At 38.1% G+C, this 144,179-nt stretch overlaps 1 non-coding gene across 1 annotated transcript; it reads right to left on the reverse strand.

Moving 5' to 3' along the window:
- Positions 1-108,259: 108,259 nt before the first annotated feature.
- LOC113891961 lies at positions 108,260-108,366 on the reverse strand. The gene has a single exon (XR_003510935.1). It is a non-coding gene; the product is annotated as a U6 spliceosomal RNA (small nuclear RNA).
- Positions 108,367-144,179: the final 35,813 nt, after the last annotated feature.

The raw sequence follows: 144,179 nt of genomic DNA on the forward strand, positions 1-144,179 counted from the left end.
AGAAAATCTAACTTTATCAAATAACCTGTGTCAAAACTCATAATCTATTTTCTATGATGGTGTTTAAAATGAATCTGTAAATTAGGCTTATGGAGTCTATCAATTTGTGTAAGATAAGGAAAACATAATTTAATCCAGGTATCCCAGTAGAGGAAATTTAGTACAGGTAACAACGTACAGAGATGTTGGAAGAGATGAAAACAAGGAAAGTTGAGGCGACCAGAAAATAACAACAGCAGGAAATTGCTACTATTTAAAGGCAAATAAGCAAACAGATTAGATGGTATTATCAGAAGCAAATTGAAAAGGCGTGAATATGTGAGCTGGAACTAGACAGAAGCGACTAGGAGGGAGTGCCTTTCTTTTCTTTTTTTTTAGCAATATCATTGGTGGCCTCCTTAGGATGTGAATGTCCATAGACATTAACACCATTTTTCTGAATTCTTATTGAAATATAGTTGATTTTCAATGTTGTGTTAGTTTCAAGTATACAGCAAAGTGATTCAGTTATACACCTATTCTTTTATGACACAGTCTTCCATTGTAGGTAATTTTAAGAGATTGAGTAGTGTTCCCTATGCTATACAGTAGGTCTTGTTAGTTATTTATTTTATATATAGTAGTGTGTATAACTGGATCTACAACCACAGAGATGTAGCTACTCTCTTGAATATCACTAGAAGCACCATTAGCTGCTTCTTAATGCCTCCAGGCCAATGTCCTGGCACCTCTCCCGCTCCAGCCAAGCCCAATCAGAAGCCAGTGGGAAAGGAAGCCTGGGTAGTGCAGGTGACAGTGATCAGGCTCCCTGAAACCAAGCAGTGTCGTGGAAGAAAAGGGGACTCTATTTGTGAGTGAACCACCCACCAGATGTTTACACAGTTTATCTTGTCTGCTCCTCAGCATCTGTCTTCACCCTCTATGCCTATTATAGCTTCATACAACAGGAACTACTTGCTTTTGCCTATATCTTTCATGCTACAAACTAATATACACTCACCTTCTCCTTCAAAAAGGGAGAGAATGTCCCATCAGTGCGAGTTTCTCATCTAACCCAGTGAAAATTCTACCAAGGTATTCTCTAACCTAAAAACTACTTGTTAATTAAGGAGTATGCTTCTTTTATGAAATGGTAGGACAAGGAAAAGGCAGAAAAAAGAAATGAGTGGTTAATACTGTCAATGTCTTTTAGTCAAAGACCATCCATTGAACAAGTTAGGTTTTATTACCTGATGCATTCACACAGAACACATAGTATGGGAACTAAAAGGCGTCATGGTAATACGGTGTTAAAAAAAAAAACCTGTTATAGGATAGGATTTGGATTTTAGTTGGTTTATTAATGGAGGCTCTGAGGAAGTGGGGGTTTCCCCTAGATGGAATACTGTCAGAAAGCAGGGGCAAGTCTATAATCTGGTAACTCAATAAAACTTATCTATAACGTGTTAAACTAGAATAAAGACAAATCTATAAATGAAAAGGAAGCAGCAGTCACTCTTATTATCTATAATAAGAATGTTTGCTTGTGGCTGGCTCAATGGCTTTGCTTTTGTCTCATTTCATTCTGGTATCAGATGACCTTGTCTGATATTGATGTTCTGTGAAACTGCTTATATCCAGCAGGAGAAAACAGGGCCTGGCTACGAGCAGCAGACCAGTTACCAGATATTGGAGGCTTCTTTTCTTCCTTTTCAATATTCACAGAACTCTTTTTCATTACATATATGAATATCTGTATATGTAAAAACATACATATCTTTTCTGGCCTTTCTTCTAGTAACTGATCATGAGTGACTATTAATATTTTAACACATCCTTTTCCTACCACCCATTCCAAGTTCCCTTCACCCTTCCTTTTCATATCACCCTAGCAAGGATTCAATGTTCAGCAGAGACAGAAATGTTTTAATCAAAATCACATATTTTCTTTATGTTCAAAGTAATTATTGTACTTATGTGATATAGCATTTTAGCTTATTTGAAAATGTCATGAATTACAGGATTCTTTTTCCCAATTAAGCCTGTTCAAAATAGGTTTAAAATGTTTTTATTTTTGTCTTTTATTTCCAGAGCAACAAAGCATTTCCATCTTTTATATAGATTTTGTTCTACATGCACGTTTTTCTTAAATTTTTGAGAATGTTTTTTGTGGGGATTGAGCATATATTTTTCAAAAAGTTCAGTTCAGTTCAGTTGCTCAGCCATGTCTGACTCTTTGTGACCCCATGGACCACAGCACGCCAGGCCTCCCTGTTCATCATCAACTCCTGGAGTCTACTCAAACTCATGTCCATTGAGTTGGTGATGCCATCCAACCGTCTCATCCTCTTTCATCCTCTTCTCCTCCTGCCTTTCAAAAAGATTTTAAATTTTAAATACTGAAACAAATATGCTCAATCTTAATGATTAAGTAATGTTTGAATTCCTTGGGAATTTCAGCTGTGTATTTGGTTGTTCGCTGGATTGGTGGCCTGCCCCATCTCTTCAACTTGAATTTGCTCTGCCCATTAGAAAAATGCTCAGTGGATAAACCAGTTAAACCAGTGTGGAGGAGTACCTGTGATGTGCTGTGTTTTTATTTTCAATCAAGGGTACTATCTCCTTTGGCAGAAAAAGAAACAGTTTAAAATTTTTGTCTGGTCATTAGAGGCATTGCACTTAAATACATGAGTTAACTGATCTCATATTTCTCATTTCTTCTAATCACATTTTAGCATCTTCAAATGACTGGTACCTGGAACAGCCACCCAACTGACCTCCTGAATCTGGCCTTAGCAGAGGGAAGAATATAGTTGTGAGACTGAAACAGTCTACTGTCTGAACCATTTTCTCAATTTTTTTTTTAATTTAATTCTTTTTTTTTTTTTTTAAATAATACTCAACCTTTGCTCAACTGAGGTTTCTTGGTAATTGAATTAAGTCTTATACAGATAATTGTGAGAGATGAGGAAGGCAGAAGAGATAAACCACGATGATCAGAAGATGAAGGACCTGACAAGCAATGCCATAATAAATGAATTGAGAAGTTTAAAAGTGTACTTGATCCATTAAGGGAGGCAGGAAATGGTAGCAGGCATGGGAATGGTTAGATCAGATTAGCATATTTGAAATCTATTTGGATTACAAGCTTCATTTTCAATATGCAGATAAAGCTAAGTAGTTAAGCCTTTGTCACTCAGAACTTGCTGTGAGTTATTTTGATCAGCTCAACACAGAGCAACTGGAGAGGACTGGGTTTTGAGGAGGTGGAGGCAGTCATGCTCAGAACAGACTTTGTCTAGAGGCTGCCGTGTACAGGATGTCACTCCTAAAGTGGGTCCCCTGTCACCTTCAGCAAATGCTGCAAATTGTATACATTTAAGAGCATAAGGATAGTAGGCACAATTTTGTCCCAGGATATGGCCCTTAAAGAACTATCTAGGCTCTATCTAGTCAAAGCTATGGTTTTTCCAGCAATCATGTATGGATGTGAGAGTTGGACCATAAAGAAAGCTGACAGCCAAAGAATTGATGCTTTTGAACTGTGGTGTTGGAGAAGACTCTTGAAAGTCCCGTGGACTGCAAGAAGATGAAACCAGTCAATCCTCAAGGAAATCAGTCTTGAATATTCATTGGAAGGACTGATACTGAAGCTGAAGCTCCAATGCTTTGGCAGCCTGATGCGAAGAGCTGACTCACTGGAAAAGACCCTGATGCTGGGAAAGTTTGAAGGCAGGAGGAGAAGGGATTGACAGGATGAAATGGTTGGATGGCATCACTGACTCAATGGACATGAGTTTGAGCAAGCTCCAGCAGTTGGTGATGGACAGGGAAGCCTGGTGTGCTGCAGTCCATGGGGTGGCAAAGAGTCGGACATGACTGAGTGACTGAACTGAACCGAGGCTCTATTTTGAAAAATAAATCAATTATTTGTGTGATCTGGATAATTAGAATATTACTAAATGAAAAGTTATTATATGTGGGGTCTTAAACATATAACCTGGCTCAGAATAACACCTAATCTAACATTCCCACACCACCTCTTCAAAAGAGCAAACCTTTCCCTGAAAAATAGTCACTAAATACAATAAAATACCAGATAATTTTAAAAGCAGGATTTCAGAGAAAAAAGTCAGGACTTGTCCATGACTTGAATTGTCTTTTCAGTCTTCTACTTTGCTCTAAGAATATATAACTTTCATTTTTAACATTTTTTTTCTTATTTACCCCTTGTACATCATTTCCTTAAAAAAGCCAAATGTCTTTGTGATATGCTTATAAGCAACTCTAGTTTGGAACTGGTAATTTGTGCATCCAGTGTACACTCAACAAAGCATGAATCATATAGGTCCCATTATGTGATTATGCAAATACACACTAAATATACAATTACAAGCATATATGGGCAGTGAAATTTAATTAATTATTATGACTTAGCTCACTTGCCGAATGTAGTTTTATTAACTAACTGTCCACAAATGTGTTTCCTCTCTTGATTCATTTACATTTTAAAATCATGTAGAAATGATAAATTATTGTAACAACAGATGATAAAAACAGATGGAATAAACATAATTGAACCCAAAATAATTTACATAGGTTTGAATTGAACAGTTTGTATATTTAAGCCAGTCTTTAATGCTTTACTCTTGTATTGTAGCTATTTAGGAAAAACTTCACAAACACAAAGACATTCAAAGCAGCCAAAGGCATTTGAAAATGCATGTTTAAAGGTAAGTAAATACTTTTTAAATTGATGAGCAATCACTAATTATATTTGAAGGTATAAATATTAAAAGAAAAAGTGATCAAAAAGATCAGACATTGTAACCTAGAGATTATAAAAATCATCAACAAGCATTCATGCTAAGTGAAGTAGACATTCGACAAAAAATTAGATATAATTTAAAATCTCAACCACTTATAGATTACATTCTTCCCTGGAGGGCTGCATTCCAAACTTAAATAATTGATGATCTTTCTAAAGAATCTAAAACCATCAGAATCACTTCATTCCATTCCAAAACAGTATTTGTAGGTGTATATGTGTATTCACATCACTAAGTCTTTTAACGGCATATATTTGAATTGACACCCAGGACTATTACTCCCATTTGTTTGAAATTCCATCAGATAAAATTGCAATTACATTGAAAAGTCAATATTAGGGGCATCAGATTTCTCTGATGACCAAAAGGTGAAGAAAATTCATTCTTGTTTGTCAAAAAAAGATTATAGGAATAGGATAGGACATGAACTGGTTACCAGAAAATAAGTGCTCAGTGGTCTGTGGAAAGCCTCCCTTCTCCCCCATTATATCATATGGTACTCCTGGCAGAATCCTCCTTTAGCAGAAAGCAGAGATTTAGAACTGTGTGGGCTTCAAATCACCTTCGCTCTCCTTCAACAGTTATTTTAACCATAATTCATTTCTCAGGTGGTATCTTCACCCTTCATACTTTACTTCTATTTTATTTCTACTTTATGTGCATGCTGCTAAAAGACAGAGCCTAAAATTGTATGAATAGAAAAAGATCATTTTCTAAAACTAAGTTATTTTATAGTTAAATAAGCACTTTTAAAAGAAGTTAAGAATAGGTATTTCCATGTAGGGCTTCATACTGCCATACTGCAGAAAAATGACTTTCCATTCCTGGCTTGCCTTTCAAACTCAGAGATATATGAGAACTGTGCTTACCTCTCTAGGTTGAAAAGGGCAAGTGTATCTGATGGGAGGCATCAAGGCTGATCGATACCTCAATACCAGGAGAACTGGTCCTCTTAAATTGTACCATGAAGGGAAGAAGGCACAGGCTGGCGATTAGTCAGCTGCAAAGATATAATTTAAGATATCTAATTAGAAGAAGAAAAACTGAAGAGGGTGAGAATTAAGCGCTAGGTTATTAACAGGTATTTGTTTGTTTATTTTTAAAGTTACAAGAAATTATAAAGCTAAGCAGGCAAAATAGCCTTGCTAGAAAGAGAATGGTAATATTTATACAATAAAATCACATCTTATTCCTTAGCCACAGTCATCATTTGTGCCTGAGGTAAGTTTAGTGGCTTATTTTTATTTCTAATTATATCTTTGAATAAAAAGATATAATGCAGTTTGGAAAATGGATCACATCTCCCTATACCCACACTACACGTCCACATTCACTGCCTTTGCAAACCCTCATTCACCACTTTTATGTTCTTCTCCAGTCATCAAGAAGTTTCTTGAATGGTTACAAGTAAAACAGAATGGTTGTGATGAAACGGGTATACAAAAGAGCTAACTGACCTCATGAACAACTTCATTTCAGTTCAGTTCAGTCGTTCAGTCATAACCAACTCTTTGCAACCCCATGGACTGCAGCACTCCAGGCTTCCCTGTCCATTACCAAATTCCCAGAGCTTACTCAAACGCATGTCCATCGAGTCAATGATGTCATCCAACCATCTCATCCTCTGTCATCCCCTTCTCATCCTGCCATCAATCTTTCCCAGCATCAGGGTCTTTCCTAGTGAGTCAGTTCTTCTGAACAACTTAAAACTTTTAAATAATTTTTAAGCTCTATATTTAAAGTTATTAGCAAATATGTTTTTGTTGCCTTATCTATACTCAAATAGCCATATAAAGTTTTAAAATCTTGATAAAATTTTCTGGGAATTATAATAGTTTTCTGTATAATATACTAGCCACAGGAGACAGGGGTTTGATCCTTGGGTGGGATCCCCTGGAGGAGGAAATGACAACCCAGTCCAGTATCCTTGCTGGGATAATCCCATGGACAGAGGAGCCTGGCAGGCTATAATCCATGTGGACATGGATTGAGCAACTGATCAAAGAGTTGGACATGATTGAGCAACTGATCAAGCACACATTGATAGTGATAAAATTTCTGCATCTTCATAAACAAAAAACATGTTTATAACAGCAAGTCTATACTCTCTATATAATTGTGTGATTTCTAATAACTTTGATACCCATAATGAGCTTAGTAAATTATGTTTGATGATGACATCATACCACCTTTGTGCCAATGATCAAAAATTGTGCAGAAATGTCAAAGCAGAGCCTTGATGACTGAGTTGACTGATTTGAAGTTTCCATGGAGCTCCATTCTATTTGAAGTGTGACTGCATTTTCATTATTAATTGTCATCCCCACTTTAGCACCATAAATAAATGTGTTCAAAATGGTTTCTATGTCCTCCATGGAAAATACCACCTTGAAAATTCCCTGTTCATAGGTATATTTCCAAACATTACCAATCAAAGTAGTAAATTATCTCTTTCATGGAATCCTAGTTTTTTCTTCCATTTATAGAAATTTAAAACACTGTTGCTGGGGCACCTCTATACATGCTGATTCAAATCTTTGGTTTGCTGTGCCAGCCTCCAGCAAGCAGACTACATGACTAAACAGCATATTCAGCTTCTTTGGGGTTCCAGAGATTTAATAATTTGTTCATTTGTTTTTGTTTGTTGTTGTTTTACTTTCTAGTTCCTCACAATTTTGTTGTTAATCTGTTTAGAGCAATTGTTCAGATATCCTAGCTCTACATCTTCTGTGAGTTGATATGCTAGCTTCTCTTGGTCATCTGGGTTCATCTGTTTATCAGCATTCCAATTCATACACATAGAGATTTGACAACCAGGTCACTCTGCTGAATTCCATAGGAGACATTTCATTCTGAATTACTCAGTCTGTGAAACTTTAAATGACACTGGAAACATGATTCTATAAGCCTACTTTCTATTTCAATTGGATGCATGTCCATTCATGAAGGCTGATCCTTCCCATTCAACTCAGTCATAAATTAACAGTCCCAAGTCTTCAAAGTCAGTGATGTGACTTGTGTCTATTGTATGCTAATGTGAGACACCTTCCTGGGTCTGTGCTGTGTGTTTAACATGCCTTATGTCAGATCTGACCATAGACCATTCCCAGAATTCACCTGTCACTGTTCTCCCTCTACATTAGATTCTGACTATCTTCCCTTCCTTTAACAAAGGAAGCTCATTCTGCATTAGGGATTCTTAAAATTGCTGTTCCTAGAAATTTCTGCTCCACAACTTTCCCAGTTTGCACCTTCCTACCAGTTAAGTCTTAAATGAAATGTCAGGGGTGCCTTACCGGATTCCTCACTCAGAATTAGTATCCCCACTCCCATACACTCATCATATACAAATAAGGACATTTCTAGAGATAGTAGGGACTTCCCAAAGTAGGTAAGAATGACTAGCTGCTTAAGTTGGTAAACAGGCCATTAATTTGTAAAGTCAAAGCTCTGAATATTAATAAACTTTTTCAGAGTTTCAGAGGTTGATATGAGGCTCGAGTCTTATATGTCTCATAATATAGTCTTGAAGTGATTTCTTTAATAGAATAATAATCCATACTATGTTCATGATAAGGTCATTTACTTACATTTTAAATCTTCATAAAACAGCTTTTTTCAGCTTTTTGTGTGAGAACATTCATGAGATGAATAAGTCTGAAACAGTTCATGAAGGCACCTAGCACTGTGTCTGGAACATGGCAGATGCTTGATAATGCTTGCTGGCCAACTATACAAGTAGCATCTTTCAAAATGACAGCTAAATTCTCTAACAGGCCCAGGGTTAGAGAAGTCACCACTGCAGTTTGAATTAAGGGGTGCTAAAATGAGGGACAGCCATAAAATCTCTCTCCCACACTGATTCTACCAACAGTATGTCATTTTAAAGTCATTCCTTTCCATTAGAGACCTCTTTTTGAAATGCAAGACTTCAGGAAATTGTAGCAAACCCCTGTTGTTTTGTTTACTCAGGTTCTCTTCTGCAGGAACCATCCCACCTTGACCCCAACTAACAGGGAAACTCCTGGAAGCCAAGGTATTTATTACACTACATGATTTTGCCCTAACTAGGCCAATCAGACTTTTTCTTCCAGGAAGTTAAAATTCTAATCTAAAACATAGAAAAACTGAGAATTTTGAATCTTCTTCAGATAACAGCGGAGTTCTATGTCTGTCCAATACAACAGCAACTATTCACAGCTGGCTCTTTAAAATCAAATTTCAATAAATTAAAATTTAAAATTCAGCTCCTCAGTTGCATTAGCCATATTTCAAGTATTTGATATTATAGAACATTTTCACCATCACAGAATGTTCTATTAAACAGAGGTGCTTTAAAGCAGGGCTCAACAAACTACAGTCCTTAAGCCAGGGTTTTTTGATGAGATGAGTGGTTTGTTTGTTTGTTTTCATTTTTAAATAGTTGGAAAAAATTAAAGAAGAAAATTCTAAAATGTTAAAATTACTTGGCATTGATATTTCAGAGTCCCCAAATAAATTTTTATTGGAACACAGCCATGCTGATTCATTTACCTGTTATAGATAATGTTGATTATTTTCAGCAAATCATATGACCAGAGAAGTCTAAAATATTATCTGAACCTTCATAGAAAAAGTTTGTTAAGCCCTGCTCTAGAGGAAGTGCTAAGGTTCCAAAGCTTTCTCAGATTTTGAAAAGTTACGAGGAGATCAGAAAACACTTATATTAAAGTATTAATGATGTGTCAGGTAAGTGGAATGGCTTTTCACTTCTGTGTTTAAGGTTGAAAAAGGAAAAGGAACGATGCCATGAGTGTTAATATTGGGTGGATTAAGTGGGAAGAGTGTCTTCTTCCCCAGTAACAGGTATGAGAGCATTGCATTTTACTGTGCTTACCATGGCATGCCCAGGTCTACCATTGTCATAAAGGAGAGGTGAAAAAATGAATGCCCTAGCATTTCTATAGTCTAAACAATAGGCTCCAAGATGTCCTCTGCAAGAGAACTGCTAAATTTCCTTTATGTAAGCACAGCACCTTCTCTGCCTCTGCACAGCTAGACACACAAGCCAGAGCTGATGAGCCTCAAACCAAGTGTAAACATCATCCAAGTGGAAATTATGTGACAGCATCCTGGGTGAACTATGAACTCCTCCCAACACTAAAAGGAGGCACACTTATTGTATGTGTTTCTTGAAAAGATTTCATTACAGAAGGGTAATTGACAAAAGTCAAGAAGTGGCCAAGGTCATCTACACTATAGGAGTTATACTTTCCTGGGACTCACCATAAATTGACAGAAAAAGGGGATCCCAGACAGAAGGATACAATAGATCAAGACAGAATTCCTGAAATGGGTACCGAGATGAAAGTGTTTAAAGGCTAAGAAGAGAGACTGTGCTTTATGGAAATTCTGGGTCACTTGCTGTGACAAATAACTCTCAGCTCAAGACTCTCTTATAGAAAACTCCAGAGAATCTTCCCTCGATTAATAAGCTTGACAAATCATGCTTCATTTTCTCTGAGAGATGCCAGGACTTTGCCTCTAGTTCTATCTAATACAATCATTGTGGAAAAGTGGGTGAGAGAACCAGCATGACATCAGAGGGCCTGAGTTTGAATCACGCCCCCATCACCTATTAGCTGCCTTGTTTTTCACAACTACAAAATGATATATATACTTAAAACTGTGTTTATTAATAATATTATTTCAAATAAAGGTGGTTACCACTGAGACAGGCAAGAATAGTAAAATGGATGCTGATTTGGAAGATACGGCTAATGGCCCAGCAAATGTCCATCCTGCCCCCACTTTCTTTGCAAATAGATTCTGAGAATGTACAGAGTCAGTATGTAATTCCAAGCAGTGAATCATGATCTGTTTAGACCAAATCTGACAACTCTGTCCTCACATTCCTCGCTTCCTCTACATCTAGGGCTTATTGAATGCCCCATTTCTAGTCAATGAGACATTAGTAGAAAGTTCCTGGATATTAAGTAGGGTGGAGGTAGAGGTAGTTCTGGGAAAGCTTTGGTTTTCTCAGATGAAAGTAGACAAACAGTAAAGTAACAAATATGAAGACAAAGCCACAAGAATTAGAGTCATAGCCATAACAACCCTCAACCACTGAACCAATAATCAATACTCCAGACTTCTTGTGTCATGAGAAAAATAGTCTGTTAGGCATTATTTTTCTGTCACCCATTCCTTAAAATGAATTAGATACAATTTATTGGGTACCTTTGGGTACCCAGGTTGCACTGAAAACAAATTTTTAATTTCCCTAGAAATATGTTCATTATCAGTATGAAAATGGGAAAAGAAAGAAGCAAAAAATGTCAACTAGAGTTTCCTTCTCTCACAGTTCCTTCTAGAGAGTGTCTTTAAGCCCTACTTCTCTGTTAGTGGTGGTGGCACTCAATCGTGTCTGACTCTCTGTGACCCCTGTAGCCTGTCAGGCTCCTCTGCCATGGTATTTTCTAGGCAAGAATACTGAAGTGGGTTGCCACCTCCTACTCCAGAGGATCTTCCTGACCCAGAGATTGAACCCACATCTCTTGTGTCTCCTGTTACCCTGTTAGAATCTATGTCAGGGCTGCCACAAGTAGTCACATTTTCCTCTGGTTGTGAACCATCTAATACTACAGGAAGACAAACACAAGGACAATAAAACCATATTCAAGTGCTTACTATAAGCCAGAGGCTGTTCTAAGAGTTTTACAGATCAGGGTCATACAAATGGGTTAATACAAATGATTACAAATGGGTCAATATCTGTAAAACTCTTAGAAGGGCCTCTGGCACACAGTAAGCACTGGAATATGTTTTTATTGTCTTTGTGTCTGTCTTCCTGTAGTATTAGATGGTTCTCAACCAGAGGAAAATGTGGCTGCTTGTGGCAGCCATGACTACCTCCCCATCACATTATAGATTCCAACAGGGTAACAGGAGACACAGCAGGCATGGGTTCAATCCCTGGGTCAGGAAGAACCCCTGGAGTAGGAAATAGCAACTCACTTCAGTATTCTTGCCTGGAGAATTCCATGGACAGAGGAGCCTGGTGGGCTACAGTCCATGGGGTCGCAGAGTCGGACAGAGCTAAGTGACTGAGCATACACACATGCTAATATCAATAACTATTACCAACCCTGTTTCACAAATGGAGAAACTGAAGCACAGAAGAGTTAAGTAATCTGCCTAAGGTCACATAGCTAGAAAGTAATGGAACCAGAATCCAAACTCAAGTAAAAATGTGAATTTAAGCCATATACGCCAGCACCTCTCCGTCTGAGATGGCAATACACATGATGTTCAGCAAGATAAGGAGATGAAATTGACCTGATAAACTGATCCAGTGGAGACTTTTTTAAAACTCCACATCTCACATTTTGCCAAGCCATTTATTTACCAGACTCTTTGAGGTATCCAACTAGTGAGGAAATAGGATAGTCAATTTAGAAATTTAAACCATCTAAATGTCTACCAACTACAAGAAAAGAGGAGAAGTGTTTAGCTTTGAAAACAAAGCTAAAGGGACCCATCTAAGCAAGAAAAGCTCTCCAGAAGAAAGATATGAAGGTGGCAACCCCAAATTTAGAAGGTTGGGTAATATTTGTCCCCACCTATGTTAGCTCGCTTGGCTGTCAGGATGTGGTTCTTACTCTCCCATCCTTCCCCCTGCTCAAGGTACTGAGCTGAAATCTGCCTATCATCAGTATTATCAGCATCTAACCTGGGTAACTACCCCTCTGTATCTTTAAGTAACAGTCTAAAAGGAAAACAAGCTAAAGGTTATCTGATTTGACACAAGTCTGTTGGTGGGGAGTAGGAATACTACACTATTTTGGACAAAGTTGTCCTGTTTGGGATGGATAACTCAGTTAAACAAGGTAACTGTAAAATTATCTTTCATATTGTACCTGAAGTAAATCATGTACAATATCATTTTAAGAGAAAGGAGTGGTTTAAGTGACCAGTAAAAGCACCATTTATTTCTATTGGCTCTTGGTAACCATATTAGCTTTCCTAATGGAACACAAATTGGTCTTTGTCGCATACTCACTCATTTGAGATACAAATTGTTGTGTTCTAGCAATGTGACAAGCGTGGTGTAAAATATATATTAACAGAGCAAGCTGCTGCTGCTGCTAAGTTGCTTCAGTCGTGTCCAACTCTGTGCGACCCCATAGACAGCAGTCCACCAGGCTCCCCCGTTCCTGGGATTCTCCAGGCAAGAACACTGGAATGGGGTGTCATTGCCTTCTCCAACAGAGCAAGAGATGTGCCCATATCCCTTCTATTTGTTCCTAGAGGTTTAGGAGTGGAAACTAAATTTTGTGCTGGTCCATTAATGTATCTCATATTTACTCATGAAATAGAACCTTGAATTATCTGATAAGCATGATGTGGCAAAGTACAGATAGGCAGCTTTTCTGAAGAAGGCCTATTTGAAAAGCACTTAGTATCAGTATTGAGAAATGAATGATGGCTTAGGATATCAGAATGTCCAAGGCAGGGGTTCTGAAAAGGGAAGCCTGAATTAGAAAGTATTTGATAAATGCCTGAAGATTTCACCCTAGTAACCCACTGTCTCTTACTCTAAAACACGTATTCCTTTCTTTGTTCCATGACATTTCCTACACTGTCTACTGCTGTCAGGGACACAGACACCCTCAACGAGGACTATCACCACCCGCTCTAATGCCTTTTCCCCAAAACACAGACTTAGGAAAGTAAAAACTGCTTTCTCCACACAAACACACATAAATGTCAAGCTGAAATTGCTTGTTTTGATGGGTGATCATTGTTCTAAAGGAATCTGTCTGCATTTATTTTATTGATCATCTTTAAGAAACACAGTAACCTACTGAATTTCAACTACTTTTTAAAGAACAGAAATAGGTTCTGCTATCTTTAAGTGTAAGCCTCTAGGGCTATTTTTCGTGAAAGTCACTCATGTCTGACTCTTTGCAACCCCATGGACCATACAGTCCATGGAATTCTCTAGGCCAGAATACTGGAGTGGCTAGCCTTTCCCTTCTCTAGGGATCCTCCCAACCCAGGGATCAAACCCAGGTCTCCCACATTCCAGGCGGATTCTTTACCAGCTGGGCCAAAAGGGAAGCCAGGGCTATTTTTAAGGGGTGGAAATAAACTGCCTACTTAAAAAGAGAGTCTGAGGGAATGAAAGAGAGATATCATCCAAATTCATGTCATTAAGCTAGATAAATGCAGACAGATTCAGATTCCCACCTCTCTTTTTTGACACCAAGAGAAGAGAAAGGAGTCTAGGACCATGAATAGCATGACTACTGCCCCATTCTGGAAGAATGACACTGAATGTGATGTGAGGAGACCAGATGACAAGTAAGAATACAAGTGTATCTGACAAGATAAAGGGATGTATGTGTATGTTTCCTTAATTGTGGCTCTGTGGCCATCACCCAGTTGAAAAGCCTGATGATCAGTAGAATCAGCACTCATGAAAATGAAGGGGACGATTCATGAAGAAAACTCTAGGTGGTGACATGGCCCACCTCTTTTCTACATTTGCAACAGTTGCCCTGTTCAGGTTCTTACTGTCTTTAGCAGCACCACTTGCCAGAAACCCTAAATAGAGATGAAGGAAACCAAAACTGTCAGCCACAACAGCAGCCCACAACAGATGAATATATTTCCAAATAAACTGAGTAAGAACATTTGGCTATGTCTGCCAGATTTATTTTATTGTATGATTTTCAGGCTAATAATGAAGACTAAGTTCTTAATTATAAGATTTGCATTCCTCCACTCTGTTATGAAAGCTCATACAAAAGCTGTTTTTCCCTTCATTGAAATAAGGGTTTGAATACACGATAGAGAAAGGATGGGTTGGCAAATCAAAGGCCTTTCTAACTAGTATTCAGGACTAACAGTCCTTCTCAAGTTACCAAATGGTGTAAGTAATAAAATTCAGCTCCTGGTTTCACAATTTTGTATGTTCCATTTCTTGTACTACAGGCAGGAAGAAAAGGTAGTGCACTTGCTCATATATGAAGAAACCCATGTTACTCAGTGTTATCTAAGATGTGTACTGTGAGTCATTTTACAAGATAGATTTTAGTTTTATGTGAAACCTTATGTGTAAGTGATTTGGCAGGTGTGAGGTGAAAGACTGAGCATAGGGATATGGTCCTAAACTCCTGACAAAATGGGTGTAACAGGTTCAAGGCTAAAGAAGACCCAGAGTGCTAACTTCAAAAGCTCATTAATGCCATGTCCTGAGCAACTGCATGAAATCTCCACTTCCCAGGACTGACTCGCTGGAGGACAAAGCTCCAGCTTTAGACAATGCACGGAGTGGACCAGACGTGGGAGACCAAAGCACAGGATTGACCATTGCCAGTATTTTAGAACAACGCAACAAAAGACACACTTGCTGGGAAGGAGGTTTCTTTGGGACAGAGAACTAGAGACAGACAAGAAGACCACCAGACAAGAAGGTTCTTGAGGTAGAAGAAATTGTTGTGAAGGGTCTTGACTTCAGATTTTAGCTACTGGTCAAAGTAAAAGGTTGAATAGAAAGCAAAAATTCACTTCTATTTAAAAGGCTGGAAAAGAAGAAGAAGAAGATAGAAATATCCATTTCAGTGGCTCTTGAACTTTAGCATGTATCAGAATCCCCCAGAGTATCTGTTAAAAGTACAGTTGCTGGGCTCACTCTGAATAGGAAGCCCAAGGTGAGACTTTGAGAGTGTACATGTTTAACAAGCTCCCAGCTGATCCTGATGCTGCAGGTCTGGGGACCACGTTCTGAGAACCACTGATCCTCATCACGGTTTCTTACCCTCAGCACGACTGACGTTTGGGGCCGGATAATTCTTGTTGTGAGGAACTGTCCTGTGCAGTTTAGTATGGTTAGCATCATTCCTTGTCTTTACCCACTCGATGCCAGTAGCAACTCACACAAATGTGACAACTAAAAACGTCTCCAGGCATTGTCAAATATTCCACAGAGGGGACCAATGCCCACTGAAAACTGCTAATCTAGACAGATGACAAAAGACTACCTTTCTATCGCTGAATGCAATTTTTCTAATTTTTTAAAGAGTTTTATCCCAGTCTTATTTTTAATTTTTTTCTGAAAATCTATTTGGTAACTGTAAATATTACTCATTTATTTAAAGGTCAGGTTTTTCACACTAAGAAAATAAGAGTCTTATTTCAGTTCTAAGTTATCAAGCTACCGAGGACATAAAACAACTGTTTGTCACTCATTCTATGATATATGATCCTTCCTTAAATTTCAGATATGTGGGTTAGATTGAGATGTATTCCTCAAAGTGCTTTCAAATTCAAATAATTTACCCAACTCCCTAGAGGAATCACCATAGAATAGATTCTGGAGTCACCTTAAACTAGGAAAATAATGCTAAACACAAGTCTGACAAGAGAGAAAGAAATAATATACATGTAAAAAAATCCCAGAGAGAAATAATAATTATCAAAGACAAGGGAAATGCCCGCGGGAGGGGGAAGAGAAGCATACAGATTCTAACAGCAAATAATAAGCAATGGTTCATAAACAAACTTTCTATTTAAAAAGCAAATCAAGTGTGAATGTAAGTTTTTGGACACAGACACTACTGAATAAAAACTCCAACACAACTGCCCTCAAGAAATACAGTGTATAAATATTTCTTCTTTTGAAGCTCTTCTTTGTTTCTTCTTTAGAGTTCATACAAATGTTAATTTGATAGTAAGTTTAACTTTAAAAGGATTGCTGGTAGAAAAAAAGGCACAAAAATTCATTCTAGCAGCTTATAGTCCAAGAGCAAGGAAGATTTTCTGTAGATCCCTCTATTATTTCAAGCACAATTTTCTGGAATTTTCTTAGTAGAAGGAACTAATGAAGATTATCATTATGTGAGGGTCTTAGTGTAAAAGTTATGCTAAAGATAACAGTTAAGGTAGCAATTTCTTTTCTAGATCATGCATCATTTTTGGTTTGTTTGTGTATTTTTGATCACTCCTATTTCGTAGGTTGCTGTGCATGTGTGTGTGTGCATGTCTCTTTGTGAACCCATAGACTATAGCCTGCCAGAATCCTGTCCATGGAATCTTCCAGGCATGCATACTAGAATCGATGGCCATTTCCTACTCCAGGGGATCTTCCCGACCCAGGAACTGAACCCCTGTCTCCTGAGTCTCCTGCACTGGCAGGTGATTCTTTACCACCGCACCACCTGAAAGCCTGTAGTTTGCTAGCTGTTGTATCATTTGTTCAGTCAGTATACTGTGAATGAATGTGAGTCATGCATAGAAAAGCCCTGTAAGATGAAGCAGGAAACATATCAGGCCAAGCTTTCAATAGATGCCCTACAGCCCTGAGTATGCCTCTAAACTACAATTTGGTGATCTTTGAAGAGGAGAACTTGGGAGAGAGATTTAATTTTGTTTCCTGCCTGTACAGATTGGCCACAAGGACCCAAACGAGTGGTTGAGTAGAAGAGTGAGCTCTGTGCAGAAGGGATTTGTCAGAACCTTGAGGAAAAATAGGTAGACAGTGGATCAACAAACCTAACAGGGACTTGGACCTTGGACCACCCCACTCCATCTCACAATCCAGTGATGCAGGATAGGAAGTAAAAAAGTTTTTCACTCAAAATAATGGTTATCAGTGTAGCAGATGGAAATAAGGGAGAGAGGGCAGAAAAAAGAGTCCTTTGTGTTACTATATACCTCTTCAGACTGCAAAAGACACTTTATATATACTGTGCCATTGAATTATTTTTAAATATGTCATTTTTTTAAATCAAGAATCTTAAACAGGGTTTTGGCTTTTTTTGTTTGTTTGTTTTCTTTTTTATCAGAAATACCTGGATCTAAGTGGCTCCTAGGAGCCATCAGTGCACTATATAGTTTTTCCTGGGAAAAAAGACTGTATTAGCATCTACTTGCAACACTACTTATTGGATAAAAAGTGAATGTGGCAGCCATAGAAATGACCTCCTAATTACATGTGCACCACATCCGTATCCATTAGTTTAGAAACTGATGTAATGCTTGTAGGTCTTTAGGTGTATCCTATGGAATAATAGCACAAAGGGATGTTAGTAGATGTTAGGTTTAAAAAAAAAAGTTCTATTTATAAATTGAGCTAAATACTGTTTTAAACAAATTTAAAGGTATTCCTTTATTGCACAAGTTCCCAGATCTTTAATATCTTAATGTGATTTGTGACCCTTCAAGAGAGGTATATATGATATAAAAGTTTCCTAAATCATTTTATCATGCACTTTCATTTGCAAACAAAGCATCCTGGGAGAGTACACAGTAGCTGACCATAGTTTAGAAAACACTGAAGAGTACACATTTGTATATTATATTTCAATGCCATTTTTTACAATTTCAATCATCTAGCATCTTCAACTGCCATTTAATTTCCTTTAATTAATCTCTCTCAAGATACATTAAGCATATAGCAAAATTATTATTTTATCAGGTTACACTATTAACTTTAAAATTTTATAGGCTAGCATAGTGATTACTTGTTTTATTTTTTTAATTAAAAATATTTTTAATTGAAGTATAGTCAATTTACAATACCATGTTAGTTTCAGCTATATAGCAGTGATTTATATGTATATATATTTTCACATTCTTTTCCCTTATAGGTTATTATGAAATATTGAGTATAGTTCTTTGTGCTATACAGTACAGTAGGTCCTTTTTGGTTGTCTGCTGCTGCTGCTGCTGCTAAGTCGCTTCAGTTGTTTCCGACTCTGTACGACCCCATAGACAGCAGCCCACCAGGCTCCCCGTCCCTGGGATTCTCCAGGCAAGAACACTGGAGTGGGTTGCCATTTCCTTCTCCAATGCATGAAAGTGAAAAGTGAAAGTGAAGTCGCTCAGTCGTGTCCGACTCCTAGCAACCCCATGGACTGCAGCCTACCAGGCCCCTCTGTCCATGGGATTTTCCAGGCAAGAGTACTGGAGTGGGTTGCCATTGCCTTCACCGTTTGGTTGTCTAGTTTATATATAATTGTGTGCATGCTAAGTCACTTCAGTTATGTCCAGCTCTTTGCAACCCTATGGACTGTAACCTCTGTCCAAGGGATTCTCTAAGCAAAAACACTGGAGTGGGTTTGCTGACAGAGTCAATTCCTAGACAGGTTGATAAGAAGTCCAGGGTCCCTGAGGAGGAGAAAGGGGGCTGGGGGTCTTAAGAAGGAGAAAAGGACAATAGTTGTTGTTTTTTTTTTCCCACCACATTCCTTAATATTAGTCACATAAAACTTTGTTGTTGTTGTTGTTGTTTCTTTAAGCCCAGAACTGAAGATTACACAACAAAAAACTCAGTTTAAACTCTGTACTAAGGATTATATAACAACAATGTATCCTGCTTGAGGACAATTTCTCCTTTCTGAAAACCTTCTGATTAACCCTGATATCTTAGAATGTATATTATGGGAATGGGTCTGGTAAAGTCTTTCTATTGTTAAATTCTAATCCTGTTATCTTAAAACTTAAATTGTGGAAGTGGGTCTGGTAAAATTTTTACAACCATGAGACATTCTTTTGATTTATTGTAATAACGAATTTAAAAAGTATATAGCTCTCTTGCCAAAGACTAGTGAGGGGGATACTCTCTGTCCCCCTTCTGATGTCTATCAGAAGCTTTCTCTGCCTCTTTTTCAGTTTAATAAAAATCTGCTACTCAAAAGCTCTTGAGTGATCAAGACTAGTCCCTTGTCCCAAAGCTAAATCTTCTTATTCAGAGATCACAAATCCCAGATCCAACATCATTCACTGTGAGCTATCATTGCCATGCCCTCCTCCCAACCCAGGAATCAAACCCACATCTCTCTTGCATTGGCAACTGGGTTCTTTACCACTAGTGCCACCCGGGAATCCCATATAATTATGTATCTAATGATACTTTACTTTGGACTATGATAGTGCATGTAACACTGAGAAATGTTATCTCATATCCCTCTTCTTTTGTCCACATAGGGTTTCATCTCTGGCCTTATCCTTATACACTTCGGAGTAGAAGATTAGTGCTGAAGAAAGTGAGAATTTTGTCTGTGTAAGGTTTTCTGGATTGGACCCAGAGGTTTTTAACTGCTTTAGTCAATTACTTATTCCTTAAAGCCTGTGGTTTCACACCAAAATTGTTTAATTGAGATGAAAAAGGTTATTTACAGTATTTTCCACATAACTGACTTTTTCAGCCAACTGATTTCCATACAGTATAAAATTGCTAATTTATGTTAATGACTGAGAGGGCAGTGGAGATTACACATTTAAGAATTAGCTAATACAGTAAGGGAAAGCATGAAATTAAAAGCAATTAGAGACATCGCATCACAAAAGGGACTTGATTAGTCCATGCTTATTATTTATGGTAGTGATTTATAACACGTCATCATTTTCTTGGTAATGAAACCTTCATGATGTGACATTTTCTCTCATCCTACAAGAAAGATGAACATAGCTGCCAGAGAGCTGGTAAAGTTTGTCAGCTTTCCTGATAGACCCATTCACTGTTCTAGCCCCTGCCCTGTGCAAAGCACCTTTAAGCATAATTTTAATGGCTTTTTCCTACTGTTATCAGATTCATAGATTTTCACTGTAACCCAGAAAGCATTGAAAATGCAAAGAATAGAACAAAAAAGAACACCAATAATCTCATCACCTAGAGATGACCACTGCTAACATTTGCCATGTTTACTTCTGATATATCCTGTGCATATATGTACATGAAGAAAATGTGAAGTATGTAAATGCTTTTGCATAATTAAGGTCATAGTTTATTTTCAATTTTGTATTCTGGTTTTTCACTTAGCTGTTGATGAGGACATACCAAATTATATACATAACTTTATTATTGCTGCATATTAAAGTGTATCTTAAAGCCATCATTTATGTCAACCTAGTTAATACTTAGAAAGCAGCAGTTGTTTTGTTGCAATCATTTGAAAATAAATTAAAATAGTTCCAAGAGTCCAAACTGGTTTTGCATCATGTGAATATGACATTTGTACATTTTTCTGAATAGCTGAAAATAACTCAGTATGGAAGACTAGACAAATTCAATTCAAAGTTGTTATTACTCACATTGGCTACCAAAGTGTTACCTTCCTGCTGTAAGCAGCAGCAACTTCAGGGAAAAGGGAACAAACACTAATTCAATCTATACTTAGTCTTCTAATGAAATTGAGCTTCCTCAGTTGTCACATTGCATTATAATTTCCATAGTCAATTTCAGCCCACTTCAATTTTGGAGAACTTCGATTAGAGGTTTCCAAAAAATAATTCTTATTTGCATTGTTACTATTTCTATTTCACAGGCGAATTAATTGTAGCACTAAATGGGTAGGTGATTTTTAGAGGACAACATAGGAATTGAATTTCTTAACATTCTTAAGGGTTTTTCTTTTTTTTTTTTTTTCTTTCATCCTCAATCTCCAACACACTCTCTCAAATGAAGACTAAAGTTGTGCCTGAAGGAAACAGATGTGGTGCAGTCATTCTCAGTTGAAACTATGGCCACCACATGAGAATAATTGGCTTTAATTAATGTATTTAGCAGCTTTAAGCTGACTATGCATTTGCACAACTCTCCTAAAAGCTTCCTAACAGCATCCTCTGAAGTGTGCCTAACAATCTCAGAGAAAGTCCCTTAGAAGCTCTTCAATTGTCTTGATAAAAATATTTTGCCCAGTGCTATTAAAGCACATTAACGTTTAGTAGTTTTGGAATTCACAAGTCCCGTCTGTTCTATACTCAGTTCTATAAGACATCTACTACTGCTCACAGTAGGTTCTCAATAAATATTCACAATCACATATTCTTAATGAAAATTTAAATGGCTACTTAGTTCTTTTATCTCCAGAAATGATGATTTGTAGTCTTTTCATTGGTATTCCCTAGAAAACTGCTAGAGCTTGTAATTTCCATTGTAAATCTGAGGCATTCAGAGTTAATAAAAGAGAAGCAAGAAGTCCTTTGTTCTGTTTCTTCCAGTTCATAAATTAATCTCTTTGGTGTATGTTCATATATTGAGGCAAGGTAAATTCTTTTGTGATGCCCAGAAAATAACAGGAGATAATGCAGAGTTCTTTTCCAGGAAAAGAAAATTCACCCTTAATGGTCCTGCTCTATGCCTGCCTTGAGTTGGCAACATTATACACACTATTTCATGAGAACCTTGCAATGACTTTATAGTAAAGAAGAGGCTTGGAGCATTAAATCCAGGATCTGATATGATCCTACATCTGACTTCAGACTTCTGTTGTTTCTACCTCAACATGAACTACTTAACAACCATTGCATAATCCAAGGGCTTCCCTTGTGGCTCAGCTGGTGAAGAATCTGCCTGCAATGCTGGAGACCTGGGTTCAACAATCCAGTAGATCAGCAATGACCCACAAGTGGCCATGAGGTCCAAGGAGCTGGCCATGAAGGGGACCCAGAGGGTTCTCTGCTCTCCAGTACGTTCTAGAACTCATATCACTTTACAAGAATTCAAAGTCCAGATAAAGTCTGGAGCTTTTCTCCTTTATTTGTTAGTATACCAGATAATGTGCTAAACATGTGGGATTCTTTTGTAAAACCTTAGGAAAAAATAATTTTGATGTCTTCCAAAAGAAATCCATCCTTGGCCAATAGAGCCTCACAGAAAATCTTGACTCCAATAAAGAATCATCTGGGCCCAGGAATAGAAAACCACAAACCCCAAAACATTCCAAGGCCAATTCTATCTATAACTGCAACATAAGGCAGCAGGATTCCTAAAATCATTATTCACTAAACAAATGTGTTTCAAGCATCTGCTTTTTGCATGATACAACTGTAATTTCTCAGGATACATCAGTGAAAAAAGCAGGCAATTCTAGCCCCCAGGGAGCTTACTTTCTGGCAGACAGAGACAAGAAACAATAGATTAAATAAATAAGCAAATTTTTAATAAAATAAATAAGCAAATATATCAGGAAGTGACTAGGACCATAAAAAAATACCCAGTATTGCAAGGAGACTCAGGCAATGTGCAGATGGTGAAAGCGAAAGTCACTCAGTCGTGTCTGACTCTCTACTACCCCCATGGACTGCAGCCCACCAGGCTCCTTGTCCATGGGATTCTCCAGGCAAGAATACTGGAGTGGGTTGCTGTTCCCTTCTCTAGGGGATCTTCCTGATCCAGGGATGAACCCTGGTCTCCTGCATTACAAGCAGATACTTTACCATTTGAGCCACCAGGCAGATGGTATAAGCTGTAATTTTAAATTGGACAACAGATTAGACCCCATAGAGAAGCTGACATTTGAGCAAAGGCTTAAATGAAGTTAAGTGATTAGCTATACGCACATCTGGGAAAGATGGTTTCTGAGAGATGTACAAAAGTCCTAGGACAGAAGCATGCTTGACAAGTTTGAAGAAGCAAGGAGGGCTATGTTGCCCAGGTCAAGTGGACCTGAGGCAGAATAACAGGATGGAGGGGGAGAGAGGTTGGGCTCTGACAATGAAGGGCTCTTTACTAGACTGGATTTTATCCTAAATGGGATCTGCTGCTAGAGTTTGGGCAGAAAAGTGATAAGACAAACACATTAAAAAGTTTCACTCAGGGTGTTATGTTTTGGGTAAACAATACAGTGGTGGGAGAAGGGCAGAGGGATATGGACAGAAGCAGGAAGCCCGTGTGACAAGGCTATTAAGTAAGATGGGAGGGGATGGTGCCTTGGAACAGTGGGAGCAGTCAAGGTGGTGAGAAATGGCCAAATTCTGGCAAAATATCTGGAAATACATTGCAGAAAGAACTAACAGTATTTTCTGCTAAATTGAATGTGGGGTACGAGAGAAAGAAGAGTGAACGATGATTCCTCTGGTGTGTGCACGAGCAGAAGGAAAGATGGATTTACTATCACCTATAATGAGAAGAACAGGGTTTAAGAGGTGGATCAGAAACTCAGTTGAATCTGGGACATTGAATTTGAACTATTTATTAGATATCTGGGAGAAAATAATCAAAAATATCACTTTGGAGGTGGTAAGAAAAATCCAATTGAATGATGTAAGTTTAGGAGTTATTTTTTTATTTGTTCATTTAAGCCACACAGTTGTATGTCATCACAGATTGAACAACCAAGGACTCTGTCCTGGGTGTGCCAATATTAAGAGGTCTAGGAGATGAAAAGGAAAAAGCAAAGGCATCAGAGAAGGAGCAGCCAGTGATGCAGGAAAAAAAAAAAAAACAGAAGACATGGTGTCCTGAAAGCCAGTGGAAGAAAGTCTATTAAAGAGAAGAGAGATCAGTGTGTCCACTGCTACAGAACTAAAAGGAGCACTGAAGTGACCACTATATTTAGCAATAAGCAAGACAGCTTTTGAACTGTGGTGTTGGAAAAGACTCCTAAGAGTCCCTTGGACTGCAAGGAGATCCAACCAGTCCATTCTAAAAGAGATCAGTCCTGGGTGTTCTTTGGAAGGAATGATGCTAAAGCTGAAACTCCAGTACTTTGGCCACCTCATGCGAAGAGCTGACTCATAGGAAAAGACTCTGATGCTGGGAGGGATTGGGGGCAGGAGGAGAAGGGGATGACAGAGGATGAGATAGCTGGATGGCATCATTGACTCGATGGACGTGAGTCTGAGTGAACTCGGGGAGTTGGTGATGGACAGGGAGGCCTGGCGTGCTGCAATTCATGGGGTCGCAGAGTCGGACACGACTGAGCCACTGAACTGAACTGAACTGAACTGAAGACATCTAAAATGAGTTTAGACAACTCGGCTTCAAAGAGTTTTGTTGAAAAGAAAGTGGGCAACAAAAAGTACTTTCTCTACTGGAGAAAGTAGAAGTCAAAGAAGAGTTGCTTTCTTACTTCTCTTTGGTTTTCTTTTGTTTTTAGTAGAATAAAAATGTTTGAATGCTAATAGTAATGATTAAGTACTATATATATAGTAATAATGTAATATTTATATAATAATATATATTATATATATAGTAATATATATAATAATAATAATAAGTAACCTAATGATACCAGAGAGAAAGGAGAGAATTTCTGGAGAAATGTCCTTGAGTAGGTGAGAGAAGAGAGGACCTGGGGGCTGAGATTGGCGTACAGACACACAACTATGGTTACAGCTAAGCCTGCAGAGTATAGGGACAGCAGACCCTGGAAGGCTTTTTGAAAGCAAAATGTCATGAGAATTTTTGGAAATCCTTTCCAATGTCCCAGTTTTCCCTGAAAATGAAGGTAGGGATGAAAGTGTTGAGCCTGGACAAAAGAAAAGAAAATAGTAAACGAGCTATCAAATAGAGTAGAAGAGTGAATGGATTAGTGAAGTTTGGAATGATTGTTGGTGGGCATTCAGAGTCCAAATGAAGTTCAAGGTCATGAATTTAAGGAGTCTAGTCAGTCTCAGTATGTATTTTTCTTAAGCCATATGGGTGCTGGTCTAGAGAAATTAGAGTTATATTTAACCAGAAAGTTGGTTTGGAGAAGTGAGTATAATAAAAGGAATGGGACCAAAGAAAGATTATAGCCACCGAGCATGGACATTATGCTGGACGTGAGGATGTGAAAGTGATTGGTCACTGGTTGATTAATCCCTCCTATTTGGCAGATTCTGAGAAGTAGACTCGAGGTGGTGTGTGTTACATTCCTGAGTAGTTACTGGTGACCTTGTACATTCAGGCTCCTGGACCAAAACAGTGAAGGCCTAGAAAGAGCCAGGGCAAGTCTCTACTTCTCATTCATTGTGTGACTTTGCTCGCATCATATTATCTCTGTGCATCTTCTTCTCCTCACATCCATAATTTAGAGATAATACCTTCCTCATTGGAAAAGGTAATAGTAACCTACTCCAGTATTCTTACCTGGAGACTTCCTTGGACAGAGGAGCCTGGCAGGCTACAGTCCATGGGGTCACGAAGAGTCAGACATGACTGAGCAACTGACAGACAGACAGACAGACACACGTGCACAGGCACACATCTTCCTCACAGGATTCTTAAAACTTACTGAAAACATGGGTGAAAACTTCAAACTCCTTGAGTGAAAGCCTAAGCATTATGATAAATTAACTTAAAAATAAAATGTAAAGTCTTTTTATATTTGAATTCTTTGCAGAAGTTGTGTTCTCCATATGGTTTATACAAGAATACATCTATCCTTATTACTTGTGTACATAAATCTTATATTGACATTAATTATTTCAACTCCCTTTCTTTTAAATTTCCTTAACTTTTGCCAATTTAACATCTGATGTTGAGATGTCAAGAACTGAATGAAGAATTTAGAACAGAGATACTAGTTTCCTGGCATTTATTACATTAAAAAACAAAAAAAAGGGAACTACTATGTAACAGACAGTAAACATTTAATATTCAATTTAATCTTCAAGGCAATGTCATGGGCTTGCTATGATTATCAGCCTCATTTTACAATGAGAAAACTGAGCTCAGAGAGATGACGGAATTTGTATGAAAACACATAGATTGTGACTGGTGAGCCCAGATTTGAACACTGTCATACATGATTTCAAATTACATACCCTTACATACTATTTTATTTCAGTAAAACTCCAAATGTAGAAAATGGATTGAAGCCAATGTGGTCCCACTTTAGAAACAACAATCCAAAAGTGGAGCAACTAAGAATTATGGAGAACCTATGCTACACTACTCAGGGAAGCTTAAATTGGCTAGTTTCCACACAGAATTAACTGACAGCCTCTTTCCCCCACTCCTAACTCCCACTGTCAGAAAAGGCAATGGCACCCCACTCCAGCACTCTTGCCTGGAAAGTCCCATGGACAGAGGAGCCTGGTAGGCTGCAGTCCATGGGGTCGCTAAGAGTTGGACACGACTGAGCGACTTCCCTTTCACTTTTCACTTTCATGCATTGGAGAAGGAAATGGCAACCCACTCCAGTGTTCTTGCCTGGAGACTCCCAGGGACGGCGGAGCCTGGTGGGCTGCTGTCTATGGGGTCGTACAGAGTCGGACACGACTGAAGCAACTTAGCAGCAGCAGCAGCAACTCCCACTGTACCATCTATGAATCCATGTCCCCACCACGGAGGTAAAGGATCACTTACAGATGGGAAAAAATTAAGTACTTCTAAAAACAAATTCAAAAAAGTTCTCACAGCCTGTAGTATGGGACACAACAGGATTATTTGGTGGGAGGACCACACTCAGGGAAGGAAACCAGATTTTCGTAAAGGTCTGTATTCTTGTCAGTGCTTAGCACTCAGTGCTTAGAAAAGGTCTGTTCAGTGACCAGAGGGATGGGTTGTATTGGTGAAAAGATAAGTGGAAACATGGATTCAACCTGTATAAGTGATTTGGAATGCTTTCATAAATTGAAATCCACTTTGATTTGTTTTCACTGTTGTTTCCAAAGGATGCTTTAGGTCCTTAAATTTAAGGGTTCTATGTCAGAAACAAATAAATAAGGACAAAATAATGTCACAGTCAGGGCCAGCAAGTTTCCCAAACAGCATACTCAAACAGTGAAGCATTAGTTGCTAAAAAGCTGGCTGAATGAAGCCAGATTGGTGAGAGGGTAGCTAACCAAATATAGTATTTCACAGTACTTTACAGGTATTTTAATAGTGTGTTTATTTCTTGAAAAACAAAACTCCGATCCTGAAGCAACAAACTTCCCCTAGTGGAAGAATTCATATAGTTTTCTTACGCTGGCCAATTCCTAAACAATGTGCCCTAGAAATAATAGTATTACAGCTTCATAACAAAGTGCACTGAAAGTAGATTCTATTTGAATGAAGCAAAAAAACTGACATAAAATGAAACCTGTTCATTCAAGCCATTTGAATGCCTTTTACAGGAGCGTTAAGAGAAAAATTAGGAGAGTTTTATACTGCCAGGTTGTTCATTTAATAAAACCAGGATTTCCTTAGGAAAAGTAGTATATAAAATCATGATGGTACTATAGGCCCTTGTCCATGCCAAATATGTTTTCTGTTAGAAGTTACTTTAGAGCAAATTACCCCATAATTCTCTGCAAGAAGGAACAGATGGGGCAAATGGCTGTTTAAAGTATGTTATTGCCCCAACACATAGCCGTTATCTATCATCCCACAGGCTAGATACAGTGCCCACCTCTCCTGAAATTCCACACGGACCAACCATGTCAGTGAACTGATACTGTAACGCTCACGTTGACCTAACAGATCATTTTACCCAGTCAGCCTGGGAATAAATGCTCTTGGTTCAAAAAGTCATCTCCTCATTCTTATTGACTGCAAAGGTGCTTCTCTCTGGAAGTTGTACTCCAAGCAGAGAAGTGTTTTTTAAGCACATCCTTGAATTAAATCAGCACATTAGTGCAGGCAGCCCGGGGAGCCTGAAATGCAGGAGACCCCGGTTCAATTCCTGGGTTGTGAATACCCTCTGGAGAAGGGATAGGCTACCCACTCCAGTATTCTTGGGATTCGTTGGTGGCTCAGCTGGTAAAGAATCCACCTGCATTGGTTCACATGTTCTGGGCAAAACATTTCTGAGGCTTATATGTTCCCTTTGTAAGATATATGTTTCTTCCCATATAACAACACAAGTGTATGGTTTATTCTCAGGATCTGCAGCCAAATGTGCAGTTGAGTCCAATAGGGTATATGAGGTCTGCAAATGCAACAAAACTCCAGCCTCCTCTCATTATTCCATTCACTCGTGAATTGGAGGTCTCCTGTGGTGCCTTGCTGATTGTTGTAATACTGTTTATTTTCTAAGAATGCATAGTGCTGTTGTTTCTTACCTAGTGAAAAGATGATATAATCTTATAAAACTGTAAAGAGATTTTAGTTTAATTCAGTTCAGTCGTTCAGCCGTGTGTGACTCTTTGTGACCCCATGGACTGCAGCACGCCAGGCTTCCCTATCCATCACCAACTCCTGAAGTTTACTCCAACTCATGTCCATTGAGTCTGTGATGCCATCCAACCATCTCATCCTCTGTTGTCCCCTTCTCCTCCCGCCTTCAATCTTGCTCAGCATCAGAGTCTTTTCAAATGAGTCAGCTCTTCGCATCAGGTGGCCAAAGTATTGGAGTTTCAGCTTCAACATCAGTCCTTCCAATGAAATTTCAGGACTGATTTCCTTTAGGATGGACTGGTTGGATCTCCTTGCAGTCCAAGGGACTCTCAAGAGTCTTCTCCAACACCACAGTTCAAAAGCATCAAGTCTTCAGTGCTCAGCTTTCTTTATAGTCCAATTCTCACATCCATACATAACTACTAGAAAAACCATAGCCTTGACTAGATGGACCTTTGTTGGCAAAGTAATGTCTCTGCTTTTTTAATACGCTGTCTAGGTTGGTCATAACTTTCCTTCCAAGGAGTAAGCGTCTTTTAATTTCATGGTTGCAGTCACCATCTGCAGTGATTTTGGAGCACCCCCAAAATAAAGTCTGCCACTGCTTCCACTGTTTCCCCATCTATTTGCCATGAAGTGATGGGACCGGATGCCAAGAACTTTGTTTTCTGAATGTTGAGCTTTAAGCCAACTTTTCCCCTCTCGTCTTTCACTTTCAGCAAGAGGCTCTTTAGTTCTTCTTCACTTTCTGCCATAAGGGTGGTGTCATCTGCATATCTGAGATTATTGATATTTCCCCCAGCAATCTTATTTCCAGCTCTGCTTCATCCACCCAGCGTTTCTCATGATGTACTCTGCATAGAAGTTAAATAAGCAGGGTGACAATATACAGCCTTGACGTACTCCTTTTCCTATTTGGAATCAGTCTGTTGTTCCACGTCCAGTTCTAACTGTCGCTTCCTGACCTGTATACAGATTTCTCAAGAGGCAGGTCAGGTGGTCTGGTATTCCCAAGAGACTTAAAAAATTTAAATAATAATTTAATTTAAATAATTTAAAGAGAGTTAAATAATTTAAAAAACTTCTTCATGGCCAAAAGGTAGTTCACACAAAAGACAGAAACATTGTACCAAAGACTGTAAAAGGCCAAAAAACAAACAAACAAACAAAAACCAACACCCAGTATTTCCAAAAGCTTTGGCGACTTCTAGTATGAATACCTACAGGGTAAGAGGTAGGGAGAAAAATACTAAAAGTAGAGTAAGGCATATGAAGAAGAGAAAGAATAGTCAAGAATGTCAACTTTTGGATGAAATCCAGTTCTTCAATCCTTAAACTCAAAGAAAAGAAAGAAAAACACTTAATATCACTCTGAAATGACTGACCCAGCCAACAAGGATGTGACACTTGTGGACCTAGAATAAAATCAAATTATCTTCAGGGAAGATTGGATCATAGCAAAGAAATCTCCTAAAGAAAATGATTAGCTGGTATAGGATAGTGATTGTCTAGAACAAAAGAAAAACTTGCCTGACTTCTCAAAATAAAAAAGCCAGTAAGAACACAATGGATGTGCAGCTAGCAAACGGGTATCTATAAAATGCCCAGAACTGCATGCCCAATTATTTCAGTGGTATTTTGTGGCTTTCTTGTAACCCACTTTTCTGAAGGCAGCAAACACAGGGCAAGGCATTTTACAGATAGATGATAATGGCTTTCAATGTTTCTCAAATTGGCGCAAAGCCCATACTGTGTAAATTGCTAAAAGTCCATATGTAATTCTGAACCTCTTGCAGGCTCTGAGACTCCGTGTGCTGGTAATAATTACATAGACTGGATAATTAACTTCTGACATAAAAAGGAATGAAGGTGAGAGAAGAAAATGCAGACCTTATCAACTTTTTCTTAAAGTAAGGCACAAATTGACAAAAACCCCAAGGCATTCATTTGGGAAAAAAGCACTACAGTCTTTCTCTCCAATGTTTCCCTATAAGAAAGGGAAGAAATGTCTCCGTGTTTATACTGTTATTCTGTTCCAATATTTCCCAATGTTACCAAGTTACCCATTTAAATTTCTGTTTGGACAGTCTTCCCTTATCAATCCTAAGATTTTTTAGAGAAGACATAGGCCCAGGGCACATGTGAGCATGGAGTGTTTACACTTCCCCTGGAACAGAAGGTTGGCCTCTGCCTGCTGTTAAGCAGAAAAGCTGAAATGGAACCTTTTGCAAAATATACAGTGTTGAAGAGCTGTCACTTCTATGGGAAAACAAACAAACAAACAAAACTGAAAAGCCTGAGGAAAGAGCAAGAAAGTTTGCCATCTGTCCAGGACTCTAAGTGGGGATCAAAGTAAACTCATGAGACATCAAACCCCAGATATGCAGAGTCTCAATCTACACTAATCGGAAGGTAAGGTATCTTGACAAGAAATTAAGATATAGATCTCTCCACAACCACTGAAAATTGTTAAGACTCCAGAAGAAGCATCCCCAGAAGCACTCTAGGAATATTTTCACAACCAGGATCTCAAGGGACTCCTATGGGGAAAAGTAACTGAGCTGAAGAGAAACTCAGAGCAAAATTTTAAATCTCCTAAAGAAAGGTAATTCCATGAGGCACAAAACAGATTCCTCCGACAGGTGAAGTTGGCCCCTGAGAGCTGAAAAATACTACAAAATGAACTATTTAGAATTATTAAGAAACTAAAACAATAAATAAGATGAAAAAAGCTCCAGCTGAGCTTTAATAACTAAATAGAACTTCTGTGAATATAAAGATTGTTATAATTTAAAATTCAATAGATGACAATAATCTTCACAGCAGATAAGGAAATATATATATATTCATAAGTGAAAATAATAACCAAGTACAAAACAGAATGGGATAAGTAATTCCATATGGAATAGCATTGAAAAAGATAAAATGCCATGAATAAATGTAAGTGCACAAGGCCAGTATGAAGAAAGTCTTAAAATGCTACAAAAAGACACAAAAGACAGGAACAAATGGAAAGATACACCACGTTCTTGAGAAGGAAGACTCAATATCATAATCTTAATTCTCCTTGAAGAAATATATAAATTTAACAATCCTTAAAAAAATTTTTCTTAACTAGATGAGTAGATCTTTGAGTTCATACAGATAAATAATTAAATAGAAGAGTCAGGAAAAAACTAGAATAAAAGATCAAAGGGGGATTACTATTATCAGATATTAAAACATTATATTATATACAAATGATCAAACCAGTGTTGTAGTGAGACATGAATAGACCAGTGGTGTAGAAAAGGAAATCCAGAATTAACCCAAATATCTATGATGATTCACTCTGTGCTAAAGATGGAGTGAGTCTCATGCCAGTGGTGAAAATAGATTAATCAAGAAAGTATTGAGACAATTTGGTAACCATTTGAAAAAATAAATATGTAATTCCTACCTACACGAAGGTAAATTACACATGGAACAAAGGTTTAAATATTTTTTTAATGAAGTGATAAAAGTAGCAAGAGGAAACATGAAAGAATTATATTGTAAGGTCACTTTATGACTCAAAATCCAAAATCTACATGAGATAAGGTAGATTTTCATGTAGATTCTGGATATAGTCACAGATAAACTGAACTACTCAAAAAAATCTTTTTAATATTTTTGGTAATAAAAATGATAAGCAAAGTCAAAAGACAACTGAAAAAGAAGAAAAATAATTTTCAAATCAGAGAGAAAATGTTCCTAATACACACAGGATTCTTTGAAATTGATAAGGAAATGAACAATTGAATATAAAAATGACCAAAAGATATGAACCAGAATGTTCACATTTAAAAAAAAAATGGTTCTCAAATATATAAAAAGATGTTCCATTCACATAAAATAATACAAAATTAGGATAGAAATACACTTAGAAAACTTTTCATTTATCAGATTGGCAAAGTTTCAAAAGTTTGATCATATCTCAGTAAGACAATGAAGAAATAGGGACTCCATGCATTTCCTGAGTGAAGTAAATTGGTACAACACTTAATGAGGACAATACAATATCTATCAAATTACAAATAAACATACCCTTTGACTTGACCAATTGATTGACACACATTTGAAGTAACTCATGTCAAAGCTATGTGTAGTAGGAAAAGTAAGGAAACAATCCAAATATCTACCAATCAGTTCAGTTCAGTTCAGTTCAGTCACCTGGAAAATCCCATGGATGGAGAAGCCTGGTAGGCTGCAGTCCATGGGGTCACTAAGAGTCAGACACGACTGAGCGACTTCACTTTCACTTTTCACTTTCATGCATTGGAGAAGGAAATGGCAACCCACTCCAGTGTTCTTGCCTGGAGAATCCCAGGGACGGGGGAGCCTGGTGGGAGGCCTTCTATGGATTTGCACAGAGTCGGACACGACTGAGCGACTTCACTTTTTACTTTCTTATGCTGGTGCCCGGGGAATCTGCATTTTAGCAAGCACTGTGGCTTATTCTGATACATTTAAAAACACTGGTAAAGATCATTGATTTTTTTTTTCTTTGTCACTTAGAAAGAACTCTGCTCAAGATACAGCTGGAGGGATGAAGAATAAGTAGAAGGCAAGAGTTGATTAAGTGTCCACTCTTAAGACTACAAGACATTGAAAGAAATTGAAGAATATGCAAATAAATGGCAAGGAACCCCATGTTCATGGATTGGAAAAATTAATATTGTTAAAATGTCAACACTACCAAAATCCATCTATAGATTCAATGCAATTTCTAAAAAGATCCCAATGGCAATTTTTACAGATGTAGGAAAAACCCTACCAAAATTTATATGGAACCACAAAAGACCCCAAATAGCTAAAGAAATCCTAAGAAAGGACAAATATGAAGGCATCACACTTCCTTATTTCAAACTATATTTCAAAGCCATAGTAATCTACACAATATGATACTGGCATAAAAACAGACACAGAACAATGGAACAGAATAAGAGCACAGAAACAAAATGAAGCATATGTAGTCAACTAATATTTTACAAGTGAGCTAAGAATACTCAATGGAGAAATGACAGTCTTTTTAATAAATAGTGCTGGGAAAATTAGATATTCACATGTTAAGTAAAGAGTCTGAAGCCATATCTTACATCATTCACATAAATTAACTCAAAATGGATAATCCTAGGAGAAAGCATAAAAATAAACCTCCTTGACATGGAAAAAAACAAAAAAAAAAAAAAAAAAGAGTTGATTAAGTGTCCAAAGGTGTTTCCAAAGGAGGTTATAAAATCTACTGTTCTGGAAACACTAGAAAATGCAGACTTGCTTGGCAGCAGAAGGCTGAACTAATGACCTCTGGAAAGCTTTCATAGACCTATAAGATTTTAGATAAATTAAATGCCCAAAAGTAAAGAAGAATAAGAAATTGAATAGATTTTTGGATGTTAAAGAAATTTTGGTGTTCCTTTGAAGTATCACAATGAGTTTCCAAACACTTTAGTACTGCAGGAATATGTGAGACCAAACGTGGTACCTTAAACTTTATTGACCACCCCCTCCCCACACCAAGGGATAGTAGGTGAGTAGAACACATGCTTTGCTTTATTTTGGCCGTACAACTCACAGTGGCCTGAACTGATTTTGCCACTGTCATCTTGTCTTCCCCTAAGCATTGCCTCTAGCTCCAAGCAAACAGGGAATACACAGGCAGGTGTAAAACACACACACACACACACTCAAAGCTTTCTTATGAACACAATTTCTAACCAAGTAAATCTAAATGGCTGAAATTGAGAGAAGGAAGATGTTAATTTTCATTAAGCTCAGAGTCAAAGTTTTTGCAGCCCTGCTGTGAAAGTGTAAAAGTGTAAAAGTCCCCTTCAAACCTCACAGCATCCTACGTGTGCATATGTACTCATGCACACATATTCAAACACTAAGAAGCATTTTTTTAAGGAAAATCACTGCACTGTACTGAAACAACCAACTGCACATCCCTTCCGACTCAACTACTTTTAGTTTCAGAATCTGAAAACAAGAATAAATTGTGTCATGAAGGAGAGAAAGCTGGACTTAGATTGAAGCTCTGAGTTTAAATTTGAATTCTCACCTTTACTGGATACATTACTCATATACTGTTGTGTGTGTGTAGCAGCTCTTAACTTCATTAAATACAAAATTATTTTCAAGAGTAAGTAAAGTGGACTGAGGATAAAAGTAGGAAATGAAATAAAATTCACTACAAGATCAACATGCAAAGCGTGTGTCACTATTACCTTAATCTTTTGTTATTATGGGCCACAAATCTTGTTCTGAACCTTCTAGAAAGCAAGACAAGTGAAAAAAACACGCTAAGTTTCATAATTTGGCATCCCGAAGACTTAAAAGATATTCATGAAAACTTCAACTAGTACTAGCACTGAGTCCAGAGAGAATGTTTTTCCCATTAGTTTTTTATAAGGAGGACTAGCACAGTGAACAGTGTCCTCCAAATAACCTTACAATAAATACAAGAGTGAGTTTATCATGGATCACATGTACCTCAGTGTAAGCCAAAAGTACCACATCCCAAAATCACAATGCTGTAAAACCGTTTCTAGAAAGAAGAATAAATGATGTTAGGTACAGTCCCCTGATGGGGCCTTAAAGTTTCTGGAGAAGAGGAAATGAAACGAATAGAACAAAAATAGGCTAAATATAGCCCAAACATGTATTTTCATTGACCCAAATGGGGTTGTATTATTATTATTTCCCACATTTACAATGAGATTTTAAAATAAGATTCAATTCCAGTGTGTGTTTGATTTTATTTAGTAAACCTAGCCCCACTGGAAGCCCACTCTAACCTGAGGAGGTCACTGGAAACTGAAGAGCAGCCCCCCAGGACCCATTGTCCCCTCTGTGCCCACTTCAGTCATCAACTCTGCCTGCTTGGTCCCTGTAACTCACTCAAATGTGAAACTCCTCACCTAGAGGAATAGTTAGAATATATTTACCTCAGACAGTATAGCATCAGTATTTCTCTCACTAAGCTTCCACTCAGTACAGAGCAGAAACAAAATTCAATGTGTGGCCTTCAACAAATGATTCAATTATATCTGAGTCTCCATTTCCTCCTCTTAAGAAAGGAATTAATAATAACCATCACCCTGAGTTTCAAGGATTAAATGAGACATTTCCAAAAACAATGAACTGCTAATTGCTATCAAATGAACACTGAAGAATTTATGCTTTTGAACTGTGGTGTTGGAAAAGACTCTTGAGAGTCCCTTGGATGCAAGGAGATCCAACCAGTCCATCCTAAAGGAGATCAGTCTGGGGTGTTCATTGGAAGGACTGATGTTGAAGCTGAAACTCCAATACTTTGGCCGCCTGATGCGAAGAGCTGACTCATTTGAAAAGATCCTGATGCTGGGAAAGATAGAGGGCAGGAGGAGATGGGGACAAAAGGATGAGATGGCTGGATGGCATCACCAACTCGACGGACATGGGTTTGGGTGAACTCCAGGAGTTGGTGATGGACAGGGAAGCCTGGTGTGCTGCGGTTCATGGGGTCGCAAAGAGTCGGACATGACTGAGTGACTAAACTGAACTGAACTGAACCATATTATTACCAGAAATGATCCATAATGCTAGTTTACTTCATCTTAATCATCATGGACAACAGACTGTTTCCAAATCAGGAAAGGAGTACGTCAAGGATGTATATTGTCACCGTGCTTATTTAGCTTATATGCAGAGTACATCAGGAGAAACACTGGGCTGGATGAAGCATAAGCTGGAATCAAGATTGCTGGGAGAAATATCAATAACCTCAGATATGCAGATGACACCACCCTTATGGCAGAAAGTGAAGAAGAACTAAAGAGCCTCTTGATGAAAGTGAAAGAGGAGAGTGAAAAAGTTGACTTAAAACTCAACATTCAGAAAACTAAGATCATGGCATCTGGTCCCATCACTTCATGGCAAGTAGATGGGGAAGCAATGGAAACAGTGACAGACTTTATTTTCTTGGGCTCCAAAATCATTGCATATTGTGACTGCAGCCATGAAATTAAAGGACACTTGCTCCTTGGAAGAAAATTTATGACAAACCTAGACATCATATTAAAAAGTGGAGACATTACTTTGCCAAAAAAAAGTCCACCTAGTCAAAGTTGTGATTTTTCCAGTAGTCGTGAGAGTTAGACCATAAAGAAAGCTGAGCACCAAAGAATTGATGCTTTTAAACAGTGGTGTTGGAGAAGACTCTTGAGAGTCCCTTGGATGCAAGGAGATCCAACCAGTCCATCCTAAAGGAAATCAGTCCTGAATATTCATTGGGAAGACTGATGCTGAAGCTGAAGCTCCAATACTTTGGCCACCTGATGAAAAGAACTGACTCATTGGAAAAGACCCTAATGCTGGGAAGGACTAAAGGCAGGAGGAGAAGGGGGCAACAGAAGACTAGATGGTTGGATGGTATCACCAACTGAATGGACATGAGTTTGAGCAAGCTTGGGGAGTTGGTGATGGACAGGGAGGCTGGCGTGCTGCAGTCCAAGTGGTCACAAAGATTCGGACACGACTGAGGAACTGAACTGAATTGACAGTATTTCTGTTCAGTTCAGTTCAGTTCAGTCACTCATTTGTGTCTGACTCTTTGTGACCCCATGAACCGCAGCACGCCAGGCCTCCCTGTCCATCACCAACTCCCAGAGTTTACCCAAACTCATGTCCATTGAGTCGGTGATGCCATCTAACCATCTCAGCCTCTGTCATCCCTTTCTCCTCCCACCTTCAATCTTTCCCAATATCAGGGTCTTTTCAAATGAGTCAGCTCTTTGCATCAGGTGGCCAAAATATTGGAGTTTCAGCTTCAGCATCATTCCTTCCAAAGAATATTCAGGACTGATTTCCTTTAGGATGGACTGGTTGGATCTCCTTGCATCCAAGGGACTCTCAAGAGTCTTCTCCAACACCACAGTTCAAAAGCATCAATTCTTCTGCACTCTGTTTTTTTAATAATCCAACTCTCACATCCATACGTGACCACTGGAAAAACCATAGCCTTGACTAGATGGACTTTTGTTGACAAAGTGATATCTCTGCTTTTTAATATGCTGTCCAGGTTGGTCATAACTTTCCTTCCAAGGAGTAAGTATCTTTTAATTTCATGGCTGCAGTCACCATCTGCAGTGATTATGGAGCTCAAAAAATAAAGTATGTTGTTACCCATTAGAATAAATGTCACTTGTGCACCACTACAGATCCTTTTGATTCACCTCTTACTTCAGCCCCTCCTATAATGACAAGTTCAATGGAAGTTCAACCAGGTTAGTGCAGGACTGACAGTCCTTTACCTGGTATCTGTGGGATATACCTGTTATTGCTTCTTACCCCATGACCTCTCCAAGGCATCATGAGACACCATCAGAAACCAGCTTGGCATTCACCATGCACATCTCAGAAGTCAATGCCCTTGAGATCACTGTTGACAAGTGGGTGAATGGGAATCAGTAGCTAAATATTCCCTTCTTTGGCACACAGATGAAGTGTTCAGACACATATTTTATAAAGTTTCTCAGAAAATCCTAGCAAGGATCAAGTACCATCCACTCATACCATTTAGTCAGTATCACAGTAACATAGGACAGAAGACAGGTTGATGAAAAATTCATCCACGTGTGTTTCACTGTGTATCACTCTAAATATCTTACACCTTGGATTCTACTTTGAATCTCATTCTCAGAGACAAAGAAACAATGAGTGTTCAACCTTTCTGGAAAATGATATTTTGCTGTGTTTCAGAATAACAATAGACATTTCTGGCATTTATCCTAGTCAGATGCATATCTCCTGAAATTCCAATGATAAGTATTTCTAGCCTTAGACTGAAAGAAATCTATACCAAGAAATTCTTGTCCCAGTATCAAAACCAATGGATGTATTGCTGTATTGCCTACAAACTTAGCTCTTGGTTAAAAGAGTCACTATAGTTTTCAACACTTTGAGAATTTCTCAGTTTTTAATATCAGGAATTATTTTCTCTACAAACAGTGATCCACATATCCAATGAGTTGAAATGAGCTGACTTCATTGCCCAGTGTCAGCATGTGAACCTGATCCAGGAAAGATGTTCAAGAATTATGGTAAGTTTCATTGGATGACATAGATTATTTCTACTATTATCCTTAGTTCCATATTTCTTTTCATTCTGGACCTTAGGCCAGACCTGCTGGGACACTAGAAGAGAGAAGAAACAAAATTTGTTTGCCAAAATCTTTTTTCAAGCTGGGCATGGAATTATCACAATTTTAGCTCAGAAACAGCCTAACAACTGCAGGAAGGAAGTCCATCCCTCATTTCAGCTTTTCAAATTTCAGTCATAGAAGGCTTGGAAATACAGTTTTTTAGCTTTGCAATTCCTTCAGTTTTAAAAAAAAAATGAACTTTTGAAAAATTTGCCCATCAGGAAAAATAACCTCATATATATATATATATATATATATATACACACACATATATTTATGTAAAAATTATATATGTTATTTTACTCATACTATGTATACTATTTTCAGATACAAAAATAGAAATTATAAATGAAAAATTAATATCAATAAATAATATTTTGAGAGGTTTATTCTATCTACTAACAGTACTGAACTGTTTTCCTCACACTAAACTATAATGCCCTAGTGAGGTAAAGTAGGGGTGATATAATCATTCTCTAACACAGTCAAAAATGTAGCGAAAATCATCGAACAAGGCAAGTGTCATTTTCTTGCTGTTCATTTGTGTTACCATTAACTTTATAGTTTATTTCCTGAAATAGTATTAAGTCATTTACCCATCTTGTGAGGATTAGTTTAGTTAAAACTAGAGAATACAATTTATAACTCTTAACCAGGGCAAGTAAAATACTGAATGCTATAATATACTAAAAAGAAACCAAGAATTGAGACTGATACCACCAGTCTTTCCAAGCTATAGATCTTCCTTTAAGCTACATGATTGTCCAGCATTTAAATAGAGTAAAGATATTGCAGTCAATTCACTAATTAAATGTGAATAACTCTTAACTTCATTATTCCATTATTGATAGATTTTTTTAAAGAAATGCTTTAATATTTTCATCCTATATCCCAATGTTTCTTGCACACATTGCAGTACACAGGTTCTCCTTTCAGAAAGCAGACTGACCTTTAGAGGTCAGTCTAGCTACAAAGGAGCTTCCCAGGTGGCCCAGTAGTAAAGAACCCACCTGCTAATGCAGGAGCAACGGGAAATGTGAGTTTGATCCCTGGGTCAGGAAGATTCCCTGAAGGAAATGGCAACCCACTCCAATATTCTTGCCAGAATAATCCTATGAACAGAGGAGCGTGGCAGGCTACAGTCCATGGGGTCACAAAGAGTAGTACATGACTGAGCATGCACACACGCTAACTACAAAGTGACAGCTCTTTGATTATATATCAAATCCTTGGAATAAAATATACATGTCATTAGAAATGAGTTATAAAGTTTTAAAAATAAAATAAAATTTTAAAAAAAAGAAAGAAATGAATTGTGTTGCATGTTACAGAATACACAAAAATAGAGTGGATTGAACAAGACAGAGTTTGTTTCTTTTTCAAGTAAACAAATTTTTGTAGATAAGAATCCAGGAGCTAACTTGGTGCTCCAGGATGTCAGGCTCCTTATGTCTTCCTCCTCTGGGCCATCCACACACATGCTTCCCCTTCAACATCCAAAATGACTGCTTGGGGTCTGGAAATCATATCTATATCTCAATCAGCAATAAAGAGAAATAGACAAAGAAAGACACTTTTTATAAATTCCACACAACATATTAATAATAGCCCATTGGAGATAAATTATTCAAAAGGCTATACCTAGCTTCAAGAATCAGGGATTCTATTATAAAAGAGGACAGCCAAGACACTCAGTCATAATACATAAAGAAGTACCAATAAATATACATAAAAACAAAGGAATTCTACTCTCTTACTATCATCTTCTTGTTCTACCTCTGTGTTCTATCTGGAATAAAAACTTCAAAGACTAGCTAGCCAAAACAATCTATGGGCCAGCATGTCTCTCAAAAATATAAGAACCCAGCTGAAATAATCAAAACCTAAAAATACATTTCTAGTTTTCTTGATTGTAGTCTGGTTTGAAAACTATGAGATTATATTGTAACAGAAAACTTTTTTATTCCCTAAAACAGTTTTATATCTTCTAAGGAGAGCAATTAAAGTATTATTGCTTTAATAAGCCCCTTTCTGAACTTGTGTGGACAATTTTTCATGTGGGAGTCAGGTCAGAAGTGAATTGCTCCATATGATAGAAGAGAGCTGAAGGAGGGCAGAGGTTAGAATCCAGCAGGAAAGAAGAGGTGGCATAAAAGCAGAGCACTTACTGGGAAATGGTCAAAGAGACTTCCCACAGAAGAACCATTGAGAAAGGACATTGTTTAAGATGGAGATTAAGTCGTTTCCTGTGGGGTGCAGGATATAAATCCCCTCCTTCCTTTTGTCTCCTTCAGTAAAATCTACCATGCTTATTCAAGCTTTCTTTCAAAGAAACGAAGTTCTGAATTCTGTGTCTAATTGACTTTGGGCTCTAATAGAGACAGAAATTAGAGGACAAGGAAGGATCAACATGAGAATGAAAATGATAATGTGAAAATAGAGATCACCACATTTCATTAAAACCAAATTTACATATGATTAGGTAAACTGATAAGGGATTTTCTTACCCTCCATATTTCCTCTAATAGAACCAGAAATTAAACATAGATCTATTCACATGCCTTGAAGTATTTTTAAATATATTTGAAATCTGCATTGAATATTTTGCCTAAGGGTGGGAAACTTCACCACACTTTAAAATCCTTATAGAGTTCATTTATATGAATGCACTGTAGTTTAAAGCACTGAATAAGAAACTTCCTATAAATAGGGTTTGACTGAACAAAGCAGAGACAGAAGAAAATGGGTAGAGAGAAAATGAGGCTGATTCAGGGCAGAAAGGAGCAGCAGTACTTTATGGAAGGGAGAAAGCCAGACAGCTCTGCATAATTGAACTAGAAGTCTGAAAAGCCCACTAGCCTGCGTAGACTCAGATTGGATCTTGGTCAGGAGAGAGACCATGTCTAAGAGAGCTGAAATAAAAGGTCAGCACAGACAGGCCAAGAGCTCGGAAAAATGACCCAATAACTCAGGCACAGCATCTGTGCTGACACTGTGGGTTGACTAAGCAGCTTCTATCTAAAGCACACCTGTCCTATCCAGGGATTGGGTGAGTGCAGACCACGTGACCTATGGCAAGCCAATTAGCTATAAGCAGAGGTTGCTAGGTGGGATTTAAGGAAAACTTTATCAAAGGTGAAAAAGCAGGTGTCCCCATTTTCCTTCTCCCTAGAAGGTAAAAGGCACAGCAACCAACTCACAACCACAAGAGTGAAAAACACACATTAAGGATGGCAAATCCAGAAGACAGAGAATGTGTTTGAGCAGCTGGACTATGAGTATCCAGACACATTAAGTGAAAACAGAAAACAAAATGTAAACAAACAAAAAACCCTTACCTGTTTAAACCACCATTAATTTTGTTTTTTGATACCAACAGCTGAATAAATTAATAACTGATTCAGCTAGAATTTGGAGCCCAAAAGCAGGGTTCTGCAAGCAACAGAATCTAAAATACAGAGCTGCCTGAGTGGAGGAGATAACAATCGGATATCAAATACCCATACATTCCAGGCTGCATAGTAGAAACCTTTCTCACTCTAGGGCAGAACTCATTCTGTAACACAAACCAGGAGTTCAACACAGAATGTAGTTTTAAAATGGGGCTTTTCAGAATCTGGGAATATGATGATTAGTTCTTGCAGTCTTCAGCCAATTACTACAACAACAACAGTAAAAAAGATAAACTCAGACTAGAGCAAGCCATTCTGCTTGCACAAGTGGAAAGTAATACATTGTTCCTGAGGTACACTCGGCCTTCAGCAAGCAATCTAGATTGACTGGGAGCCCATAGCAAGGATTCTTACAGGGTGAAAAAAACAATTACTTCTCTACCCCATATTGAAACTCTTACAAGTTGTTAAGTAGCAACCTTGACAGAAAATTAAATCGGTGACCCTGGGCTGTCTTAAGCACATTCCATTAAAAGTTTCTTGGCAGGAAAGAAAAAAAGGGCTCAGTCTACAGGAAGAGTAGTCATTCCACCCAAGAGGTTATTTCAGATTTCTAAAAAGCAGCAGCCTTTAAGCTAATGAAGGTGTTCAAAACACAGAAGCCAAAAGCCCAAAATTCTCAAGTTTCAGAGTTAAACAACATTGTCATTGTTGTAGTTCCTCACATTTAAATCTACTGGAAGCAACTAGACTAGAAGCCTGCGAAGTTTCTGAGGGAACCACACTGCCAAAGAAAACCCAAGTCTCACTGGCAAGGGCTAATAACTGTATTACTCCTAGATAATCAATCCCCAGGACTATAAATGAGAACAGCCTGCCATACACATAGAAAAGTTTGGGGACTAACAAAATAAAAAGAGGCTTAAATTTAAAACATAGTAACACTGTTTAAAACTCATTAGAAGAGTTGGAAGATTAATTTGGAGAATTCAACTGGAAGAGGTTAAAAAATATGGACTCTGTGGGAGAGAGAGAGGGTGGGAAGATTTGGGAGAATGGCATTGAAACATGTAAAATATCATGTATGAAACGAGATGCCAGTCCAGGTTCGATGCACGATATTGGATGCTTGGGGCTAGAGCACTGGGACGACCCAGAGGGATGGTATGGGGAGGGAGGAGGGAGGAGGGTTCAGGATGGGGAACACATATATACCTCTGGCGGATTCATTTTGATATTTGGCAAAACTAATACAATATTGTAAAGTTTAAAAATAAAATAAAATAAAAAAAAAACCCAATACTGTAAAAAAAAAAATACAGATAAATATGAGAAACAGAAAAAACAAATAAAACATTAAAGTTCAGAGTTCAATAATCGAATAGTAGGAGAACCAAAAATTAAAAAACAGAAAAGGGGAAAGACTATTAAAGAAACTGTTCAGAGTGCTCAGAACTGAAGAATGTGTGTCCAAATTAAAAGGACCCATCAAGTTTTCAGGACTACATGAAAATAGGTTTTCACCAAGCTATATCATGGTAAAATTTCAAAACACTGAAAACTGAAAGATTACCCTAAGTGTCCAGAGAGGAAAAGCAGATCATAGTCAAATGATCAGGAAAGAGGATAGCTTCAGATGTAAAATGGAAGCAAAGCTTCAAAAATCTTGAGGACAAGTTATTTACAACCTAGAATCCAGTAAAGTGTATACCTGGAAATAGACATTATCTGACTTTAAAATCTAAAATTTTAACCCTATGGACTTGGAAGGTGCAAAGAATAAGAGGGAGTCAACACCAAAAAAGGAATGTCCGAGGTGCAGGACAATGCAACACTAAAGAAACAGAAAGAAATCATATAGCTGAAAATAAAGGGAGATCACAGGACACCACCTGTGTTCCAGGTATAGAAGACCACCAGTCTATACCAGAGTAGTTATAACTCTCTGGCAAAGAAAGGAGAATGGATTTGATAGAAAATCTATCAGAAAAGAGATTAGGAACTTGGAAGACAATTTGATGTTAAGCTATTTATAAATACAGAGAAAACTAAGCAAATAAAGAAAATAGACAAGTTGTTTTTTTTAGACTTTTAACCACGGAGAAACACAATATACAAACAACAAACAAGAATATTGTGCCAGAAGGGAAATTAAGCTTAATTTAACACAATTCATCTTTAAAAATGCATACTCATAATAATACAAACAGTGAATAATGAGTTAATCAAAATGATGGTATAAATATAGCATGAGAATTGAGAGATGAATGTGAGCATGCTAGGGAAGTAGTGAGAGGAAAGAGCTGCATGTTCATATTCTATAGTGGAAAATCAATTTGCCACATGTTTTACAGATAAAGAGATGCCAGAACAATCAATTCAAAGTATTGAAAGGGGTTGCCTCTGGGGAAGAGGAAATGAATGGAAAGCAGGAGAAATGAGAAATGAGAAAAAAGACTACTTCTCTTTTTTCTTGGCCATACATTTATAGGATCAACCAGGGATTAAACCTGGGTCAAGTCAGTGAAAGTGTCAAGTCCTAACCACTAGACCACCTGGAAATTCTCAGGACTACCGTCTTCTTAAATTATGTGTTTAAGTGGCTCCTTAAACTATGTGCATTTGTAATGTTGATTAAAAATAAATACATTAAAATTCAGTAATAAGAGGCCAAATACTCTAGTAGAAATTTGGCAAAGGGCATGGAGACATTTCACAAAATGAGAAATAACATGCAAATAACAATTAACATTTTAAAATATTCTCAGTCTCACTAGCAATTAAAGAAATGCTGTGAGATACTATCAAACTTGTATTGAGAAAGATCAATGTTAAGGATGAGAACCTAGGATATGTAAAAACACTATTATACTATCGATGTAAGAAGAAATTGGTATAGCCCTCAATAGAAATCTTTACCAATATTTACGAAAATCTTGGATTGTTCATATTCGTTCACCCAATAATTACAGGCACTGGAATTTATCCTAAAGAAATAAGAAAAGTGGCAAAAATTTATCTACAAGTATGGTTATCACCACTTTGTTCACAAAATAGCAAAAAAATGGAAATAATTTCACATGTCCAACAATCACAGAATATATAAATATAAAAGGAAAGTTGCACTTCTATTAAAAGTGATGATATAGATCATACTAGCCTAGAGAAATGTTCACATGAATTTTAGGTGAAAAAGTAGATTACAAAGTAACATATATAATAGGATCTCTTTTTGATTAAAAATAAATGTGCAATATTGCATAAGAAAAATCAAAGGATGTACAAAAAAATTCTTTGTGCCTCTGAACACAGTTTGTCAGGTTTATTTTTTTAGTAAATATGTGCACAATTCCTAAAATAGTACCCAACATATAATATGCACTACCCATAAATGTTGGTAATGACTAGCAATTTTTATCCATAGAAAAATTAGAAAAATTTTCTACAATGACTACTTTTTACTTAGGCATTTAAAACTGTAAATGCAAATTTTAAAAACAGCAAGGATCTCAGCAAGGGCATAATTGGCATTCCCACCTCACAAATTTTATGAAATTCACACAGAATCCTGGGAGTCCTATGAAGACCATGACAGTCCACAGAATAAATGATGACTTTGAGAATCATATGTCTCTCAAAATGAAGTCAAGGACTACCTGATGATTGCACTGAATAAAGTGGAGAAATAAACTTTAGCAGAGGAGAATAAGAAAATAGGTGATCTACCAGTCAGAACCCTGGTGGGCAACCAATGACATTCTCTAATTGAGTGGTGAAGGGCAGTTCATTAAAGCAACCATTTACAAAAGTGTGGGCAAGTCAATGTGCCAGCAAATTTGGAAAACTCAGCAGTGGCCACAGAACTGGGAAAGTCAGTTTTCATCCCAATCCCAAAGAAAGGCAATGCCAAAGAATGCTCAAACTACTGCAAAAAGGCACTCATCTCAGTTCAGTTCAGTCATACAGTCATGTCTGACTCTTTGTGACCCCATGAACTGCAGAACACCAGGTCTCCCTGTCCATCACCAACTGCCAGAGTCCACCCAAACCCATGTCCATTGAGTTGGTGATGCCATCTAACCGTCTCAGCCTCTGTCATCCCCTTCTCCTCCTGCCCTCAATCTTTCCCAGCATCAGGGTCTTTTCAAATGAGTCAGCTCTTCACATAAGGTGGCCAAAGTATTGGAGTTTCAGCTTCAACATCAGTCCTTCCAATGAACACTCAGGACTGATCTCCTTCAGAATGGACTGGTGGGATCTCCTTGCAGTCCAAGGGACTCTCAAGAGTCTTTTCCAACACCACAGTTCAAAAGCATCAATTCTTTGGTGCTCAGCTTTCTTTATAGTCCAACTCTCACATCCATACATGACTACTGGAAAAACCATAGCCTTGACTAGATGGACCTTTGTTGGCAAAGTAATATCTCTGCTTTTCAATATACTATCTAGGTCGGTCATAACTTTCCTTCCAAGGAATAAGTGTCTTTTAATTTCATGGCTGCAATCACTATCTGCAGTGATTTTGGAGCCCAGAAAAATAAAGTCAGCCACTGTTCCCACTGTTTCCCCATTTATTTGCCATGAAGTGATGGGACCGGATGCCATGATCTTTGTTTTCTGAATGTTGAGCTTTAAGCCAAATTTTTCACTCTCCTCTTTCACTTTCGTCAAGAAGCTCTTTACTTCTTCTTCACTTTCTGCCATAAAGGTGGTGTTATTTGCATATCTGAGGTTATTGATATTTCCCCCAGCACTTTTGATTCCAGCTTGTGATTCATCCAGCCCAACATTTCTCATGATGTACTCTGCATATAAGTTAAATAAGCATGGTGACAATATATAGCCTTGATGTACTCCTCTTCCTATTTGGAACCAGTCTGTTATTACATGTCCAGTTCTAACTGTTGCTTCCTGACCTGAATACAGATTTCTCAAGAGGCAGGTCAGGTGGTCTGGTATTCCCATCTCTTTCAGAATTTTCCACACACTAGCAAAGTGATGCTCAAATTCTCCAAGCCAGGCTCCAAGAGTACATGAATCATGAACTTCCAGATGTTAAGCTGGATTTAAAAATGGCAGAGGAACCAGAGATCAAATTGCCAACACCCATTGGATCATCTAAAAAGCAAGAGAGTTCCAAAAACAACATCTACTTCTGCTTGATTGACTACACCAAAGACTTTGACTGTGTGGATCACAGTAAACTGTGGAAAATTCTTCAAAAGATAGGAAGACCAGACAACGTGACCTGCCTCCTGAGAAATCTGTATGCAGGTCAGGTCAGGAAGCAACAGTTAGAACTGGACATGGAACAACAGACTGGTTCCAAATCAGGAAAGGAATACGTCAAGGATGTATATTGTCACTGTGCTTATTTAACTTATATGCAGAGTACATCAGGAGAAACATTGGGCTGGATGAAGCACAAGCTGGAATCAAGACTGCCAGGAGAAATATCAATGCAAATGACACCACCGTTATGGCAGAAAGTGAAGAAGAACTAAAGAGCCTCTTGATGAAAATGAAAGAGGAGAGTGAAAAAGTTGACTTAAAATTCAACATGCAGAAAACTAAGATCATGGCATCTGGTCCCATCACTTCATGGCAAATAGATGGGGAAGCAATGGAAACAGTGACAGATTTATTTTGGGGGGCTCCAAAACCACTGCACATTGTGGCTACAGCCATGAAATTAAAAGATGCTTTCTCCTTGGAAGGAAAGTTATGACCAACCTAGAGAGTATATTACAAAGCAGAGATATTACTTTGCCAACAAAGTAATATCTAGTCAAGGCTATGGTTTTTCCAGTAGTCATGTATGGATGTGAGAGTTGAACTATAAAGAAAGCTGAGCACTGAAGAATTGATGCTTTTGAACTGTGGTGTTGGAGAAGACTCTTGAGAGTCCCTTGGACTGCAAGGAGATCCAACCAGTCTATCCTAAAGGAAATAAGTCCTGAATATTCATTGGAAGGACTGAAGCTGAAGCTGAAACTCCAATACTTTGGCCACCTGATGTGAAGAATTGATTCATTTGAAAAGACCCTGATGCTGGAAAAGATTCAAGGCAGGAGGAAAAGGGGATGACAGGGGACGAGATGGTTGGATTGCATCACCGACTTGATGGACATGAGTTTGAGTAAACTCTGAGAGTTGGTGATGGACAGGGAGGCCTGGTGTCCTGCAATCCATGGAGGTCACAAAGAATCAGACATGACTGAGTGACTGAAATGAACTGGGCAAGTTTAAGGGGACCAGCAAGGAAAGTTGCAGTATCCCAGGCCAGAAACAGCAGTCTGCTATTAATACATCTCAGTCAGAGCAATGAAAAAAGGGAGCAGTTTCAGCACCTTGAGAAAATGTCTGTCTGGAGAGAGTCACTCCCAGGAGCTATGACTCTGAGTGGAGGGTTACAGCCAACCCCCAGAAACTTGGCACAGATATAGCCAGGAGACCGACGACAGCTGTCTCGTTCTCCCTTCGTCTTTGATCATCTGATCGTTCCTCCCATTGCCCAAACTTAGTTAAAAACCAGAGATCAAGGCAACTCATAGAAGGTCATATTCCCTGTGAAAGGAGTAGCACAGAGAAAGATATAGAATGCTTCTGGAAGAGCAAATGTAAAATACTCAAACTATCCCACATCAGGGTGTGGGTTGTGTTAGAGAGGAATGTACTTGTCCATTCCTCAGCAGGGATTTTAGTTGCCACCCTAATTCTAGCAGGATATGGGAAGTACCATAAAAAGAAATCTTCTGCCACATGCCTATTGTTTCTTAAATGCCTGCCCTTACTAACATCCTAATAGTTACCCCGTTTGTTTCCCTCTCTTTGCAGTAAAAATCACTGATTCTATTTTAGTGTCTTGTAAGACAACTTGATGTAAGATCCAGTTGCTCCTGAACTTCACCTCCAGTTCTTTCCTAGCTATGCTTTCATCTTTCCTTTTCCATGGATAATATTGCTCCTAGCTCAGTTGGAACATATTACAGGTAAATTCCAACTGACTATTCCTAGGCATGTGTGTGAGAATAAAACACTCCTTCTTTCCCCTGTTGAATCAGCCAGAATAAGCTAAGTCAAACTAGGCCAACAAAAAAAAAACAAAATCTAGTGGCTTTAAAATAACCAGGTTTATTAACTCCCCACTACACCATATATAAGCCAGGGATCACTCAAGGTTATCATTTAGGAACCCAGCTAACAGAAAACTTTTTGTCAACTCATCATTTTCATGATTTTAGAGGCAGAGAACAACGTAGTGAATTATACAACAGCTCTTAAAGTTTCTTCGTGGAAGTTACACACATAGATCACTTCAGCTCACATTTCACTGTCCAAATGAAGCTACATGACCAAAGCTAAGTCCAAACTGGCAGAGAAAAACAATCCTAGTATATGCTCAGGGTGAGACAAATTTCATTTTTAAGCCAACCCTAATGACTAACACGTATGCTCTATTTGTTGCACCTTATTCTTAGGGGGCTGTAACATTGAAAAAGATAAAGTCACAATGTGAGGTACAAAAATTGTTCTTAAAGTTGCAAAGGTTATAATAATTTATTATAGGCATCAGCAACCATTTGAAACTAGTGGACCAAGCTGAGAGATTTGTTAGAAGCTAGACAGGGTCAGAAGACCTTCATGAACTAGTTTCTCCCTTCAGATTTCTCTAGAATGCAATAAATATTAACATTGTCAGTCATCATGGGAGGCAAGAAAATCATGGGAAGAAAGCGCGACCTTAGAGGTTAGGCTTTAGAATAGAAACAGAAGGGTCATATAATTCTCTCTGACTTGAAAGAAGTGGAAAGCGTGGACTCTGCCCCCAGGCAGTAGAGGGACTTTCTTATTCTCTCCAGGTCTCAGTTGAAATACCATTTGATCAGAAACACTTAATCTGCACACTTTCTACTCAATAGCATCCTTCCCACCCTCACCTCCATCTTTCCCTTCTGCCTCATATGCTTTCTCTTCATAACACTTATCACCATCTTGCGTGCTAAGTCACTTCAGTCATGCCCAACTCTTTGTGACCCTATGGACTATAGCCAGCCAGGCTGCTCTATCCATGGGTTCTCCAGTTCTCCAGACAAGAATACTGGAGTGGGTTGTCATGCCCTCCCTCCAGGGGATCTTCCCAAGCCAGGGGAGGAACACACATCTCTTACATCTTCTGCATTGACAAGAGAGTTCTTTACCACTAGCACCACCTAGGAAGGCTATCACCATCTTATGTGTCTCATATTTATCCGTCTTCCTACCCACTAGAATAAACACTTTGAGGCAGGGACTTGTAGATATCTCCAGTGCCTAAAAGAGTGCTTAGCAGTTCAGTTCAGTTCAGTAGCTCAGTCGTGTCAGACTCTTTGCGACCCCATGAATCACAGCACACCAGGCCTCCCTGTCCATCACCAACTCCTGGAGTTCACTCAGACTCATGTCCATCGAGTCAGTGATGCCATCCAGCCATCTCATCCTCTGTCGTCCCCTTCTCCTCCTGCCTCCAATCCCTCCCAGCATCAGAGTCTTTTCCAATGAGCCAACTCTTCACATGAGGTGGCCAAAGTACTGGAGTTTCAGCTTTAGCTTCAGTCCTTCCAAAGAACACCCAGGGCTGATCTCCTTCAGAATGGACTGGTTGGATCTCTTTGCAGTCCAAGGGACTCTCAAGAGTCTTCTCCAACACCACAGTTCAAAAGCATCAATTCTTCAGTGCTCAGCCTTCTTCACAGTCCAACTCTCACATCTATACATGACCACAGGAAAAACCATAGCCTTGACTAGACGGACCTTTGTTGGAAAAGTAATGTCTCTGCTTTTGAATATGCTGTCTAGGTTGGTCATAAATTTCCTTCCAAGGAGTAAGCATCTTTAAATTTCATGGCTGAAGTCACCATCTTCAGTGATTTTGGAGCCCAAAAATATAAAGTCTGACACTGTTTCCACTGTTTCCCCATCTATTTCCCATGAAGTGATGGGACCAGATGCTATAGGAGGCATTTATTAAATATTTGTTTAATAAATAAATGACTACAGGAGAGTTCCATCATATGTGTGGAGGGAAGACTAGCCCTTCCTTGCAGGAGAGACTTTTATGCTTTGGAGGAAGCACACATGATGTGCCTCTGATAAATCCATACTGAGGCTCCCATTGTAGGAATTTCCCATGTAAGTCCTTTACACTGATAACCCATGCCTTCACTAAGGCCTTGCTAGACATTTTGACATGGTCTCAATTATTCCACAGCATTCATTCAATGGAGAATATTATGAGGGTGTCATACATGCTTCTATTATTCCATAGGAAACAGCTCTGGGCAGGAGCTGGATCTGCAGCCAATGGGTTTTAGCACTGTGGCCATTCTACAACATCCCCAAAGCTGCACATCCCTGAAGTTTCAGAAAAAGACACTGACTCAAGAAGTCTTCTCTGACGCCCAAGCTAGGCAGAGTGCCATGACTAATGCCCTTCTGGTACCATGAAAACTTCCTCCATTACACACTTCATACTCAAAACTCTGAGATGTCAGGAACCAGCCTATATGACCACTTCTGTATGCCTTCTGCCTTACAGAGTGCCTAGCATGTAGTGCATGCTCTGTCAATACCTTTTAAATGAAAAGTTAATGCAATGAGTGAATGAATGAATGAAGTGGTATTATGGCAACCTACAAAAATCCAAATCCCTTATGATTATACAGTGGAAGTGAGAAATAGATTTAAGGGCCTAGAACTGATAGATAGAGTGCCTGATGAACTATGGAATGAGGTTCGTGACATTGTACAGGAGACAGGGATCAAGACCATCCCCATGGAAAAGAAATGCAAAAAAGCAAAATGGCTGTCTGGGGAGGCCTTACAAATAGCTGTGAAAAGAAGAGAAGCAAAAAGCAAAGGAGAAAAGGAAACATATAAGCATCTGAAAGCAGAGTTCCAAAGAATAGCAAGAAGAGATAAGAAAGCCTTCTTCAGCGATCAATGGAAAGAAATAGAGGAAACAACAGAATGGGAAAGACTAGACATCTCTTCAAGAAAATTAAAGATACCAAGGGAACATTTCATGCAAAGATGGGCTCGATAAAGGACAGAAATGGTATGGACCTAACAGAAGCAGAAGATATTAAGAAGAGGTGGCAAGAATACACAGAACTATACAAAAAAGATCTTCATGTCCCAGATAATCATGATGGTGTGATCACTGACCTAGAGCCAGACACCCTGGAATGTGAAGTCAAGTGGGCCTTAGAAAGCATCACTACGGACAAAGCTAGTGGAGGTGATGGAATTCCAGTGGAGCTATTTCAAGTCCTGAAAGATGATGCTGTAAAAGTGCTGCACTCAATATGCCAGCAAATTTGGAAAACTCAGCAGTGGCCACAGGACTGGAAAAGGTCAGTTTTCATTCCAATCCCAAGGAAAGGCAATGCCAAAGAATGCTCAAACTACTGCACAATTACACTCATCTCACACGCTAGTAAAGTAATGCTCAAAATTCTCCAAGCCAGGCTTCAGCAATATGTGAACCGTGAACTTCCTGATATTCAAGCTGGATTCAGAAAAGGCAGAAGAACCAGAGATCAAATTGCCAACTTCTGGTGGATCATCAAAAAAGCAAGAGAGTTCCAGAAAAACATCTATTTCTGCTTTATTGACTATGCCAAAGCCTTTGACTGTGTGGATCACAATAAACTGTGGAAAATTCTGAAAGAGATGGGAATACCAGACCACCTGACCTGCCTCTTGAGAAATCTGTATGCAGGTCAGGAAGCAACAGTTAGAACTGGACATGGAACAACAGACTGGTTCCAAATAGGAAAAGGAGTACGTCAAGGCTGTATATTGTCACCCTGCTTATTTAACTTATATGCAGAGTACATCATGAGAAACGCTGGACTGGAAGAAACACAAGCTGGAATCAAGATTGCTGGGAGAAATATCAATAAGCTCAGATATGCAGATGACACCACCCTTATGGCAGAAAGTGAAGAGGAACTCAAAAGCCTCTTGATGAAAGTGAAAGTGAAAGTGGAGAGTGAAAAAGTTGGCTTAAAGGTCAACATTCAGAAAACAAAGATCATGGCATCCGGTCCCATCACATCATAGGAAATAGATGGGGAAACAGTGGGAAAAGTGTCAGACTTTATTTTTGGGGGCTCCAAAATCACTACAGATGGTGACTGCAGCCATGAAATTAAAAGACACTTACTCCTTGGAAGGAAAGTTATGACCAACCTAGACAGCATATTCAAAAGCAGAGACATTACTTTGCCAACAAAGGTTCGTCTAGTCAAAGCTATGGTTTTTCCTGTGGTCATGTATGGATGTGAGAGTTGGACTGTGAAGAAGGCTGAGCACCGAAGAATTGATGCTTTTGAACTGTGGTGTTGGAGAAGACTCTTGAGAGTCCCTTGGACTGCAAGGAGATCCAACCAGTCCATTCTGAAGGAGATCAGCCCTGGGATTTCTTTGGAAGGAATGATTCGAAAGCTGAAACTCCAGTACTTTGGCCACCTCATGAGAAGAATTGACTCATTGGAAAAGACTCTGATGCTGGGAGGGATTGGGGGCAAGAGGAGAAGGAGACGACAGAGGATGAGATGGCTGGATGGCATCAATGACTCGATGGACGTGATTCTGAGTGAACTCCGGGAGTTGGTGATGGACAGGGAGGCCCGGAATGCTGCAATTCATGGGGTCGCAAAGAGTCGGACATGACTGAGACTGAACTGAACTGAAAAAAATCCATGTGTACATCAGATATATCTACATACTGAATAAATAGTTCCCTTGCATATATTTACTGCTGCTGCTGTTGCTGCTAAGTTGCTTCAGTCGTGTCTGACTCTTAGCGACCCCATGGACTGCAGCCTACCAGGCTCCTCCATCCATGGGATTTTCCACGCAAGAGTACTGGAGTAGGGTGCCATTGCCTTCTCTGGCATATATTTACTACTATCATTCAAATGTGAGGAGATGCGTTTGTCATTCATGAAATACAAGAGTATTCAAAAGAGTTATTGAATTAAGAGTAACTATTTGAAATTATGTCTTTTCTCAATTAGTAATGCTAAAAATATTACTATTATAGGAATTCAAATAATGTTTTAATTTTTTTAAAAAATATTTTCATACTTGAAGAGGGTTGAAAATAGTGAGCTAGAATAAGATGATGAAATTAAATTCACATACAAAAAGGTATAATACAGGCTGCAAATATACTGGCTCCATTAAGTAAGCATATGAAGTATACAGAAAATTAATTCAGTCATAATTTTAATTGACTCAACATAAAAGGTGCAGCAGACTCATGTTAATTCCTCTCACAGACTATAGATTTCTATTTCCTTTGGATGGGAGTCTCTCAGATGCAACAATATGATTATACTTTCTCCAAATGAATATGACAGTCTAGTCCACACCTCCAATACAGGCATATAAACATGAAACAGCATTCTCTCAGCCAATCTCACACACATTATGAACAAACAAAAACCCTATAAAATGAGAGGATCAAGACGTAAAATCTTTAAGGTCTTCCTTTTAAGTTTATATTTTGCAACTTTCCAAGAAACCTAGCTGAGAAGTTTATTTTACTGTTACTCAAGAGACTATATTGATAAAATCAACTTAATAAGTCAATCTAAAGTTATCATGCTGCTGCTACTGCTGCTAAGTCGCTTCAGTTGTGTCCGACTCTGTTCGACCCCATAGACGGCAGCCCACCAGGCTCCCCTGTCCCTGGGATTCGCAAGGCAAGAACACTGGAGTGGGTTGCCATTTCCTTCTCCAATGCATGAAAGTGAAAAGAGAAGGTGAAGTCACTCAGTTGTGTCCAACTCTTAGTGACCCCATGGACTGTAACTCATAAGGCTCCTCCATCCATGGGATTTTCCAGGCAAGAGTACTTGAGTGGGGTGCCATTGCCTTCTCATACAGTCTCTAAAAATAACTGGATAGATTATTCATGTCTATTTTTGCCTTCCAAATAATAGACTCCAATCATTTCTTCAGAGAGGTGAGGATATCTCTGCATCAGCAATACTAACTTAACTTTAAACTACTTTGGTCTGTAGGAGTAAAGTAGTTACAAGCACAAGTCTGGAACCATGCAGATCAAGATTGAAACTTACTTCTCTGCATTTATAAGCTATTGGCTATTGGACAAATCACTTCAGACCTCTAGGATTATTTCCTTCATTATAAAGTGGAGGTCACCATATCTACTTCACAGGATATAGCATAGTGCCTGTCATGTGTGAAAAACTAACTAAATGGCACATCTCCATATATCTTTTTGTTATTCAGTCACTCACTTGTGTCCAACTCTTTGCCACCCCATGGACTGTAGCACACAAGGTTTCCCTCTCCTGTACCATCTCCTGGAACTTGCTCAAATTCATGTCTATTGAGTCAGTGATGCCATCCAACCATCTCATCCTCTGTCATCCCCTTCTCCTGCCTCAGTCTTTCCCAGCATCAGGGTTTTTCCAAGGAGTCAGCTCTTTGCATCAGGTGGCCAAAGTATTGGTGCTTCAGCTTCAGCATCAGTCCTTTCAATGAATATTTAGGACTGATTTCCTTTAGGATGGACTGGTTGGATGTCCTTGCAGTTCAAGGGACTCTCAAGAATCTTCTCTAACATGATAGATCAAAAGCATCAATTCTTCAGTGCTCAGCCTTCTTTATGGTCCAACTCTCACATCCATACATGACTACTGGAAAAACCATAGCTTCCACTATACAGACCTTTGTCAACACAGTAATGCCTCTGCTTTTTTAATACGCTGTCTAGGTTGGTCATAGCTTTTCTTCTGAGGAGCAAGTGTCTGCAGTGATTTTGGGCCCCAAGAAAATAAAGTCTGTCACTGTTTCCATTGTTTCCCCATCTTTTTTCCCATGAAGTGATGGGGTCAGATGCCATGATCTTAGTTTTTTGAATGTTGAGTTTTATGCCAGCTTTTCCACTCCCTTTTCATATTCATCAAGAGGCTCTTCAGTTCCTCTTTGCATTCTGACATTAGGGTGGTGTCATCTGCATATACGAGGTTACTGATATCTCTTGACAATCTTGATTCCACCTTGTGCTACATCCAGCCCAGCATTTCATATGATGTACTCTGCATATAAGTTAAATAAGCAGGGTGACAATATACAGCCTTGATATACTCCTTTCCCAACTTGGAACCAGTCCATTTTTCTGTTTGGTTCTAATTATTTATTGTTGACTTGCATACAGGTTTTGCAGGAGACAGGTAAGATGGTCTGGTATTCCCATCTCTTTGAGAATTTTCCACAGTTTGTTGTGATCCACAGAGTCAAAGGCTTTAGTGTAGTTAATGAAACAGAACTGGATATTTTTCTGGAACTCTCTAGCTTTTTCTATGATCCAACAGATGTTGGCAATTTGATCCCTGGTTCCTCTATTTTTTCCTAAATCCAGTTGTACATCTGGAAGCTCTCAGTTCACGTACTATTGAAGCCTGGCTTGGAGAATTTTGAGCATTACTTTACTAGCGTGTGAGATGAGTGCCATTGTGCGGCAGTTTGAGCATTTTTTGGCATTGCCTTTCTTTGGATTGGAATGAAAACTGACCTTTTCCAGTCCTGTGGCCACTGCTGAGTTTTCCAAGTTTGATGGCATATTGAGTGCAGCACTGTCACAGCATCATCTTTTAGGATTTGAAATAGCCCAACTGGAATTCCATCACCTCCACTAGCTTTGTTCATAGTGATGCTTCCTAAGGCCCACTTGACTTTGCACTGCAAGATGTCTGACTCCAGGTGAGTGATCACACCATCATGGTTATCTGGGTCATTCATTAAGATCTTTTCCGTAGAGTTTTTCTGTGTATTCTTGCCACCTCTTGTTAATATTTTCTGCTTCTGTTAAGTCCATGCAGTTTCTGTCCTTTAGACCACTGCCTCCTGTACAATGTACAAACCTCCCTCCATAATTCTTCAGGCACTCTGTGTACCAGATCTAATCCCTTGAATCTATTTATCACTTCCACTGTATAATCATAAGGTATTCTATTTAGGTAATGAATGGCCTAGTGGTTTTCCCTACTTTCTTCAATTTAAGTCTGAATTTTGCAATAAGGATTTGAGCCACAGTCAGTTCAAGTCTTATTTTTGGTGACTGTATAGAGCTTCTCCATCTTTGGCTGCAAAGAATATAATCAATCTGATTCCAGTATTGACCATCTGGTATGTGTAGAGTCATCTCTTGTGTTATTAAAAGAGGGTGTTTGCAAGGACCGTGCATTCTCTTGACAAAACCCTGTTAGCCTTTGCCCTGCTTCATGTTGTACTCCAAGGCCAAACTTGCCTGTTATTCTAGATATTTCTTGACTTCCTAGTTTTGTATTCCAGTCCCCTATAATGAAAAGGACATCTTTTTTTGGCTATTAATTATAGAAGGTCTTGTAGGTCTTCATAGAACTGTTCAACTTCAGCTTCTTCAGCATTACTCATTGGGGCATAGACCTGTATTACTGTGATATTGAAAGGTTTGCCTACATACCCACCAGATATATTCTGACCAGGTCTAGAAAGGTTGTAACTGGAACATCTTACTTGGTCAATTCCTCCATTCCTGAGTTATAGAATATGTTTCCACTTTTGGACCTTGAATTGAGTGATATGCATTTTTAAGTTCCTCTTCAATTACATGAGCTTGGTTCAAATCTTATTCATTATAGGACCCTCCTCTAAACAGTCAGATGAAAAGTGGACTGTGTGCTCCATATCATCATCCTTTGCCTTGTATATCCAGAAGATTTGTAAATAGAAAAGATTCTTTCCCTGACGGTCTTATACCTTGTAATTAAGAGAAGGCTAAAATATTCTATGGAAGTTTTTCCTTCCATAGAAAACATATTTGAAATCATGGGCCTTCCCAGGGGCTCAGTGGTAAAGAATCCACCTGCCAGTTCAGGAGATGTGGGTTTGATCCTTGGGATGGCAAAATCCCTGGAGAAGGGAAAGACAACCCATTCCAGTATTCTTACTTGGCAAATCCCATGCACAGAGGAGCCTGGCAGGCTACAGTCCATGGAGTCACAAAGAACCAGACATGACTTAGCAACTAAACACACACACACACACACACACACTTGAAGTCACATACATAAAGGTATGATACAGAATACAAATGTACTTTTTTTGTAGTGAGTAAACATATAGTGTTTATAGGCAATGTATCAGTCATGATTTTTACCACTGATTCAGTATAAGTGAAGACACAGACAAAAGTAGAATTAAATGCTGAATTCTTTCATATCTTACCAACAAAGTAGGTGATTATTTATTGATATTTCTGTCTCATTCCCCTCTCCAACACAGACATACTTTTCATTTTGAGAATTTTCCATAATAGCCCACAAATCTATATGTTCAGGGGGATGAAAAATAAAATACTCTAAAAAACAATTGTACATCCCAGAGATGTTTCTTCAATTGCTCTATGCCACTGCTAGAGACCCAAAGTTACACAAAGAAACCAGGTAAGTGAAATTCTTTCTGCAGAGGCTCTAGCTAGACTATGCTCATGGGAGAATCAATCTGAATTCTAACTCCAAGGCTAGAAATGGAAAATAATAGAGCAATTTCTCCCTGAAGGAGAAAGCTTTTGATCCTAGCACCTATAAAATGCTATTGCCTTTGTTCTTCACAGATTCTGATATACCCAGGCTCTGAAAGGTCTGACTCTTAAAAGTAGCTGAGGTAGCCAGGTTTATCAGAGACCTGATGCTCCTCTTTTATGTGCTACTTGCCGTCCAATGGGCTTTATTTAATGGGTGAGAGGACCGAAGTGAGTTAAGAACAAATTCCTAGTTTATTTTGAAACCAGTTTGTTCCCTTTCTAGCACAAATATCATTCTACCACTTCATTCTGTTCAACTTTTTAATATTCACACACATTTAATTCCTACACTGGGATCTTAAGCAAGAAAATGTGTATATGTGTGCTGTATTAATTTAAATGTATTCTAAGGAATAATTTAGGGTTCCAAGTGCAAATATCTCATTCTGAAAGGATCTTCATACTTGAAGAAATTCTACACAAAGAAGAGCTTCCTGAAGGCTCTTCATAAATAGAAAATCAGAGAAGTTAAAGATAAGGAAATGAGCAAGTCTGAATTGTTCTACTCTGCCTTAAAGAGAAGCTGGTCATTTTACCAGAACAAGAATGAAACAGTGTCAGCTGAGTAAAGTGAACTTGTAAGAGTACACATTGAGAAGAAAGGATAACTAATAGACAAAAGGAGTATTTCAGAAGAAAAAATATTTTTAAGCCACTGATCAATTATCTCAGTTATTTACAGGTACGTGATCATCAGATTTATCTGACTGGTTAATATAGTTGGATTTTTAAGAAATATTAAAATTTCAAATACTAAATAGCCTTAAATAGACTAGCTAGATAAAAATTGGGGGGGAAAGCTATTGTCTTGTGTTGATTTCAGTGAGAGATAGCATAATAGAAAGATTGTTTCATTTTAAACATTAATGAAAGCATACTACATTTCACTGCACTCCTACATTGTTATTGTCTGGTCTAAATGTAGTATTTATGTCCTATATGATGTACTAGTTGGCTGTATTGTCAATTGATTGGTGCATAATGTACCATATATTTATGCATATAACATATTCAATTACAGTGAGTTATTTTGTATACATCATCTACAATTTGTTTTACCTTATTGTTCAATATAAAAACACAGCCTTATTTCCATAAATGTGATTTTCATCACACAATTTCAAAATAAGGTACTAGGTACCAACTGTGTACAACACTAGTGGAAATATACCTAATGTCTCTGAAGAAATAATGCATCCATATTAAAAGAGATATATCAAGTCTATGCACCTGAAACTCCATAATGGCAGGTCAATTTAAATTAGACAAAGACTAACTGATGAAACAAATGGACCATATCTGTATACTGAGTATATGTACACATAGAACCAGAGCTTCCTGTCAATGTCACTGACCAGAGTTGCTTCATGGATGCTCTATTAAAACAAAGATTCACAGAATAGACAGAATATAAATCACCAGCTTCTACGTAGAAGATATCAAAAGAATTGTAGTATAGTTGCTTTCTTCACATCAGGTTATTAATGGAAGTAACATCAGTGAAATGTAGGCTTGTACTTACTGACAAGCTACTGTTTTTCCATTAGTCATGTACGGATGTGAGAGCTGGTCCATAAAGAATGCTGAGCACCAAAGAATCGATGCTTTTGAACTGTGATGTTGAATAAAACTTTTGAGAGTCCCTTGGAATGCAAGGAGATCAAACCAGTCAATCCTAAAGGAAATCAACCCTGAGTATTCACTGGAAGGACTGATGCTGAAGCTGAAGCTGCAATATTTTGGCCATGTGATGGGAAGAGCTGACTTATTGCATTCGAAGGCAGGAAGAGAAGGGACAACAGAGGATGAGATGGTTGGATGGCATCACCAACTCAATGGGCATGAGTGTGAGGAAGCTCCAGGAGATGGTGAAGGAAAGGGAAGCCTGGCATGCTGCAGTCCATGGGGTCGCAGAGTTGGACATGAATTAGCCACTGAACAGCAACAACTTACTGACAAGTTTTAGTGATAAATCCTGAAGTAAATATTCATATTTTATGTTATTCTATGGTTATGGACAGCAGAATACTTTGATTAACCATTCCTTGAAAACGTCAATCTTTACCTTCTTTGAAAATAAATGCTTCTGTAAGTAGGATGTGTATATGGGGAGACAATAGATGCATGTAGTTATTGTTTATTCTCTCAGGCAAGTTGTCCATTCAGAAAAGGAAAAAAAAAAAAGACTTTCCATGGTAGCATTCCTCTATGACAGAAGTGTAGGAATTTAAAATGTAGTGTGTCTGTTCTATGCTTAGTCACTCGGTCCTAATGTGTCTATCTCTCTATTACCTGCTTTCTACTCTTTTTCCTCTCGACGAGTCTGGTCTTGGAGAAGGCAATGGCACCCCACTCCAGTACTCTTGCCTGGAAAATCCCATGGGCAGAGGAGCCTGGTAGACTGCAGTCCATGGGTTTGCTAAGAGTCAGACACGACTGAGCGACTTCACTTTCACTTTTCACTTTCATGCATTGGAGAAGGAAATGGCAACTCACCTCAGTGTTCTTGCCTGGAGAATCCCAGGGACGGGGAGCCTGGTGGGCTGCCGTCTATGGGGTCGCACAGAGTCGGACATGACTGAAGCGACTTAGCAGCAGCAGTCTGGTCTTATGTCTAGTTTAGGCTCCCCAACTTCTCCACATTGTCCTCACTTCTGCCACTGCCCACTCTCCTACATGTCCAGACTCTTTCCTATGGTGTGAGCCATTTGTCATTATTTGATAGTAGAAACACTTGTTCATTTGTAGTTTTCAACACTCATTCAATTCAACATATGTATATTTCATGACTGTTATGTGTCACATATTTTTCTTGTCACTGGGGACGCCTATGTAAATAAGAAACTTCTGATTTGTCCTAATGCACAAACACCATCATTCCACCAGAGGTCATGGCAATGGGGCTAGAGAAAGAAGGGAAGAAGACAGGGGAAGTAATTTGGATTAGTAGTAAAATGGCTTGAACTCATCAAATTTTACATTTATTTCAAGATGCTGAAGTTTTGCCTGAAACAGAAATGTCTACTGAGTTCCTGGGTTTCAATAAGTTTTTATGACAGGTCATATTTTGTGCCTCATGGTTACTTGAATTGAGTTGACAGTTTTATATGTAATAGGAGAAACATCCTACACCTAATTTGTGGACTTCCTTTGCTTTAGAATGATCTGCACTCATTTAACCTGCTATTAAGAACACATTGGATGTGAGAGATGAATAGCTTGAGAGCCACTATTTTTTCCCTTATTACAACAAACCACATTAGAAGTTAAGACACATGAAAAAACATTTGGAAATCTGTGTACCCATCTCTTTTTCAGGTAAAATGACTACAAGTGCCTTTAAAATGACATAAATGGGCCACTATTTATATTCCACAAATTACGGGTTTTTTAAGCCTATAACAATCTATATTTTTGAGAATTTTTTAGATGACAATTCAAACTTAGTATTTACATGTACAAAGGGTTGTTTTTTTTTAATTTGGGAACATTATTAAATCTATTGTTACTGTTTTCTAACATTTTATGTTATTATACCAATAACTCACAACATGTAAGGCAATAGTACTTCATAACATTAAATATTTGAGTTTCCACACAATATCATTTAGAAAGAAAATCCATGTCAAAAGGGGTACAAAAGATCTTTTTATTTTCTTCCTTAGATTAACTTTATTAAGGTATAATTTACATTCAATAACATGCATCTATTTTATGTGTACAAGTCTTATAAGTTTTGGTAAGTGTGCACAACCATGTAATCAACTAATCAACACTCCAACCCAGATTTGGAACATTTTCAGGCCACCAAAATTCCCTCATACATCTTCGTATTCAATCCCCCAACCCCTGGCCACAAATTATCACTAATCTACTATTGCTGTAGATTTGTTTTCCCTTTTCTAGAATTACATACACAGTAGATCCCCCTTATCCAAAGTTTCACTTTCCACAGTTTCAGTTATCTGTGGTCAACTCGGGGTCCAAAAATAATAAATGAAATATAAACAATTCATAAATTTTAAACTGTACACCATCCTGAGTACTGACGAAATCTCATACCATCCTGCTCTTTCTCACCCAGGACGTGAATCAACCCTTTGTCTAGCATATCCATGCTGTATATGCTACATGCACTTAATCTACATATTGTAGTTAATAATACTCATAAAATACTCAAAACTAAGTACAAAGACTACCTCTACAAGTGACCATGAGCTCTAGAGAGACCCAGAGCAGCTACAAAGATAGTGAACAACTGCTATCACCATCTGTTAGCAGCAAATAAATTGTTCTGCCTTTACTCTGCAGAGTAGATCCATTTGGATTAGGAAAAGTTCATAACTGGAAGTTTGTAAGCAGAGGAACTTCTGTAATTCTTATTTTACAGGCTTCCTGTGAGGCATAAATGATCTAATTCATGGGAAGGCACTTTGTTAATTATGAAAATGAAACTGTTAGTTGCTCAGTTGTGTCCAACTCTTTGTGACCCCATGGACTGTAACTCATCAGGCTACTCCATCCATGGAATTTTCTAGGCAAGAATCCTGGAGTGGGTTGCCATTTCCTTCTCCAGGAGCTCTTCCCAACCCAGGGACTGAACGCAGGTCTCCCACATTGTAGGTAGATTCTTTACCATTTGAGCCACCAAGGAAGCAGAAAACATTATATAAATTTTGGTTTTATATAAAATTTAAGGAAGGGTTTGAAGTCTCATCTCTGTTCTGAGTCCAGATTCAAAGGCTCATCTTGTAACTAGATATATAGCAGGTCCTAGAGTTTACAGAATGCTGTTTTTACTTTTTGCCTGGGCCTGCAACATCCATTCTATGATTTCCACCTGCTAGAAGTCAAAGTCACATGCAGACGTCACCCAAGAAAATATTATTTCCTTCCCTATATGTCCTGTGCATCATCACTAAGACAGCACTTACCACTTTACATTATGTTTCATTATAAACATTTGTCTGGCCTCACTCAACAGTGAACTTCTTGGAAGCAAGGACTACATCTGATTCCTCTTTGTATGCTTAGCATGTAGCATTATATTGGGCATATACTATGCATTCGATAAATGTTTGTTGAAATTGTTGAATTAATTTGCCATCAAATAACAACAGCCTCCTTCCTATTTAGCTGTGTCTCACAGCAAGCAGCCGGGCCCAGCAGGGAGGAAGAGATGAAGGGAATTCATCTAAAATCAATTTCAGAAGAAAATGTATTGTATTCAATGAAATTATTGTTTCATCTTTTTTGTACATAGCTTCAGAGCTGTACATGATCATAATTTTATGTCAAATATCAACTCCCTTAAGTCATGTGGAGATATATTACTTTTTGGACACAGTATATCACTGTAAAAATAATACTATCAATCCTGCAGGAACTAAATCCTGGAGTCACAGAAAGGGAAAAACCTAACAAATCACCTGGTAATGGCTGGATATTATACAGTTAAAAATAAAACAAAAACAAAAACTCCTACAAATTTATAGATACTTAGATAATGCACATCAGAGAAGGCAATGGCACCCCCCTCCAGTACTCTTGCCTGGAAAATTCCATGGACGGAGGAGCCTGGCAGGCTGCAGTACATGGGGTCGCTAGGAGTTGGACACAACTGAGCAACTTCACTTTCACTTTTCACTTTCATGCATTGGAGAAGGAAATGGCAACCCACTCCAGTGTTCTTGCCTGGAGAATCCCAGGGACGGGGGAGCCTGGTGGGCTGCCGTCTCTGGGGTCACACAGAGTCGGACACTACTGAAGCGACTTAATAGCAGCAGATAATGCACATACTCATAAAACGATCAATTTTAAGAAGAAGAAAGACATCTCTCCCAAAAGAGAGAGAGCCATATGGTTTATTTTGAAATCAGTAGGTTCCATTCCAATTTACAAGATGGCAGACCAGAAGATTACTTGTGATGTCTTCATGAGAACCTCTTCTATTTTGAGGGGAACTAAAGAAAAATACTCAGGATCTGTCAAGGCATGAGGCATGGATCATAAAAATATATACACCTGATTGTGTGATAACACCTCAGAACTGGAAAAGATCCTTGTTAAAATGAAGCACCTTAATTGACTTAGTATGCCATCCAAGTGTAGTTAGTTTAATGTAGCTATGCTATAAATTATACCTTCTTCCCAGTAAAACAGGTGAAAACAACTGCCAAGTGGGATTTGGAAAACTTAAAAAAAAAAAATTCCTTTTGAAGCTCAATGATTGTCTGTCCTGCACAAATATCAGGATTTGACTAGCTCATTTGCAATATCATTTTAATACAGGCAAAGTCAATGGCTATAGAGAAAAGAGTTGCCCCGTCTGACAGAGTTGCAACCCCACCTTCATCAGCTGCTCAGAATCTAAGGTACTTTGCTGAGGTGGGGCCCATGAGAAGTTACTACTTTCTGCTCACTTCATCTTCCAAACCTTCCTACAAAACGTACTGACCTTGCTGAAGGGACCCTGGTCCCTTCCAACTCACAGCTACAGGCACACATCCTCAAGCTGACATTTACTGATGTGCCACAGCCTCAAAGGCAACATTTATTTTTAATGGAGGCTTTTCTGGAGAACACAGTGAGAGTCCTTCTAATGGTGGAAATGGACAGCTCCAGGTCAAGCCAATGAGGAAGATATTTTCTGACAGCCCTTTTAGCACATCGCAGGTCACACCATAAATAGTCTTTCCCTCTCCCTTCTCCCAGGGCAGGACTTCTTGGTCAGCCAACAGAAGTATGAAGGTTCCCAGGTCTTGATGACTTATCAAGAGCATTTTGGGGGCTCCTATAACAGTGACCCAATTTCCTCGCCCCAAGAGTCTTATTCTTTACATCCCATGATCCTTGTAAACCACTCATGAAGAAACAGTGAAACGGTTTCCAAAAACTTGTTAACAAGTTATTGTCAACAGCAGTCCATAAAATTCATGTGTAATAGTTTATTCTGTTATTTTCTCAAAGCAGTGTCAGGAATGATTTGGGGACAAGAGATAGAGACTCCCTCATTTTCTCAGAGGGGAAAAAAAGACTGTTTCCTTGAAAATATAACTATTTGGAAAATGTTATCCAAAAAAATAAATAAATAAATTTGGGAGGAGGGGTTATCCTTTTTTTTCCTCCCTGAAATCCTATAACTGAAAAGTTGTAGCTCACTTACCACCCTGGTCCTGTTCTTTCCAACTATTTAAAATCTATCTTCTTTTCTCTTTCTCTCCAATTGCCTCTGTTTTCTCCATGTCATCTTTAGAACTCTCTGAAAAGGTTGAATGGGAAATGGAATTCTGGGGCAGAAGGAAACTGTGCCCTTGACAGAACATTTGCTCAGGCCCAAGGTCCTAGCACATGTGTCCCTTCCACAAAACAGGTAGGCCTTGCTTTGCCAATGGTTATAAAAATTCTAAAAAGAATGTAAAAGAATGTCTAATCTCATCTGAAAGATACATAACATAACATAACATTCACCGTTGCATCCACCTACTTGCTACATCTAGTTCCTATCCTCAAATCTGTAGTGAAGAAACCACTATGCTAAATTTTATGCTTATAATTCCTATCTTTATTATTATGATTTTATCATATATGTTATAATATGTATGTAAATATACATATTTCTGAACCCCATGAAAATAGCATTGCACTGCATGTACTTATTTTTCCAAACTTACTTCCAAGTTTTATCCGTGTTGTTAACATATGTATAACACATTCAGGTCATTGATTCCCATAATTATTCTCCAGTCTGAAAAGTTAAGTATAGGAGATTTGAAAATAAGTTTACTTTTTTATAGAGATTCAACAATGGAGGGATAACTTGAGCTGATTCTTAAAAGGTTGTTGGTTTGCTGGAATAGAATGGAGGAAGGTAAACATTTGAGGGGGCAAAAGAAGACCATGAGTAAAGTATAAAGGCAGGAACATTCAAGACATGTTCAGATGAAAACATGTTTTGCTTAGAACAATACATTGAGGCCAGGATAGGAGGACCATCTCCAAGCCAAAGAGACTGAGAAGGTACAGAGAGGTGGGAGAAAAATGGGGAATGTGTGATGTTTTAGGAGCAGAAAGAGAGGTGTTTCTAGAAATAAAGGAGATAATCAAGTAAGTTGAAAACTGCTATGGAGAAAACTTCCCTTTGGATTTTTTAATACTATCATCAAATTATCTTTTTAACATTCAATTCATCTAATACCTTTTGTTCTAATTCCATGGTCACTCAATCACTGTCTGATTAAGGACTGATTTTCCATGTAACTCAGCTGGTAGAGGGAGAATTCATCAAGAAGAATAGGACTTCAGGTATTTCTAGTCCTTCTGTTAAGGTTTTTTATGGTAAATTAATAAAGCAGTTTCTGAATGAGTTTGCATTCCATATGTGACTACAAGAGTGTATTAGTCTGCTTGAGCTGCTATAACAAAATATCATAACCTTGGTGGCTTAAGCGACAGACATTTATTTCTCAAAGTTCTAGAGCCTGGGAAGCCAAAGAACAAGGTGCCAGTCAATTCAGTTCCTGACAGGAGCTCTCTTGCTCACTTGCAGCTTCTTCTCTGTATCCTCACATAATGAAGAGAAAGCAATTGCTCCCTTCCCCTTCTTATAGAGCTACTACTCCAATATGAGGGCCTCGCCCTTTGTTACCTCATCTAATGCTTATTACCTCCCTAATGTCCCTTCTCCAAATACCATCATATTGGGATTTAGGGCTTCCACACATAAAATTTAGGAGACTACAATTCAATCCACAGCATGGGGAATTGTGGGTGTTCCCATATGGCCATAATTGTCTCTAGCACCAACTATATTATACAGATTTTGTATTCTCATCTGCACTGAACACATAACATGAGTCCATCTCAAGTTCTTATCATTCTTGTCCTGCAAAAAGCACATCTCTGGCTTCACAGTGCTAGCAAAATCCTGAAATTTGGCACCCAAACAATACTAAGTGAGGGTTAACTTATTTACAAGCAGCCTGCCACAGTAATAAGCATAGTCTCCAGAGTGAAATCTCATCAACTAAACTCTGCAGAGACCTTCAACCTCCTTGTATAGCATGAACTATACACATTTCCTCAGCTGGGGCTGGGGCACAAAGTGGGCATGGTGACTGGCTAGTACCACCTGACTCTCAAGGGACTTGATGAAGTGCCAGGCAGGTGGGACACCAGTTGGGGTTGAGGCCAGGAGGAAAACTATGGAGAAGGCTCTGCCACACAGTAGCTCCAAGTCAGTGGAATTCTTACACCTCAGTTTTCTCCTCTATCAGTTGGGTCCATTCATTCACAAAGCTCTTAGAAAGATTTGAGCCAAGGGAGGGCTTCACAAATAGTCTGATCATTGCTAGTCCTACTGCTGCTATAACTGTGGGCTATGACATGCCAAGGTGTCACCTGCATCCTCTCAGGTCACCTGCACCATGGCTAGAAATTTCATTTTATAAGTGAGGAAATAGGCACAAAGTGACAAGTGCAAGGCTACACAACAGTTTCTCCTAACTCGTAGCACCCACCCATAAAAAAAGAAGAAAAAGAATCATACACATTTCCTTATGTATAAATGCAAATAGGACAGATGAAGTTATGAGAGCAATTTCCAACTTCACTAAGAAGTGGATGTAGCCCCTCAAGATACAACGATCAAAGAATATTGTATTCTCTCTCTGGGCCTACAGTCCTCTACTTTTAGGTCCAGGGATCTTTACTGTGTGCCACATGCTAGTCCAATTTTAAGTTTTCTAACAAATCGCACAAAATGTTTTATTGTTGCTCTTGTACTGGTTACAGTAAAATCATTAAGCACCAGGAATTATCCACTGATTTACACACCACTTTCCTTAACATGTTCTGCAAAATACAGTCTTCCTCCTCTACTTGCTAAAAGAAAAGACTGAATGGATCAGTGACTTGGTTTTCTCCAACTAATTTCAGTATATTGGGTCTTTGTTCTATCTTCAAGGATCAGTATCACTATCCTTCAAATGTCGACGGTACCAAAGTATTTTTTCCCTTTTCGCAGGAAAGTTACTTCCTGTATGATGTCAAGACTGAAAATGCATTCTTCCCATGGTAAGTTCCTAGGTTTTAAAAGTGACATCATTAACCAACCCTCTACCCACAATACCCACCACCATCCCACACTTCCCAACATGAGTCATAGTTAATAAACTTCATTAATATATGAATGTTATCATATTTTATTTATCTCAAATTTTAAAAATTAAAAATTTGGTTTAATCTTTTTTCCTAGAATCTTGATGGTTACTTCTACATGTGTTCTCACAACATGTGTTCATACTTAGTTGAGGACTTGCTTTTGCTTTTTATATGTTTTAATAGACTCTTGGTTTTTCTAGACAGAGCTTTTCATTTCTATATTTCACTCTTTGGTACCTAATTCTTTTTAGTTTCTTCCCCCATTGGGGTGTACTATTTTGCTGCTGTTGCTGCTGCTAAGTTCTTCAGTCGTGTCTGACTCTGTGCGACCCCATAGACTGCAGCCCACCAGGCTCCCCATCCTACTTTGCTACTTCCCCAGAATTAAGCTATAGCACAGAACCAACCTGTCCATTTTTCATGTCCTCCATTCTGAAGCAACTGCTGTTTCTGAAACTTTTCAATTGCATCAATATTCCATTTCTCAAATATTTATCTACAACACAGTTATATGTCAAGTCAATTTCACCACTGCCAAGATGTGGTCATTTTGCAACTGATTTAGACCTAAATGGTGTCATTCGTTTTGTAGAAGCATGGGGCTATGACAGTTTCTTACAACAAAAATAGCACTGCTTACTGGCAAGAAAATCATAGATTGTGAAATTGCACTTTCCTTTTCTTGACTCTAATAATGCTTTCTTTTAAAATTAAAAATAAACTATAAGATCTAACTATTTATTTCCTTAATGAAATATATCCTTCTTGATTTCAGGAATTGGTGAGCAAATTTTGCTTCAAAATAAACAATCTAGTTTTCAGAATATGTGCTTCCATAATCACATATCACCAAGCTTGTTCTAATGCTTGACTCTGTTAAAAGGTGTAGTATCACCCATGTCTTGGTTTCCAAATACCTCTTCCCACTAAAAAGAACCATGAGTCCTTGGAGAAATGGTTGAATCCCAACACTGCTATCAAAAATGCATCTGGAACATCATCTTATGCCAGAGAAAAAGTACTCAAAAAATTATGATATTTACAGAATTTAGAGTCAGCTTTGATGAGACTCTGGTCAAATCTAGGATAATTTTAACATCAAAATAGATACAACAGAAACCTGCACACAGATGTTTATAGCAGCTTTATTCATAACTATTAAAACATTGGAGGAAAAAAAAAAAAACAACTTGGAAGCAATCAAGATGTTTTTAAGTAAGTAAATAGATAAATAAATTGTGGACCATTCAGACAATATAACATTGGCATGGTGGTGTTCAGTTGTGTCTGACTCTTTGTGACCCCATGGACTATAGCCCACCAGGCTCCTCTGTCCATGGGATTTCCCAGGCAAGAATACCAGAGTGCATTGACATTTCTTTCTCCAAGGGATCTATTCTTGACCTAGGGATCAAATCCCCATCTTTTGCACCTCCTGAATTGGTAGGAGGATTCTTTAACACTGAGCTACCTGGGAAGACCAATGTAATATTACTCAGCACTCAAAAGAAATAGCATGTTGATAAATTGTCTAGTTTGCCCAAAGCTACCTACAGATTAAATGTAATTCCTATCAAAATTCCAATGATATTTACCACAGAAATAAAACAAACAATAATAAAATTTGTACAGAATGACAAAAGACCCCAGATAGCCAAAGCAATCTTGAGAGAGAAGAACAAAGCTGGAAGCATCTCATTCCCTGACTTCAAAGCTAATAGTAAGCAAAATAGTATGGTATTGACATAAAAACAGACATATAGATCAATGGAACAAAATACAGAGCCCAGAAATTGACCACATATATATGGTCAATTAAATTATGCCAAAGGATCCAAGAATACACAGTGACAAAAGGACAGTCTCTTCCGTAAATGGTGCTAGGAAATGGACAGCCACATGCAAAAGAATAAAACTGGACTACTATGTTACACCATACACAAAAATGAACTTAAAATGGATTAAAATTTTGAATATAAGTCCTGAAAACATAAAACTCCTAGAAGAAAACATAAGGGAAAATCCCCTAGACGCTGGGGTTTGTGACAATTTTTTGGATTTGACACCAAAGCAGAGGCAACAAAGGCAAAAATAAAACAGTGGGACACATGAAACTGAAAAGCTTTTTACAGAGAAAGAAACTCAACAAAATAAAAAGGCAACCTACCAAATTGGAGAAAATATTTATAAACAATTTACCTTACAAAGGATTACTATCCAAAATATACAAAGAGCTTGTACAAATTCATAGCAAGAGCAAATTATCCAATTTAAAATGGGCAGAAGATATGAATAAACGTATTTCCAAAGAGACATACAGATAGCTAACAAGCATATGAAAACATGCTCAAAATCACTCATCATCGGGAAAATACAAACCAAAATTACAATATGGTATCACCTCACACCTGTTAGAATGGCTAGTAATGAAAAAACAAGATATAAAAAGCATTGGTCAGAATGTAGAGAAAAGGAAATCTTCATGCATTACTGATGGCAATATAAATTGGTGCTGCCACTATGGAAAACAATATGAAGGATCCTCAAAAAATTAAAAATAGAGCTTCTGTATGATCCATCACCCCACTTCTGAGTATGTATCTGAAAGAAATAGAATCAATACCTTGGAAAGATCTGCACCTCCATATTCATTGCAGCATTATTCACAATAGCAAAGATACGGATGCAACCTAGATGTCCCCCAGTGGATGAATGGATAAAGATATGTATTCATACATACACAAAGGAATATTATTTGGCTGTAAAAACAAGTACATTCTGACTTTTGTGACAACATGGGTGGAGTTTTAGGGCATTATCCTAAATAAGTCAGAGAAGGACAAATACTGTATCTTCTCACTTATATGTGGAATCTAAAAAAAGCCAAACTCATAGAAATAGAGAGTAGAATAGTGGTTGCCTGAAGCTGGGTGGTGGGAGAAATGGGAGATGTTGGTTAAAGTACACAAACTTCCAGCTATAAGATTAATAAACTCTAAGAATCTAATGTACAACATGGTGACTATCATCAACAATACTGTATTATATATTTGGAAGTTAAGAAAGTTTGAAATTTGTGGTAATCACATTGCATCACATCTCAAATGTGACTCACACACACACACACACACACACACACAAAACAAACCTGGTAATGATGGGAGGGGATGGAGATGTTAGTAAACTTTATTGTTGTAATTATTTCATCATATATACATGTGTCAAATCATCAGGTTGTATACTGTTATACATCAACAGTATCTCAATAAACCTGGTAAAATCTATAATTTTTCAAAAGCTAAAAAATAAACTTGTTGTCAAAATATACTTCAAACAGTTCAGAAAAGTATCAAGCTATATAGAGGGAACAATAAAGCAAATGTGGGAAAATGTGAAGAATTGTTAAGTGTAAAGAGTATAATTGAGTTCTTTCAACTTTTCTGTAAGATTTAATTTATTTCCAAACAAAAACTAGAGAGAGATTTCCTAACCCCACAACTGTAGAATCATCAACCTTAAAAGTTCTTATTTAACTGATTCAGGATAAAATCTAGATTTAGGATTTTTAAAGCTCCCCCAGTGATTCAAAAGTACAACCAGACTTGAGAATCATGTAACTGAAAGGACTTACTCTCACCTGTAAAATGGTTCCATGATATGGTACATTAAACCTACACCCTAAATCTTCCCCTCGGCCTTTTTAATGAAATAAAATTTCATCATCATTATAATCAATAATAAATATCGACATACCAATAAAGCAAATATCACAAAAGGAATTTCTGGGGTCCACTTTATACATGAAATCCTCAGTCTTTGTCCACCTGGCATCTGTGAGTCTTCCTCTCATGCCTTCTATGGGGTCACACATACAAACTAAATATTTGAAGTCAAATGCTCTGTAAATTTCATTCCCCAGAAAACTGTCCTTCCTTGAAGCTGTATGAGTGACAAGAGTCCTTCTTCCTAAGCATGATAGATAATCCTGAAACAACCAGTTGCAGACAACATAGTGAGTAATGAACTTCAGTAGGGCAGTAGACCACATGATTTATATTTATTAAAACTAATTAAAACCATAAGCAGAAACTAAAGTTGGTAACTTTTATAATCAACGATTATTAGACTATACCACAAACTACTTCTAACAATTCTTTTAAAAATGGCCCTATCCAGTTAACTCTCTCTACCCCACACTCTAGACTGGAGTTTAGTATTGGATTTTGCATTTTGTCAGAGATGCTATTATTCTGCAATAGGGACCCTAACTATCACAACACTATCCCCAGTGTAAAATGTAAATAGTCTAAGCAGATATATGGGACTTTATCTGATCCAAGGGAGATGTGGTGTCCTCATACATCTCTTCTTTCTTTCCACAAAAATTTGTCAATTCATACTCTGAAAAATACAATACAGGTATTTCTATGATCTAAGAATCACAGTATTTAAAAATTACACAGATTAAAATTTGACCTCTAAGCTGAAGCCATCTGTGAGTATAGTTAGACCCACATTTTATTTAATGATTGAAAGTAAAGTTGTGATTTAATCTCTAATTCAACAATATAATCAATCCTCAAGTGAAGTTCTTTAACTAGACAATAAACAGCACCTCCATTCAACTCCAAGATCTTTAATAAATGTTTTAACATTTATAAAGTCAAAGGGTACATTCAGCAAAGAAATTAGGTAATACCATGGATCAGTTTTCAATTCAGTATTCAGTGATTATAATTCTGTATCTTTTAATATTCAGGGATTGAGCTTAGTTGACCCTCGGCATAGCTCAGTTCCTCAGTTGTGTCCAACTCTCTGCAACCTCATGGACTGTAGCCCATCAGGCTCCTCTGTCCATGGGATTTTTTAGGCAAGAATACTGGAGTCGGTTGCCATTTCCTTCTCCAGGGGATCTTCCTGACCCAGGATTTAAACTTGTGTCTCCTGTGTCTCCTGCATTGCAGCTGGATTCTTTACCCACTGAGCCATCAAGGAAGCTGGGATCTTAATTCCCCGACCAGGGACTAAACTCAAGTCCCCTGCATTGGATGGCAGATTCTTAACCACTGGATCACTACAGGACTCATAAGAAATAGAGTAGAAAGACAGTTAAAGAAGATGACCAAGCTCTCGGCATTTATCAGAAGTAGAAACAAACTATGTTGTATTTTACCACAAGCTGGACCACACGTGGTTAACTAATTGCTGTGTGAACTGTCATAGCTCTCTGCCTCGACACATCATATTTCTCAACTGGGAATCCTTTTTCCTTTCTCCTCCTGAAAAACAGTCCATCCCCCCAAAAGTGAAGCCTTATTTGTTTCACTTCAATCTAGTAATACACATTATATTTAGTATTTTTTGTTTGTAGTTTTGATTGTTTGGTTTTGTCTTTTAGGGGTCAGTATCACCCTTATTTCATTAATTCCTATAGGACTAGAATAGTCCTTTACTACCCTATAGGACTAGAATAGCCCCAACTACCTAGTAAAGAGCTTGGCACAGGGTACAGCCCCAAAATAGATTAAACAAACTTGAACCAAATCGATTACAAAAAATAATAAATTTATACAAATTAATGAAAGCAATGGGTTGTGCATCATAGTAATTAATCAAAAGGAATACTATCATTTTGAATTACTATGATGCACAACCCATTGCTTTCATTAATTTGTATAAATTTATTATTTTTTGTAAACAAATATTTTTATTGAAGTATAACAACTACAACACTATATCATTTCCAGGTGCATAGCATATTCAATATTTCTATATACTACAAACTGATTATTACAATGAGCCTGAATATGATCTATCACCATACAAAGGTATTAAAATATTATTGACTATACTCTCTATGCTGTACATCATCCCTGTGACTCATTTATTCTGTAACTAAAAGTTTGTTCCTCTTAATCTGCCTCACCTATTTCAATCATAGATACAGAGAACAGACAGATGACTGCCAGAGGGAAGGGGTTTGTTTATTTTTGCTTTTGTTTCCCTTGCTTGAGAGGACAGATGATTGCTAAGATTAATGTCTAAAAGTATACATCCTATGTTTTCTTATAGAAGTTTTGTGATTTGAGGTCTTACATATGATTTTTTAATCCATTTTGACTTCTGTGTACAGTGAGAAAGTGGTCCAGTTTAATTCTTTTGAATGTAGGTGTCCAGTTTTCCCAAGTCTATTTACTGAAGAGACTGTCTTTTCTCTGTTGTACATTCTTGACTCCTTTGTTATAGATTGATTGAACATGTAAGTGTGGGTTTATTTCTAAGCTCTCTATTCTGTTACATTGATCTCTAGGCCTGCTTTTTGCCATTATCTTGCTTTGGTATGTAGTTTTGATTACCATGACACTGCAGTATAGTCAGGGAGCATGACACCACCACATTTGTTCTTCTTTCTCAAGACTGTTTTGGCTATGTGGGGTCTTTTAAGTTGCCATACAAATTTTATAACTATTTATTATAGTTCTGTGAAAAACACTATTAAATATCTCGATAGTGATTTCACTAAATCTGTAGATTGCCTTGAGGACTATGGCATCCTTGTCTTGTTGCTGATCTTAGAGGAAATGCTTTCAGCTTTTCACAACTGAATACAATATTAGCTTATGGGCCTGTCATATATATCCTTTAACTATTTGAATAAATGTTCTCTCCAAATCCACTTTGTAACATATTTTTATCATAAATAGGATGCTGAGTTTTTAAGCTTTTTATGAATTTTGATGGCCATATAATCTTTAGTCTTCAATTTGTTAATATGATTCATCATATTGATTGATTCGTGGATATGAACCATCCTCCTATCCATAAGATAAATCCCCCTCAATAAATGTGTATGATTATTTTAACATATGGTTGAATTAATTTTCTAATATTTTTGAGGATTTGTGCATCTATGTTCATTAGTGATATTGAATTGTATTTTTTTTTATTTTGTTTTTTTAGGTATCTTTGTGTGGTTTTGGTATCAGAGTTATGCTAGCTTAATAGAATGAATTCAGAAGTATTTTTATACTCAGTCTTTTGGAATAGTTTGAGAACAGAGTTAACTTTTCTTTAAATATTTGGTAGAATTCACCTATGAAACCATTTAGTCCTGGACTTTCTTTTGTTATAGATGCAAAGTCTACAGTGATACATTCTCTGTGCTTTCACTCTGAATCTGGGGGCAAAATTTTAGAAGTAGCTGTAAACCCACAGTTCCCAAGCTCTCCTGGGCTCTCTATTATAGGAACCCCCTCAGGCACCTCCTCAGCAGGCTCCCCCACTGCAGTGTCACCCCATCCTCCCGTCCAGTTACAGTTTCACTCCTTCCACACCCGCTCAGTCACCTTGGGACTACGAGGGGGAATTATGGCTATTACAGAGATAACCTCTAATTGACGGTAATATAAAGAAAGCAAAGCATCCACAGACTCGTGTATTTGTAACTCTTATTATTATCTTATACCTCCCGTGACATCAGCAGTAAGAATGCTGCCCCTGGGACTATTTCCATGGATCTCAGCAGGATGAGGAAAAGGGAGTCCTCCTCCCCATCTTTCATTCTGTAATTTCTCTGTTACTTGGGCCTGTCTTCTGGGTGGCTTTTTTTTTTTGCCTCAGGTGAGGCCAAATTACTGGAACTTGTTTTCTGTTCCACTTGGACGATTGCCTGGTAAGTCTATTCAGGCCACCAAAAATGAATTTAGATCCTTCTCTGGAGTGAGAGGAGAGAAGGTCAGATGATAAAGCAGGATAAAGGTACCTCTCTTGAACTGTAGGAGACAGGTAGATTATGATAGATTGGGACAATATAATTTGGATTGTTGGAATGTTACATGAATCCAGTAGTGAAGATTTTTATGAAGTTTGCTCCTAAAACAAAATAAAACTTGGAATTACTGGGTGTGTCCCAGTGAACATTTACTTAAGTCATATGCCTTTGTAGCTGGACACAGGTTTACTTTACCTACTTATTTAGGTGTTTGGTAGATAGCTGCACTCATCAGCTTTTAGTGTGCTATTGTTTTTTGTTGATGTTTCCCCTTCTCTTGTATGGGGATTCCCTTGTGGCTCAGCTGATGTATCTTAAATACAGTTTAAAGAGAAGCTCTAAGTAGGATCTGCTAGGTCACGTTTAGGTCTATAGCTTTCTTGGTATAAATTGCCCTACCGTTATAAAGATAGTTTTTCTTATTTATATGTTTACACCTGTTTGAATTTTTATTTTGGAGTACTTTCCAGCCTGTAATACACTGGACAGCTTCCTTGCCATCTTGACTCAAGAAGGAAGTATTGCTTTTGTTCTTCTTAATGTTGTAATATACTTGCTGGGGAAATGTTACAAGTGCCTTTCGTGTCCGCTGGAGGAATTTGAAGTCTATCTTAAGCCCCTCTATTCCATCCATTTGGGCCAATTGAATCGGGTACTCTTAACACCACCTGTTTGGAGAAGGCAATGGCACCCCACTCCAGTACTCTTTCCTGGAAAATCCCATGGACGGAGGAGCCTGGTAGGCTGCAGTCTATGGGGTCGCGAAGAGTCGGACACTACTGAGCGACTTCACTTTTCTTTTCTTGGGAGTTTTTTCATTACCAATTCAGTTTCAGTACTGGTAATTAGTTTGTTCATGTTTTCTATATCTTCCTGGTTCAGTCTCAGGAGATTTCTAAGAATTTATCCATGTCTTGTAGGTTGTCCAAGTTCAGTTCAGTCGCTCAGTCATGTCCGACTCTTTGCCACCCCATTAATCACAGGACGCCAGGCCTCCCTGTCCATCACCAACTCCCAGAGTTCACTCAGACTCACGTCCATAGAGTCAGTGATGCCATCCAGCCATCTCATCCTCTGTCGTCCCCTTCTCCTCCTGCCCCCAATCCCTCCCAGCATTAGGGTCTTTTCCAATGAGTCAACTCTTCGCATCAGGTGGCCAAAGTACTGGAGTTTCAGCTTTAGCATCATTCCTTCCAAAGAAATCCCAGGGCTGATCTCCTTCAGAATGGACTGGTTGGATCTCCTTGTGGTCCAAGGGACCCTCAAGAGTCCTCTCCAACACCACAGTTCAAAAGCATCAATTCTTTGGCACTCAGCCTTCTTCACAGTCCAACTTTCACATCCATACATGACCACAGGAAAAACCATAGCCTTGACTAGACGAACCTTTGTTGTCCAGTTTACTGCTGCATAATTGTTAGAGTAATCACATAGGATCCTTTGTATTTCTCTCATATTGGTTGTAACTTCTCCTCTTTCATTTCTAATTTTATTTATTTTGGCCCTCTCCCTCTTTTCTTAATGAATCTGGCTAAAGTTTGACCAGTTGTGTTTATCTTTTCCAAGAATCAGTTCTTAGTTTTGTTGATCTTTTCTATTTTTTTAAGTCTCTATTTCATTTATTTCTGCTCTGAATTTATGATTTATTTCTTTCTTCTAACTTTTGGTTTTCTTTGTTCTTTTTATAGATCCTTTAGGTGTAAGATTAGGTTGTTTATTTGAGATCTTTCTTTTGTCCTGAGGTAGACTTGTATTGCTATAGAAGACTTCTAGAAATGCTTTTACTGCATCCCATAGATGTATTTTTTTTTACTTCCTGTTTGATTTCTTCAGTAACTCATTTATACTTAATAGCATGTTGTTTAGCCTCTATATGTCTCTGGGTTTCACAGCATTTTCTTCCTATATTTGATTTCTAATCTCACAGCATTCTGGTTGAAAAAGATGCTTCATATGATTTCAGCTTTCTTAAACTGAGATTTGTTTTGTGGCCTAAAATGTGATCTATCCTGGAAAATGTTCCATGTGCATTTTAAAAGAATGTATATTCTGCTGCTTTTGAATGAAATGTTATACACACACATATATACACACACATCTATATATAGAGAGAGTACTGTTTGTTTTATGTAGGGGCTGCTGCTGCTGCTAAGTCGCTTCAATCGTGTCCAACTCTGTGCGACCCCATAGACGGCGGCCCACCAGGCTCCCCCATCCCTGGGATTCTCCAGGCAAGAACACTGGAGTGGGTTGCCATTTCCTTCTCCAATGCATGAAAGGGAAAAGTGAAAGGCAATGTTTCCTTATGGATTTCTGTTTGGATGATCTATCCACTAATGTAAGTGAGGTGTTATATTCTCCTACTATTATCATGCTAATTTCACTGTATGTATTTCAGTGCTCCTGTGTTGGATCTATATACAGTTTACCCTTGAACAACACAGGGTTGAATTTTGTGGGTTCACTTATAGAAAGATTTTTAAAAATAATACATAGTATAATACTACATGATCCCTTCATCTTAGTTTCAGAAACATGGATACAGAGGGAACACTTTAAAGTTATATAAAAACTTTTGACTGCCTGGGGGTTTGTGTCCCTGACATCCACATTATTTAAGGATCAACTGTATATTTAACATTGTTGTATCTTTTTACACTGATCCCTTTATCACTATATAATGTTTGTCCTTTATAACTATCTTGACTTTAAAATATATTTTGTCTGATGCAAGCATTGCAACCCCAGCTTTATTTTCACTAACTTGTACATGGACTATCTTTTTCCACCCTGTTATTTTCAGTCTGTGTATGTCTTTAGCTCAGAAGTGTGGGCAGCATATTGAAGACTTTTTTTTTTTAATCCATGTAGTCATCCTGTGTCTTTTGAGCACTTAACCTATTTACATTTAAATTACTAACACTTATGTACTTATTGTCATTTTGTTCATTGTTTTCTTATTGGTTTTGTAGTTCTTTTGTGTTATTTTCTCCTTTTGCTCTCTTCCCTTGTGATTTGATGACTATCTTTAGTATTATGTTTGAATTCCATTCTCTTTCTTGTGTGTGTTTATTACAGATTTTTGGTTTATAGTTACCAAGAGGGTTATATATAAGGATAGATAGATATTTTAAATTGATAACATCTTAAGTTCAAATGCATTCTAGCAACTCTGCATTTTGATGCTCTTTAACTTCATGTTTTACATCTTTTTTGTGTGTGTATCCTTTACCCACCTTTTGTGAATATAGGGGATTTTATTACTTTTTTGTTTTAACCTTCCTACTAGCTTTTTAAGTGGTTGATTTATTATCCTTCTGTATATTTGCTTTTACCAATGATACTTTTACTTTTATAATTTTCATATTTCTAGTGTATTTTTTTCTTTTCCACTTAAAGAAGTCCTTTTAACATTTTTTGTAAAGCCAGTTTAGTGTTGCAGAACTCTTTCAGCTTTTGCTTGTTTGCAACACTTTTTAATCTATCCTTCAAAACTGAATGATAGCCTTACTGGCTGGACTGTTCTTGGTTATGGGTTTTTACTTTCATCACTTTAAATATATCATGCCACTCCCTTCTGGCCTACTTATGCTATTTTCTTTTTCTCCACAGCTTGGGTAATTTGCACTACTCTGTCTTCAAGTTCACTTATCTGTTCCTCTGTATCATGTAATCTGTTGATTCCTTCTAGTGCATTTTTTAGTTATTACAGTCTTCAACTCCATTTGGTACTTCTTTATATCTTCTAACTTCTTGCTAAATTTCTCACTGTGTTCATCCATTCTTCTCCCAAGTTTGAATTCATTATCAGGTAGATTGCTTATCTCCACTTAAATTAGTTCTTCTAGGATTTTGAAATTCCAGTTCATTTAGTTCTTGTTCCTTCATTGTAACACATTCCTCTGTCTCCTCATTTTGCCTAACTCTCTGTTTTTATTTCTATTGTTAACTATGTCAGTTTTTTGTCCCAATCTTGGAGAAGTGGGCATATGCAGAAGGTGTCCTGTAGGCCCAGCAGCATACTATCTGCTGGTCACAGTGCTATATGATTGAGGGGTGCTCCCATGTGGGTTGTGTGGACCCTTTTGCTATGGTAAAGCCACTTAGTGCCAGTGCACCAGTCAGCATGCTGGCCCCTGGCCCAGTTAGCTGCCAGATCCTGCCTCAAAGGTTACTTAGATATGATTGTAGGTAGGGCAGCATCAAGCATGGCTGGATATGATGCCTGGTAGTAGACAAATTGTATGGGCCTGCTGCTAGGTAAGGCAGGTCCCAGCACAGGTGGATGTGGGACCCAGAGGTATCAGGGCTGGCACTACCTCTCTGGTGAATGGCACTATATCCAAGGGTGGCTGGCTGTATCACCCGGGGATCTCGGGACTTGTGATGACCAGACAGTAGGAAGGTAAGGCCCTGGCACTAATTCACTAGAGTGAGGACTTTAAGATGATGCTTGCCCATACCAGTGTCTTCAAGATAGAACAAGCTCCCAAAATGGCTGCTACCAGCATCTAGGTCCCTGGGAGAAATGCACTCACCTCCTGCCTCTCTAAGAAGCTCTCCAAGATCAGCAAGTGGGTCTGAAACAAGTTCCTTCCAAATTACTTCCTCTGGACTTGATCTCAGAGCATGTGAGACTTTGTTTGAGCCCTTAAGAGTGGAAGCTGTTTTCTGTAGACCTCCAGCTCTCCCATACACAAGCTCTGTTGCTAGCCTTAAAAGCAGAGACATTCTGGAAGTTTGTCTTCCTGTTGAAGGATTCCACACTGGGGAGCCTAATCTGGGGCTTGAACTCCTCATTCCATAGGGAGAACCTCTATAATTGTGAATATCCTCCCATTTGTGGGTTACCTTCCTAGGTATGTGGATTTTAATTATCCTACATCTCTACCCTGCCTACCCATTTCATTGTGGTTCCTTATGTATATATCCTTTCTTATGGGAAATCTTTTCTGCTAGTCTTTGGGTCATTCTCATTGATGGTTGCTCTGTGAATACTTGTAGTTTTGGTATACCCATGAAAGGAGGTAAGCTCAGAGTCTTTCTACTCCACAGTCTCAGGCACCAAACCCACTGCTTTTACAGACTCCTTAAGGAATTATACAATTCCTTTTCCCAAGGAGATGTAGCATATAGTTAGTTTTCAATGACTGTCATATTGTGACCTAAAGCAAAACATAGCATGGTAAACACATATACTGTAGCAGGCCACATCTCTCCAGCTTAAGGCTTCAGATTCAAATAAAGAAAATCAGTTTCCTGTTTTCTCTGGGAATTCAAACCAAGGATTATTATTAATAACCCTTTGGTCCTAGAATGTTTACTGATGTGCCACTTCCCTTTAGTTAACAATGAAGATTTAGCTAGTCCTATAAAAATGACAGAGTCCATCATAGTTCTATTGACGGTCAGAATGGTAATACAGAGAGCCATCCTTCACTTCTTTGAATTTTTTCTTTTTAATGCTTTGTGATTCTAGCTTGTATACTCTTATACTAAAATCACTGTACTTTTAGCCAAAATTAAAGGTACTAGGCCAAACTCACTTCTATAAACTTTCCTTAACCTTTCCAAAAAGTAATTCTCTAAGGATATTCAAAAAGAACATTTTTCAACTTTTCAAAAAAAGATTGCATCTACTCATCTTTATGCTGTTCTTTTTCAAGGCCATCCACATAGCCAGTTCAATGGCCTGTATTATTTGAAAACTAACAGCTTTATAGGAAAGCATTTTCACACATTTTTGAAGGATTTATCTTTTAACTCCAGGTGAGGATATTGCATTCACTTAAAAAGTCCAGTTTCTATAGTTTTACCTAGTTAGAATATTTGTATTTAGAATATCAAATGATAATCCAAACAGACTTTTAAGTCCCTAGCATCATTGTATAGCCCTTAAAAATAAAATATTTATAAATTTATCTATGTCATTATAACTTGATAGAAAAAAATTTTAGGCAATTACAACAATTTTTAACCTGAAAGACATGAGGAATATGGTTAATAAATGGCTTAAATACCAATGTTTCAGATAAAATAAAGTATTATAAGAAAAAAAAACCCTATTCTTTATCAATTTCATGCTAAACAGTGTATGTCACAAATGAGAATTCATTACTGTATTGCAGCTGGAGCAAACATTAAATTTCCTTCTTCTGTTCAATTATTTTCATTATCTAAATTGATCTTAATTCTTTTTTTCCAAGCATTTCACTTCTGCAAATCAATATCAGAGAAAGAAAGGCCTAGTCAGAGTGAGATACTGAAATTTATATTTCTCAAATATAATTTTGTGCTATTCTCTCTTCAACTAGAAAATCAGATCAAATAACAAAACTCAGAAATGAGAAAAAATTGCAATTTGGGGTCTGCAACTATGTCAAGTCATTTGTAAATCCCCATACCACAGGAGAGGAGAACTCTTTAAAGAGGGGAAAGAAAGTTGGGAAGGCTATAATAAACAAAGAGTTCATTGATGAAGTTAAGAGCTTGAAGTATAGTGGCTTTTTTCTTTCTGGCTGAGCTGTGACAGTCTCTCACTGGCTGAGCTCTTACTAGATAATAAGTCTTCCTTTTTCTTGTTGGGCTCTTCTATCATTTCAAGGTAAAAGAGTAACCTCTCTAGCATTCTGATTTTATTTTAATTGAGGTTTCTGTTCATTGATTTTCAGAATTCATAGAATTTCTACACATATTTTACTTTAAATGTAATACTGGGACAAGATCATTGCAGGAGTCACTTCAATTAGAAATTGGTTGAGAAGGAAGAGGAAAGAAATTAACTAGAAATTTTTGTGATTCTAATTAGGGTCATTGTCAATTAATTAGAAGTTAAATACTAGGAGAAAATATTCCAATCCGATAGGAGCCACCTCAGCTCATACTTTGTTTAAAATATTTGGCAAGATAGTATTTAATCCAGCATAACAGTCATGTAACTTATCACTCCAAATGCCTCATAATAACCAAAAAGGCAGGTACCACCATTACTCTTGTTTTTCAGGGAAGAATAAGAAGTTTAGGTAGAGTAAATAACTTGCTGAAAGTTCTGTGGAGTAACTGAAATTCAAAGTCAGGGTATCTGACTCCAGGGCCTCACTCCTTTACAGTCCTCTAAATTATGCCCAAACAGTACACTTTCTCAGATATAGCCTCACATCTCAATGCCAAGGTTCCAGAAAGTAGGAAAGTGGGCTGTAGGAAGAGTGCTCTCAGTAGAAAAAAGGGATAAAGTCATCTATTTCTTTTGACTTTGATGATTCTAACCTTAGATGATGTGAATGAAGAATGGTAGATTCACTTAATTTGTTTTCTACACAGCTTTAATACTTGATGTCTCAATATGTTACAGGCATACTTCATTTTATTGCACTTTGCTTTCCTGCACTTCACAGATACTGTGCTTGTTTACCTTTTGAACATATGTGGCAACCTGTGTTGAGCAAGTCTACTGCCACCTTTTTTTCCAATAGCATTTGCTCACTTTGTGTCTCCGTCACATTTTGGTAATTCTCACAACATCTCAAGCCTTTCCATTAGTATTATATTTGTTAAGGTGATCTGCAACCACTGATCTTCTATGTTATTACTACTACTACTACTTACTGAAGCTCAGAGGATGGTTATCATATTTTAGCAATCAAGTATTTTTTAATTAAAGTATGTACTTTGGTTTTTCTAGACATAATGCTATTGTACACTTAGTAGGCTACAGTATAGTGTAAACATAACTTTCATATGCACTAGGAAATGAAAAAAATGCATGTGACTAACTTTATTGTGATATTTGCTTTACTGCTGTGGTCTCAAAGTAAACCTACAATATCTCTGAGGTACGCCTGTGTGCGGTTTTATAGTTTGTGGGAAAGGAGCCCTTTTCTTTATGAGAAATATTATATCCAAGTAAGCTTTGATTCATTGATCTGAATCACCATGTAGGCAACATGACAAGAATTCACCATTCAGGGGAGAATTCAAATGACCAAACTGTCGTCAAACAGGAAAAAAAAAAAATCTCCTTTTAAGTGAAAAATGAAAATAGTAGAAAGAAGGGGATTTGCATAGTTTTAAGGGCAGGAATGAGGAATAAGAAACAGATTTATGCTGATTGGGATTACGAATGAAGAAACTGGAAAGGATGTGTTAGAATCTAGAGGTACTTTTGTTGTCATGCTGCTGCAGTAATGGTACAAGATGTATGAAAAAGTACAGTAGAAGAGAGGAAATAAATGGTCCTGATGCCCATAAAGCTATGTCAAGCATTTAATCCTATCCACTGCTGAAACTGACTATATCTCTTTGAATAGACAAAAAGGTAGAAGAGATGGTATTTTTAAAACAGGAAAGAGAAAAACTGTCAGATCTTTTCCAGTACTGTTGGTTGTTGCTAAATTAATAGAATATTTCATACATGAGCAAATTACCAAATCTCTAAATACAATTATGGTACGTTTTAAAATATCAGTTCTAATTATATTTTCTTTTCACAAAGTAATGATACTTCAAGAAACTGTGATCGGAACAATTTTTTGCTGCCAAATATGAGAACAGAAGGTGGAAAAGGTGGATTTAGATTATCTTACCAAAAGCTGGCTAAACTTTATATAACCTTCTTTCCTAGCCTTATAAAAGAAAGGCTTAAAAATAGACTAACAAACACAAATTTTAATCTCCTTTCAAGTCACTCATTGATTTGTAATTTAATGTTCTTTAGTACAATGTGGTCACATACTGTAGACTTCTTTTCCTTTCTTGGATATGTTTTGTTCATATTTAAAATCACAGGGTAGAGCCAGAAACTTTTTTTGTTATTAGTCCAAAACAAATGAATTGAACTCTTAGGCTTCTTTTTCCCAAGAGGAAGCAGTACAATACTCTCAGTTGGTACTTTAAGATTTCCAACAATATCTCTTCCCAGGAGTCTTTCTTTCCTTCAGATGTCTGTAGCCCCTTACACTTCCTCTTCCCTTCAACTTATGTCTTAATGAATAAATGTTTCTCTATTCACCTGAATAGGATTTATTTTGCCTCTCTCTGCCCTGAAATTGCTCCCTCAGGATCCTGTCTGGCTTGCCTGCAAAATTCCTAGCACAAAGGTTTAGGGGCAGCCTCCAGCTATAAGTCCTAATATTTGTCAATTTTGCCATTTTGTTCATGGCTTTTCTTACTCCATTAGGTTAAAAAGTCCATAAAATGAAAATGCACAATGAATAAACCAAAAAGTGCAGATCTACTGGTGAATTGATTGGCACAGATTTTTCTCTCTCTAGTTAGTGTAATTTTGAATTAAGAATTTTAACAATAAATATTATGAATGATCTCTATCTTCTGAAATAAGGGGTGGGGGGCTGGAGAAGGCAGGAGAAGCAAAGGCCACATTGATGGGTTGAAGAAAGAAGCAAAGAAAAAGGAAACACAAGACACAGTACCTGCCCAGGAGCCTGGCAAACTGCAAGGGCACATTTATATGCATGAACACTTTGAGAAGGACAGAAGAGAGCATATAAAGTGCCAACTTATGTAATACTTTGTGGCTTTTTCAGGTGTGTCTAGACATTTTAATAAGTCCCATTAAACTATTAGAGGCTTCAATGTTTCAGGTTTTCTCTGCTATAGATAGAAAAAACTGAAGCTGACACAAAACTGAAAATAGAGATAAAGGAGGAGTCATGCCCAGATTTCAATTCCAGGAATGTTCATTCTCTGGTAAGGGCAAATCATTGATCAGTACACCAAGTAATCAGAGATCTTGAGTTAAATACTTTCCATTCCTACCCTGTTGGAGACCATAAATTAAGATGTATTTTTGTGTATGGGTTAAGAATAAACATCCTAGAGAAGGAATTATGTAGAAAATGTATAACAAATGATAAACTTTGTCTTCCTACATGATTGTTCCTAATCATCTTGGTAAATGAGTCTATTTCAGTTTTTAAAAACCTCTGTGTAACATTATCTTTCTCTGCTGTCCATAAACATTTATAGATGTTTTGCATATCAGAATACAAGAGTATGCCCATTTTATGGAACTTTAAATTAAATAGTTTGGTCTGCCTTATCCTGACAAGTCATATACTTTAAAAGATGACACTAAATGTGAATGTCATACTTATATTTCTTCTCTTCCAACGTATGTATAAAACTTGTATCCGTCACAAACTATAAGGAGGTCCTATGACTCATTTTTTAAAAAAAATCTAAGGGAGAAGAACCTTGCTTATTTGTATCCACTCTTCAATGCAAAGCACCACCCAAAAAATCCTCCTTGATTATTGCATTATTTTTTTTTTTATGTTTTGTAAGTTGCTCTCTCACCCAGTAGTTAAATGTCTAAGCTTTGTAATTTCTCCCACAGATAGTAGGGATCAGGAAAAAATAATCCATCTTTGGTGGGAATCATCAATATTGGGTGTGTAGAGAAATTTTTAGTAATTTCTCGGCTAAATTTCAATATTTCTTCTATACATTCTGAAAAATCTAGTACAAGTCTTGACAAATACAATTAACACTTAAAAAATTTTTTTTGTCTTTAACACTATCCACAAGAAAACTTACCAACAATGCTAGGCAGATCAATTATGTAATCAGAGAGAATTCAATTAGGCAGGTTTCAGTTCAGTTGTTCAGTTATTTCCAACTCTTTGTGACCCCATGGACTTCAACACGCAAGGCTCCCCTGTCCATCACCAACTCCTGGAGCCTACCCAAACTCATGTCCATCACATGGGTGATACCATCCAACCATCTCATCCTCTGTTGTCCCCTTCTCCTCCCACCTTCAATCTTTCCCAGAATCAAGGTCTTTTCAAATGAGTCAGTTCTTCACATGAGGTGGCCAAAGTACTGGATTTCAGCTTCACCATCAGTCCTTCCGATGAATATTCAGGATTGATTTCCTTTAGGATGGACTGGTTGGATCTCCTTGCAGTCCAAGGGACTCTCAAGAGTCTGCTCCAACACCACAGTTAAAAGCATCAATTCTTTGGTGCTCAGCTTTCTTTATAGTCCAACCCTGATATCCATACATGACTACAGGAAAAACCATAGCTTTGACTAGACGGACCTTTGTTGGCAAAATAATGTCTCTGCTTTCCAATATGCTGTCTAGGTTAGTTATAACTTCTCTTCCAAGGAGCAAGTGTCTTTTAATTTCACCATCCACAGTGATTTGGAAGTCCAAAAATAAATAAATAAATAAAATCTGTCACTGTTTCTATTGCTTCGCTATCTATTTGCCATGAAGTGATGGGACCAGATGCCATGATCTTAGTTTTCTGAATGTTGAGTTTTAATCAACTTTTTCACTCTCCTCCTTTCACTTTCATCAAGAGGCTCTTTTGTTCTTCTTCACTTTCTGCCATAAGGGTGGTATCATCTGCATTGATATTTCTCCTGGCAATCTTGATTCCAGCTTGTGCTTTATCCAGCCAAGTGTTTCTCATGATATACTCTGCATAAAAGTTAAATAAGCAGGGTGATGTACTCCTTTCCCGATTTGGAACCAGTCTGTTGTTCCAAGTCCAGTTCTAACTGTTGTTTCCTGACCTGCATACAGATTTCTCAAGAGGCAGGTCAGGTGGTCTGGTATTCCTATCTCTTGAAGAATTTTCCATAGTTTGTTGTGATCCACACAGTCGAAGGCTTTGGCATAGTCAATAAAGCAAAAGTAGATGTTTTTCTGGAACCCTCTTGCTTTTTTGATGATCCAGTGGATGTTGGCAATTTGACCTCTGGTTCCTCTGCCTCAAGATAAGCTTAAAGATGGCAGAGGAACAGAATGGGGAGACCACTTTCTCCCCCACAAATTCATCAAAAGATCATTTGAATGCTGAACAACTTTCACAGAATAACTTCTCAACACTGGCGGAGGATACCAGGCACCCAGAAAGGCAGCCCATTCTCTTTGAAAGGAGGTAGGACAAAATATAAAAGACAAAAAAAGTTAAGGACAGAGACCTGTCCTGTGTAGGGAGTCGTGAAGGAGGAGATGTTTCCACACAGTAGGAAACCCTTTCACAGGCGAGTCTGTGGTGAGTTTTGGAATCTCAGAAGGCAATATAACCAGGAGGGGAAAAAAAAAAAAAAAGAAAACATGACAGAATACATGCCTAAGGCAACTGAGGAAAAGAGAACTTTTCTGCAAAAGGCTCTAACCTAACAACCTAATGTGCAGCCTGGCCCGCTCATGGAACAAAGGATTGAGGGAATACCAAAGGAGAGCTAGCTGGCTGTGTACAGGCCCCTCCCTGCCAGAGGTAGAGAGGCAGGCTTGTGACAGCTAGAGCTGGAAGGCAAGGGACTGCTACAATCTCAGCCCGAGAGACAGCATCTTCTACCAAACTGTAAGTAGGCTCCCATCTGCTAACCATGTCTTCCTGAGATCCGGGATGGTTGACATCCGCCAGGAGGATCACAGCCTGAGATCAGCTCTCCAGAGGAGACATGCGGCATACCTGAGATGGTGCTCTCATGGCACATCTGGGAAACCAAGCTGCCAGGACCAGGGAGGGGATTAAGATGCATGGCCCACCTGGGACAGTGTGTTCGCCAAGCACCTGGTTGCCTGAGCTGCTCAGACCTGGAAAGGGCACGAAATGCACACCTAACCTGCAAAGACTGAACCAGAGCTGTGCCTGAGTGTCTCCTGTGGAGGTATGGGTCAGCAGACGCCTGCCGCAGGGTCTCTCAGTGCAGCATACCTGGGTACGGCATAAGCCCTCTTGGAGGAGGTCACCATAAACCCCACCATAGAACCGTAAGAACTTACACTGAACTGGGGAAACAGATTCTTGGAGGGTACAAACAAAAACTTGTATGCACCAGGACCCAAGAGAAAGGAGCAGTGGCCCCTCAAGAAACTGACCCTGACATGCCCATGAGTGTCCAGGAGTTTCCGGCAGAAGCATGGGTCAGCAGTGGCCTGCTTCAGGGTCAGAGGCACTGAGTACAGCAGTGCACGCATGGGACCTTTTGAAGGAGGTCGCCTTATCATTACCTCCACCATAGTTTGGCCTCAGGTCAAGCAACAGGAAGGGAACACAGACCTGCCCATTAAGATATTTAATCTCTCCTAAAGTCAAAAGTCAACAATCTAGAGAAGCAAAATGGAATCAAATTATCTCATGGACAATGCAGCAAACAGAAATATCAGTGTACTAACTAAAGGGCATACTAGCCTTCTTGACAAGCCTAAAGACACACTATCTTTTCTAAACCAGTTCCTAACATGTGTTTAACACTCAGCAGGTTCCTGACACAGCTTCCCTGCTTAAAACTCTTCTCTTCCTGGAAACCTTCCCCATGAAGTCTTCCCAGGCCTAATCACCTATACTTATGGTAACCTTTCTCTTATTTTGAATTCCTATTAAACCTAGAAACTCAACCTGCTCTCTAGTCATATTCTTGCCTTAGAATCTTTCTCAAACTATTCCGTGATTTCTGTCTTGGGCTTCTCAGCTGAACCCTCATGGGTAGAGAGCAACTGTGATATTTTCTGTATTCCCCATGAATCTTAGCAGAATCCATTGCCCAGCAGTCATCACTCAATAAATTCTTCTAAAGTAATGAATGAGTAAACAGAACAAAAGGACCTATTCATTACCCTGAAGCACCAGCATTCTAGTAACCAAGAAGGGGAAAGTAATTGCTTCTATTCATGACCAATGTCCAAGTGAAAAAGTTTGCTTTATAATATATTTTGATTTGTTTGACTTCTTGTTCATTTCTCACTATCAACCTGGGTGGTGACAGACAATGGTTTCTGTTTGATTTTATCACCTCACTTTGCTGCTCCCCATTAGCATTTATATGCTTTGGAGGATTTCGACTAAAGAAAGACACACGGTTGGCCTTGGTGTTGGTTTAAACAGTGAGAAAATATTAGTAACTCTGTGTGGCTCAATCTAAGAACTTCTTTTTAAAGATTTTATCAATGTCAGTCCATCACATCAACTGTGATGTGTGTTTTGGGGTCCTGGAGAGCAGGAGATTGGATGAGGAAATCTGAAAATTGGCAGACAGAGAAACTCAGAGGGAGTAATGAAGTAATTTGCTCAAATATTATGTTGCTTGTATCTAAAATTAAAAAAACAAAACCAAACAGATATGCATCTACTCTGATCTGAGTTGTGTGAGTATTGTTGCTGTTTCCTGTTTGTATATGTTGTTTTGCTCCCCCAAAGGATTTCTATATTCAGTCTTTTCCCTTAGAATACAAGTTAATGAATTAATGAATACAAACTAATGAAAAAGGAGGCCTGGGGTCCAAAACTCCAATGAGAAGGAAGCCTAGGGAAGACCCGGCAGCTGTAGGAAGGAAAGGAACTGACTCACTAAGCCAGGCAGGGTAGACATGCTCTAATGCTGAGCTGTCTCTGATAAACAGAGACTTTAAAGTTGCTTAGTGGTTATGTGAGTGCTGTGGCTATAGAAGTGTTATTAATAGGTTGGGAAACCCATTTACATTACTATAAGACTAAGGGGGATTTTTTTTCCAATTCACAATGTCTGTAGCTCCTAAAGAGACATAGTCAATGATAGTTTGATAATTTTTGCTTTAAGATTTCTTTTCAAGTAAATAAAAATGTGTTTAATTTAGCTTTGTTTCCTAAAGGATTCATTAAGTATCTCATTATGCTCTTTTTCTTCTAGCTCTATTGTCATAAAATTAGTGTTAATATAGTTATGGATAAGCAAAAGTACTATTAGATCTCATGGGGTTGTTTAATCATTCAAGCCAACTATATTATAATTACTTTAATGATCTTTAAATTCATTGTATATTTTATTTGAAGAAGAGTATTTATTAGAATTGTGAAACTTCATTCTTCTATTGTGTCTGCTTACTGTCTATATAAAATTCAGAATAGCATTCCAGGAAAACAGAGAAAAACAGAAATTCCTTTTAATAAAAGGAAAAATAATTTACCAATTATTCCATTAAAATAAAACAGAAAAGATGAATAAATTGATTTTTAAATAAAAGTGCATCTTCACCTTCAAATAATCAAACAAATGCAAATCAAAATAATTTTAAGGTGCCATGATACAATTATTAAACTAGGGGGGAAAAAGGAAATAAAAATGTTAAAACATTAGAAAGATTGGAGGAAATAAAAGTTGGGGGTTCTGCAAATTGCTCACTCTTTTTGGAAAGCAATCAGGCATTTATGACAAGACCTATAAAATTAAGGGGAGAAACCGTATCTTTTTTATCTTTTAATAATCACCATCATATGCCCAGCAGCAGGTACAATTTCTGATATATATGAGGAAATGAATAAATATTTGATGAAGGAATGACTGAATGAAATTGTTCCTGCCCGTTAACTTGTTAATTCCACTTTGGATAATATGGACAGAAGAATTAATCTAAAAGAAAAAGTGAGACTTTTTACAACTATTCATAGCAGTGGCTCAGACAGTAAAAAATCTTCCTGGAGTACAGGAGACACAGGTTCGATCCTTGGATCAGGAAGATCCCCTACATAAGGAAATGGCAACTCACTCTAGTATTCTTGCCTGGAGAATTCCATGGACAGAGGACCCTGGTGGTCTACAGTCCATGGGGTCACCAAGAGTCAGACAGGACTGAGAGACTAACACACACACACACATAGTAGTGAAAACCTGGAGACATTCCAGGTTAGGCATGTTAGGCATGTGCTACATGCCTAACAAAAAGGGAGTGTACAAGCTTGATTAAATGCTACCTGTAGCACAGTATACATATCATGTTTGAACAATAAAATATGAGAAACATGAGTTAATATTAAGTCTCTATGGGGACTCAAGGAGCACAGTAGATAGAGCAAAGGGGGATGTCCAGGTGGGTTCTGTTCAGGTATCCTGATAAGAAATTTCAATTACCAAGTGGAAAAAAAAGAATTGAAACTGACCAAAATCATTCCAGGAAGGCTAGGACAGACAGTATAGAAACATTGACATATGAAGTGGAGAAGTCCTGATCAATGAGGACAGAATGGAAGGAATACATGGAGCATCCCCATGGCTCACACTACTCTGCAGATTATAAAGATTTCCTTACCTTTGATTACCTAGCTCTATAAATGAAGCAATTTTAGAGATTTAAAAAGGAAAGTTCCAACTGAAAACTAAAACTGAACTGCTTAGAAACTCTGATCCATAATCAACTCATTACTGAATATCTCTTTTAAGACAACTTGACTTTGAGTCTGTATAAAGCTATGTCTTAGGTATTGCAAGGAAGACAGTTATGGAGAAAACACAATATGGCAGCAAATGTTCATCACTAAATGTTAACATTAACATATGTAGAAAGATGCTGACTTTTTCAATCAATTAATGTGCTAAAATATAACAGTGGAGCTGGAGCTGGAGCCAATTTTCAATTGATTTAATGTCATTATAATTTCCAATTTTTAAATAAATTTAGATAGAATTTTTGACAGTAAGATAATAAAAACGTTTGAGGCTAACAATAACGGGATACTAAAATAGTTGGGCCTCTCATGGTTATCCTGTATATTTCAGTTCTGTCATTTGAACAGTAAAAGTAAAGGAACAGGTAAAAAATCATTTGTATATGACATGTTGGAATTAAACAGTATAACCATTTCTTTACAATGTTTGACAGGTACTAACTAACCTGTCAATATCCCATAATAACATACTAAAAAATAATTTTTAAAATCACTTCTGGTGCCCAGATAACAATTCCTGAGCCTATTAAAGAAGTTACAATGAATTACTCTATTTCTTTATTAAATTCATGTAAATAACTTAATAATAAATGAAAGTCTTTTGTTCATTTTTATTAACCTACAACAATCCCGGCCGTAAGTATACAAACCAAAAGATTTTAAAAATTTAGAAAAGAAAACATTTATGAAATTAAACTTTAGGACTTTCAACATCTTAGATTTTTGTTCATCTTAAGTTTGTTTCCTAGGGAGAGCAGTTTATTTGTTCCTACCTTGAGTAGGAACTTCCTCAATGGCTCAAAAGTAAAGAATTTGCTGCAGTGCAAGAGACCTAGGAGACATGGGTTCAGTCTCTGCATTGGGAAGATTCCCTGGAGGAGGAAATGGCAACCCACTCCAGTATTCTTGCCTGAAAAATCTCATGAACAGAGGGGCCTGATGGGCTACAGTCCATGGGGTCACAAAGAGTCAGACACGACTGAGTACATACACTCATCTTGAGTAGTTCCAGAAAGAAAGGGAAATTTCTGTTATTTTAGTATATGACTCCTATTTGATTAAAAACAAACTATTTACCCCAATCTTACAGTTTGTAAAGATGAAGAAAACATTCTATAAATCAGAGGTAAGAGAAGTCATCTTAATTAGGACTCAACCACACAGAACAGAAACCATTCTAGGACCTTTATATCTAAGAATGGATTATGGCAACCCACTCCAGTATTCTTGCCTGGGAAATTCCACGGACAGAGGTCCTGGTGGGCTATAGTCAACGGGGTCACAAAGAGTCAGGCACAACTGAGCGACTGAGCACGTTAGGGCCTTACAACATTGTTGGAAGGGTGTGAGGAGAAATGACCCTCAAAACACTGCCCAAGAATTGTCCTTTCAAAGAGTCTACTACCACTGCTGTAACCAGAAAGTTATGCCCAGGATCACACCATAATTGGCCATGATCTAAGAAATAGATGTCACCAGGACTGTGGCCTCCAGAGCCCATCCCACCTGATGTATCCGCACAAGCATATGGGTGTTACATATCCAAATTCTAACCTCCTGTAGGTGCTCCTGATTGACAGAACCTAAACCATGTGGGGACTTCCAGCTGCAAGGTTGTCTAGGAAATGAAATATTTAGCCTACCACCCTCTGCAGGACAGGGAAGAGCACTGCAGGGAGATTGAAGCAGATGTTGAAGCAGTTCTGCTACCATACTGAAGCCCTTTAATATTTGATGATTCTTCTTTGGTGTTTAACCATTTATAGGAAAATAAAGATCATACCAAGACATGTTGAGAGAATATTATTTTCATATTCAGTTGGACTTATTTCCAGATATGTACTTTTTCAAATAAATTAGGAAAAATATGAATATGAATATAAAAGAGAACTACAGAGTGCTTATGGAAATGTTATAAAGTTTGTACATATATTGATAAATAACAAAAGGGAATATAAATGAAAAGCATAGTATTTCTGACCAGGAAAATATCACCAAGTCCTTAGCTTGTAGTTTAGAAAAAGTATACCAACATGGTTGAAAACTTGGGCATTAAGTCATTGGAAACTCAGCTCCAACACTATATTAGCACTGTGACCTTGATAAAGTTATTTCACATCTTTTAGCCTTAGACTCACTTCCTAATTTAATTTTAAAAGGGGAGGCTATGGTAATACCATATTATATGTTTGCTATGATGCTTAAGTAAGGCAATGATATATTTCATTCTTGCCATTTATTTAATTATAGGATGCACATTTTATGATTTCTGAAATCTGGCATTTTTACATTTTTATTATTAAAAAAAAACTGAAAACATCCACACAGAAGAGAAATTATCACTGCCAGGAAGCTACAGTAACTGTTTATCCAATTGTCAGTTCTATTGACACTGCTGTTGGTTTATTTGGGGGGCATTTAGTGTATGATTGTATTTTTTATGACATCACATTTTTTGCTATTCCTTAAAATGCTTTCTAAAAATTACACTAGTATAAAGCTTTAGGGGAAAAGGTAATGTATAATAGTCATTTTAAAGCTAGGAGCTGTTGGTATGTCTGTCTAGTTTATATGTGGTGAAAGCCTGTCACAAAGCATCAATGATTTATTTAGCAAAAGCTTCCAGCTGACTTTCAAGTGATGTTTAATGTCCAGCAAGACATAGTTCCATTAAAAAAGTGAAGCTATAAGTTAACAATATACTAACACAAAGAAATACCAGTACTTTTTGATATGCCTTATTGTAATGCTAAAAGTGCTTTAAAAAGATCACAATCCCAAATACAGAGAGTAGTAGCTTATCAGAGGGCTGGGTAGACTGTGGCTGGCCAAAATGATTTTTTAAATTTTTGTATTGATATTGATGACTACTAACATGGTCTAGACTCAATCACCAGCTGTAATACAAGAAAAAATATTAGGTTTATTATTTTAGAGTTTGTTTCTTCCTTTTTTTTCTTATCTTATTCCAAAGTTGTTATCAAATCAATGCCAAATTGATGCTACTTAAAGGTCATAGTATGAGAAGTGAGCAGTTGCTAGAGATAAATTCGCTTCAACGTTATTATATTTCCAAGACTCTGGATTCTTCTCCTTATATTTTGCTAATGAGTTTTGTCCATCAACTTCGTTCAGTGTAGACCACATAGGTTTCCATCAGCGAACAAACAAACAGGTTAGACCACCCCAAGCTGTACAAGATAACATTAAATTCATAAAAAATAAATTTAGTTCAATTTAAATTGTGTTTCTCCTTTTTCTCTCCAGTATATGCCCTGAGAATTCATATCTACCTATATTCTCAGGTCTCATATATATTAAAAAAAATTTTAAGTGAATTTCTCTGTTGTCTTATGCTCAAGTTGATTATCAAAGTAACAATTAGAAACCAAGATGCAAAAAAGCATAACCATTTGACCCAGGTCACATAGAGAATTAATGACAAACCCCAGTAAGGCAGGTCTGGGGATACACATACTTGTCACTACTCAACTCCAGTGACAGAGATGGTTCTGATAGAGATGGTTCTCCCAGAGATGCTTCAACTCTTAAAGAGGCTGAAGTTCTCTCCTCTGACTAGTCACCATTAAGTAATTGCTTCTTATATTTTTCCCCTATCAAATCACTAAGTTACTTGCAGTGTCAACTTATATCTGCTCTATTTTCTAAAATATACCTTGAGCCCTCTTAATGTGTTAGAAACTGTGCTAGGAACCAATAGGATAGATAAATCTCTACAACCAAAGAAGATTTTATCATTTTACATTTTTTTTTCTAGGCTTCAGAACCCTCTACATTCATTCTGTTGTTTGTTAGCAGCAGTTTTATTTTTTTTTATAAGGAAAGAAACAAAAATTATGGTTGAATCTTCTGTATTATTTTCACTTTTCCATCTCACTGTATTTAGTTAGTAGTTGCCTATGGATCAGAAAAAATCATGGTCTTGGCTTCCACTAAAAAGAATAAATGGTCAACAAGCATTTCTCAAACTCCCCCCCAAAAGGCAAATGCAACTGGTTCCTTTTCAAGTCACTGTAAACCTTAAAATACTGGTAGTTCCAAGGAGAAATAGAGGGTTAGATTTCTGCAAGCCTCTGATCAAAGTATTTTCATCAACCAACCAATGCCTAACTTTGTATTAATGTGTGTTTCAGTTTAAAGATGTCTTTTAAAATATATACTGTTGACTCAATATAGAAATCATGGCCAACATACCCATGTGAAGTTTGCCCCACATATTCTCTCCATAAGTCACATTAAAGCCTTCCCATGCACAGAAACACTTGAGAGCCCCTCAGCACTAAGCTTAGATACCATTTAAATCACCAACTAAAAGTAGGAGAATGGAATAAACATGGCACTAAACAGACCAAGTCAAGGATGTGTGTCTACCATAGGAAAGCTAAATCAAAAGGGCAGAATGTCAGCCTTGTTTAACCTCAGCTGGGACTGTGTACATGGCTCAAATCAAATTTTTCACTAACATGTCCAGGAATGACCTCAAAAGTGGCATGACAGAGGAATGGATAAAAAGATGTGGTACACTGTTGTATGGCAGAAACCAACACAACATTGTAAAGCAATATCTTCCTGTTAAAAAATAAAATTTTAAAAAAGACACCTCTCCCCATTCCTGGTGGCTCAGACAGTAAAGAATCCACCTGTAACACAGGAGACCCAGGTTTGATCCCTTGGTAGGAAAGATCCCTTGGAGAAGGGAATGGGCATCCACTCTAGTGTTCTTGCCTGGAGAATTCCACTGACATAGGAGCCTGGTGACCTACAGTCCATGGGGTCACAAACAGTTGGACGTGATTGAACGACTTTCACTTTCACTTTTGATCCTCCCCCTCAAAAAAGATGTGGTACTTATATACAATGGAATATTATTCAGTAATAAAAAAGAATGAAATAATGCCATTGGCAGCAACATGGATGAACCAAGGAAATATCATACTAAGTGGAGTAAGTCAGACAGAGAAAAACAAATATCCTATGAAATCACCCATATGTGGAATCTACTTTTAAAAATTATATAAATGAACTTATTTCCAAAATAGAAAAAGACTCACAGATTTCAAAAATAATCTTATGGTTACCAAAGGGGAAATGTGGGGAAGAGAGAGAAATTAGTTCAAGATTAAAATATACACACTACTATATATTAAACAAATAACCAAAAAAGACCTACTATATAAGCAGAGGGAACTCGACTCAATATTCTATAATAACCTATATGGGAAAAGAATATGAAAAAGAATGAATATATGTATAACTGAATCACTATGCTATAAACCTGAAACTAATACAGCATTGCAAATCAACTATACTCCAATAAAATTTAATTTAAAAATAAAAATATACACATAAAAAAAGATATATAGCAGTTCCATCAGAAAAAAAGAAACAAACTACCATGAGTTGATTTTAGGGTTACAGAGAAATTCTAGGACTAGAAGTTACAAAAATGGAACTCATGAATAATATAGATCAACTGAACCTGTCCTGGATGAAACCTAAGTGGAACCTCAATGGAATTTTCAGTAAGTTCTAATGAAAGCTATATGTAGCTAATAAATTTCTTAAGAATTAATCAAGAATACTCAGTGATAGTACACTAAAAAGACTAGAAAAAAGTACACAATTGCTGAGAAAGTTTATGCCCTACTCTCTTTTCTAATGACTAAGCACATAGCAGCAATCACAAATATTTGTGGAATAAAAGAACTGAGTTGGGAACATGGCTTCCTTTGCCTACAGAATATGAAGATAATTACAAGGCTGAGGGACTTGGAAGGTACAATGAAATTTCATTATTTGGGCTTCCATAAATTTTATAATTTCTTGCCTTGAGAACCCCATGAAGAGGATGAAAAGGCAAAAAGATAGGACACTGAAAGATGAACTCCCGAGGCTGGTAGGTGCCCAATATGCTACTGAGATCAGAGGAGAAATAACTCCAGAAAGAATGAAGAGAAGGAGTCAAAGTGAAAACAACACCCAGTTGTGGATATGACTGGTTATGGAAGTAAAGTCTGATGCTGTAAAGAGCAATATTGAATAGGAACCTGGAAGGTTAGGTCCATGAATTGAGGCAAATTGGAAGTGGCCAAACAGGAGATGGCAAGAGTGAACATCAACATTTTAAAAATCAATGAACTAAAATGGACTGGATTGGGTGAATTTAACTCAGATGACCATTATATCTACTACTTTGGGTAAGAATCCCTTATAAAGAAATGGAGTAGCCATCATAATCAACAAAAGATTCTGAAATGCAGTACTTGGGTGCAAACTCAAAAATGACAGGATGATCTCTGTTCGTTTCCAAGGCTAACCATTCAATATCATGATAATCCAAGTCTATGCCCCTACCAGTAATGCTGAAGAAGCTGAACAGTTCTATGAAGACCTACAAGACCTTCTAAAACTAACACCCCAAAAAGATGTTCTTTTCATTATAGGGGACTGGAAGGTAAGAGTAGGAAGTCAAGAAACACCTGGAGTAACAGGCAAATTTGGCCTTGGAGTACAGAATGAAACAGGTCAAAGGCTAATAGGCTTTTGCCAAGAGAAGGCACTGGTCATAGCAAACACCTTCTTCCAACAACACGAGAGAAGACTCTACACATGAACATCACCAGATGGTCAACACCAAAATCAGATTGATTATATTCTTAGCAGCCAAACATGGAAAAGCTCTATAGAGTCAGCAAAAACAAGACTGGGTGCTGACTGTGCCTCAGATCATGAATTCCTTATTGCTAAATTCAGACTTAAATTGAAAAAAGTAGGGAAAACCACTAGACCATTCAAGTAGACCTAAATCAAATACTTTATGATTATACACTGGAAGTGAGAAATAGATTCAAAGGATTAGATCTGATAGAGTGCCTGAAGAACTATGGATGGAGATTTGTGACATTATATAGGAGGCAAGGATCAAGACCATCCCCAAGAAAAAGAAATGCAAAAAGGAAACATGTTTCTCTGAGGAGGCCTTACAAATAGCTGCAAAAAGGAGAGAAGCAAAAGGCAAAGAAGAGTTCCAAAGAATAACAAGGAGAGATAATAAAGCCTTCCTCAGTAATCAATGCAAATAGAGAAAAACAATAGAATGGGAAAGACTAGAGATCTCTTCAAGAAAGTTAGATACCAAGGAAACATTTCATGAAAAGAAGGGCACAATAAAGACAGAAATGATATGGACCTAACAGCAGCAGAAGATATTAAGAAGAGGTGGCAAGAATACACAGAAGAACTATACAAAAATGATCTTCATGACCCAGATAATCATGATGGTGTGATTACTCACCTAGAGCCAGACATCCTAGAATGCAAAGTTAAGTGGACCTTAGGAAGCATACTATGAACAAAGCTAGCCGAGGTGATGGAATTCCAGTGGAGCTATTTCAAATCCTAAAAGATGATGTTGTGAAAGTGCTGCACTCAATATGCCAGCAAATTTGGAAAACTCAGCAAGGGCCACAGGACTGGAAAAGGTCCATTTTTGTCCCAGTCCCAAAGAAAGGCAATGCCAAAGAATGTGGAAACTACCTCACAATTGCACTCATCTCACATGCCTGCAAAGTAATGCTCAGAATTCTCAAAGCTAGGCTTCAACAGTATGGGAACCATGAACTTCCAGATGTTTAAGCTGGATTTAGAAAAGACAGAGGAACCAGAGAATAAATTACAAACATTTGTTGGATCATCGAAAAAGCAAGAGAGTTTCAGAAAAACATCTACTTCTGCTTTATTGATTATGCCAAAACCTCTGACTGTGTGGATCACAACAAACTCTGGAAAATTCTTAGAGATGGGAATACCAGACTACCTGACCTGACTCTTGAGAAACCTGTATGCAGGTCAGGAAGCAACAGTTAGAACTGGACATAGAACAACAGACAGGTTCCAAATAGGGAGAGGAGTATGTCAATGCTGTATATTGTCACCCTGCTTATTTAACTTATATGCAGAGTACATCAGAAGAAACACTGGGTTGGATGAAGCAAAAGCTGGAATCAAGAATGCCGGGAGAAATATTAATAACCTCAGATATGCAGATGACACCACCCTTATGGCAGAAAACAAAGAACTAAAGAGCCTCTTGATGAAAGTGGAAGAGGAGAGGGGAAAAGTTGGCTTAAAGCTCAACATTCAGAAAACGAAGATCATGGCATCTGGTCCCATCACTTCATGGCAAAGAGATGGGGGAACAGTGGAAACAGTGACAGACTTTTTTTTGGGGGGGGGGGGCTCCAAAATCACTGCAGATGGTGACTGCAGCCATGAAATTAAAAGACGCTTGCTCCGTGGAAGAGAAGTTATGAGCAACCTAGACAGCATATTAAAAATCAGAGACATTACTTTGTTAAGAAAGGTCCATCTAGTCAAAGCTATGGTTTTTCCAGTAGTCACGTATGGATGTGAGAGCTGGACTGTAAAGAAAGCTGAACACCAAAGAATTGATGCTTTTGAACTGTGGTGTTGAAGAAGACTCGAGAGTCCTTTGGACTGCAAGGAGATCCAACCAGTCCATCCTGAAGATCAGTCCTGGGTGTTCACTGGAAGGACTGATGCTGAAGCTGAAATCCAATACTTTGGCCACCTCATGCAAAGAGTTGACTCATTTGAAAAGACTTTGATGCTGGGAAAGATTGAAGGGGGGTGGAGAAGGGGACGACAGAGGATGAGATGGTTGGATGGCATCACTAACTCAAGGGACATGAGTTTGGGTAAACTCCGGAGTTGGTGATGGACAGTGAGGCCTGACATGCTGCAGTCCATAGGGCTGCAAAGAGTTGGACATGACTGAGTGACTGAACTGAACTGAAGTTTTGTAATTCATATCATCAGGAAAAATCCACAAGTGCAAATTTTACATTTAAACTTTCCTCTAGAAAAGTGTTCTTTAATCACAAAGGAAAAATCTTCAAAAAAATCTAATAAATCAGAAAACAAGCTTTCAGAAAATATATTAGATGTACCTGTATATATATATTTAAATTCTTGCTCAATTAATTCTTCTTCAGTTGTCAAAGGGATTTTTTACTTTTCTGGATTTTTGACTTTTCTAGATTTTTGTTTGTATAGTTTCTTTTTCTGAGCGAACTTTGAAAAAATAAGATGCCATTTAAAAAATCATGGTGAAAACATTCCAATATTAAATTTACTAACCCATAACCTAAGAACTGAATCATATCCTATATAATCTGTATACACAAACATTTGATGATTCTGTGATTTGTCCACATCAGTGAGGACATTTTTGCACTGACTCTGTATATGTACAATATGTCTTCATCTTATGCCCAGAGCTTGCTTTCTCTGTTTTTAGTCTATGCATGGGAATGCACTTAGAGGTATTTTCTCCTCCTCCTCCTACTTTTCTCTATCTCCTATTGCTCTTTCTCCTTTCCAGATTTGAGGTCAGTTCTAAAAATTCATACCCATTTCCAAAATCCTAGCCATATTTCTAGTTTAAAAAAAGAAATCTGCAATTCTCATATTTGGTAAATCTGTGGTCTTTAGAATTAATTCATATTCATAAAAACCACTTTCTTTTATTGGACACATATATTACATACCATTGCAAAAATCTAGAAAGGCAGGCTATTCATATTTCCATGCTTATAGATGATGAAAAAGAAACTGGCTTAGAAAGGCTGAAAAAATTGCTCTACATCTCACAGTTAGGAAGTAGAAGAGCTGCCATAAGTTGCAAAGCCACTAATTTAACCACTATGCTGTCCTGCCTCCAGACAGATACCAGATACGAGTACTAAAGGGATGCCTGACCCTAGTTCTTCATTAACATTCATCCAACTAAAGGGAACATCATGATTTTATCTCCTCTTAACATATTAATTACAAGGTTGTTTAAGTCCTTTAAAATATTAAATATTTAATTAGTCCTATTACAGCATCTCCCTGAGGCGAATGGTTAGCCTGCATAATTGTTATGTTGGTTAAAAAGAAGAGCAAAAGGAAGTTTGAGCATAAATTAACAATAATAAAACAGATCATTACATTTCATGCCTGTAGATTAACATGGATAACTTGCATCAAATAAAATTGTAAGGTGATTATTAAGATCAGTCTTTACAGATGACCTTCATCATTACACTTTAACTGGGTCTCCAAGCATCCAAAATGACCAGTCATTCCATTAAATATAAGGTTACCATTCTCATCTATTATTTCTCAAAGTGTCCACCAAAGACTGCATCTGGATCACCTGGGAATTTTGTTTAAAATGGAGATTTTGGAACTCACATGAATTATCTTTCTGCCCTTTTAGCAAGTACTTCCAAGTGATTCTGGGGTAAAATATCAACCAGTTTTTATAGGACTATATCCTTATTTGTAATAAAAATGCACAAAATATTATTTCTACTTAAGTAAGGGTTAAGAGAGTTAATTCCTTTACCAGTCTGGGAACACCTTGAGATTTGAGTCCTGCTTTGTTCAATAATTATGCCACTGTTCAGCAAATGATTTAAGCTGAATGAACTTAAACATGGTTGACTGGATTTTTCATTTTTAAAAACTCTGCCTTCAGCAGACTATATACATACCCACGTAGTCATAGTTTTAAATAATCATCCATAACAGTTAGGGAAGATACTTGAGATTTGCTTCTTTTGTTACAGCGTTTCCAACTAATCTATATGCTCTCAAGAATTGGTTTCTTCCATTACCTGATCAGAAGAGATTTGCAACAGTGAGTTTCCTTAAATAAAAGAAAAATGCCTTTCACAATGGGATATCAACACTCCTGCTGACATGCCTGGTATTCTAAGCCTCCTTGAGCCAATAGCAGAATATTTTGTTACTTAACACACTCATCTGAAAATCCAGGCTTTACTGCCAAAAAGCCCACTTCATATATACCTAATGCAAGAGGGAGGCTCAGTCCAAAGGACATTTTAAGTTACACATTTAGATAAAGCTCTCAAGCTTATGTCATTGTATTCAGCTGTTTAATCATCAAGAAGCAATATACTATCATCATACTATTTTCATTCCATGCCCAAAATCACTTCATGAAATCTAAATTTCATGACTTTTAGCATTTATTGAAGACTAACCTAAAGAATATCAATAACCTCAGATATGCAGATACCACCCTTATGGCAGAAAGTGAAGAGGAACTAAAAAGCCTCTTGATGAAAGTGAAAGAGGAGAGTGAAAAAGTTGGCTTAAAGCTCAACATTCAGAAAATGAGGAGCATGGCATCTGGTCCCATCACTTCATGGGAAATAGATGGGGAAACAGTGGAAACAGTGTCAGACTTTATTTTTGGGGACTCCAAAATCACTGCAGATGGTGACCGCAGCCATGAAATTAAAAGACACTTACTCCTTGGAAGAAAAGTTATGACCAACCTAGACAGCATATTAAAAAACAGAGACATTACTTTGCCAACAAAGGCCCGTCTAGTCAAGGCTATGGTTTTTCCAGTGGTCATGTATGGATGTGAGAGTTGGACTGTGAAGAAAGCTGAGAGCTGGAGGATTGATGCTTCTGAACTGTGGTGTTGGAGAAGACTCTTGAGAGTCCCTTGGACTGCAAGGAGAGCCAACCAGTCTACCATAAAGGAGATCAGTCCTGGGTGTTTATTGGAAGGACTGATGCTGAAGCTGAAACTCCAATACTTTGGCCACCTCATGCGAAGAGTTGACTCATTAGAAAAGACCCTGATGCTGGAGGGAGGGATTGAAGGGCAGGTGGAGAAGGAGATAATAGAGGATGAGATGGCTGGATGGCATCACCGACTTGATGGACATGAGTTTGGGTAAACTCCGGAAGTTGGTGATGGACAGGGAGGCCTGGCGTGCTGTGATTCATGGGGTCGCAAAGAGTCAGACATGACTGAGCGACTGAACTGAACTGAACTGAACCTAAAGAAAAGTACATTTTAAAATTCTTTTCATTTTCTTTTTAAAAAATATGACATTATATATTATGTTACATTATGGCCTTCTATACAAAGAGATACCTAATATATTCTTCTTAGTATTCAGTAGCAAGAAAATGTGTTTCTCTCCAGATGAACATGAATGATTATATTCATCCTGCTTTGAGAGCTCGGCAGCCTCTTATATTTCCCTATTTGACTTCACTGCCCAAAAGAAGAGAATTAAATTCAGTTTTCAATGGTAATAACTAATTCATTTAATATGCATGATATAAGTATGTTTTAACTTCTGAAACTTGTTTCTATGATTTTTCCTTTTATCTTGTCGTATGTTAAGTGGGTTTCATCATTGAAACTAACTTTTAGTGTTTTGAACGACAAGGAAAAAGTCAACTTTTTTCAAGAATTAAACAAGCAAAAGTAAGTCTGGCAAGGAATGTGACAAGATTACCTGGATACATAGAAAAATCAAGCAGTTAGAAGAGAATCAATATTTCTTGTTTTATAGTCACAAGGTCATTTTAACCAACGATAATACCACCAAAACAGATCACTACGAAACATCACAGAAGCCAGCACTACACCTGACCCTTGTCAGACTAGCTGAAAGCCAGATGCAGAAGCAAAACAGCTGAAGGATAACGAACTATAATCTAATTTGTAATTAGGTAGAAAGCACAAAGGCCCAAAGATGAAAAGCATCTTAAATAGAATGTTTTCAATGTCTGATATTTAACTGCCTGCAAGTTTTTTTAAGAACCATACATCCCATCTCAAATTTTCATGCAAACATAAGTCACCTGATTATCTTAAAATGCAGATTCAGACCCCATAATATAAGCACCCAGGATTCTGCATTTTAATATTGTCCAAGGAGACACTGAGACAGCTAGTCCAAGGACCACACTGAAAACATGCTGCCTTTAGAGCTAGCCGTGACTGAATCCATCCCAGCTTTACCACTTAAAAGCTGTAACATTAACCGAGTCCTTTAACATCTCAGACCTTCAGTTAGGCTATCAGTTATGTGAGGATAAAAATATCTACCTTGTATAGCCCATGGGAAGATTTAAAATGATAACTGCATGGTCCAGTAAGACCCTTGATAGATACTATTTTAGTGAGAGGGCTGTCTTTACTATGACAGAACACCACTGTTAGGGAAAACACTGACTGAAACCACCCACCACGGCCAGTCAAGACAGTAGCCACATGCATCACTTATCCTTTTTTTTAAAGATTTTTAAAATTTATTTTTAATTGAAGGATAATTGCTTTACAGAATTTTGCTGTTTTCTGTCAAACCTCAACATGAATTAACCACAGGTATACATATATCCCCTCCCTTTGAACCTCCCTCCCATCTCTCTCCCAATCCCACCCCTCTAGGTTGATACAGAGCCCCTGTTTGAGTTTCCTGAGCCATACAGCAAATTCCTGTTGTCTCTCTGTTTTACATATGGTACTGTAAGTCTCCATGTTACTCTTTCCATACATCTCCCTCTCTCCTCCCCTCTCCCCATGTCCATAAGTCTATTCTCTATGTCTGTTTCTCCACTGTTGCCCTGTAAATAAATTCTTCAGTACCATTTTTCTAGATTCTATATATATATATGTGTGTTATGATATTTATCTTTCTCTTTCTGACTCACTTCACTCTGTATAATAGGTTGTGGGTTCATCCACTTCATTAGAACTGACTCAAATGCATTCCTTTTTATGGCTGAGTAATATTCCATTGTGTATATGTATCACAACTTCTTTATCCATTTATCTGTCGATGGACATCTAGGTTGCTTCCATGTTCTAGCTATTGTAAATAGTGCTGCAGTAAACAATGGGATACACATGTCTCTTTCAATTTTGGTTTCCTCAGGGTATATGCCTAGGAGTGGGATTGCTGGGTCATATGGTGGTTTTATTCCTAGTTTTTTAAGGAATCTCCATACCATCTTCCATAGTGGCTGTATCAATTTACATTCCCACCAACAGTGCAAGAGCATTCCCTTTTCTCCACATACTCTCTAGCATTTATTGTTCGCAGACTTTTTTTTTTTAAACTTTACAATATTGTATTCGTTTTGCCAAATATCGAAATGAATCCGCCACAGGTATACCTGTGTTCCCCATCCTGAACCCTCCTCCCTCCTCCCTCCCCATACCCTCCCTCTGGGTCGTCCCAGTGCACCAGCCCCAAGCATCCAGTACCATGCATCGAACCTGGACTGGTGACTCATTTCATACATGATATTATACATGCTTCAATGTCATTCTCCCAAATCTCTCCACCCTCTCCCTCTCCCACAGAGTCCATAAGGCTGATCTATACATCAGTGTCTCTTTTGCTGTCTCATATACAGTGTTATTGTTACCATCTTTCTAAATTCCATATATATGCATTAGTATACTGTATTGGTGTTTTTCTTTCTGGCTTACTTCACTCTGTATAATAGGTTCCAGTTTGATCCATCTCATTAGAACTGATTCAAATGTATTCTTTTTAATGGCTGAGTAATACTCCATTGTGTATATGTACCACAGCTTTCTTATCCTTTCATCTGCTGATGGGCATCTAGGTTGCTTCCATGTCCTGGCTATTATAAACAGTGCTGCGATGAACACTGGGGTACACGTGTCTCTTTCCCTTCTGGTTTCCTCAGTGTGTACGCCCAGCAGTGGGATTGTTGGATCATAAGGCAGTTCTATTTCCAGTTTTTTAAGGAATCTCCACACTGTTCTCCATAGTGGCTGTACTAGTTTGCATTCCCACCAACAGTGTAAGAGAGTTCCCTTTTCTCCACAACCTCTCCAGCATTTATTGCTTGTAGACTTTTGGATCGCCGCCATTCTGACTGGCGTGAAATGGTACCTCATAGTGGTTTTGATTTGCATTTCTCTGATAATGAGTGATGTTGAGCATCTTTTCATGTGTTTGTTAGCCATCTGTATGTCTTCTTTGGAGAAATGTCTATTTAGTTCCTTGGCCCATTTTTTGATTGGGTCATTTATTTTTCTGGAGTTGAGCTGTAGGAGTTGCTTATATATTTTTGAGATTAGTTGTTTGTCAGTTGCTTCATTTGCTATTATTTTCTCCCATTCTGAAGGCTGCCTTTTCACCTTGCTAATAGTTTCCTTTGTTGTGCAGAAGCTTTTAAGTTTGATTAGGTTCCATTTGTTTATTTTTGCTTTTATTTCCAATATTCTGGGAGGTGGGTCATAGAGGATCCTGCTGTGATATATGTCGGAGAGTGTTTTGCCTATGTTCTCCTCTAGGAGTTTTATAGTTTCTGGTCTTACGTTGAGATCTTTAATCCATTTTGAGTTTATTTTTGTGTATGGTGTTAGAAACTGTTCTAGTTTCATTCTTTTACAAGTGAAAAATATGGAACGCTTCACGAATTTGCATGTCATCCTTGCGCAGGAGCCATGCTAATCTTCTCTGTATCGTTCCAATTTTAGTATATGTGCTGCCAAAGCAAGCACTGTTTGTAGACTTTTTGATGGTGGCCATTCTGACTGGTGTGAGGTGATATCTCATTGTGGTTTTGATTTGCATTTCTCTAAAAATGAGCAATGTTGAGCATCTTTTCATATGTTTGTTAGCCATCTGTAAGTCTTCTTTGGATAAATGTTGGTCTAGGTCTTTATCCCACTTTTTGATTGGCTTGTTCGTTTTTCTGGTTTTGAGTTGTATGAGCTTCTTGTATATTTTGGAAATTAATCCTTTATTAGTTGTTTCATTTGCTATTATTTTCTCCCATTCTGAGGGTTGTCTTTTCACCTTGCTTATAGTTTCCTTTGCTGTGCACAAGCTTTTAAGTTTAATCAGGTCCCACTTGTTTACTTTTGTTTTTATTTCCATTACTCTAGGAGGTGGGTCATAGAGGATCTTGCTTTGATTTATGTCATCGAGTGTTCTGCCTATGTTTTTCTCTAAGAGCTTTATAGTTTCTGGTCTTACATTTAGATCTTTAAACCATTTTGAGTTTATCTTTGTGCATGGTATTAGGAGGTGTTCTAATTTCATTCTTTTACATGTAGCTGTCCAGTTTTTCCAGCACCATTTATAGAAGAGGCTGTCTTTGCCCCATTGTATATTCTTTCCTCCTTTGTCAAAAATAAGGTACCCATAGATGAATGGGTTTATTTCTGGACTTTCTATCTTGTGCCATTGGTCTATATTTCTGTTTTTGTGCCAGTACCATACTGTCTTGATGACAGTAGCTTTGTAGTATAATCTGAAGTCAGGAAGGTTGATTCCTCCAGCTCCATCCTTCTTTCTCAAGACTGCTTTGGCTATTCGGGATCTTTTGTGTTTCCATATGAATTTTGAAATTTTTTGTTCTAGTTCTGTAAAATATGTCATTGGTAATTTGATAGGGATCACACTGAATCTGTAGATTGTGTTTGGTAGTATAGTCATTTTCAAAATATTGATTCTATGCAGGAACATGGAATATCTCTCCATCTGTTTATGTCACCTTTGATTTCTTACATTAGTGTCTTATAATTTCCTGTGTACAGGTCTTTCATCTCCTTAGGTAAGTTTATTCCTAGATATTTAATTCTTTTTGTTGCAATAGTGAATGGGATTGATTCCTTAATTTCTCTTTCTTATTTTTTCATTGCTAGTATATAGAAATGCAAGTGATTTCTGTATTTTGATTTTGTATCCTGCAACTTTGCTAAATTCGCTGATTAGCTCCAGTAATTTTCTGATACTATCTTTAGGGTTTTCTATGTAAAGTATCATGTCATCTGCACACAGTGAGAGCTTTACTTATTTTCTGATCTGGATTCCTTTTATTTCTTTTTCTTCTCTGATTGCTATAGCTAGGACTTCCAGAACTATGTTGAATAATAGTGGTGAAAGTAGACACCCTTATCTTATTCCTCCTTTTAGGGGGAATGCTTTCAGTTTTTCCCCATTGAGAACAATGTTTGCTGTAGGGTTATCATATATCGCCTTTACCATGTTGAGGTAGGTTCCTTCTATGTCCATTTTTTAAAGAGTTTTAATCATAAATGGGTGAGGAAATTTGTCAAAGGCTTTTTCTGCATCTATTGAGATTATCATATGGGTTTTATCTTTAAATTTGTTAATATGGTGTATCACATTGATTGATTTGCATATATTGAAGAATCCTTGCATCCCTGGAATAAACCCAATTTGATCATGGTGTATGAGTTTTTCGATGTATTGCTGAATTGTTTTTGCTAAAATTTTGAGGATTTTTGCATCTATGTTCATCAGTGATATTGGCTTGTAGTTTTCTTTTTTAAAAAAATTATTTATTTTAATTGGAGGTTAATTACTTTACAATATTATAGTGGGTTTTGCCATCCATTGACATGAATCAGCCATGGGTACACATGTGTCCCCCATCCTGAACCCCCCCTCCCACCTCTATCCCCATCCCATCCCTCAGGGTTGTACCAGTGCACTGGCCATGAACACCCTGTCCCATGCATTGAACCTGTACTGGTGATCTATTCACATATGGTAATATACATGTTTCAGTGGTATTCTCTCAAATCATCCCACCCTCACCTTCTCCCACAGAGTCCAAAAGTCTGTTCTTTATATCTATGTATCTTTTGCTGTCTCGCATATAGGGTCATTATTACCATCTTTCTAAATTACATATATATGCATTAATATACTATATTGGTGTTTTTGTTTCTGACTTCACTCTATAGTAGGCTCCAGTTTCATCCACCTCATTAGAACTGATTCAAATGCATTCTTTTTAATGGCTGAGTAATATTCCATTGTGTATATGTACCACAGCTTTTTTATCCATTTGTCTGCCAATGGATATCTAGGTTGCTTCCATGTCCTAGCTATTGTAAAGAGTGCTGCGATGAACATTGGGATACATGTGTCTCTTTCAATTCTGGTTTCCTCAGTGTGTACGCCCAGCAGTGGGATTGCTGGGTCGTATGGCAGTTCTATTTCCAGTGTTTTTAAGGAATCTCCACACTGTTCTCCATAGTGGCTGTACTAGTTTGCATTCCAACAGCTTAAGAGGGTTCATTTTTCTCCACAACCTCCCCAGCATTTATTGTCTGTAGATTTTTTTATCTCAACCATTCTGACCAGCATGAGATGGTACCTCATTGCAGGTTTGAGTTGAATTTCTATGATAGTGAGGGATGTAGAGCATCTTTTCATGTGTTTTTTAGTCATCTGTATGTCTTCTTTGGAGAAATGTCTGTTTTGTTTTTTGGCTAATTTTTTATTGGGTCACTTATTTTTCTGGTATTGAGCTGCATGAGCTGCTTGTATATTTTTAAGATTAATTCTTGGTCAGTTTCTTCATTTGCTATTATTTTCTCTATTTCTGAAGGCTGTCTTTTCAACTTACTTATAGTTTCCTTCGTTGTGCAAAAGTTTTTTAAGTTTAATTAGGTCCCACTTGTTTATTTTTGCTTTTATTTCCATTACTCTGGGAAGTGGGTCATAGAGGATCCTGCTGTGATTTATGTCAGAGAGTGTTTTGCCTGTGTTTTCCTCTAGGAGTTTTATGGTTTCTGGGCTTACATTTAGATCTTTAATCCATTTTGAGGTTATTTTTGTGTATGGTATTAGAAAGTGTTCTAATTTGACCAGTTTTCCCAGCACCACTTGTTAAAGAGACTGTCTTTTCTCCATTGCATATTCTTGCCTCCTTTGTCAAAGATAAGGAGAATTTATCTTTGACTAAATAAATGCGTGGATTTATTTCTGGGCTTTCTATTTTGTTCCATTGATGTATATTTCTGTCTTTGTGCCAGTACCATACTGTCTTTATGACTGTAGCTTTGTAGTATAGCCTGAAGTCAGGCAGGTTGATTCCTCCAGTTCCAATCTTCTTTCTCAAGATTGCATTGGCTATTCAAAGTTGTTTGTATTTCCAAACAAATTGTGAAATTATTTGTTCTAGTTATGTGAAAAATACTGTTGGTAGCTTGATAGGGATTGCATTGAATCCATAGATTGCTTTGGGTCAGTCAGTTCAGTTCACTTGCTCAGTCTTGTCCAACTCTTTCTTACCCCATGGACTGAAGCACGCCAGGCCTCCCTGTCCATCACCAGCTCCCAGAGTCTACTGAAACATATCCTTTGAGTCGGTTATGCCACCCAACCATCTCATCCTCTGCCATCCCTTTCTCCTCCTACTACTGTGGGCAAGAATCCCTTAGAAGAAATGGAGTAGCCATCACAGTCAACAAAAGAGTCCAAAATGCAGTACTTGGATGCAATCTCAAAAGCGACGGAATGATCTCTATTCGTTTCCAAGGCAAACCATTCAATATCACGGTAATCCAAGTCTATGCCCAGACCAGTAATGCTGAAGAAGCCTGAAGTTGAATGGTTCTATGAAGATCTGCAAGACCTTCTAGGACTAACACCCAAAAAAGATGTGCTTTTCATTATAAGGGACTGGAATGCAAAAATTGGGGTAGTATACTCATTTTCACTATATTGATTCTTCTGATCCATGAACATGGCATATTTCTCCACCTATTTGTATCATCTTTGATATCTTTTATCAATGTTTTATAGTTTTATCTATATAGGTCTTTTGTTTCTTTAGGTAGATTTATTACTATTTTATTCTTTGCGTTGCAATGGTGAATGGAATTGTTTCCTTAATTTCTCTTTCCCTTTTCTCATTGTTAGTGTATAGGAATGCAAGGGATTTTTGTGTTGATGTTACATCCTGCAGCTTTACTAAATTCATTGATCAGCTCTAGTAATTTTCTGGTGATGTCTTTTGGGTTTTCTATGTAGAGGATCATGTCATTTACAAACAGTAAGAGTTTTACTTCCTCTTTTACAATATGGATTCCTTTTATTTCTTTTTCTTCTCTGACTGCTGTGGCTGAAACTTCCAAAAGTATGTTGAATAGTAGAGATGAGAGTGGGCACCCTTGTTCCTGACTTTAGGGGAAAGGCTTTCAATTTGTCACCATTGAGGATAATGTTTGCTGTGGGTTTGTCATATATGGCTTTTATCATGTTGAGGTATGTTCCTTCTATGCCTGCTTTTTGGAGGGTTTTTATCATAAATGGATGTTGAATTTTGTCAAAGGCTTTTTCTGCATCTATTGAGATAATCATATGGTTTTTATCTTTCAATTTGTTAATGTGGTGTATCACATTGATTGATTTGTGAATATTGAAGAATCCTTGCATCCCTGGAATAAAGCCCACTTGGTCATGATGTATGATCTTTTTACTATGTTGCTGGATTCTATTTGCTAGAATTTTATTGAGGATTTTTGCATCTATGTTCATCAGTGATACTGGCCTGTAGTTTTCTTTTTGTGTGTGTTGTCTTTGTCTGGTTTTGGTGTCAGGGAGTTGGTGGCCTCATAGAATGAGTTTGGAAGTGTTCCTTCCTCTGCAATTTTTTGAAATAGTTTTAGAAGGCTAAGCATTAGCTGTTTTCTAAATGATAGAATTCTCTTGTGAAGCCATCTGGTCCTGGGCTTTTGTTTTTGGGGAGATTTTTGATCACAGCTTCAATTTCAGTGCTTATAATTGGGTTGTTCATAATTTCTATTTCTTCCTGGTTCAGTCTTGGAAGATTGAACGTTTCTAAAAATCTATCCATTTCTTCCAGGTTATCCATTTTATTGTCATATAGTTGTTCATAATAGTCTCTTATTTCTGCATTGTCTGTTGTAAACGCTCCTTTTTCATTTCTAATTTTGTTGATTTGATTCTTCTCTCTTTTTTTCTTGATGAGTTTGGCTAAATGTCAGCTTTGTTTATCTTCTCAAAAAAAACAGCTTTTATTTTTATTAATCTTTACTATTGTTTCTTTAATTTCTTTTTCATTTATTTCTGATCAGATCTTTATGTTTTCTTTCCTTCTACTAATTTTGGGGGTGGTTTTTTTTGGCTCTTTTTTTTTTCAGTTGTTTTAGGTGTAAAGTTTGGTTGTCTATTCAATGTTTTTCTTGTTTCTTGAGGTAGGATTGTATTGCTCTAAACTTCCATCTTAGAACTGCTTTTGCTGCATCCAATAGGTTTTGAATTGTCATATTTTCATTGTCATTTGTTTCTAGAAATTTTTTTATTTCCCTTTTCTTCAGTAACTTGTTGGTTATTTAGAAATGTGTTGTTTAATCTCCATGTGTTTGTGTTTCTTACAATTTTTTCTTGTAACTGATATCTAGTCTCACAGTGTTGTGGTCAGAGAAGATGCTTGATATGATTTCAATTTTCTTAAATTTACTGAGGTTTGATTTGTGACTCAAGATGTGGTCTATCCTGGAGAATGTTCCATGTGTACTTGAGAAGAAGGTATATTCTTCTGCATTTGGATGGGATGTCCTGAAGATATCAATAAGATCCATCTCATCTAATGTATCATTTAAGACTTGTGTTTCCTTATTAATTTTCTGTTTTGATGATCTGTCTATTGATGCCAGTGGAGTGTTAAAGTCCCCTACTATCATGTGTTACTGTTAATTTTTCCTTTTATCTCTGTTAGTGTTTGTCTTACGTATTGAGGTGCTCCTATATTTGGTACACCGATATTTACAATTGCTATGTCTTCCTTTTGGATTGATCCCTTGATCATTATATACTGTCTTTCCTTATCTCTTGTAATTTTCTTTATTTTAAGGTCTATTTTGTCTGATACGAGTATTGCTACTCCAGCTTTCTTTTTCTTCCCATTTTCATTGAATATATTTTTCCATCCTCTCACTTTCAATCTATATGTGTCTTGAGGTCTGAAGTGGGTTTATTGCATATATGTGGGTCTTGTTTTTTATCCATTCAGCCAGTCTGTGTCTTTTGGTTGGAGCATTTAATTCATTTATATTTAAAGTGATTATTGATATATATGTTCCTATTGCCATTTTCTTAACTGCTTGGGGTTGATTTTGTAGATCTTTTTCCTTCTCTTGTATTTCTTGACTACATAAGTCCCTTTAACATCTGTTGTAAAGCTGGTTTGGTGGTACTGAATTCTCTTAACTTTTGCTTGTCTGAAAAGATTTTATTTCTCTATCAATTTTGAATGAGATCCTTTCCAGGTAGTTATCTTTGTTGTAGATTTTTCCCTTTCAGTACTTTATATCCTGCCATTCCCTTCTGGCCTGCAGACTTTCTGCTGAAAGATCAGTTGTTAAGCATATGGGGTTTCCTTTGTATGTTACTTGTTGCTTCTCCCTTGCTGCTTTTAATATTCTTTGTGTTCAGTCTTTGTTAGTTTGATTAGTATGTGTCTTGGTGTGTTTCTCCTTGGGTTTATCCTGTATGGGATTTTTTGTGCCTCTTGGATTTGACTGACTATTTCCTTTTCCATGTTGGGGAAATTTTCAACTATAATCTCTTCAAACATTTTCTCATACTCTTTCTTTTTCTCTTCTTCTTCTGGGACCCCTATAATTCAAATGTTGGTGTGTTTGATATTGTCCCAGAGGTCTCTGAGACTGTCCTCAGTTCTTTTCATTATTTTACTTTATTATGCTCTTCAGAAGTTATTTTCACCATCTTATCTTCCAGCTCACTGATTCATTCTTCTGCTTAATATATTCTGCTATTGATTCCTTCTAGAGTATTTTTAATTTCAGTAATTGTGCTGTTTGTCTCTGTATGTTTATTTTTAATTCTTCTAGGTCTTTGTTAATTGATTCTTGCATTTTCTCCATTTTGTTTTCAAGGTTTTTTATCATCTTTACTATTATTATTCTGAATTATTTTTCAGGGAGTTTGCCTATTTCCTCTTCATTTATTTGGACTTCTGTGTTTCTACTTTGTTCCCTCACTTGTGCAGTATTTCTCTGCCTTTTAATTATTTTTTTTTAACTTATCGTGTTTTGAGGTCTCCTTTTCCCAGGCTTCAAGGAATGTTGAATTCTTTCCTCAAAAATGGTTGAATTCTTTCTTCCTTTTGGTTTCTATCTTCCTGAGGTTGGTCCAGTGATTTGTGTGAGCTTCTTATAGGGTGAGATTTGTGCTGAGTTTTTGTTTGTTTTTCCTCTGATGGGCAAAGCTGAGTGAGGTGGTAATCCTGTCTGCTGTTGGTTGGGTTTTTATTTTTGTCTTGTTTGTTGTTTAGATGAGGTGTCCTGTACAGGGTGCTACTGGTAATTGGGTGATCCTGGGTCTTGTATTCAAGTGGTTTCCTTTGGTGTGATTTCCTACTATTTGACACTCCCTAGGGTTAGTTCTCTGGTAGTCTAGGGTCTTGGAGTCAGTGTTCCCACTCCAAAGGCTCAGGGCTTGATTTCTGGACAGGAATGAAGATTCCACAAGTGGTTTGTTATGGCACTATGAGATTAAAACAAATAACCAAAAATGAAAAACCAAAGATGAACCCCAGACAAATGGCAGTTACAAAATCAGACATATAATAATTAAAATAATGGAACATACACATATTCATATATACCCATGCTGCTGCTGCTGCTAAGCCACTTCAGTTGTGTCTGACTCTGTGCAACCCCATAGACAGCAGCCCACCAGGCTTCCCCATCCCTGGGATTCTCCAGGCAAGAACACTGGAGTGGGTTGCCACTTCCTTCTCCAATGCATGAAAGTGAAAAGTGGAAGTGAAGTCGCTCAGTCATGTCCGACTCCTAGCGACCCCATGGACGTCAGCCTTCCAGGCCCCTCCGTCCATAAGCAAAGTGCAAACAATCCAACAAAAATAAAGTACAGTAGATTGACCTGGTGAACAAAGGAAGTCAAAAATTATATTTACCAGTTGAGAGCAAAACTAAATAAAGCACAAACTGAAAAACAAAACTAATGCAAGTTGCCAAGTGGGGAATAAAGCAATGAAAACAAATCTAACAAATATGGTGAGAGGAAAGGAAAGAAAGAAAGAATAGATATGCAAAGTTAAATAGAGGTAGATATGGAAGATTTATATAAAGATTAACTGAAAGGGGTAAAAAGCAGTAGGAAAGGCAAACAAAGGAATAAATGTAGAAAAAAATATAGTAGGTTAATAAATAAAAATTAAAATTATAAAAAAGAGAAAAGAAAAAAATGAAAGAAGAAAGAAAAATGGGGAAAAGGAAAACCCCACAGTACTGCAAAAGCCCAATGTAGAGGCAGAAGTTTATAACAAAAATAGAAAATTTGACTGAATATACACATATACATACACACCCATAAGCAAAATCAAAAGTGTCCAACAATTGACCCAGTGAACAAAGGAAACCAAAAATTACATCTATCAGAACAAAACTAAATAAGGAACAAACTAGAAAACAATACTAAAGCAAGGTGCCAATTGGGGAATAAAGCAATGAAAATATGTTGAGAGGAAAGGAGAGAAAGAAAAGAAAAAAGGAATAGATATGCAAAGTTAAATAGAGGTAGATGAAGAAGATTTATATATGTTAAAGATTAACTGCAAGGGGGAAAAGAACAGTAGGAAAAGCAAACAATACAGAGTGAAGTAAGCCAGAAGGAAAAACATAAATACAGTATACTAATGCATATATATGGAATTTAGAAAGATGGTAACGATAACCCTGTATACGAGACAGCAAAAGAGACACTGATGTATAGAACAGTCTTATGGACTCTATGGGAGAGGGAGAGGGTGGGAAGATTTGGGAGAATGGCATTGAAACATGTGAAATGTCATGTATGAAATGAGATGCCAGTCCAGGTTCAGTGCATGATGCTGGATGCTTGGGGCTGGTGCGCTGGGACGGCCCAGGGGGATGGTATGGGGAGGGGGGAGGGAGGAGGGTTCAGGATGGGGAGCACGTGTATACCTGAAATTTAAAAAAAAAAAAAAAACAATTATACTTTAAAAACAAACTCATAAGAAAAGAAAAGAAAAAAAAAAGAAAAATAATAATTGGTTTAAAAAATTAAAATTTAAAAAAGAGAAAAGAGAGAGAAAGAACTCCACAGAACTGCAAAAGCCTAATATAGAGGCAGAGGTTTATGACAAAAATAGAAAATTTGACTGAATATACACATACACATACACACCCATAAGCAAAATCAAAAGTGTCCAACAAAAAATACAACAGATTGACCCGGTGAACAAAGGAAACCAAAAATTATATCTATCAGAACAAAACTAAATAAGAAACAAACTAGAAAACAATACTAAAGCAAGGTGCCAATTGGGGAATAAAGCAATGAAAATATGTTGAGAGGAAAGGAGAGAAAGAAAAGAAAAAAGGAATAGATATGCAAAGTTAAATAGAGGTAGATGAAGAAGACTTATATATGTTAAAGATTAACTGCAAGGGGAAAAGAACAGTAGGAAAAGCAAACAAAGGAATAAATGTAGAAAAATAATAATTGGTTTAAAAAATTAAAATTTAAAAAAGAGAAAAGAAAAAAGAGAGAAAGAACTCCACAGAACTGCAAAAGCCTAATATAGAGGCAGAGGTTTATGACAATAAAAAATGTGACTGAGAAAAAAAAAATCTCAAAAGCTTAATTGGATTTCTTAGTGCCAAAAAAACTGACAACTACAACAGAGGGAGAAATGGGGCGGGGGGATGGAAATCCAAAAGAATCTACAGAACAAATCAAAAAATAATAAGAATAAGAAATGTTTTTCTTAAGTCACTGCTGTCAGAGTCCTTTCACTCACTGGGAGTCACAGTCCACCTCACCTCCCTAGGATGCCCTCCAACACTGTGCTGATCTCTGGACCTGCTGTGGGGGCAGTTCAGATTCTAACCTGGTCCTACTCCTGTGTGTTCTTGCCTCCAATGTCCACAGCTATCAGAACTAGTGCGTTTTCTTTTGTGGGAGCTCTCAATGGCCTTTTATATATTCCAGAGACACAGAGTTTGCCTAGTTGATTTAATCTGCAGTGTGGATTTAATCTGCAGCTTGTACAGCTGGTGGGAAAGTTTTGGGTCTACTTCCATAGCCACACTGCCTCTGGGTTTCTATTGTGGTTTTATTTCCACCTCTACATGTGGGTCTTCCATGGGGGTTTGCTCCTGAGGATGCCCTGGAGGACTTGGGTTTGCCCCTGTGAGGATCAGATGTGGAGGTGGTGCAGCTGCTTGGGTCACAGGGGTTCTGGCAGCATCAGGTACTCAGGAGGGTTGGCGGCTAGGGCAGCAGGAAATATGGTTCTCTAGAAGGGTATGGTAAACAGTATTGGTCAATATGCTTCAGTATTCTTGCCTGGAGAACCCCCTCTCTGACAGAGAAGACTGGCAGGCCACAGTCTACAGGGTCACAAAGAGTTGGACACGACCGAAGCGACCCTGTGTGCATAGATGCAAGATATTTTTGCCTGTGGCAGCTCTGCCCCAGTGAGAGTTGAGTGTGAAGGTGGCATAGCTGTTTGGCTTGTGGGGACCCTGGTGGCACCAAGTGTGCAGGGACATGGACTGCTTCCGCCACAGGAGTTATGACCCTATCAGAGTCTTTTTTCAAGCCTCTTGTAGATGGCGATCAGAAAGCCTCTATGGCCAATCCTTCTCCATAACTTCACCCGTTCAGACACTTAGAGGGCTCCCTTGCCCAGGGTTGCCTCTGTTGTTTTGCATGTCAGGCAGAGAGGGGGCCCCCTGGCTGGGGTCCTACCCTGTAGTTCAGTGCATCAGGTATTTGATGGGCCAGCCTATTGTTCAGTTCTTGATGCTGGCATGTGGGGAGAGAAAGGCTATGGTGATGGCTCCATCCCCTACACGTGACTTAGCAGTATCGCCTTGCTTCCATGGCTGCCTGGCATTTCCCATGAATATCTCCTCCCTCACATCCCCTCAATCTGCCTCTCTGCAATCAACAGCAGCCCTCACTCTGGGATTGCTCCACAATCCCTAAACTCCAGCTCCTAGCTACTGTGTTTTCCAGGGAACCGGTGTTCCTGTCTGGAGTATGTATGGCTACGGCGAGGACTGTCTGATTCTCATTCCATTTAGGCTGCCACAGATCAGCTGTTTCACTCTCAGCCTTAAATGTTTCTCCTCTGACTCAGACAATTGCCCCAATGTGGGGCTTGTACCCATGCTTAAGTTCCCCTACCCGCTAAGGGCAGGTCCAGTCCTACTAACACTCTTGTTTTTTCCCCTAGTTCCTTCGTCCTACAGAGTTTTGCGTGGTTCTATATATTCTTTTCCAACTGGTCAGGTACTCCTGTCTGCTCTCAGCTGGTGTTCTGAATGCACTTCTGTGTCTGAAGGTGTATTCCTGATGTATCCATGGAGAGAGATATACTCCATGTCCACCTACTCCCCCGCCATCTTGTTCTTCAATGCATGAGTTATCTTAAAAACAATAGGTCCTGGTAAAGAATAAAAAGCTAGCACCAACCAAAGAATTTGGGAAAAGTCAAAAGGAGAGAGGAAACGCCAGCCCGTATATCCTACTAACCTTCCAGGATCCTTCTCACTGGAATCCATCTTTGCTGAGCAATGCACATGCCACAGGGAAGGATCCTGAGTCAGAATGTTTGGCCAGAGACAACCCAGAAATTAACCCGTTTACTATAAAACCCAAGACTGTGAGCCATGTGGCAGAGCAGTTCTCTGCCCAGGTGTCCCTTCCCAATAAAGGCACATGGGTCAACACTTGTGTCTCCTTGGACAATTAATTTCTGAGTATTATTTAAGAGCCCAGTCTTGGATTCTGGAAGGGGTCTCCCTTTCCTACAACACCACCTTTAGGATTTGGAATGTTATACTTTGCATTAAAGTATGCAAGATGAAAACCTAGATTTCTTAAAATAAATTTTACACATTAAAAACAGATGTGTGTGTATAAATGAAGTTACACTAAGGAAAGTTAAGTTTCACACCCCTGTATTGACTACTATATAACCAAAATCTGGTATAATACACACATGTTTATCTAATCATGTCATTGAGAAAGAAGGGCTATATATTTCAGAGAAAAGACAGGCAGCAAAGGCAAGAAATTAAACACTACTCTCAAACCCACTTTTCTTGTAATGACTCAGAGCCAAGTTGTCATTAGCAGAAAATAGGGTTTGTCAACTTACACTCTTTGTTAAGTGAAGCAAGACATAAACAACAGGTAAACAAATAATTTCTAAAATTACACAAACCATATTAACAACCTTAGCAGTTAATTAAGAAATGTGTTAGTAATGTCCAGAAAACTGTTACCAATAAAGGTTTCTAACAGCACTCATGACCAATTTTTGCTGGCTTTTCAATTGATTTTTGACTTCAGGTTATATTCAGGGTCCAGGAAAATCATTTTTTTCTGCTTTGAAAAATCAAACCCTAGACTGAAATAGACAGAAACTTTGGAGAGTTTCCTTCTAACAAGCAGAAATGGTGGTATTTTGCTACACCTAAACCAAGATGAAATCTCTAAAACTGCATTGCCAGAAGCAAAATTCTCAGGAGACTAATAATACTTTAACATTTTCTGTTCACTTGTGAATGTTAATTCTAATCTGAAAACCACCAAAATGGCATTCGTTAAAACCATATTACTACAAAAATGGGAAATTTATATGTATGGTTACTATAAAATACAAATACTGCCAAAGAATTGGTCTCTACTGAGTTCTCTCTACACCTATTCCTTTGCAAAGTTAAATCACACTGGTGAAGCATTTCATAAAGCGGAATAAAATTATTAAGTAGCTGGTATTAGCTTCTCTGCTGCCAACGTAGCCCCGCAGGTTTTTGACAATTGTGTGCCCCTGTGAATGCCCACATATGCTCAGGGCACAAGCAAATGGCCCTGGTGATGGAGGCGGACAGCAAACATCTCAGACTTCAGCATCTGGCAAAGTGGAAGAGGCTCCTGCAAAACACAACTTCTGGTTGGGCCTGTCTTGCCCTTGGATCAAACATCTTACCTGGTTAAGTCTTTGGAAGAATGTGATTTGCAATGGCTTTTTTCATGATTCCAAAGAAACAAGCAAAAGAAAGGGTTATTGAAAAAGCAGACAGTTTATTTCAGAGTTCTATTTTTTCACGGTGTTTTAACAGGCAATATTTTAACACAGTACTGAGAAATAGCAATATTCAAATTCATGATGCATTACTGGGACTGCTTGGTCTAAGAGAAAGGGAGTAATGAGAAAGAATATAGATTTGAAGAGGGACTAAAGCATGAAGGGGAAAAATGTGAGAAACGATAGTAAGAGCTAAAGGATATATGGTGATTTATACATACTAACTCATAGGATCTTCCTAATAATTCTATAACTCAATAAATTTTGCATTACTCCTGTTTACATCTGAGGAAACTGGGGCATAAGGTGGTTTAAGAGCTTCCATGAAGCCCCAAAGTGTAATCTCATTCCAGGTTATCTGGCTTTTATACAGTACTCTCTACTGCTTCTTATTCACTGTAGTATGGCTGAGTGTCGGCAGATAACAGTGCTCAATAAATATATGCACAGTGAATGAGAAATTTCCACAATCCCTATAGCCATCATGTCCTAGACACAATGTCTCTGAAGATAGGAACTGACTTCTTCATCTGGTCCTAATCCTCAGCACCTGGCACAATACCATCCACACACAGTAGATACTCACAAGTTGTCTGATGAATGAATCAATGCAGACTCAAATAGTTATAGGTAATATGGACCATAAACAGAATCACATGGTAAAATGGGCAAGAGTGGGTACAGTTCAGTATCTTCTCACAGTTCCATAAGGTGGTCTAGAATAACAAACTCAATTCTCAATTTTATTATCCAATTTCTCCTATCCAACTACTCATAAGACATAGAACAGACATTCTAAATTCCTCTTTGCAAAAGAAAACCTTGTTTTCACGACAAATGTAACAATGGGTTCCTAAAGGAGCTCCATTTTCAAAAACATGATATGATCATTTGCACTAAAATGAAGACAACTAAGGAAATATCCAAATCAAGGGTAACAAGATAGGTACACAAACTAGTGTTTCTTAGCCCTATCTAGTGAAGTCACCTTGGTCACAGAGGAAAGTACATATGTTCCTCTGAGACACAGCTAAAAGCAACCTGCTTGAGCATAAAACTTCATTGAGGTCTTACATTTTATCTTAAAAATTCAACATTTTTTGGTATTCTGACATATGTTTGTTTTTGTTTCACCACAAAAATAATGTTGTGATTATTTACCATTATACAATAAACTGTGGAAAATTCTGAAAGAGATGGAAATACCAGACCACCTGACCTGCCTCTTGAGAAACCTATATGCAGGTCAGGAAGCAACAGTTAGAACTGGACATAGAACAGCCTGGTTCCAAATAGGAAAAGGAGTACGTCAAGGCTGTATATTGTCACCCTGCTTATTTAACTTCTGTACAGAGTACATCATGAGAAATGCTGGGCTGGAAGAAGCACAAGCTGGAATCAACATTGCTGGGAGAAATATCAATAACCTCAGATATGCAGATGACACCATCCTTATGGCAGAAAGTGAAGAGGAACTCAAAAGCCTCTTGATGAAAGTGAAAGAGGAGAGTGAAAAAGTTGGCTTAAAGCTCAACATTCAGAAAACTAAGAGCATGGCATCTGGTCCCATCAGTTCATGGGAAATAGATGGGGAAACGGTAGAAACAGTGTCAGACTTTATTTTTGGGACCTCCAAAATCACTGCAGATGGTGATTTCAGCCATGAAATTAAAAGACACTTGCTCCTTGGAAGGAAAGTTATGACCAACCTAGATAGCATATTCAAAAGCAGAGATAATACTTTGCCAACAAAAGTCCATGTAGTCAAGGCTATGGTTTTTCAGTAGTCATGTATGGATGTGAGAGTTGGACTGTCAAGAAAGCTGAGTGCTGAAGAATTGATGCTTTTGAACTGTGGTGTTGGAGAAGACTCTTGAGAGTCCCTTGGACTGCAAGGAGGTCCAACCAGTCCAATCTGAAGGAGATCAGTCCTGGGTGTTCTTTGGAAGGACTGATGCTAAAGCTGAAACTCCAATACTTTGGTCACCTCATGAGAAGAGTTGACTCATTGGAAAAGACTCTGATGCTGGGAGGGATTGGGGGCAGGAGGACAAGGGGATGACAGAGGATGAGATGGTTGGATGGCATCACCAACTCGATGGACATGAGTTTGAGTGAACTCCAGGAGTTGGTGATGGACAGGGAGGCCTGGCATGCTGCAATTCATGGGGTCACAAAAGTTGGACACAACTGAGTGACTGAACTGAACTGAAGATACAAAGGTTACCATTTTTATCCTTTAGCATCCAAAACCCTGTCAAATGTGTCAGCCCATTTGAGAAACCAGGGACTATAGCATCCGATACAAACTCTTAGAAGCCCAAACATTTAGAGGCAAATTACAAATACATTAAGTGAAATATAAATATAGTGAGATATAAATAAAATATAAATACTGACCCCAAGTAAGCATAGTGGAAGTAGGATAATGTGGTGTGAGATATGGTGTCTGTGCACTTAGCAAATACCTTCCTAATCACCTTTCTAATAATCAACACCTTCTAAATAACCACATATAAAGGTAAACAAATATGAAAAGCTAATTAGGATAGCTTCTTCTCACATTCAGGAATATTCCTGCTTCTCCAATGCAATATGGGAGGATTAAAAATTCCCCAAGTGCCTAAATATACCAGTATAATTTCCTAGGTCAATAAAATGATTGGAAGTCACCAATGTCCATTCCAGGTGAAAGTAGTAAAGATTAAACACACAATTTCCTATGTTCTCTCTTTCCACATGACTAATAAAGCCATATGTTCCAAGACGGTGGAATCTTCTTCACTCTGGAAGCCTGAGTTGTCACACAGAGACAATTATCTGAGAGAGTCATACAGATGCACAGTGGACTCTAACGAAGAAATAAACCTTGGTTGGATTTAAATCACTGAGATGTTGTTACTGTGCCAAAAACTACCCTGTCCTGGCTCATATTCTCCCAGATGTTAAACAAAAAATCAAACAGATCAAGCTCTAAAAACATTAAAGAGGCCTACCTTCTTTCTGTTTTATTGGTCCAGAGCTATTAAAAAAAAAAATCTGTAAGCAATATGGTTATTTGTATGCTCTGCCCAACAGATTTAGGTAAATTGGCTCAATAAACTGCTCTCTTAAAAAGAATTCTGTCAAATTGGCCATTTAGAAGTGTGTAAACAAGCAGTCAGTTGACATTTTTCAAATCACTTCAACTAGATGTAAAGGGAAAACCTATATAACACACTACAAAGTTCTCTACTGACACAGTAAATGTTGGTGAATACACTAAATACTAACTTCTACTTAATTACCAATAAATCATACCACAGTCAGTCAGTTCAGTCACTGAGTCATGTCCGACTATTTGTGATCCCATGAATCACAGCACACCAGGCCTCCCTGTCCACCACCAACTCCCGGAGTTTACCCAAATTCATGTCCATTGAGTCGGTAATGCCATCCAACCATCTCATCCTCTGTTGTCCCCTTCTCCTCCTGCCCTCAATCTTTCCCTGCATCAGGGTCTTTTCAAATGAGTCAGCGCTTTGCATCAGGTAGCCAAAGTACTGGAGTTTCAGCTTCAACATCAGTCCTTCTAATGAACACCCAGGACTGATCTCCTTTAGGATGGACTGGTTGGATCTACCTGCAGTCCAAGGGACTCTCAAGAGACTTCTCCAACACCACAGTTCAAAAGCATAAATTCTTCTGTGCTCAGCTTTCTTCACAGTCCAACTCTCACATCTATACATGACTATTGGAAAAACCATAGCCTTGACAAGACAGACCTTTGTTGACAAAGTAATGTCTCTGTGTTTTAATATGCTGTCTAGGTTGGTATAACTTTCCTTCCAAAGAGTACCTTTTAATTTCAGGCCAGCAGTCACCATCTGCAGTGATTTTGGAGCCCCCCAAAAATAAAGTCAGCCACTGTTTCCACTGTTTTCCCATCTATTTGCCATGAAGTGATGGAACTGGATGCCATGATCTTAGTTTTCTGAATGTTGAGCTTTAAGCCAAACTTTTCACTCTTCTCTTTCACTTTCATCAAGAGGCTCTTTAGTTCTTCTTCACTTTCTGCCATAAGGGTGGTGTCATCTGCATATCTGAGGTTACTGATATGTCTCTCGGCATTCTTTATTCCAACTTGTGCTCCTTCCAGCCCACCATTTCTCATGATGTACTCTGCATATAAGTTAAATAAGGAGGGTGACAATATACAGCCTTGATGTACTCCTTTTCCTATTTGGAACAAATCTGTTGTCCTATGTCCAGTTCTAACTGTTGCTTCCTGACCTGCATACAGGTTTCTTAAGAGGCAGGTTAGGTGGTCTGGTATACCCAACTGGTCAAACAGGAGATGGTTAAAGAGGAAGTGGTCAAACAGGAGTTGGCAAGAGTAAACGTCAACATTCTAGGAATCAGCAAACTAAAATGGACTGGAATGGGTAAATTTAACCCAGATGACCATTATATCTACTACTGTGGGCAGGAATCCCTTAGAAGAAATGGAGTAGCCATCATAGTCAACAAAAGAGTCCAAAATGCAGTACTTGGATGCAATCTCAAAAATGACAATGATCTCTGTTCATTTCCAAGGCAAACCATTCAATATCACAGTAATCCAAGTCTATGCCCCAACCAGTAATGCTGAAAAAGGTGAAATAGAACAGTTCTATGAAGACCTACAAGACCTTTTAAAACACCCAAAAAAGATGTCCTTTTCATTATAGGGGACTGGAAGGCAAAAGTAGGAAGTCAAGAAACACCTGGAGTAACAGGCAAATTTGGCCTTGGAGTACAGAATGGAGCAGGGTAAAGGCTAACAGACTTTTGCCAAGAGAAGGCACTGGTCATAGCAAACACCCTGTTTCAACAACACAAGAGAAGACTTGATACATAGACATCACCAGATGGCCAAGACTGAAATCAGATTGATTATATTCTTTGCAGCCAAAGATGGAGAAGCTCTACACAGTCAGCAAAAACAAGACCGGGAGCTTGACTGTGGCTCAGATCATGAACTGCTTATTGCCAAATTCAGACTGAAATTGAAGAAAGTGGGGAAAACCACTAGACCATTCAGGTATGACCTAAATCAAATCCATTATGATTATACAGTGAAAGTGAGAAATAGATTTAAGGGACTAGATCTGATAGACAGAGTACCTGATGAACTATGGACAGAGGTTTGTGACATTGTACAGGAGACAGGGATCAAAACCATCCCCAAGAAAAAGAAATGGAAAAAAGCAAAGTGGCTGTCTGAGGAGGCCTTACAAATAGCTGTGAAAAGAAGAGAATTGAAAAACAGGCGAGAAAAGGAAAGATATACCCATTTGAATGCAGAGTTCCAAAGGATAGCAAGGAGAGATAAGAAGGCCTTCCTCTGCATTCAGTGCAAAGAAATAGAGGTAAACAATACAGTGGGAAAGACTAGAGATCTCTTCAAGAAAATTAGAGATACCAAGGGAAACATTTCATTTTATTGAGCCCAAAGATGGACTCAATAAAAGACAGAAATGATATGGACCTAACAGAAGCAGATGATATTAAGAAGAAGTGGCAAGAATACACAGAAGAACTGTACAAAAATGGTCTTCAAGACCCAGATAATCATGATGGTGTGATCACTCACCTAGAGCCAGACATCCTGAAATGTGAAGTCAAGTGGGCCTTAGGAAGCATCACTACGAACAAAGCTAGTAGAGGTGATGGAATTCCAGTGGAGCTATTTCAAATCCTAAAAGATGATGCTGTTAAAGTGTTGCACTCAATATGCCAGCAAATTTGGAAAACTCAGCAGTGGCTACAGGACTGGAAAAGGTCAGTTTTCATTCCAATCCAAAGAAAGGCAATGCTAAAGAATGCTCAAACTACCGTACAATTGCACTCATCTCACATGCTAGTAAAGTAATGCTCAAAATTCTCCAAACCAGGCTTGGAGAATATGTGAACCGTGAACTTCCAGATGTTCAAGCTGGATTCAGAAAAGGCAGAGGAACCAGAGATCAAATTGCCAACATCCACTGGATCATCGAAAAAGCATCCAGAGCAACATCTAGTTATGCTTTATTGACTATGCCAAAGCCTTTGACTGTGTGGATCACAATAAACTGTGCAAAATCATACCAGAAAGCAAATATAAACCAGTATTTATTTTTTAAAGTCATAATCAATTTTTATTAACTTTCAAAATTCTGATGTTCTATTTAACTTATATGCAGAGTACATCATGAGAAATGCTGGACTGGAAGAAACACAAGCTGGAGTCAAGATTTCCGGGAGAAATATCAATAACCTCAGATATGCAGATGACACCACCCTTATGGCAGAAAGTGAAGAGGAACTAAAAAGCCTCTTGATGAAAGTGAAAGTTGACAGTGAAAAAGTTGACTTAAAGCTCAACATTCAGAAAACGAAGATCATGGCATCCAGTCCCATCACTTCATGGGAAATAGATGCGGAAACAGTGGAAACAGTGTCAGACTTTATTTTGGGGGGCTCCAAACTCACCGCAGATGGTGATTTCAGCCATGAAATTAAAAGACACTTACTCCTTGGAAGGAAAGTTATGACCAACCTAGATAGCATATTCAAAAGCAGAGACATTACTTTGCCAACAAAGGTCTGTTTAGTCAAGGCTATGGTTTTTCCAGTGGTCATGTATGGATGTGAGAGTTGGACTGTCAAGAAGGCTGAGCACCGAAGAATTGATGCTTTTGAACTGTGGTGTTAGAGAAGACTCTTGAGAGTCCCTTGGACTGCAAGGAGATCCAACCAGTCCATTCTGAAGGAGATCAGCCCTGGGATTTCTTTGGAAGGAATGATGCTAAAGCTGAAACTCCAGTACTTTGGCCACCTCATGAGAAGAGTTGACTCATTGGAAAAGACTCTGATGCTGGGAGGGATTGGGGGCAAGAGGATAAGAGGACGACAGAGGATGAGATGGCTGGATGGCATCACTGACTCTATGGACGTGAGTCTGAGTGAACTCTGGGAGTTGGTGATGGACAGGGAGGCCTGGCGTGCTGCAATTCATGGGGTCGCAAAGAGTCGGACACAATTGAGCAACTGAACTGAACTGATTACTTAACAGCTCACCAAACTTAAAAGTTACATGAACTCAATTTTTGCAGATGTCTCCATCTGGTCAGGTTTCTTAAATTTGGCACTATTAACATTTGAAACTGGATTGTTTTCATTAGCAGAGGAAGCTGTCCTGTGGGTCATAGGATGTTTTGAAGAACCCCAACCTCTTCACACTAGTCACAGATAGCAACTTCTCAAGTCAAGACAACCAAAAAGTATCTGCAAACATTTCCTTACGTCTTCTAGCAGACAAAATCATCCCCAATTAAGAACCACTAATGCACTCCAACGTCCCCCACTACCAAAAAAAGTGACTGTAACCAGCTCTCTGCAGGTATCTGCTCTCCGCTGGAATCAGCTTTCTGCAGGAGATCCTTTATCTTGTCACTTTCAAAGAGCTGCTGCTGCTGCTAAGTCTCTTCAGTCGTGTCTGACTCTGTGCGACCCCATAGACGGCAGCCCACCAGGCTCCCCTGTCCCTGGGATTCTCCAGGCAAGAACACTGGAGTGGGTTGCCATTTCCTTCTCCAATGCATGAAAGTGAAAAGTGAAAGTGAAGTCGCTCAGTCGTGTCCAACTCTTTTCTAACTAACCTTTACACCAGATGCCCCTCTACTCAACTAACCTCTGGCCCAATCATACTTTTCGTATCTTTTTGATTACATAATTCCTTGCCTAATCTGTTGATTCGTTTCTTAAAAAGTAGAAATGAAGAATAAGTAATTAATAGATGACTGGCCCTTTTCTCCAGCTCCCCCTTTAGGAAGATCATGAGAAGATGGTGTGAATAAGTTAGCATGTAAGGAAGGATCGCAAGAAGCCAACAAGGCTGCACACGGTGGGAGATGATAAGTCTGATCTCCTGCCTCAGTGATTAACTGAGATACTTCACCATTTTCCTTTTAAGAACTTTCACAAGCAAGCAAAATCTTCAGAGTTTTGGGACACGAGTCTGTCTTCTCCCCAGGTTGCTGGCCTCCTGAATAAAGCAACCTTCCTTTTTCTAGCCAACATCTGTCTCTGTACTGTCTTTTGAGCAGTGGGCAGCTAAACCCAAGTTTGGTGACATGAATTCCATCCTATGGCTCCTTAGGCTGCCTCACTGCAGTGACTTCACAATAGCACAATAAACGAGGTCTAACAGAATTTTACTTTATTACATAAAGAAAACACACATTAATTGTAAAAATTAGAAAATAAAAATTTGCAAAACTAGCAAGATAATTACTTGCAATCTCATCTCAATTAGCATGTTTACAGACAGGCTCCCTGGATTCACTCATTCAACAGTAACCGAGTGACGTACTGGGCTCTGTCCCAAATGTCAGAAATAGAGTGTTGAGGCAGACATATTACAGCCTTTCTGGAGTTTACGGCTTCACAGGAGAACCAGATTAATTGCCTTCAGTACCAATAGAAATGATGATAAGAATCATAAGGCAAAGTCTAGGCTCTTATAGCCATATGTCACTGGCTTAAGGTGTTGTCTCAGGGAAGAATCTTTGAAGAAACAGCATCTTAGCTGAGATCAGAAAGGTTCTCCACTATGGCTAGTTGAGAATAACAATGGCTAGTGCTTGCTACCTCCAGGAATTTTTCTAAGTTTCTATGTATCAACGTCAGTCATGTCCCACTCAGTCGTGTCCAACTCTTTGGGACCCCATGGACTGTAGCCTACCAGGCTCCTCCCTCCATGGGATTCTCAAGGCAAGAGTACTGCAGTGGGTTGCCATTTTAATCCTGTGAACATCGCTATAAGATAACTGCAATTATTATCCCTGTTTTAAAGATAGCATATGGGTTCAGAGATTATGTACCTTGCCCCAGGCCACAAAGCTAATTTGTGGAAGAAACAGAATCTGAACCTGGCCCATGTCTCTAATGACTAAGACAAGGAAAGTCAGCCCAGCACTGCCCCAAAGTGAGCCAGGCAGAGTGGGAGGAAGAGGGCTTCTGACAGAGGAGGCTATGGTGGACTGTATTCCCAGGCAAGGAAAGTGACCTTCCAGCCACCAAGAGAGAAGAGAGAGGACACTATATTTGTGGTAGTTTCTGAGTTAAATGTGGCCTCCTTAAATCCTTTCTTGGGAGAAGAAGGGGTATAAATTATTTATAAATTAAATAATTATGATGAGAAATAAACAACAAAAGAGTCTAAAAACAAAACTGAAAGAGAGGTGAGAAATTCCAAAAGGTTGAGTTCTTAACAGCAATTCACTTAAATACATATTGTGGATAAGTCAGGAAGTCTGAAATTCTAGGCTAAGAGCTCATATGTTTTGAACTGAAGTAAATGTTCTCATCATGCTTCTCTAAGTTGTATGTTTGCAATAAAATGAAGGAACTGTCCTCACTAAAATAATTTCCAAAAATTTCAGTGCTCTATCTCACTCCCTAACTCTAGTGATGACAGTTAATTTTATAAATCTAAGAACATTCACTATGATAATGATTTCAATATTACTGAATATCTTCACTTTATTGCTTTTATTATTTGAGACCACTGGTTTGATTTATATATGACCATATTATATATAAATTCTAAATATTACAAAAGAAAATAAAAGTAACTATTTTGCTTTTTAACTCACTTCCTATAAGAATGATACATCTTTTCAGAATTTAGAATATATATAATTATCTGTTGGTTAGAATACTAAGCTAATAAAACTACGTTTATGTATTTGATCTATGTCAAATTACTCTGTGGACACAGCTGCTTTGGGTATCTCAACATAATCTACCATGATATTTGGAAAATAACTCAAAATTGCTAGGGGACCACTAATTTCATTTTCATCTATGAAGTGACACCAAAATCTCAAGGATGAGTTTCTCTGATTAATTGCATTTTTTTGGATAACTGAGACTTATCTTGAAAAGATTTAGTATCCATCCTATCCTTAAGGTTGAAAATATTTGGTAGATGTTCTTGCCATCACATACTTTAATCCTTGTGTGATAACATGATAAAAAAACCATCATCATACGGAAATTAAAAAATAATTTTATATTGTAAACAGAATTGTAAACAGAAGCAACAGAAAGAGCACAACATCGTGTTGAAAGTGTACTCATCTCTGAACAGAACCTATTACTTTTGAAAAAAAATACTAATCTTTCATTCTATTATCACTTGTCTGATTATTAAAAAGTGAATTGCAAAAGAAAACAGGTTTGATTCTCGTTGGTGTTATTGCATGAGGATAACTGAGAGGGATAAAAAGAATTTGTGGATATTTAATTCCCATGATATTTTTATTTTCCCCAACAAGGAAAAATAGTCTTCCTTTTCTATTACGAATTATTAAATGTAATGGTCAGCTATTTTGAAACTCACACAGCAATGTCAACCATAATTTTGATACTGCTTTAGTCTACTGTTGCTCATTTATCAGTCAATTAAGAAGTAGTAGGATATTGGATTAAAAAGTGATATGAGTACATGTGCATTTGTTTTTTAAACTACCTCACATATGCAGTCAAGACTCAAGTCTTGTTGGGAACTTCTGATACAATTCTATCTTGCTTTTACTCTTATGAGTGTTTTTTCCTTTGAGGGAAAATGTATTACATAATTTTGTTGAGACCAACAGAAGATGTTTGTTCCCCTTTCAAATTGTGTGTTGCAACCATTTCTTGCCTACATCTTACAGAAGTAACTATAACTCAAAGAGAAAATGGCATGTTTGTAATTATACTCTCATTCATAAAGTATTGTAGAAGGCAGGCACTTTTATATTCTATAGTCCAGAGATTCTCAAAGTCTAGCCCCAGACCTAGATCATCAGCATCACCTGAGACCCTGTTAGAAATGCACGTTCTCAGGCCCCACCCCAAAGCTACTAATTCAGAAACTGAGGATGAGACCCACTTAAGTCCTCCAGGTGATTCAGATGTACATCTAAGTCTGAGAAGCACTGCTGTCAGCTGGAGAGTATTTTGAAAGATAAGCAGACTTAGCCAAGGTCAGAAACTACTTCAACAGGTTCTTCTTATTTTAACACCTCATTTCTCCAGACTAAGTCTCTAATTAAGATTTTGATTTTTTTATATTTACAGTTGGTTTATTCAAATTTATTTATATTCTTTTTTAATTAGAATGTAATTGCTTTACAATGTTTTGTTGGTTTCTGCTGTACAACAACCCAAATCAGTTTTATATATATATATGTATTCCCTCCCACCACTCTAGGTCATCACAGAGTGCCAGGCTGGGCTCCCAAATATATGTATATTCTTCTAATTTTAAATCAGAGGATAATTGCTTTATAATGTTGTGTTGACTTCTGTCATACATCAACATGAAGTCAGTCAAAATGGATCTAATTTAAACTTTTCAAAACAACAGCACTGATCTGCCATCAAGGATTGGTCAGTGATTCCATCTAGTTTTCTCTAAATGCATAAAGAAGAGAACTTGGGTATTGTCCATAGTATACTCTTATGATATATCCCCCAAATAACTCTGAGAGAATCTGGTCCTTCTCAGTTATATTGTCTCCAACTAGCTCACTTTGGATGCCTCTGCTAGAACCACAAGATGGAGATGAGTGTTGCTGCCACTGTTGCTAATTAAACTTGATCAGAATTTCCTATTTTGACCAGATTTTTTAAATATTGCAAAACCAAACGTGGATTGTTCTCAGAAATATTAGTATTTTACACTACTTCATGCAGATAATATTGTCATTACTAAAATAATAAAATCTTCCCAATAAATCTCAATGTACTGTAATAAAGGGAACTGAAATTCCTAATGAAATTGAGAAAGAGCATAATGCCCTTTTGTATAAACCGATCTGGAAAATGAGTCAACAAAGATTTTGTGACCAGTTGCCATTTCAATAAAGGACAAATAGAGTTATGAAGCCAACCAACTAGTTTCCTTTCTTAATGGCTCCCCTCCTGCTAGCTGGACTGGGAAGACTAGGTTGGAGAGGGAGGGGAAAAGGCATGGTTCTAGGCACACAGAGAAAGTGAGGCATGAAACCAGCTGGACTCGAACTAGAAGATTGTTAATGGCACAGGGCAAGTGATGACGAGAGGAAATCAACCAATGAACAAGGTCAGAAGCAGACAGCTACTTATCATGAAGGACGAAGTAGGGTTTGATCCTAAAGGCAACCAGAATTCATTATAACATTTTAAGTAAGGAAGTGTCATTATCGATCCAGAATTACAATGCCACCACTTTGCCAACAAGCAATGGATTCTAAAGAGAAAATGCTGAAGAGCAACTGCCATCAGGACAAAGGTGATTAAAAATCAAAGCTAAAAGCAATATTGCTACCAAAACCCAAATCTGTGTGCCCAAAGCACAGCTGAGGCCAAACAATATGAAAACATTGGAGTCTGAAACAGAGAAAGGTTTACTGCAGGGCCCAACCAAGGATGGCTCATGCCTTATAAACTCCAAACTCCCCAAAAGCTTTCAGCAAAGCCCTTTTCTAGGAAAGATGAGGGAGGGGTGTGATTATTTGTTGCGCACTTTTTGGTGTCAGATCCTTTGCCTTTGAGGTCAGGTCATGGGCAGGTAACTATGTTCCTGTAAACCTCTACCAAGTAAATGCTATTCTCTGTTGTGACAAGAAAGGGTGGGGTCACCAGGCACAACTTTCCCTCTCCGAGGTCCAGATCCTGGCTAAGAGGAGGCAGATCTCAGCTGACGGTTCCCTCAGGGCCAGGTCCCCAGACTCTGTCCAGCTGCCATGGCTGAGGAAGCCAGGCACCCAGGACCCAGCTGGTCCTCAAGCTCCTCAGGCTACCTGGACAGCAGGGGCCAGGTTCTGCAGACTGTGACCCAGGCAGAGAGTAACTGCCAGCATGTCGCAGAGGCAGGAGTGGGGGAAAAGTTCACCACTGCCTCAAGGTCTGGACAGGGTCAGTGCACAACCTTGTCAAGGGCTCTGGAAGGACAGAGCTCCCAGCCTGTTTCCTAGACCCTCTAACTCACCCGCTGGCCGAGGCCGGGTGAGATGGAGGGCACCAGGGAGAAGGCCAGGATCCACTTTTTACCTCATTCTCCACCTGACAACCACCATTCTGACGACCGTTTGCTGAATTGGCCACTAACTGTTGCTCAGTGACAGTTGCTCACTTGGGGGAAGAGCCCACAGCAGAGCCAACCAATGGCTGAGCACAACTGCTAATAGTCACTCAATGACAGTTGTTTGCTTGGGGGAGGGACCCACTGTGGTGCCGACCAATGGCAGAACGGACCTCTAATCGCCACTCTAGCCCTCTGGATGTTAGTGGTCTGGTAACTGTTGCTGGTAATGGGTTGCACAGTAACGGCTCCAGCAACTGGCTGACTGCTAAGGGCTGTGCACTGTCCTGCTCTATTACCCTGTAGCCTTCTCTCAAGAGTTTCTTGCACTACCAAAAAAAAAAAAAAAAAAGGCTCACAAATTTTTAAAAGATTAAATCACCTCTGAATTAACATACAAATGTATGCTGGAGAGGAAAGGTGCCACTAATCCTCGGACAAACACAACCAGATTTTGAAGCTTATTTTAGATTCAACTAGAGAATCATTCCTACGTATATCTATGTACATATATACACACACACACACGCTATACCTTTAGAAAACGGGCTTACAATTGAGTTACGAAAGATGTCTGTCCAAACGACGTTATCCACACCAAAGTCTGGGCGATTCTCCTCCTCAGCCTCCCCTAGTCCCGACCTAGCCAGTTCTTTAGGTGGTCTACTGGAATTGCTTTCTAAATTGCCTGTGCCCACCTCACTGAGCACAGGTTTTTCTGGTTACTTTCCAGTTTAACTTTTAAAATGCCATGGTTATTTCAAAGAAAAGAACCATTTGTAGGCACCATTTTTTTCAATCCTTTTCCTTTCACCTGTCTCCACTCAAGGTTACACCCTCCATTTGTCCATCTTTTCTGTTTTTTTCACTACCAGCTAGCTGTTTCAAGGTTCCACAGTGGGGAATACGGGTAGTCTCACTATGCTTTACTTTTTCACTCTGTCATTTTTGAGTACTCTTGGGCAGCACTCATGCTTGTTTGCTAAAGCATGGTTACCATGGTAACATCAACATTATTTTTAAAAGAAAATGGCAAATCAAAAGCTTATTTTAAATGAAACAGTGAGCAAAATAGGTAGAACTCAGTCAAGTCTCAGATTACTATAGAGTAATTCCCTTCTCCTGAGCACACAATATTTCTTAAAAAGCAGCCATTCTCCAGGGGAATATTAAAGATAAACAGTCTACTTGTTTGTTTTTTACCTATCTCTCAAAGTATCTTTTAGCAGAGAAAGTTCCTGGTTTTTCAGTAGTTAGCCTAGGTGAGGAAGCGATCGTGTCTACTCTCCCAAATGTTGCTAACCTCTCTGAGCATTCCATTGAAGTCAGAGTGGAACTTTGCAGTCCTCAAATCTTTCAAAGAAATGTTCAGCCTCTCACTATTTTATCTATCTCTCAAGAATTCATGTACAGAAATCCCACTACAGTAAAACCTCAACAAGGGAGAATAAAAATAATGAACATGTCAGTCCCCTGGCAGCTGATACTAATAGCCAGCCTTATGCAAAACTAATTTCTTGAGTTGAAATTGGTTTATTATGTGAGTTATGGCATTATATAATGTAAGATTTAGCTGTCCTATTTAATAAAAACTGTTACTATTCTTGGCAACTTAAAAAGTGCTAATATTAAACTATGCAATTTCCATACCTTTCAATTTCTTGTGTGCCCATGTTATAGAAAGCCTGATTTGAAATATAAATAAATAAGAGAATATTACATTTTGTACAAGGAGAGATTCAATAGTGATCTGATTTTTTTCCTTTAAAGTATGTCTTTTAAACGCACACGTGATAGCTCCTGCATTTTCATAACATCGGAATTCTGAAGTTCTAAGCAATCAAAGCTGCAGGAGCTGACCTATTGCAATTTTGCTGCCATGGCAAAATCAGCCCCTTTATTCTAAACTACTCATTTTCAAAGACAGTCTCAGCAGTGTGTTTTTTGTTATGACTCCAGTTTATGCAACTTTTCCTTAGGACCTTACCTCATCCATATATCTGAGATTCCTAAATGCAGTGAGCTATCAAGTCATAGCATTATTTTCTTTTTCATCTGTAAAGTAGGAGTACAGAACAGAGGATGAGCAATAAATTGGGGTCACAGATGTGCTGGGCATGTATTCTCTCTGATATCCATTCAGAAGTTATGAAAATGTAGGAGCTGACACTTGCATATTTAAAGGCAAATATAATCACAAAAGGGGGGAAAGAGTTCACATCATTGTGAATGAAGGGCAAGCATCCTAATGGATACTGTAGGCTCGCATGGGGCCACAGCTGAAATTAATAGTGAGTAACTTCTAAGCAAGACTTCCAAAGGGAATGATTCAAAAGAGGAAAACCAAAGTGCATGCATTCTCTTGCTCCCTGCCAGAAAATCGGGGTATCATAAATTCACTGAGACATCCAATGAGAACACAAATGGGATTTTCCAATTTGCAGAAAAATCAAAGATGTCCATGTAGAAGGGATGACAAGAGGGCTTCTTAATTAAGGATTATAGGACTGGACTATTCAATTCAGAGACAAAGTTTTTTTTTTTTTTCCCCTCAAAAAATGCCATTCTTTGATTAATTATGTATTATCTGTGTTCCTATGGGCTTCCCTGGTGGCTCAGAGGTTAAAGCGTCTGCCTGGAATGCGGGAGACTCAGGTTCGATCCCTGGGTTGGGAAGATCCCCTGGAGAAGGAACTGGCAACCCACTCCAGTACTCTTGCCTGGAGAATCCCATGGACAGAGGAGCCTGGTGGGCTACAGTCCATGGGGTCACAAAGAGTCGGACACGACTGAGCGACTTCACTTCACTTCACTTCACTTCACTTTGTGTTCCTATAGTGCCTGGAGCTATGGAACCAATGTATACCAACATATTTTTTTATACATATTTTACGAAACTTCTGCATTTATATCTTTGTCCATATCTAAGCTTTTAGCTGGAAGTGTCAGTTTGAGTAGAACCCCAGGAGTAGGAGCATAATCCCTCTACATGGGTCTAAAGAACAGAGAAGTACATGGATGAACTTCCTGTAGCCCCTAACACCAAAGAGCTCTTCACCTCCCACACACAGAACTCTTGAACTTTGTGATTCTGAGGATACCAAGGATAGTTTCAGTGAAAAGGAGTTTCTCACCCAACAGACAAGAAAAAGATCCATTCGACTCAATAGTGTGTGAGCTGAGCTTCCACTAAAGCAAGTAACTCAACATGTCATAGTTTTCAAGGCAGCTTATAAAATCCAATTTCATCTCTCAGCAATGCATTGTTGATGATGCTTGTTACCTGGATGGCCTGCAGATGTGTTTTAGGGATTAAAAAAAAGACACTGAATTTAATTTACAACTGTCCCTAAAAACAAGGGAGCTCCTCCGAATTAGAAAATACAACCTTAGAAATCAGTACACCTATTCAGATACAAATAAATATTAATCATATTAGCAAAGCAAAGGAATTTTTATCTATTTCAGTTAAAATATCTGCCTTTGCTTAAATTATGTAACTAGTAAGAATTTTTGAGAGTAATTCAAATAAGTGCTTTAGTTTTCAACTAACTTTTATTGCTCATTTGCCCTAAAGACTGAGAAGAACTTTAAAATTAACACAGTTACCTTTTACTTATTCATGGGGAAAAGGTTAACAATGTGAGAATCCGTTTTACTTTCTGACTTCCATTGCCATGATTAAAGAAATTATTATAATCATTTGCCAGTTACTCTTCTGCTACCTTTATGTTTGTGTTCTTTTGTTTATTATTTGAAACTAAAATCTTTTATCACCATCCTACCTGGGATGAAGCACAAACTGAAATCAAGATTGCTGGGAGAAATGTCAATAACCTCAGATATGCAGATGACACCATTCTAAGGGCAGAAAGCAAAGAGAAACTAAAGAGCTTCTTGATGAAGGTGAAAGAGGAGAGTAAAAGAGCTAGCTTAAAACCCAACATTCAAAAAACTAAGATCATGGCATCCAGTACCATCACTTCATGGCCAATAGATGGGGAAGCAAAGGAAACAGTGACAGACTTTATTTTCTTGGGCTCCAAAATCACTACAGATGGTGACTGCGGCCATGAAATTAAAAGATGCTTGCTCCTTGGAAGGAAAGCTATGACAAACCTAGACAGTATATTAAAATGCAGAGACATTACTTTGCTGACAAAGGTTCATATAGTCAAAGCTATGGTTTTTCCAGTAGTCATGTGTGGATGTGAGAGTTGGACCATAAAGAAGGCTGAGCACCGAAGAATTGACACTTTTGGACTGTGGTTTTCAAACCAGTCAATCCTAAAGGAAATCAACTCTGAATATTTACTGAAAGGACTGATGCTGAAGCTGAAGCTCCAATACTTTGGCCACCTGATGCAAAGAGCTGACTCATTGGGGAAAACCTTGATGCTGGGAAAGACTGAAGGCATCAGGAGAAGAGGATGACAGAGGATGAGATGGTTGGATGGTATCATCGACTTGATGAACATGAGTTTGAGCAAGCTCTGGGAGATGGTGAAGGACAGGGAAGCCTGGCGTGCTGAAGTATGGTGTCGCAAAGAGTCGTCCATGGGGTTGCAAAGAATCAAATACAACTGAGCGACTGAACAACAACCACCTGTGGAAAGGTTAAAAGACAGAGTTTTCTTTACTATGGTGATTTATTTCTCCAAGAAATTACAGCATCGCATTCCCACATGGATTGGGAAGCAAAAGAAAAAAAAAAGAAAAGAAAAGAAACAGAGCTGAGTCAGTTTTCAATTATATGACTGAATCATTGGGCATAAATTTTGAATTCCCACACATTTCAATAAAACCACTGATAATTAAGCAAACTCAAAGCACACAGTGAGACACTAGAACAAATACTTGCAGATTAGCTACGTAAAAGCTACTTCCCTTAAAGGAAGACAACCCAAAATTAACTTTAAATAGCTATGCATTAATGGAACATGTACTCTGCATGATCATGTAACACACTAAATGCCAACATTTATTTCTAATTGAAAAACCATCCTGGAGGAGGGAAATCACTGACCTCTGCACATATATAAAATTGAAGAGAATATGCTTATATAAGTCCCATGACCTTTCTGCACTTAGACTTTTGCATTTCAAAAACTATCTCACTTTCCTTAAATACTGTGATGCTTTGATAAATCATGCTGTCACACTGAAAGCCAAAGGTAGTATACATATAGCGCTGTTTTTTTAACATAACAAAATTAAGATTTTTATTCTATGTTTGCAGTAGCAGTATGTATCTGTTTGCATCCAAGAACAAAAATGGAACAAAATAAATTTTCAGAATCGACAAATTAAGTGATACATCTGTCCAGACATGGAAACAAATTGTTGAAAATAGTGTTATTTACTACAAAACCGCAGGACTCATTTTGCAATGCCTGTGCTCAAGGAGGAAAGGGAAGAGGGGATGTATTAATTATACATGACGAATGACTTGACACTTCCTGGGTGTTAAGATGGAGTTTTGAAAGACTTTCCTGGGGCCTTGCTTCATGCTTCAGATGAATATGTGTTTCTTCAAATTTTTACATTTCAAAGACTTTTAATAAAGATGGCAAAACACATTATAAATTTTGAATACACACACACATACATTACTCATATTCAATTGCTCTCAACATTCAAAGAGTCAACCTCTGAGTTTCTGTAAGAAAGATGGATGGTCCCCATTTATTCATGTGCCTCCAGTAATCTAATGATTCTAGTTCTCCCTTAGGTTCTAGATGGTAGCGTGCATCTTGTTAGTGTTAATATTTCATTCAAAGAAACCTGAATGACATGATGCAGTAGTATTTATGTGTACAATAAAATTATGATTACTTATGAGAAAAGGGATAGTAATAAAATCTCACATTTGAAAATGACATTATACCAAATTTCAACTTCCAAACATTGTACCAATATTGGCTTTTATCTTAAAATTGTGCCATTAAAAGACAATTAAACTATTACTTTACTGTATACCTAAAACTAACAAAACATTGAAAATGAACTATACTGTAATATAAAATTAAAATTCAACTTGAACAACAAAATAAAATAAAAGACCATTATACCTATTTATATATCTGTTATTTCCAAAGCTGTCAGTTCAAGTTATCCAGAGTTTGTTCCATAGTCTCATACATTAAGTATTCATACAAGAAATCAAGAGAACTAACATCGCCAGATCCTAACCAATTCCCCTCTTCCTCCTTCCAGTTGAATAAAGAAGTAATAATCTTATCTCTCTCCTCTTGCCTCAGATTTCAGGAAGCTCACAGTACATATAGAGATGGGTGTTTCCAACAGAGAGAGACGGAAATCGGCAAAGAAAAAAATTGTCGTTCTGAGTTACCATGAACATGACAGATTGCCCCCTACAACCCTGAAATTCCCTAATAAAGTAGGTTATAAAACATAAGGCCCAACTCGCCACATTTTTTTTGCTGGAATGGCTGCTCTGTGATATGTAATCACAGAGATCATCCTGAGATCATCCTGACATAACGTGCAAGGCTGGATCTCTTTTTTTCTTTTTTTTCCTGCCCTCACACCAGCTCACCGCCTGCACAATTAATTCATCACCAGCAACCCCAGCTCTCAAAGAAAAGGAAAGCAGGGAAGCAGTAGGCTAATCACATACTAGATGTGCCGGCAGTATAATGCCTTCTTTGTCTTTCTCTGCTTGTCACTCTCATTAATACCTGAGAGCAGGGACCACATCCTACGCTATTACGTGTCTGTGTAGCACTCAGCACAGGACCTGGCATCTAATAGGCACAAAATAACTGCAACTGGAAAGAATGAATTTAAGCCATGATTAGAGCAGAATCTATGGAAGCCTATGTAGTGTCTCCAAGCTTCAAAACCTAAGTACACAGGGATGGCTTAGATCACTGAGACTAAGAAGACCTCATGGTCCTGGGCAAGGGTTGGAACTTCTGCTTCACACGGAGGTGCCCCTGCTTCAGGCCCACAGAGCCACTGATATTCCTGCTTGAGGTCATCTGACCACGGGAGGTGAGGAGGGACAGGGCAAGTAGAGGCCAGTTTAGCAGAGCGGTGAAGACAAGGAGAAGGACAGGTCTACAGTCATGCACAGCTGCCCACAGATGCGGACTCAAGAACTACAAAACCGATTTCCCTATTCCTTAACTCTCCAGGGCACAAAGAATAGGGAGTAAGTTAAATATTGGCATTTAGATATGCTGCTTCTTCTGAATAAAAAACAAGTGTTTATTTTTTCCATTCATTTTTTCAGATATCAGTAGTGTCTGACTCTTTGCAACCCTATAGACTATAGCCCACCAAGCTCCCCTGTCCATGGAATTCTCCAGGCAAGCATACTGGAGTGGGTTGCCATTTCCTTCTCCATGGAATCCTCCTGACCCAGGGAGCAAACCCCACGACTCTCATCTCCAGTATTGGCAAGAGGGTTCTTTCCCACTGTATCCACCAGGGAAGCCCCTGTGGGTACCCATAAAGTACTTAAAGCTCTACCTCCTTTAAGTTCTGGCATCACTATCTACCTGATTCCCAGATAATTTATGGCTGAAAGTTCACTGAGAATGAAAAGATTAGGCCAAAATATAAAAAGATGAGGACAGTGTGATTTTATAAAAGATTGCCTCTCAGCCCTTGCTGCTATTTTTCTTGTTTAAAATGTCATGTTTTCCCCTAACTCCTACATTTACTTAGCTGTAATACACTGTTTCAGTTACTATAGGAAAACTATTCAAATCCCTTTCTGTGACTTTTCTGAGCTTCCCTGGTGGCTCAGACAGTAAACAATCTGCCTGCAATGCGGGAAACCTGGGTTCGATCCCTGGGTTGGGAAGCTGAAAGTGACTTCTCTATGATTCCTTTGAAGATGCTTACTGAGGGCAGCAACTGTAACCCGAATCTGATAGCATAAAGCCCTGTTCCCAGGCTTCAGGAAAAATACCCGCTCCTCCCTCTCCTTTCTGAACATCAGCTGTTGACAAGATTCTTTATGCTGACTTTTAAGAAAGCAATATAATTCTATTGAGAAGCTACATTGGGGTGTTGTGCTAAAGTGTACCCTGAAAATCCTGTCAGAACTTTGCAGTCACCAATCCCCCCTCCAAAACATTCTGTCAGCCAGACATACAGAATTAGGCATATTCTTTCGTTTAAATAGCAAGGAATAGAAAGCAGATAGGATGCTTAATCACTGCTTCAGATTAAGAGATGTCTCACGTTCCCATGATGCGGATTGTTCAACTTCAATAAACCAATTTAACTCGTATTAGTGCTTCACCAAGTTCCAATTTTGTCATTTATTGGGTACTTACTGCGTGTCAATCTCTTTGCCAAGTGCTTTACTACAAACGCTCTTTATTCTTTACAACCACCTAATGAAGAAGGCGCCCTTGTTATCTCCAGACTACAAACCAAAGCTCAGAGAGTGTCTATACCTTATCCAAGAACGCAGAGAGACTCAGGTGACCGGCGATTCAAACTTACACACCATTTCTGAGTCTTGACCGTAAACCTTTGTTCTCAGGTCGCTCTCTGAGGGTCTCACACCTCCCCGCCCCACCCCACCCCCCCAAGAAAAGGTGACTGCTTCTCAAACACTAAAAGGCCAGTCGCCTGAACACGCTTTCCTTTTAGAAAAAGTGATGCGTTGCTGAATTACACATCGTGCTTCCTTATATTTAAGCAACTATTCTTTTAAGGCAGGGGTACACAGTGGCCTGAAAATATGAGTTCGGCGTTTATGTTGAGAACATAATTAATAACTTGCGGAATTGGTGTTGCAATCCAAACGGCTCCGCGTGCGGGCTGTTAAATCACCGGAGCTCTGAGCGCTTCCACCGCCTCCGAGCCGTGCAAAAGCCGTGCAGTCTCCGCGGTGTTCCTTCGCCATCTAGAGGCTCCGCTCTGCAGAGAGATGTGTCCCCGGAAGGTCAGACTGGCTTCTGAGATTCATCCTTGTACTCCTGTTCAGATCACCCCTTTCTGATATTTCAGTGTCCTTTTCTCCTCCTTTAAAAGCACAGTTACTTTCTTTGTAAGTCTCCAAACTTAATTAAGTCCAATTGTATTAAATAAAATACGTTGTTGATATTTTATGATATTGAATTTGAGAATAACAGCAATAAGAAAAATAAGAGCTCTCCTTTGGCATTTTAGAAATATATACACTACTTTCTATACACTACGATCAATTACCAGATTATATGAGCAATTATTCATCCCTCTTTGAAGAGGTCCAGTATTTGAATGTTCATCATCTAAGTTACTAGATGCTTTCAGATAGCAATAAAAAATAA

Source organism: Bos indicus x Bos taurus, chromosome 4, assembly GCF_003369695.1.
Source record: "Bos indicus x Bos taurus breed Angus x Brahman F1 hybrid chromosome 4, Bos_hybrid_MaternalHap_v2.0, whole genome shotgun sequence".
In the NCBI taxonomy this organism is placed as follows: domain Eukaryota; kingdom Metazoa; phylum Chordata; class Mammalia; order Artiodactyla; family Bovidae; genus Bos; species Bos indicus x Bos taurus.